The sequence below is a fragment of the Ambystoma mexicanum genome, chromosome 11 (genome assembly GCF_040938575.1).
Source record: "Ambystoma mexicanum isolate Mex_15411 chromosome 11, UKY_AmexF1_1, whole genome shotgun sequence".
In the NCBI taxonomy this organism is placed as follows: domain Eukaryota; kingdom Metazoa; phylum Chordata; class Amphibia; order Caudata; family Ambystomatidae; genus Ambystoma; species Ambystoma mexicanum.
In genome coordinates this window covers 485,496,820-485,640,998 of record NC_090934.1, presented here as the reverse complement: position 1 = coordinate 485,640,998, position 144,179 = coordinate 485,496,820, and positions in this window count along the sequence as shown.

The window sequence follows — 144,179 nt, the reverse complement described above, 5'->3', positions numbered from 1 at the left end:
GGCAATCTGTGGAAAAGCAGGTTCGGCAATGTGCAGGCAGTGTAAGATCAAATCGTGAGTTGAAAGTAGTCCAAGGCGTAGAGCAGGTTCGGCAATGAACAGGACAAGCAAAAGTTCGAAAAGCAAGACAAAAAACAACAAGAGCGCAGTCCAGAAACAGGAACAGAAGTAAGCAGGAAGGCAAGATGCGGGGACAGGGAAGAATCAAGAAGCAAGAGGCAAAACACGGTCCAGAAAACAAGAGTTCCAAGATATGCGGCGAATTCCAAAACACTTCAATCAGAAGCGTTGTGCCGTAGTCTGGGGGCTGGCTTTATTCTGGGTAAGTCACGTGCCAAGTCACGTGACGTGGTGACGTCTGCGTGCCTATGCCAGAAGCGTTCTCTTCATTACCAGGGTAACCGTTAACAAGCGAGAAACGAAGCTCGCTGTTGCAGCCTAGGGTGCCGTCGGGAGTGTAACAACCGAAGTCCCATTTCCTTTTGGGCGTCAGACGTGTCGGCACAATTCTCTCCGCAGGTATTTTGGCACCGGACATTGTAGCGCCATGATTCCTAACAGCATCCTCCCCCGATGCAATATCCAATCCCCTAGAAGCATGAAAATGCGCCAAGAGGCGACGGGCATGGATATTTTCCAGAGGTTCCCAGGTCTGATCTTCCGATCCGTAACCCACCCAATCAATTAGGTACATACGGACCCCCTTCTGTAGGCGGGTGTCAAGTATGGACTTGACCTCGTATTCTTCAGATCCCTGTACCAAAACAGGAGGAGAACGAACACTGAGACGCGTTCCAGAATGAAAAGGCTTGACCAAAGATACATGAAAGACAGGGTGGATCTTCCAAGACTTGGGTAAGGACAATCGAACAGCCAAGGGGTTGATCACGTGAGTTATTACATAAGGACCTACAAAGCGAATCAACAAAGAACGTCGACCCGGAATTCGTAGATGTTTGGTCGACAGCCATACTTACATGCCAGTCTGATATGAGGGAGCTGGCGAACAATGCTTGTCTGCAAAGGGTTTAGCTTGATTTTGGGCTTCCTGAAGACGGCATTTGCTATTCATTTGGATGGCTGTCATTTCCCTCACACAATCAGAGGCGGCTGGGTTGCTTGATGACAAAATAGGATCATGAGGTAAAGCACGTGGGTGTTGTCCATAGAGAGCAAAGAACGGAGAAGTGCCTGTTGAAGTATTGTTGAAGTAGGCACATTCCGCAGCTACCAAGACGGATAGCCAAGACTCCTGATGCTGGAGTATCAGACAACGCAGATATTGTTCAAGGGTTGAGTTGAGTCTCTCAGTCTGGCCATCCGTTTGGGGATGGTAGGTGCTAGAAAACCGATCCTCTATGCCAAAAGAGCATGTTAAAGACCACCAAAAATGAGAAGTGAACTGCGTGCCCCGATCAGACACTATGATAGAGGGAAGACCAAAGTAACGGAAGATGTTTTTCATGAACAAATATGCCAGAACCGGTGCAGAGGGTAGGCCACGACAGGGTAAGAAGATAGCCATTTTCGTGAAATAATCTACAACTACCCAGATTGTATTGAAGTCTTGAACTAAAGGCAATTCTACGATGAAATCCATGGATAACATGGTCCAAGGACGTTGAGGTATGGGTAATGGTTGGAGTAACCCCATAGGTTTGCCAGGCACAGTTTTACACTGTGCACAGATAGCACATAATTCAATGTAATGTTGTACATCTTGCCGCATAGTAGGCCACCAACACCACCTTTGTAAGAGATCCAAGGTTTTTCTCCTACCCGGATGTGCGGAAAACATAGTATCATGGCACCATTGTATGCTGTTTGACAGGTCTTCTCGTCTGGCAGAAATAGACGCCCTTGGATATAAGCCTGAATCTCACTAGGTTGTGTTCGGACCCACTCGACAAGAGAAGATTTCAAGGACGGATGTGGAGTACAACCACAGACAATTTGTGTAGGCAACTACAGAGGCCTGATCTCTTTTTTGCCTTGATCCGGATCATGCATTCGTGAAAGAGCATCGGCTTTTGAGTGGAGATGACCTGGTCGGTAGGTAATTACAAAATCAAACATTGAGAAGAATTCATGCCACCTAGCATGATGTGAGGTAGAACACTTGACAGACTTCATGGCAAGCAGATTTCTATGGTCTGTAAAGACCTGAACCGGATGAGAAGCCCCTGGAAGGTGATGTCTCCATTCTTTGAAGGCGTCACGTATAGCCAGAAGCTCTCACTCAGTAGTGGTATAGTTACGCTCATAGGGTGTGAGCTTGCGAGAGAAAAAAGCCACTGGGTGAAGGAGTCCTGTGTCGCTACACTGTTGAGAAAGTATGGCACCAATAGCAACACCAGATGCATCTGCCTCTATGTGGAAAGGTAAAGAAGGATTGGGATGTTGCAACACTGGAGCTGATGTAAAAGCCGCTTTAAGAGCATCAAAAGCTAGTTTTTGTGTTGCAGACCAGAGGTATGGGCGTTTATTGCTAGTTAATGCAGTCAATGGAGCCACCAAGCTGGCGAAAGAACGAATAAAGTGACGGTAAAAGTTTGCAAATCCTAAAAAAGACTGCAAAGCCTTCACATTAGCAGGTATGGGCCATTCCAAAACAGCCCTAACTTTGGTCTGGTTCATTCGTACCCCCTTGTTCGTCAGATCATAGCCTAGAAATTCCACTTCAGTGGCATGGAATACAAACTTCTCCACCTTGGCGTATAACTTGTTCTCTCTCAGACGCTGAAGGACAGCGGTAACATGATCAATATGTTTTTGACGTGAGGGAGAATAAATCAGGATGTCATCAAGATATATCAATACATAATGATCAATCATGTCTCGAAACACATCATTAATGAAGTTCTGGAATGTGGTTGGTGCATTGCATAAACCGAAAGCCATGACACAAAACTCAAACAATCCATACCGTGTCTTAAAAGCGGTTTTCCATTCATCCCCCTTGCAGATTCTAACCAGATTATAGGCACCTCTCAAATCCAATTTTGTGAACAGGACTGATGAGCCTATTTGATCCAGGAGAGTGTTTATCAGAGGCAATGGATACTGGTTCCTGATGTTAATTGCATTTAGTGCTCGATAATCTATACAAGGTCTTAAGTCCCCTTCCTTTTTGGGAACAAAGAACAAAGGAGATTCTGCAGGTGAGCGAGATGGTCGGATAAACCCAGTGCGTAGTGCATTGTCAAGATACTCTTTAAGAACGATATTCTCCTTATGTGTAAGAGAATATATCCTGCCATTGGGTATGCTACCCCCTGGAACCAGGTCAATCGGGCAGTCATATGGCCTGTGGGGGGGTAGAGTCTCAGCATTGACTTTGTCAAATACATCTGAAAAAGCCTGATATTCTGTGGGGATACTGTGGTTTGAGATGGCACCCACAAACATAGCGGCATCAGAAAGCTGACGACACGGACCGCAGGCTTGATTGCCATTACTCTCAAAACAATGGAGCTTGCAATACCCGGATGTGAAACACACCTCGCGTGTTTGCCAGTCCACACAAGGATTGTGCAGCGATAACCAAGGGATTCCCAATATTACTTTATATTGTGGAGCGGCAATCAAGTCAAAAATGATGCTTTCCATATGCCCATCTTTAGTGATCATCTGCAGATCTGTGGTGCTTTCAGTAACGGGTCCTGACACAAGAGACGTCCCATCTACTGCATGTACTAGTTCTGGCTTGTCTTTGGTGGTGACAGGTATTCCCACATCCCGGGCGTATTGTATATCAATATAATTGCCCGTAGCACCCGAATCGAGAATAGCCAAGGAGGACCATGATTTCTCATCTCCGAACGAAAGGGTGACCTTAATAAAAATCGGCGAAAGGCCAGTACCAATGTTGAGGTCCGGAATCGGAAAACTCGACAGTCGGATCCCATCTACTGTCGAGCCCTGGCGTTTCCCGCCTTCTTTGCTGGTTTTTTTAGGACATGACCTAAGGAAATGGTCAGAAGACCCAAAGTAAAAGCAAAGATTATTTTGTTTCCTGTTTTCCCTCTCGCTGGGAGTGAGAGGGCCCCTAACCGCCCCAATCTGCATGGGTTCAGGTTCGCTGCTTGTTGCTACGTCAGGGCGAGTGGTTGCAGGAGGCCAAGATCTTTTTTCGCCTTTCCTCTCTGCCCTTCTGGCGTCAATTTGCAGTACCAGATCTAAAAGTTCTTGAAAAGCAGTGGGGACTACAGGAACGGTAGCTAGAGTGTCTTTTAATGACTCGGATAACCCTTTATAAAAGACTGCTGCCTTCTTGTCATCCGGCCAACTAGTTTCAGCCACTAGCTGATTACATTTTGCCAGATAGGTGAGTAACGGCGAATCCCCTTGTCGGAGGTTCAAGAGTTCTAAATCAGTTGCTTGAGTTTTGTATCTGGTGTCAAGACACGAGCCATGGCATTAATCCGAGCGTCACCGTCATACAACATATAACTGTTTTCCTCCAATAGAGGATTAGCCCAAGCTGCTGCAGTACCACCCAGATAAGACAGCACGAAGGCAGCCTTAGAGGTGGAGTCAGGGAATGAAGCAGGTCGACATAAGAAGTGGAGACGGCATTGGTTTATGAAGGTACGATAATGTTTACGATCTCCATTAAATCGTTCTGGTGCAGCTAAAGGGAATTGAGCAGACATGAGCACAGGAACCAGTTCCTGACGGGGTACCGGAAACCCAGAACCTGAAGCTACCGGATGAGCCTCAGCACCAGAACCAGTTGGTTGAGTCGCAGCCTGCAAGGCAACAATACGCCATGTGTAGCGTCATGTGCGGCTGACATGTCAGCCCTTAATTCTGAGACTAGTCGGACTAGATTTTCCAGGGCGTCAGTGGTCTCCATATTAGGCTTCTGATTATGTTAGAACTCACCACAAGGTAACAAGGGCAGTAGGAGCTTGATCGCAGAAGATTCCGGAGTCGCTGAAGAATTCTTCCTACAATTATAACCCTTTGCTGTGTAAGGTTTACAGACAGAGGGATCTAATAGTCGGAAGAGGAGACACACACACCCGATTGCACCAACTAGGAGCAATAGAAAGAATCTCAGAATCAGTATAGTTGTGGTCTTAGTAAAACTGAAAGTACCAGAATACCAACTACACCAACCTGAATGATGGTACACGGCGTTGATGTTACAGACGGGAAGTGAAGTTTCCTCAGTAGCCTGGGAGTTCCTAAGCCAAGCAACACAAGAACAAAGCAAGAACTAATGAGGAATCTAAGCAAAGGGAGGGTTTAGGTAATAGAACATGAAAGTAGAAATGGTTCTTACCATTCCGTGTTTTGAAGTTTATCGGAAGTCCCAGTTGATGATCCAGGTCCAAGGTTCTATCCCGACGGCACGAGGACGCCTAGAAGTCCCAACAATCCAATGTCCAAGACTACCCCGACGGCACGAGGACACCTAAAACAAAGGAAGTCTCTAGTCCTTGAGATCCCAAACGGTGGAGTTCGAGGAGTTCCTATAGGGAGTCTGGATGGAAATGTTCTTCTGTAGACAGGATGGTGCTGGGAAGGCAGAAGGACCAACTTCGTAGGATGTAGGAGCAGGCAGGATACAACTAAATCACAAGGCAGAGACAGTCCATTGCGCAAGACAGGTTCGGCAACGTGCGGGCAAAGCAGACAAAATCACTAGGCAAAGACAGTCTGGGGTGCAAAACAGGTTCAGCAACGTGCAGGCTAGCCAAACAGATTCACGAGGCAGAGGCAATACGTGGAAAAGCAGGTTCGGCAATGTGCAGGCAGTGTAAGATCAAATCGTGAGTTGAAAGTAGTCCAAGGTGCAGAGCAGGTTCGGCAATGAACAGGACAAGCAAAAGTTCGAAAAGCAAGACATAAAACAACAAGAGCGCAGTCCAGAAACAGGAACAGAAGTAAGCAGGAAGGCAAGATGCGGGGACAAGGAAGAATCAAGAAGCAAGAGACAAAATACAGGTCCAGAAAACTAGAGTTCCAAGATACGCGGTGAATTCTAAAACACTTCAATCAGAAGCATTGTGCCGTAGTCTGTGGGCTGGCTTTATTCTGTGTAAGTCACGTGCCAAGTCACGTGACATGGTGACGGCTGCGTGGCTACGCCAGAAGCGTTCTTTTCATTGCCAGGGGAACCAGTAATGAGCGAGAAACGAAGCTCGCTGTTGCAGCCTAGGGTGCCGTCGGGAGTGTAACAACTGAAGTCCCAGGGATTTCCTTTTGGGCGTCGGACGTGTCGGCACAATTCTCTCCGCAGGTATTTTGGCACTAACAACCCTCTTTTCTTCATATGCTCTGCCTTGTTACGTGCACAGTTCTCACACATTTTCAAATAAATCTCCATATCTTGTTTTAATGTAGGCACCAGAAATATCTTCCGAACATCTCTTGCATTTTCCTCAAACCTGCATGCCCTGCTAATGGAGATATATGGCACCAGTATAACGCTTTATTATGTAATTCCTTCGTAGGTAAATACAATCTACCCTGATGATAGGGCACACCTTCTCTCACGGTACGTGCGGGATGACTTTTCCTCCTTTCTTGCAACTGTCTGACTGGTAACGCCTTCTTGACCTGATCAATGATCGTCTGTGTAACAGCCCCAATAATCTTGTCAGGCGAAATTATGGTCTTCATTTCCCCTACTGCATTGTCCACATTTTTCTGTCTGGATAAAGCATCCACTTTTCCATTCTTAGTGCCTGGTCTGAGCGTAACCACAAAATCAAATTCATTAAAATACTGGGACCAACGTAGCTTTCTAGGACTCAGAGATTGTGCTGTTTTGAAGTATTATAAATTCTTGTGGTCTGTTATCACCAGCACCTGATGCCTTGCACCCATCAAATAATGTCTCCACTCCACAAAAGCTAACCGAATTGCCAACAATTCCTTATGAGAAATGGAATAATTTTGTTCACACCCTGACAATTTCTTAGAATAAAAGACCACGGGATGCCATATTCCCTTTTCATCTTTCTGTGATAAAATAGCCACATTACTAGCATCTGTCTCCACCTGAAATGCTATCTCTGGATTAGGATGTCTTAACACAGGTGCGGTAGTGAAGGCTATCTTTAATTGTTGGAAAGCTTTCTCTGCCTCCACACTCCATGTAAACCGCACCGCCTTCTTTAGTAGTTGCGTAATTGGAGTAACAATCTTGGAGAAGTTGCTGATAAAGCATCTGTAGAAGTTGGCATACCCTAAGAAGGATTGTATGTCTTTTATGCATTGTGGAGAAGGCCAGTCTATCACCGCCTGAACCTTTTTTGGATCCATCACAATCCCCGTGTTGGTCAAAATAAACCTCAGAAACTCCACCTTACTCACATGAAATGCACATTTCTCTGATTTCACACATAGTTGATATTCCTGTAACCTCTTCAATACTGCTCTCACATGTTTGACATGTTGCTCTAGGGAGTCTGAATAAATCAAAATGTCGTCAATGTACACAATTACAAAAAGGTCAATAAACTCATGCAATACCTCTTGCATAAAATACTGAAAAGCTGTGGGAGCATTGCATAAACCAAACGGCATCACCAGATACTCAAATAATCCAAACTTGGTTCTGAATGCCGTTTTCCACTCATCTCCCTCTTTTACCCATATCAAATGATAATCTCCCCTTAAATCCAACTTGGTATAGATCTTTGCATTCTTTACTTGGTCTAATAAAACCGAAATCAAAGGTAAAGGGAACCGGTTTTTGATGGTTACCTTATTTAATGCACGATAGTCTATGCATGTGCGTAATGTCCCCTCCTTCTTAGGAACAAAAAATAATGGTGACGAAACTGGGGAAGTAGAATGCCGAATAAATCCCTTTGACATATCTCATCAAGATACTCTTGTAAGTGTTCATTTTCTTTTTCCGTAAGAGCATAAATCCTACTACAGGGTAATTTAGCTCCTTCCTCTAAATCGATAACACAATCTTAGGTCCTGTGAGGGGGCAACTGCTCCGCCACTCTCTTGTCAAACACTTTCTCGAATTCCATGTATTGTTAGGGAATACTCTCTCCCACTGCTCCCACCATTTGGGCCACTGCTCCCTTCTCAATTAACAATGCTGCGGGACCTATTTCTGGTAGAATGTGTTCTTGGCACCTTTGCTAATCAAACCTCACTGTCTGCAGTTCCCAATCAATTCGAGGGTTATGCAATTTCAACCATGGCATCCCCAGAATCAACCCGAACTGCGGGGCTGCTATTAAATCAAAGGTAATTTCCTCTTGTAGTCCTCCTACACAAATCATTTCCAATTTCTCAGTCTGTTTCCGTATGGGTCCTGATATTAATGGTGAACCATCTACTGACTGGACTCCTTCTACTTGATGTTTATCCATTAGAGGTAACCCTAACTGGGTAGCCAATGTAATATCCACAAAATTACTTGTAGCCCCCGAATCCACCATGGCCATAACCTCCTGTTTAGTCAGAGCAAAACATAACGTCACCAGCATGTATAAATGAGAAGTTGTACCCCCCACCGTATTTGCAATCCATCTGGGGAATCTCACCTCAAATGGGCCTGACACCTTTGTTCCCCCTAAGGCCGGCCCAATTCTTTTCCCGCCTCCTTTGCACTCTTTTCACCATTCTTCTGAGGGGTATTTGGACATGTCCTTATAAAAAGCCCCGCTTGCCCACAATACAAACACAACTTATTGATCCTACGTTGTTCCTTCTCTGCTGCCGACAAGGGTCCTCTGACACTTCCAATCTGCATTGGTTCCACTTCACTTGTCCTTCCTCTCCTACTTCTGTCTAATAGTACAAAAGGCACTGCTTCTGGTCTCTTTATCACCTTTCCTCTCATTCATGCAGTGATCCAACCTCAAAGCTAGATCTATCATGGCGGTACATGTTCTGGGTTGGGGTTCCACCTGCGCAATTGCATCATTAAGTTCCTCACGTAGTCCCTGGTAGAATAATACTGTCTGTTTGGCCACCGGCCACTCGGTCTCTATGACTAGCCTGTTAAACTGGGTTACATAAGTTACTAGGTCCCGCGCTCCCTGTTTTAATCCCAACAATTCTTTATCCTGAGCTAAGGGCACCTCTCTTCGATCAAATAGTCTGCCAAATTCTGCCAAAAAAACATCCCAATTATATAACAAAGGGTCATCTTTCTGTACCAATGGCATCGGCCATGCTGCGGCGTCCCCTGTCAAATAGGAAATGACAAAAGCTGTTCTAGCCTGGATCGTCTCAAAGGCTGTGGGTTTACACAAAAAAGTAGTCTACATTGCGTAAGGAACGTCATATATTTTTTAGGATCCCCTGAAAAACATTCTGGAGCTGCCAAAGGGACACTACTGGGGGGGGTGGACAATTACCGTGGAATTCTGACTTGACGAGGCGGCTCCCTTTGCACTAGTTCCTTCTAAGGGAGTCCTCTGGGCAACCAAACTTTGCACTTGTGTTTTTAAATGATCAGATTCTTGTCGTGCATGAGCTAATTCTACCTGAATATCTTGGAGAGCCTATAGCACATCGGCCAAAGGCAGAGGAGTCGCTTCCATTTGGCTGGGGTGGTTATAAGTATCCCAATATGGGGGTGGCTTATTATGTCAAGATCAACTAACAAAAGGGGAAGAGAGATCGACACTCTCCGCGAACCACAGAAGCCGAATGAAGTCGACCCTCCCACCGTTGTTGGCACAGGTGCCTGATACTGTAAACAGGACACCACGCGGCAGCCAGTGGGGGGAAGAGGGTTAGAGAGAGGTTGTGGACAGGGTGGGGGAAGTTAGGAACCCCGGATAGAGGATTAGGGAAAAATCTAGTTTTGGATAGGACAGGGAACGTAACAGGAACAAGCTCTACACTCCCTGAAACCTTGTAGTAATACACCTTGATACATATACCACATTCATTTCCTAATAGCAACAACATCTATAGCAAGCATCATGGAACATACAAAACCCTACCTATGAAATGTGCTTTTGCACTTCTTGAAACCTTGAAACCTTTTAGTGATACACCTTGATACATGTACCACATTCATTTCTCAATAGCAACACATATATAGCAAGCATGATGGAACATACAATTGGGATTGATCCCACTGTGAAGAAACATAACACATGGCCCAAGGGCAGGCGTAAGCAACACTTATAAACATGGCACATAACATGGACAAAAACATAGCACATGAGCGTTTTGCTCCTTCATTGCTCCAGCCCCAATGTCTTTTCTACACCAGAGCACTCAAATGCCACTAGTACCACGTTATTTGCCCAAAACCTGAGAAGAAAGGGCAGGTATATAGTGTCCCATCACAAAACGTGGTACACAATACTAGTGACTAATCAGATCAGCTGCCATGCACTTGTGTCCATTACAGGGCCGTACTCATGCCTTCATTGAACCTGGCCCCTCCCCGAGCACCAGCTCCCCGCTTGGACGCTCACACCAACATCAATTACTTATCTTATGTCCGGGGGGCTTGGAAGCCCTCCCGGACGCCGTATCGTGAGGCTCATAGCAGCAGCAGCCTTACACCATTCTTCTCCTGCTGCAACTTTCTCCAGAGTTTTCTGCCGCTGCCACCGCTGCTCCTCCTACGGTCCGTGAATCTCCTTTGTTCCGCCTGCAGCACATCCGTACACACCCAAAATAAGCCACACCTGCCATGCGCCATGGGCCCCCTAATAAGCAGTTCCTAATCACCGTCAGCTGGCTCCACGCGCGCACGGCGGATGACTACAGACTCCTCCCAGGTGCTGCTGGGAAGTGTAGTTTGTGCACAACTCTTGTTATTTCAATAGAGGCCGCCTCCTGGGTCCTGGCCCTCCACTCCTACCCTTATTCCTGACAGAAAAGCACTGCAACAACGTTCAATAGATGGGTAGAGTTTATGAACACATGCGAGCAGAGAGAAACTTGATACTCACAAACCTTGCAGATCATTAGTCGACCATTAGACTGCTGGCCACCCTTTAGACAATATAATTTAAACTGGAAGCAGATTGGGTGATATGGGGAAGAGGGCGCCCCATGAACAAGAACCATCTGTGGATAGGCGTTATCCCTCAAGTTTTCCTTGCCTGTGTTTCCATGGTATGTATTGAGGTCACCCCCTTCCCTTTTCCTATAAGGGCAACAGTGTGAACCTGATCTCCCCATTAGCCCCTTGTGTCAGCCTGATCTGCCTATCAGGTCTGTCAGCGTCTTTAATGTCACTGTGCTTGCGTTTGCTGGCTCCCCCTTGTGTCACCCTGGAAGATCCCTAAGCCTCTGCACATATGGGATCAGGTCATCCATACTCTGTGATGCGTCTCTGGACTGTTGCGATCCATCGTCTTTGTCATCCCTAAATAATCCCCCTGTATCTTTTGCTCCTTCCCAGGTCATGCTTCTGTCTGTGCTTGTCTCTGTCGGCTTATGTTTGGGTTGTCCTCTTCCCTCGTCCACACTTCCCTTTGCGTCCCTGTCTGAGTCAGTGTCCATATCACTGGAAAAAGTGTCCGAGAAACTCAGCTTCCTAGAGGTTGTGTCTGTGCTGGGCTTCCCTCCAAAGTCAATCAAGTCCTCAATATCCCTTTCCCTGATGGACCCCATGTCTGCCCTGTCCGATAGAGTGGCAGTCCTGTCCTGTGTGGTAGTGCAGTCTGGCTCCCCCCATTTTGTCGTCTCCCATGCCCATTCCCCACTTTGTCCTTATGTCTCCAATTGCGCGCTCCTCCTCCTCCTTGCATTTACGCTCTCTTGCATGTCACTCTATTTCGCACTTTCTCTGTTCCCTCTTCAGTCAATCTTGCTTTTCCTTCTCGTCTTCTTCCCTTCGCCTCTCTATCTCTTTGAGCTCCCTCCTTCTTCTCTCTTGCTGCTTCTGCTCTTTCTCTTCTTCCCTTTGCTTGTCTCTTTGCACTCTATCGTATCTCTCTCTCCTCCTCTTCCTTCCTTCCTTTCTTCTTCTTCCATTATCTCCACCCAGACTCTTGCTTCACTGCTTCCCTTAAGACACTCCATTTCTTTGCTCACCCCCGCTGCCTTCCAATTCATTCGAGACTATGCCCTCTAGCCCCTCCTTGGTGCTCGCTTGAGCCTCGCAGTGTGCTCCCTTTCCATTGACGGTTTGTCTGACCCCTTTCTACCCCTCCTCGGTATAGGGTGGAGGTTGGAATGTTGGATTTGTATACCGTTCCGCTGCCTTTAGCTCCCGTATAAGGTATAGTCCCTGCTTTTCTTCTGTAGCCCCTTTTTTCTCACTCGCAGGAAAAGGTGGGAGAGCGGAGTGCATGGACGCTGGCCCTGGTGTCTCCTGTTGGCTCAGCATCCATTGACTTCTCCAGCATTGGATCTTTCATGGATTCACATGCTGTGAATATTCCCCATCCTCAAGCTGGGAATCCCCGGTTACCTTGATTTAGTAATTTTGCTATGGAAAAACTTCGACATCGTTGTGGGTGCTTTTGGTCCCCACCAATAGGAATTCGGGTGTATAGCTCTGCCCCAGCAGCTTCCCCTCAGATTTCAACCGTCTTTCGAGCTGGTGGGATTCCTCGTATTTTTCTTTCCTGAGAGAAATGACATTCATCAAAAAATAATATATATATTTCTTCAACTTCCTGCATCTGGAGCAACTGACGTCTACGTACACAGTTCAGTTTATGACCATGGAGACCCCTGGGCCAAAAAAGTCCTTATTTAGGCGTTGTGACACCTGCAGCCTAAAAAATGTGTAAGATAGTGATAGACATGCAGAATGTCTTTACTGTCTTTATCATAACCATTCTGTGGAAGGATGCAGCATCTGCCAGGGTTTCTCTCAAAAATCCCCTAAGGTCAGAAACTGTCGCCTAATCGTTTGGCAAAATGAGGGAGCATACCGAGGGTTGGAAGTGGGGTCATCACGGAGTAGAAGAGCTACCACTCCCACTGACAAGAGGTCCCTTTTACGTCAGAGATCCAGGTCTGAAGAGCCAGTAGCGAAAAAACAAAATACAGGTGAGTCTAAGTTGTCCACGGGTCACAATAAGGCTAAACATTCTTTTCTTGTTAAAAAACCTCCAGTTAGTGGTGAGGGGTTGGATATTGGCTCTAAGCACTTGGCCAAGGTCCCGTCGGTGAAGACACAATTGGAATAACCAAGGGATAAAGGTTCACGCCCGTCGACAAAACCCACATCCGACACGTCCAAGAGATCTCCTCTGACGACGGACAAACACAGATTCAATTTTGGCTATGAGGACTTCATATTCGTCTTCTATGAAAAAGAAACACTATTCGTCTTTGGATCTCGCAGAGCCTCCTCCGGGCATGAATCATCCACGAGACACCTTTTGACAACCAAATCGTCATCGAAAACCACTTGGACGACAACCACATCGACGACAACACCTTAATCAATGACAAAGAGCCATCCCTCATCAGCGACCACCATGCCAACCAAAAAACATAAATCATCCGGAGATAAGCCTACACAACCGTCGACCACTATCTCAACGGAGACTATGGGATTACCTATACAGGACAGTATATTGTCTCCAAAAAGTATCCTGAAAACCCCAACAGGAGACACAGTAGAGCATTGTCGGGTCCCTCTAAGATTGTCTTCTATAGGTTACCCAGACAACGTGCTGGAAGACATTTTGCAGCACTAGATCACGTCAGATTTTGAGCCTCCGCCAGAAGAATGTCCAGGTGTCACTAACTCCGATCCTGAGGAAGGAACTTCTCATCCTCCTATCCAAGGACCATCAAGAGGGGAAGACATGCAACTAGGAATTCAGACACCTAGTCTAACATCAACAACTGCGGGAATGGGTGGTATGAACCCACAATACCCCCTCGTAAACCCGCAATCCTTGCTCTCCCTGCAAGTGTTTACAACAGTACAATCACTATTGGGAAAGCTCGATGCCAGGCTTCCGCTCCCACAGACAATTCTGACATACATAGAAGACCAAGGTATACCACATCCCGTCGAAGGGATCCAGGCCACGACTTTAGAGACCAAGACAGACTTCCTAGAATTCAAAAACCTCCTAGACCTTCACCCCCATGAGGACATAATCCAGGTACATGAGAGCAAGAGGAGGGAGAATTGGTAGACACAGACCAGGACACTGGTCCAAGGGATAGAAGCTCCACCGCTTCTTCATCTCCTCGCAGAGCCGACACGTGGGACATGGATGATCTTGACTAAGATATGCAGAGTAGTCCTGCTCAGCCCTCGCCTCCATGATGTCTAACGCATGCCAAGAGTTTGGTTTAATTCCTGGAGAGGAAAAGAAGGACTGTTTCCTTTTTGACCAAAGGGGCAAACGTAGGAAGGCAGTGTTTTCCATGCTCATCCTGGATCACGTTTGGCAGGAGGGCCTCTGTACTCTGAAACATCCATTTAGAGAGCCAGCAATTAAAAGTCGACTGGATAAAAGGTTTAAGATACCAGACACAACACCAAAATGCCTCACCTCACAACCCGCTCCAGAGTGAGTGGTATCAGCGGCACAAGTCGAAAGGCTTGTACGCAGCACAAATGCACCACTCCTCCAGATCATGAAAACAGTAAAATTGATGCCTTTGGAAAAAAGGTACTCACCATTGGAGCAACAACTGTCAAAGCAGCATATGCCCTTGCTATAGTTGCTCAATACGATTGAGAGATGTGGCATCGGTTGGCTCCTATATTGTGACACTTGCCGGAGCAACAGAGGTAGGAAGCCATGACGCTGGTGCATGAAGGGGAGGAAGCCTCAATTCACAGCATTAACATTGCTGTAGACCGTGCTCAAAAAGGATTTAAACAGATTGGTAATGGGGTAGTCCTTCGACGACATGCATGGTTAAGTTGCACCGATTTTCAGGACGTACAGCACAAAGTAATCGATATGCCATGTGAAGGAGAAAATCTTTTTGGGGATAGGATTGATGAAGCCCTTAAAACCATGAAAGCAGACTCAGACACTACTAGATTTCTTCCAACCCTATAGGGCAGAAACTCCTTTTGCTCCTTTCGTGAAGCCTCAGTTAATTCAAGATTCTCGTCCTCAAGGGACAGCAAAAACTACAGTAGACCCGGATACTACACTCAGGGCTACAAGAGAAATTACCAGTCCTCCCAGCGCAGCAGGGAGTACCACCAAGGGCAGCGAAAGCACGGATGAGCCACCTCTTAAAGAGGTAGACAAAATAAGGCACAACAATGACTGCCTCAGGGGCAAGCAGTTGGGGGGAAATGTGGCATTCTACCTCAGCGAGTGGGAAACAATGACAAGACAGGTGGGTGCTAGCTGCCATCTAGTACCGCCCATTGTTGGAGTTCAAATGCGCACAAATCCCAATACCTCCCCTAAAGGTACCTCATCCGCACCTTCTAATTCTACAACAGGAGGTGCGTCAAATGTTAAGGGAAAGGGAGATCCAAAGAGTTCCTCCTTCAGCAAGAGGAAAAGGAGTGTATACTCCAGGTATTTTATCTAGAAACCAGACGGGAAGTGACGGCCTATCCTAGACTTGCGAAAGCCAAACGAAAACATCAAAAAGCAGAGGTTTCAATATGGTAAAGCTTCAGGATGTCATATAGGCCATACAGCCCCATGAATATCTGGTGGTACTAGACCTCAAGGATGAATGCTTCCACATTCCAATACATCCAAGGCAATGAAAGTACCTCAGATTCATAGTTGGCGAAAGCCCTTACCAATTTCGGGTTCCCCCATTGGGCCTACAATCCGCACCCAGGACATTCACAATATGCTTGGCACCAGTAGCAGCCTTTCTCCGAAAACAGGGCCACCACGTCTACCCATATTTAGGCGACTGGTTGATTTGAGGTTCAACATATCAACAAACCATGTTTTCCATGAGACAAACAGAAACTCTGCTCCAACAATTGGGATTTGCAATAAATTACCCCAAATCTTGACCAGTTCCTTCAAAAAATGTTGTGTTCCTGGGTGCTCAATTCCTCACGGACCAAAGTATTGTCGGACCCTCTTCAGACAGGGTGAAAAAATGGATAACCCTAGCAAACTCTTTCACGCCAAACAAGTTAGTCACGGTTCACACATACATGGCTCTCCTGGGGACCATGTCTTCCTGAATCCCGCGAATCCCCCACTGCAGGCTACATATGCAGCCAGTACAAAGGTTTCTGGCGACCAGATGATCACAAATCCGGGGTTCCTGGTCAGACAAAGTTATTATCACCCACTGCAGGCTACATATGCAGCCAGTACAAAGGTTTCTGGCGACCAGATGATCACAAATCCGGGGTTCCTGGTCAGACAAAGTTATTATCACTCAGACTCTCTCAAACACAATAAAATGGTGGACATACCCTTGCAACATAACAAAGGGAATACCTCTTATGGAACCCAACTACCATCTCACGATTGTGACCGATGCCTCCCTAGCAGGATAGGGAGCTCATTTGGACAAGCACCAAGTCAAAGGCCTTTGGACTCCCTAAGAATCCATCCTCCACATAAATGCATTGGGTGCTAAAATCCTTCCACCCGCTAATCAAGAATTTGGTGGTCCGAGTCCTGATGGACAACACAAGCACAATATCTGCAGAAACAAGGCGGAACATGGTCAAACAGCCTGTCCCAAGAAGAACAGACCATCTGGCACTGGGCCATCCAACACAACATTCTGCTTCAAATCTTCCACCTTCCGGGGATACAGAAAAAGCAAGCAGACACCCTTAGCAGGGATTCATTGCAATCACACGAATGGCAACTGCACAACATGCAGATATCCAAGATTTCTCAACATGGGGTCATCCTCCTCTAGATCTCTTCCCCACTCACAACAACAAGCAGTGCAAGAAATTTGCAAGCAGGATCCTGCATCCTGAATTTCAAGGGGACACATTCTCGTTTCCATGGCCCGGCATGTTCGCGTATGCGTTTCCCCCATTCCCTCTCATCAGGTAAATGATACAGATGATACGCAAATGCCACTGAAAAATAATCCTGGTGGCACCGTATTGGCCCAGGGAAACCTGGTTCTCGGACCTCCTGCAGCTGGCAGTAGACAATCCAATCCATCTAGGATCTTATGCCAATCTCCTATCCCAGAACAACAGGATAATTCTTCATCACGACCCGGGCTCTCTGAAATTAACAGCATAGCTCCTGACCACGCTGAAATCGGCCACTTGAGCATCCCTCATGACTGTCTGAATATTCTAGCAGCGGTTAGGGCTCCTTCTAATAATGTCTCCTATAACCACAAATGGAAAAGATTCTGTACATGTTGTGCACAACAGCCCAACCTGCATCCACTAACCATAAAACCTCAACAAGTTCTTCCTTACCTGCTAAAATTGTCAAAAGAAGGTCTAGCGATCTCTTCTATAAAGGTACTTAGCTGCAATTTCTAGAGTTACAAGAAAAAGAAGATCACCCACTCTCTACAGCGACAGTCTAATCAAACGCTTCTTAAAAGGCCTTTGATGATTGCCCTGGAGATCTCCTGGAGGCAACCAAGGCCTTGTATACACCAGAGTGCAGGTGAGATTGTCAATAGAAGGTACCCTGTCAGAAAATATTCCAACCTCAAGATGTCTCAAACAGGGGTGCCCTTTGGTCCTCGTTTTGTTTAACCTCTATTTGTCAGATCTCGCGGCTAGTCGAATGGGGATAAAAACATTCCCCCCAAAGCTATACGGCCAACTGCTCCCATGCATAATGTTTGCAGACGACTTGGTCTTAATTGACCATACACCAATTGGCCTGCAATGTTGTCTAAATCAGCTAGTATTATATCTGGAGGAAAATGGTCTTAAGATAAATGTCAAGAAAACTAAGATAATGATGCAATCTAATTTGTGCAGGAAAAGAAGACCTAAGTGTAGGTGGTGTGTGGGTGAGGAAAGGTTGGAATGTGTAGAATCAATGATTTATCTGGGAGTCTCCATAAATCCTAGTACAATTGAAAAACACTGGATAGAAGTGATTAAACTTAAGTGCAAATGATTGACCACACAAGCGCAAATCTTGCACAAGAGATATGGGAAGTACTCATTAACACCAAGTATTACCTTCTAAAAGCAGAAGGTGATTCTCATCCTTACATATGGAGTGGAAGTAGCCATGACTCTCGCACCTAGATTTTGGGAGCGGATGTAAGGTTTGTACTGGAAAAGGGTACTTTGACTCCTGAATAGTGTGCAATCCCGTTCATTAGATATGAACTAGCACTGCAATCCATCCATTCTACCATAAGATGGAAATCATTGGGCCTCATTACAAGTTCTCTGGTCCGGAATGCGGTGATTCCGTGACGCCGGTAATAAAGTTTCCGCGTCCGCAAGGTTGCGGAAAGGTCGGCCAATTACGGACTGTCGGTCGCGCGCACCACACGGACGCGGTAATGGTGTCACCGTCGCCACGTAAACACCCACGGAAATGGACATAGTGGCCCCACAAGCAGTGTAAAAACCGTGTCTGCCGCCATCCTCACGAGAGAGGCGGCCATCATATAAAGCACAATCCACTGCCATCCAGAGTCAGCCAAGGCTAAATCTGCACACTGTGAAGCCAAAAAGGACCACCAGCATGGCAGCCAGGATCCCTGCCCAGAGACAAGGCAAACAGCGCTTCAGCGAGGCGGAGCTCACTATATTGGTGGACCACATAGTGCAGCATGCCGAAATGCTGTTTAGTGCAGACAAACGGCGTGCAACACAGCAGCGCAGGAAGAATGTGTGGGCCGAAGCTGCACGCAAGTGCACAGCTGTGGGCGTGACTACAAGGAGCGTCAAGGACTGCCACAAGAGGTGGGACGACCTCAGTCTGAGGGTACATAACATGATTGCACACACCGGCAATGCAGCAGCGGCACAGGTGCAGGGCCCTCTTCCCCACTGAGGCTGCAAACATGGGAGGAGCGCTGCAGCAGTGTCCTCCACTTTGAGGCCATCCATGGGATTGGGGATGCGGAGGCAGGAGTGAGCGTACCTTAAGATGCTGGTAGGTGCACGAATATGAATGCTATATGAGTACTTGTTGAGGGCAGGAGTGCCCTCAAAGGACCCATTAACAACCCCCCCAGCCAGTGCATAAGTGCCCCAAAGGACTCATTAACAACCCCTCCCACCCAGCCAGTGCATGAGTGCCCCAAAGGACCCATTAACAACCCCCCCAGCCAGTGCATGAGTGCCCTAAAGGACCCATTAACACCCCCCCAGCCAGTGCATGAGTGCCCCAAAGGACCCATTAACTAACCCCCTAGCCAGTGCATGAGTGCCCCAAAGGACCCATTAACAACCCCCCCAGCCAGTGCATGAGTGCTCCGAAGGACCCAATCATGACCCAGACGATGATCAACATCCCTACAATTCATGACCATCAACAATCATATACGTGTAAATGCAAATGTTCACTGATCAACCTGTCTGATGCATGTGAAGCACCCATCAGGTACCACCACATAACTAATAGCATGCCCTCTGTGTCCCCACAGCCATTTCAAGTGACAGTGACACCGCACAACAGCCAAGGCAATCGGCATCTGCACGTGTGCAAGCCAGCGCCCCTGCCCAGGAGGATGACACTTGCAGCTCAGTAACTCTGCCACCAGCCTCATCTGGTACGCATGTACCACCAGCACCACCATCTCCACGCTGCCTGCTGCCACACAGGTGCCACGGGCACCCATCATGCCTACACAACCCACCTCAGAAAATAACTGCACTGCGAAGGAGCCTGCAGGCAGCGACAACAGTGCCCCAGCACTGCAGTCAGATGTAGGGCCACAGGGGGAGGTGCCCAACCTGGATGAATTGGCATCCTTCCATGACCTCCAGTTCAGCTCAATATCACTACGCAGTCCGATGAGGTCGCCAACCCCCTCAATGGCTGAGCTGAATGCCCGCATGCATCGGATGGAGGACCAGCAGGCTACCCTCACCCAGCTAGTGGAAAGACAGCTTGAGGAGTCCAAGCTACATAGGGAGAGCTATAGCACATCTGTGCGTCGGATCTCCAGGTCAATTGGATGCTTTGCCACCACCATAGTGATCCTGGCACACCATGTGCGGGAGGGCAATAACAAGACTTCCAGTATTGCCGAGACTATGTTGCTTGCTCAGCAGGCATATCTGACATGTTTGCCACCAATGCCAGCAACAGTGCCATCCACTAGCACCACCCCACCAGCGCCACCTCTGCCAGCCCACGGAGGCGCTCAAGTCGCCTAACAGGGCCCTCTGGCAAGGATGCCTGTGTGCAGAAGGGCACACGCAAATGATGACATGTGTGTTTGGCACTGCAGGACACATAGGGACAAGAAGGGTATAAAGGGGTGGGTACGTTTGGGTGGTGTAGGAGGTCCATTAGGGGCTTAGTGATTTGGGGCCTGGTTGGGGGTGGGTACGTTTGGGTGGTGGGGGAGATCCATTAGGGGGTTAGAGATTTGGGCCCTGGTTGGGGGTGGGTACGTTTGGGTGGTAGGTGGGCACGGGTGTACAGCTTCCCTACCCAATGCACCTTCTTCCCTGTTGTAATGTTAAAAATTATATCATCATTGAAAAAAACATTCATGAGTGTACATCCATCAATTCATTTGCAGTCCATCAATATATTAACTGGCATCATCATATCCATGCAATGCTGTCAATGTGCAGTCTTTCAAATGTAAAAGCGAATCAGTGTATCCCGTGCTCGTTGTCCATCTTATGCACCCCCAGGAGGAGGTGCAGCCATCCCATCCCCATCCCCATATTCATCCTCTGCGTCTGGGGGCAGCGGAATGTTCCTGCGCAAGCACAGATTGTACAGCATGGCACAAACAAGGGTGATTTTACCCGTCTTCACTGGGCTGTAGAGCAGTGATCCGCCAGATCTGCTCAAGCAGCGGAACCGGGCCTTCAGTAGTCCAAATGTCCTCTCAATCATGCCATGTGTGCGAACGTGTGCCCTGTTGTACGCCTCCTCATGCCTGTTCCTTGCCCTCCGTACAGGCGTCATCAGCCATGGCGTGAGTGCATATCCAGCATCACCTACATGGGATGTAGATGTGGGGGATATGTCAGTGTTTGTTGTATCATGTCTTCATCAGATACAGTGAAATCATGTGTCATTGATCATTCATCCATATGTGGCAAGCAGTGGTTGGACCGGTGGTTGAATGCCATTCCTGGGTCATTGTAGTGGACGTTGGCATCTGGACATTGACCAACGAATTGATGTGCATGTGTAGTTGCCCCTGCAGGAAATATTGGTTGGTAAGTATGGCATTGTGCAGTGATGTACACACATGGCGGAGTCAGTCAATTGACTTTGATGATGTTGTTGATGCAGGATGTCTCATGTGCAGGCATCATGTGCATTGGGGGGGGGCATTGGAGCATATTGTGGGTGGATGCATTGAATGGCTCAAGGTGTGTGGGCCAGTGGTAGTATTGGCTGTGTGTGTAATGTGGCAGGGTGTGTACGGGCACACTGTGGCAACCAGTCATGTGTAGCTTTGTGATGTGTGGGTTGTGCTGACTATTCACTCAATGGGCGGGGGGTGATGCATGTGCAGTCGTAGCAGCCCAATCACATAGGTCATTGCCCTGGACACACACCCCACTTCCACAGGGACTGTGCATTGGCAGTTGTACTCACCCAATAGCCATGTGCTTCGCCCAGCGTAGCGTTCCATGTACCGTGGCAATGTTGAATTGCGCAGAACCATTGAGTCATGTGTTGATCCCGGGAAACGTGCGCAGCAATGTGTTCTCACTTGTGCGGCATCACATACCATCTGTACATTCACTGAGTGGTACAGTTTCTTATTCCGATACACCATCTCGATAGCACGTGGTACTGTCAGCTCTATGTGGATGCAGTCTACTGCACCTATGCAATTTGGCATGCCTGCAATGGCATGGAAGGCCAACTTGGTGGCAATGACCTGGGCAAGGGTACGGGGTAGGGCGATGTGTTCAGACACATGGCGCAACAGGGCATCCAGTACCTGTACCAGTATTTAGGAGAAACAGGATTGTGAAAGCCCATGCAGCTTACCAACTGTGTGCTGATAAGTTCCGGTGCCAAGGAAATGCAGTACCGACAAAACCTTCAGGAGGGGGGGGGGTGGCGGTGGTGATGTCAATGTGGCTGCTGATGTCGTCCTCTATCATGGTGGTGATATACATGATTGTTGGACGGTCCAGCCGGTATAATGTGTGGATCTGTCCTGGGGTCAGGTTCCAAGGTGAAGCCCTGATGCGGGGCATTGCAGGCTGCCTGCGGGGTCGAGCCGGCTGGACAATAGGGTTTGGCATGGGTAAGGGTTTGCTAAGTACCGCCTGCACCTCCTCCGCCTCCGCCTCCTCCTCCTCTGCACCATTACTGCCATCCTGTTGGTTCAATAGCCCCAGTCCCAATGCTACTAGAGCTGCTGCCTGCATAGTTCTGTTTGGAGTTGGCCTGGGTGTGTCCCTTTTGTAGGCTCCCAGTGGCCTGCTGGGCCATCTGGGCCAATTTGGTGTACCTGTAGCCTGATTTAGATCAGCAGGCACTGTTTAACGTCATGTTCATGGTGGCGGCGATACCGCCACCGTGGTCACGGATTTAGCGCTATTTTTGTGGCAGTGTTTCCATGTCCATGCTACTCGTAATGCTTGCAGTGTTTCGTATTGCCGGTAACGGGCGGGGGGGGTTTCCGTGCAGGCAAAGTTTACGGGTGCCTTGACTCTGCGGTGGCAGTTTATGGTGGTGGTATTTCCGGGTCCGTAGGTCATAATTTGGCGATCGCGGAAAAGGAGCCGGTATGGTCATAACGGCAGCGTTAAGTCCAGACCGGAGAACTTGTAATGAGGCCCATTGTCTCTTTATCGGAAATGTACAGAACCAGATACATTCTCACCTTGGGAAATCTTAAAGAATAGAGATTCAAACAATAGAGATCCTATTCTTGATAGTTGTAAACAAAACTGCATAGAACAGCTGAATAACTTAGATATGACATGGGACATTTTGGTGACAAACCCTGAAAAAGTAAAAAATCAGATTAGGAGGCGAGACTGGATTGGGACACAAGCTCGAAGATTAACATATAAAACTGCCCTTAAACTAGAGTTGGACAATAGAATGTTTAACCAAGCTCCAATGTACCTTTCAAAATTCCCAAACCCTAAATACAGTGATCTATTCATGAGATTAAGGCTAAATATCTTACCAACAAAAGAGGTACTAAACAATAGAAGACAATGCGATGCAATAGGCCCAGTATGTAGATAGTGCAAGGTTCATGAGGTAATTGAATTAATAAAACATCTAATGATAGAATGTCCCAAACTGATCCCAATGAGAATGAAGCATCTGTCTGAAATCTGTTAAGCAATCCTTCCACGCTAATGGCGGATAACAGCTTAACCTTCATGAGCTGGAACGTGAGGGGTCTAGGCAACTACAAAAAGATGCGACAAATACAACTCTACGATGAGCGCCATGGTGCTCAAGTCTTATGCCTACAAGAAACCCATGCTCGCTCTGAACAGTGCGAAAGATTTGCTAAACAATGGGGACCCCAGAGGTACTACACTAATTACTCCACTCAGAGTAGAGGTACCCTCACCTTAATTCACAGGAGCCTTAAGTTTTGTTGCTCCAACTCGCAAATAGACCCCCTTGGGAGATATATACTTATTATTGGTAAATTGCAAAATCAAGAGGTAGCCATCCTGAATATATACGGTCCTAACATTGATTATCCCGAATTCTACCTTCACGTAGTCTCGGTCCTGGAGAGTTACCCCCAGATCCTGATTATATGTGGCGGCGACTTCAACACGATCTTAGATGTCAACCTAGATAGGTCAGGCTCCAGACCTCGACAGCTGTCATGCACAACAAATCAGTTACACAACTACGCACCACACTACCTGATACCCCGACACACACTGCTAGACTCCCCGGGTCACAGTCTGCCTCCCAAGTCATCCCTTCACCTATGGTGCAAGGGAGTCGTCATCACCGGCGGATTTGGGCCGTGCGCAGAGGCCGGCCCGGTTTGTTGCCTCGTTTCCATTGGCAACTCCCGTGGGGACTGCGTTCGGGCTTGAGCACCCGATCGCGGTTACTTCCTGGTTCCGCGACGGCTTCCCGATCACGTGTTCAAGGTTCCGCTCACGTGACTGGGAGCCGGTGCACGTAAAAGCCGGGAAGTTCGAGTTGCTCACCGCTTCACAGCTGTTTCACAACTCTGTTTGGCGCTTTCAGGATTTACGTTGTTTGCTGCATCGGATTTTGGACTCAGGCTTAGGAACCACGGATTGGCTTTCTTGCTCCACGGATACTGTCACTCGGAACTCTGCACAGATATTGGTACTCTGGACTCTTTTGCTACGCTCAACGGATTGCTTTTGGATTTCCCCTTCTGGCTTTTGATCTTCGGACCATAGACTTTGTGATCAGTTTCAAGTTCCCTTCGGCTACAGAAGGGCTACAGGTATCAGCCGGTACCTACCATCTGGAACATGGCTGCCTAGATCTTTGACGCTCCCTCGCATCTGACCTCAGGCACCCTAGCTCCATCCCGCTAGACTTAGGTAAGAAAGTTTTGCACACTCTTTCATATCAAAGTACTGTGTTTGCCTGTGCTAACCCTAACTTCCTTTTAACAGCCTCTGGGGTCCTCTGCGTCATCGGATCCGGCGAATCATCAAACCACCTGTGGCCTCAAAGCTCGCACAGGGAGTTCCTTTACTCTCTCCCTGTGGGTGATTTGTGGACAGAGGCTCATTTACTCATCACTACGCGGCAAGTCATGACAGACTGTGAAGCCGTTGGGATGAGTATGGAGCCTGCAGCTGAGGATCCCGTGGCTGCCTTGGTACAGGCACTCACATTGCTAAGGGCGGATATGGGTGCAGCCGCTGCTGCGATACACCAGAGGCTAGACCTGATCCAAAGTACACAACACCCTCTGCCCGCCAATGCTGAGTTCGGGGAGGCCGCTGCCGCGGCACAACCCACAGCTGTCCAGCCTATTGTTCCTCAGCCTCCTAATGCCCCTACAGCACCTCAGTTGCCAGTACTCATGCCCACGTCTTTTCCTTTGGCCACCCCAGAAAGGTTCCACGGTGACCCTAGAAAGTTTCGCACCTTTATAAACCAGTGCAAACTACACTTCCTCTGCAGACCTCAGGCTTTTCCCGACGCCACCACAAAAGCAGCGTTCACTTTGTCTCATTTGGCCGGCACCGCTGCAGCATGGGCTAACCCTTTGTTGGAAAATGACAACCCTGTTCTATACGACTTTGAGCTGTTGATCACAGAAATGTCTCGTGTGTTCGACACACGTCACAAGGCCCAGTCCCGGGACCTCGAGCTGTTAGATCTGACTTAAGGAAAGGGATCCCTCATAGAATACATTGCTCATTTCAATCAGCTAGCCGCTGAAACGTCCTGGCCTGAACAAAAAAAGGCAGTTGTCTTCTATAGAGGGCTCAACAACACCATGAAAGACGCTATGGCTGTCGTCCCTTCCTTGCCCACGACCCACACCGATTTAGTGGACCTTGCGTTACAAATTGATGCAAGGCGTTCCGAACGTCGGTTCGAAACAGGAGTCCCCAATACCAATTTGCCTTCCCCTTCCTCTGATACAGGCGTCGAGCCCATGCAGATAGGTGGTATACGCAGCCCAATCACACAAGTAGAGAGGGACCGCAGAAGAACTGACCACGCTTGTTTCTATTGCGGCCTGAATGGCCATTTTGTAAAGTCATGTCTTAGACGCCCTAAGCTCAAGAATCCGGTTTTTCGGAATGCTCGACCCTAGATCCGGGGGACGGCTCGAGCAGTACTTCCATTTCCCCGGACAGGTACCCCAACTTTGGCAGGATTAGGCCAGTGCTAGTACAGGCCATGTTAAAACCAACACCCGATATTGTTCACGCTGTCTCGATTTACTTAGACTCAGGCGCCACGGGCAACTATATTGACATTAAACTGGCTGGGTCCTTAAATCTACCTCTGATTACCAAGGAACATCCAGAGCCAGTACAGGCGGTGGATGGCACAGCACTGATTTCAGGCCCAATCAAGCAACAGACTGCCCCGGTCACCCTAACTATTCAGAACACGCACCAGGAAGTTATCTCTTTCGACCTGATTACAATGCCAAAGATTGGGATCATATTGGGTCTCCCTTGGTTGCATCAACACAACTCTTTGATTAACTGGAAGTCTGGGCAAGTTCATTTCGAATCTGAAACGTGTCAGAACTATAGTCTCACCGCACCTGAGGACACTGAATCACCCCCACGAGCCCTTGGGGCCATAGCGCAACTCACACTACACGAAGACGTTCCTATGGCCCTGGAGCCTCATGTGGTGGGGGCTGTTGCCACTCGTTTCCCTACAGAATACAGGGATTTCCATGAGGTCTTTGATAAGGGTTCCTCGGAGGTGCTCCCGCCACATCATTCCTACGACTGCCCCATCGACCTGCTTCCTGACTCTGTGATTCCCTCAGGCCGCATCTATTCCTTGTCTCCCTCGGAAGAACAAGCATTAAAGGAGTACATACAGGTAGCCTTGAAGGTCGGTCATATACGTCCCTCCACCTCACCGGCAGCTAGCCCTATTTTCTTTGTCCCCAAAAAGGAGGGCGATCTGCATCCTTGTGTGGACTACTGCCGACTAAATTCTATTACCATCAAGAATCGATACCCGATTCCTTTGATTACCCCATTATTGGACAGGTTAAGCCATGCCACCATCTTCACAAAACTTGATCTCCGCGGGGCTTATAACCTGGTCAGAATCTGCTCCGGAGACGAGTGGAAGACGGCCTTCTGTACTCGTTACGGATTGTTTGAATATGTGGTCATGCCCTTCTGGCTTTGTAACGCCCCTGCTACCTTCCAACGTTTCATGAATGAGATTTTTCACGACTTGTTGGATGTGTGTGTAGCAGTATACCTGGATGACATCTTGATATACTCACAGAACATGAAGGACCACATAACACATGTCAGCGAGGTACTGTCCCATCTCCGCCGACACTCACTCTATGCCAAACCTGAGAAATGTCAGTTCCACACTGAAAGTGTGGAATTTCTGGGTTTCCATATCACCCCTGGGGGTTTGGCAATGAACCAGTCCAAGGTCTGTGCGGTTTTGGACTGGCCAAAGCCCTGTAACATTAAGGCCCTGCAATCATTCCTTGGGTTCTCTAATTTCTACAGGCGCTTCATCCAGGATTTCTCGTCCCTTGTAGCCCCCCTTACTGCCCTGACCAGTCCCAAGTCACCTTTTGTCTGGTTGGATAAACACCAAGCTGCTTTTGACGCCCTGAAGTTAGCATTTACTACGGCCCCTGTCCTGAAGCACCCTGACCCAGAACTCCCGTTCATCGTGGAGGCTGATACTTCCTCCTTCGCCCTTGGTGCGGTCTTGTCCCAATGCTGTCCTTCTTCGGGTCAGTTACACCCGGTTGCGTTTCATTCTCAGAAGTTCTCTGCTACGGAGTTGCACTACACCGTCACGGAGAAGGAACTGTTGGCCATCAAGGATGCCTTCCAGGTCTGGCGGCATCATCTGTTGGGGGCAACGCACCCTGTCACTGTGTTCACCGACCACCGTAACCTCCAGGACTTGGCCTCGCTAAAGTGTATTAACAGTCGGCAGGTGCGGTGGCACTTGTTCTTCGCGGCCTTTGACTTCCAGATCAAACATCGGTCTGGTCTATCCCATGGGAAGGCGGACGCGTTGTCTCGCTCTCCGGGTGGGGTATCCTTGCCTGTTTTCCCGGAAAATCTATTAGACCAACATGTCATTTGTATTTGCACCCCTCCTCTGCCTTTGTTGGATTCCATTCGCAAATGGGTTTCACTACATCCTGATCAGGTTACCGAGTGGGATCCGGTGTTTCATGACGGGCTACCGTATATCCAAAACAGATTGTGGTTACCAACAACCGACACTTGCAATCTTGCTCTGGAATGGTCCCACGATAGCGCCATCAATGGCCATCCCGGACAAAAACGCACGTTGGACCTCCTCAGACGTTGGTGTTGGTGGCCCTCCATGAAACACGACATAGAAGGATATGTTAACACCTTTGCAATCGGCGCCCAGTGTAAGCACCGCAGAGGGCGTCCGGTGGGGCTCCTGCTTCCTTTACCCATACCCCCCAGGCCCTGGCACATGGTATCCATGGATTTCGTAACAGACTTACCCCGAACCAAGGGATTCGATACCATTTGGGTGGTGGTCGACTCCTTCTCCAAAATGGCTCGTTTTATTCCCTGTTCTGGCATCCCTTTAGCACCGGCCTTGGCCGATCTTTTCTTTAAATCAGTCTTTTGCCTCTTTGGGTTACCCACGGTTATCATCTCAGATAGGGGTCCCCAGTTCACTTCCCGTTTCTGGCGAGCACTCACAGTCCTCCTAGGTATCGATTCCCTTTTTTCCTCAGCATATCATCCGGAGACGGACGGCCAGACTGAGAGGGTGAACCAAGCCATGGAGCAGTATTTGCGTTGTCTAGTGTTGCAACACCAGCAGTCCTGGCTGGGTTTGCTACACCTCGCTGAGTTCTCCTACAACAACGCCACGCATTCCTCCACTGACTCTTCTCCCTATTATGTTTTGTATGATCAACACCCTCGCACCTTGCCTATCCCAGACCTTGCACCTTCTGATAATCCTGCTGCTGCTGCCTGTGCTCGCGATTTGTCGGCCGTTCAGGCCCAAACCCTTACTCACCTTCGGGAGGCCCAGGAGTCTACGAAGGCTGCAGCGGATCGGAGGAGGACAGTGGCACCTTCCTATGTTGTGGGGGACACGGTTTGGCTCTCTTCTCGCCATCTCAGGCTTCCTGGTTGTCGCAAATTACTCCCTCGTTTTGTGGGCCCTTATAGGATTTCCGCTGTGATCAACCCTGTGGCCTATCGCCTCTCGGTCCCTGCTTCCTGGCGCATACACCCTGTTTTCCACACCTCTTTGTTGAAACCTTGTCCGGCCCCTACCCGTCTCCGGTCTACGCCTGGTCCTGTTTCAGTGGGTGACTCGATGGAGTACGAGGTCTCGGGTATATTGGGTTCCCGTATGGTTCGGGGTGGTCTCCAGTACCTTGTGGACTGGGTGGGTTTTGGCCCCGAGGAGCGCTGTTGGGTCCCTGCGTGTGATGTCCATGCCCCGAGGCTTGTTTCACGTTTTCACCGGGAATACCCTTCTTGCCCACGTGGTCATGGGCCATTGAGGGGGGGCTCTGTCATGCACAACAAATCAGTTACACAACTACGCACCACACTACCTGATACCCCGACACACACTGCTAGACTCCCCGGGTCACAGTCCGCCTCCCAAGCCATCCCTTCACCTATGGTGCGAGGGAGTCATCATCACCGGCGGATTCGGGCCGTGCGCAGAGGCCGGCCCAGTTTGTTGCCTCGTTTCCATTGGCAACTCCCGTGGAGACTCCGTTCGGGCTTGAGCACCCGATCGCGGTTACTTCCTGGTTCCACGACGGCTTCCCGATCACGTGTTCAAGGTTCCGCTCACGTGACTGGGAGCCGGTGCACGTAAAAGCCGGGAAGTTTGAGTTGCTCACCTCTGTTTGGCGCTTTCAGGATTTACGTTGTTTGCTGCATCGGATTTTGGACTCAGGCTTACGAACCACGGATTGGCTTTCTTGCTCCACGGATACTGTCACTCGGAACTCTGCACGGATATTGGTACTCTGGACTCTTTTCCTACGCTCAACGGATTGCTTTCGGATTTCCCCTTCTGGCTTTTGATCTTCAGACCCTAGACTTTGTGATCAGTTTCAAGTTCCCTTCGGCTACGGAAGGGCTACAGGTATCAGCCGGTACCTACCATCTGGGACATGGCTGCCTAGATCTTTGACGCTCCCTCGCATCTGACCTCAGGCACCCTAGCTCCATCCCGCTAGACTTAGGTAAGAAAGTTTTGCACACTCTTTCATATCAAAGTACTGTGTTTGCCTGTGCTAACCCTAACTTCCTTTTAACAGCCTCTGGGGTCCTCTGCGTCATCGGATCCGGCGAATCATCAAACCACCTGTGGCCTCAAAGCTCGCACAGGGAGTTCCTTTACTCTCTCCCTGTGGGTGATTTGTGGACAGAGGCTCATTTACTCTTCACCACGCTGCAAGTCACGACACCAGCTCTCAAGGGCAGCCTACCCGATCCTTACAATTCTCCCCCGGCCAGCAGTGGTTGACGCTTGGCGTTTAATGTATCCGACTCCCGTACGTATTCCTATTATTCCTCAGTCCATGACTCACATTCTAGGATAGACAGATGGCTCTTATCAGATATACTAATTAGGTGCCTGTGCCATCTGGCAATCCTCCCCAGAACGCTATCCGATCACTCCCCGGTGGTTATCTCATTAAACTGGGGACATGACTTTGAAAGATCGAGACAGTGGAAAATGAGGCCCCATGCCCCCCTAGACCATGCCTTCGCTTCCGAACTTGAATCTTCCATCGAGGAGTTTTTTGACGTCAACACAGATTCAGTATCCTCACGAGCCACCCTCTGGGAATCATTCAAAGCCTACACTAGTGGTATCGCCATGTCCAAAGGGTGCGGCATTCTGAAAAACATTTGGGAGGATATCGCAGTCAGCGAATCGTCCCTAGCCAACCTGGAGTCCCAATATGCCCAAGACCACTCCCCCGACACACTAGCATCACCGGGTTCAGAGCTCGACAGATTCCGTAACCTTGCAGAGCGAGAAGTTAAATTCCTGGATAGCCCTGAGGCGGTAAGACGATATGGGGAGGGCGAGCGGCCAGGCCGCATGCTGGCCAGGTTAATTTAGCCGATGGCCCCCAAGTCTCAGAAATCGACTCCTATCTGGAGGAACTCCCTCTCACGGTCCTGTCTACTGACGCCACCGTTTCCCTGGACAGATCCTTCACTGCCGAAGAGCTGACAGAAGCCATCGAGTCACTTGTGGCGGGGAAGGCCCCTGGCCCGGATGGCCTCCCCATGGACTTCTACAAGCATTATAAATCTATTTTGGTCCCGCAATTACTAGCTCTCTGGGAGGAGGCACGCAAAAAAGGTATACTCCCCCCCCTCTCTCCGTGAGGCCATGGTAACAGTTCTTCTTAAACCTGGTAAACCCCCCACCCAGTGTGGTTCGTACCGCCCCCTCTCGTTAATAAACTGTGACGTTAAAATATACGCTAAACTACTGGAAAACCGCCTAGCTCCATCTATGCCCCACATCATTCACCCGCACCAGGCCGGTTTTGTCCCAGGTAGGTCCACATCCCTAAACCTTAGACGACTTTTCAATGTTATTAGTAGGATTAATCCAAATACGCAGGCGATGGCAGCCACATTGGACATGCAGAAGGCATTCGACTCAGTATCTTGGGGGTATCTGTGGCCAGTTTGGCCCCAACTTTCAGACCTGGGTCAGACTCCTCTACACCAGCCCAGTAGCTAGGGACTGCACCGAGGACAGGTGTTCCACACTTTTCCAGATTGCCAGAGGGACGCGACAGGCATGCCCCTTCGCCCCGCTAATATTCGCGATAGCTATGGAACCCTTTGCAGACATGATGCGCCAGTCACACTCCCACAGAGGCTTGCGCACGGAGGGACAGGCCGATAATGTCTCCTTGTTCGCCGACAATGCCTTGCTTTACATCCGCTCCCCAGAAACCAACCTTGCTCCAATCCTGAAGGATGTGACCCGATTTGGGCACATATTTGGGCTGAAAGGTAACTGCTCTAAGTCGGCCTTATTCCCACTCACAGACAACACACAACCACCCTCTGACCTAAAGGGTTTTACTTGGTCCCAATCCAACATCACCTACCTAGGGGTGATGGTCTCCCGGCATGCAGAGAAGTTGCGCGTCGACAACTATCAGAATTACCTAGCTAAGCTGACCACCAAAACCGCAAGTTGGGCTAGACTCCCCATCTCCCAGGCTGATAGAATCGGAATACTTAAAATGGTTGTGCTACCTCAACTCCTATACCGATTCACCAACCTTCCACTATTGCCAGGCGATGGATTCTTCAAGATGCTGCGCGGCATTACTAACACCTTTCTCTGGCACTCCAGCGCAGTATGCCTTAAACTAACTACACTTACCACCCCCAAGGAACTAGGCGGGTTTGCCGCCCCCGACTTTCTCAGGTACTGGCCGATTGCCCAATCCCAATTTGCTTCCCACTGGTTCAACACTGCAGATCCCCCTCCTCATGTCCGACTTGAAAAACTGAATGTTAGCGAGCGATCAATTGGTTCCCTCATTCTCAAACCCGTCCCACCTGTTTCTGATTCACCAGACCCAGTAGTTAGTACATCGCTTGCGCTTACAAAAATATGGGCAATGGTAGCTACGTCTAATCCATTTCATGGGGACCTCCCGCTCTGGAATTTTCTCCCTGATGTCTCATACATTCCTCAATCCATTGTGTCCCGCTGGTCTGAGGCAGGCTTCTTGACTCTTTGCGATGTCTATGAACGGGGCATTTTTCTTGAGTGGTCAGACCTCCCTCTTTCCCTTAGGCGTAAACCATCAGTATGGCTACAATACTCCTCACTTCGGAAGATTCTTAAAGCCAGATACCCCGAGTTTCCCACAGTGCCACCAGACGACCCCATAATAGCCGAACTCTGTTCCTCCGATTCCTTCAGAGGGAAGGTATCTAGACTCTATAATCTACTACAGACCAGAGCCGCCCCCTCTTTTGTTAAACTAAGGCTTGAATGGGAAGAGGATCTCGGAGTCGAGATTACCGATGAGCGCTGGTCCCGAATGTGTGCGCGTACCCAGGAAGTGTCCTACAATTTCAGGTTCAAATTACTGCAGTTTAAGGTGCTGCACAGATATCACCACACACCAACTAAACTGCATCATATGTTCCACAAACTCTCACCTAATTGCCCCAGATGTGGTGCTGACCAAGCCACTTACATTCATATGATCTGGCACTGCTCACACCTGATGCAATACTGGCACGAAATATGCTCCACAATGTCAGACATACTAGACTATACCATACACCCTTCCCCTATGATGTTTGCGGCTTTGAAATTCATGGAAATTGTCTTAATGTTGTAGATAGCTTTGTAACTGTCACGATCCGGACCAATTCCAAGACTCGAGGAGGAACCTGGGCCGAGAAGCTGGCTGTTTGGCACCAATCCAGGCTGTTACCTGTGTAGCCCCCTCCAACATGGCCCCCAGAACTGGATTCTTTAATTGGTTTCAACATGGCCATTAGAGGGCCATAATACAAGCTTCCCTGATGGTCTAGTGGTTCTGGGTGGGCCAGGGCTATATAAACCACGCCCTGGGCCACACCCAGTGCTTAGCGTTTTCTCCGGCTGCCAGCGTGACGCTTGCCTGCCCCGGAGCTCCTCGTGTTCAGCATTTCATGTGAAGAAACCCTGAACCAGCTCTGCACTTCATGTCAAGACATCCTGAACAAGCTCTACACTTCGTGTCAAGACATCCTGAGCCAACTCTGCACTTCGTGTCAAGATCAAGACAGTACAGACTTACACGGCGCAAGGCAAGACCCTTTGAAAATACTCACTGGAAACGTGTGCAGGCTGCAAGACTTCTTCCGGCTCTGTTTCCCTTTACCATCCGCTGGATTCTTCTCGCACCTCGTTCCTCGCGCACCGCAACATATGTAAAGTCAGGAGAAAGACATAAGGGTAAGTGGGGATCGTTGCAACTGTTCTTATCCCACCCACCACCCGCGCTTTACTTACCAAGTTCGCTGGGCTCTGGAATACGGCGCTGCAATCTTCGTGTTGACCCACAGACACCGTACCTGGGGGGGTGGGGGAAGAAGCAGAAAGACATTAACATTTTGGAACATTTACCCACACAGGAAAGGTGGATAGTGGAGGTCGCAGCTGGACTGGACATTCCACAGGCCTAGTGGGCAACTAGTCCTCCACCTTGCTTCAGTGAAGGAACTGGAACAATTAGAACTGAACTGTAAGAGCCTCAGTGAAGAAAAATGGGCCACAGCATCACTAATAACTGGAAAGACATTGGCGAGAGGCCTGGAGGCCCAAGGCAAACAGGATCAAGCCTTCCAGATCACTCCTGCCTCTCTGACCGCTGGGTGTTTGGAACCTGCAGTGAGCAGAGGGGAGGGAGTGGTTTGGGCAACATCGGAGGTGTGCACAGACCGGACCGGTATCCGTCGACAGACCGGACCAGGCACTCCTGCAGGGCCCCAGAGGTAAGCGTTACAGTAACTACAAAACTACTGTCTGTAATGAAATGGACGGATACAGGTTTTCTATTTTAGTTTTTATGAAAGGGTTGTAATAAACCAATGCATCATTAAAAAATATAATTCTAAGAAGGGCTTTTTCGTACCCTTTCTCCAAAGAAAAGGATTCCACTGGTATGGAGCCTGAATCTGGTTGTGGCAGGTCTTATGAAACCTCAGTTCGAACCTCTGTCTATAACACACATCAAATTTGTCACCTGGAAAGTGGCTTTCTTAATACCCATTACATCCTCTAGACGGGTTTCGGGAACTACAAGCTTTGGTAGTAGATCCTCTGTATCTAAGGTTTGCTAAGGACAAGGTGATACTTTCTACCAATCCCCAATTAATTCCAAATGTTCCATCTGAGTTTCTAACCATATGCAACCATAACTCTGCCTACATTCTTTCAAACCACCACTTCACCAGCAGCGAAAGCTCTACACTCTCTGGACGTGAAAAGGGCATTGAAGTATTATCTGGAGAGGACATCTTTTAGATCAACTAAACAGCTTTTTGTCACCTTTGGCCCGTCCAACAAGGGAAAATCCATTTCAAAACAGGGAATTGCAAGGTGGATTTCATCAGCAATCTCCTTCTGCCACTCGAAGGCCAACAGTGTGTTGCAAACTGAGTCTAGAGCGCACTCTACAAGGGCCATGGCTCTCTCTGCAGCTCCCTGGTCCAGAGTGCCCATCAGACACATTTGCCAGGCGGCAACATGGGCAGGGCCCCACACATTTACCAGGCACTACTGTTTACAACAACAGCAAGCTGGGGCCTTCAACGGCTGTTCCAGTAAGGTAAGCCCAGCAGCTTCCGTTATTTCCCTTTGTATTCCTACGTATATATACTTATTGCATTAAAGCAGAAAATTTGAAAGCCTCTAATCTTTGTTTGCCTGGATTATCTCCTCCTAACATGTATACTGCTATAAAATCTATTTACAGCATGTGAATCCATGAAAGACGCAATGCCGTAGAAGGGAGTAGTTTCTTAGCTGTAACTCCATTTCTCCAGCGTTGGTATCTTTCATGGATTCACATGCGCCCTCCAACCTTTCCCTCTCCAGGCAAACTTCCTCTACAAGGGGTTATCCTCCAGCTGGAGTGGTTAAAATCTGAGGGGAAGCTTCTGGGGCGGAGCTATACACTCAACGTCCTATAGGTGGGGACCAAAAGCACCCACAACGACGTTGATGGGATACTCAAGGTGTCAAGTTTTTCCATAGGAAAATTACTAAATCAAGGTACCAGAGATTCCCAGCCTGATGACGGGGAATATTCACAGCATGTGAATCCATGAAAGATACCAACTCTGGAGAAACAGAGTTACAGGTAAGAAACTACTCCCTTCCCCCTCGTCGTCCTGGGGACGCATTGTGGCCATGGTTTAATCAATTTATCCTTTGTACTTTTCGTCCATTCCTCGCTATATTTACAAATCTTGTCCTTACAGCGTGAAAGGGTCTTTCACAAGTGCTGTAGGGGCGTATTCCCCACCGCACTTCCCTTAATACATTGCTTTTATACTTACTTGACCTCAAGTCGAGGCTGAACTGGGGTGTCCGACCCAGCCCTTTAAGACGAGTTAGCAATACTTTGAGAAGTATGGAGATGCAGAATATACTCAAACATCAATACTCAAACTAACTCAGGAAGTTGGCAAAGTGTAACTGTTTAATATCAATTATCTAAAACAGGGAGTTACAACGAAGATCAACGGATTTGCTTGATCTTCACACTCAATGCATGTCATGAAAAAAACAACTTTTATACTAAATATTTGTTATCATTAACGTCAACCTACGTTGCTAACTACAAAAACCTGTTTGGGAAGGTGATAGGATTACAGGGAACATCTAAGTATACGTTCCATACTTGTTGGGAAGGTGATTGGGTCTCCCCTAGTGCAGGTTTCTACAAACATCATCAAATGCATGACGTCCCATTGGTTATACAAACTGTAGGGCTCTATATTACGTGACCCTATATAATTGGTTGGCACCCTTGTACCCCTCTGTAATATTCCACCTACTCAAGCAGCATGCAGGCTAACATCCAGGTGCTGGTGGGCTGGTCAGAACCATATCTTCCCACCAATTAGCCTGTTCATCTATCATCATCCTTGCAGTCAGCCAGTCAATCAAGGCTTTTAACCTAGCCTTGGAAATGTTCTCTGTGCTTGGGAGTATAGGCATACTCTGTCTTTTCGGTTTCGATACAGCTTGTCTCAGTGTCTACTTTCATCCAACCTCGGGACTGCAGACCATGTTTTCGAGTCTTTCCGCATTTAAAATACTATTAAATGATGAGCCTCTGACGTCTTCAATGTTCTCACTCCACACCCAAGACAGGAGTGTTGTTCTTTTCACACGTTCTGTAACTACTGTACGAACAGTGAGGCCCAAGGTGGCCTGGACTTCTTGGTGTTGAGCCAGACAAAGCCCTTCCTTGGTTCACCTCCATTGTTAACTTTTCTGATTTCTAACTGCGACACACTGAAAACCTTCCTTTTTACTGGATCTAGCTCTGCTAAAGTGTGTTGTGGAATCATTCATAGTTCACAAGTTTCCTATGCATATACATTGGCGCATCGCCGCAATCTATTCACTACATAGCTAGACTTTAAGAATACTTTGTCTACTTGTGTTACTGCATCTGTACAATTGTAAAACAACTTGATAACTTCTTCATTATATCTGTAGCATGAACATTGTCATCTCGAGCCCGAAACGTTGTTCATCTTTGGCACCTTCCTCTTAGAGTGCCTATGGAATGTTTATATTCTCTCATCTCTGCATCTCTTCTGGGTGCGTCAGCTCTGTTCTTCATGACGTCACCAATCTTCTCTTTGCTCAGTTTTCACGCCTCTTCTGCGATTTCATTCAAATGGCCATCATATTGTTGTGCATGCATGTATGGCTTTCTCAATGGGAATCTTACTTCCAGGATTTTCTTCGGTATAGGTATTCTTACTGGCATTGCACGTGTCTCACACTCTGGCTCCCTGCATGTAGGCAACATGGGAGAGGAGCTTTGGGTGGGGGTACTTGGCTCCACCTCTACAAGCCTTTCGACACTCTGTTATTACACGAGCACAATGAAATAACAGTTCTTAAAAATTATTCTCAAGCCTCTCTGGCCCCAAAACAACCTGTCAGGTGTGCTCTGAGCACCACCCTTCTCCAACTCTCTGCCTCCTCAGGAACACCGCCACTGGACAACCTAGTGTGTCAATTTTGAGTTTCTCAACACCTTGTGCTCTTCGAGTCCTATGCACAGAGCTAAGGGGTGACGTCACCAATTCACTAAACAAGGTAGTTCTAAAGGTCACTTACAACGCACACAATGATATTGTCGCGTTACACAAACATTTACAAAAAACCCACATGAACCCACAGCTGTCTTCCTGTCTCCTAACAGGGCATACCAATATTTGTTGTGTTCAATCTGTATCTACAGCGTCGCCTTGTGAATAAAATGCCTCCTCGAGACTTAACCAGACGAACACCTTCCGCAATCTAGATCAGCTCCCTTTGCTAAACCTTACACTGGGATACCATCATCCATGACCCGAGATAAAATGCCCAATCCACAGGGAATCCAATATTCACATAACTTTTGCCATCCGTGCCCTTAAATCAATAGTCTAGGTTATTCACCATAACCTTTTCCCTTAAGACCGAATGTGCCCTAAGCACAGAAATGACATCTACCTTCCCTCCTTTCCTACTATGCTTGCCAATACATTGACACTACTAGAAAATACTCAACAATACTTCAAAGATACTCAACAACACTCCTTAATACCCTCAAACCCCCATTACTTTCCCGCTCCCCTTAGTTGCTGTGTTACAATCCGTGATTCACTGACGCTGTTCAGCTACTGGGTCTCCCAAAGCTGCCAAACCACCCTTCTGGTCTGCTGGACTCCTCACAGACCGTGGGCAGGGTATTTCCAAGCTGGCTTCTTACGGCCTTTGCGCGGAGTGCACCCCTGCCTGGCTCACTTTCAGCAAGGTGCCCCAGAGCCCTCCAGGCGATGCGGCGGGAGAGGTGACTTTATACTGAACAGGTGTAGCAAACCGATCTTCTGCTACCAACTTGTTGGTGAGATCAAGGTATGCTAGAGGTCTCTGGGTTACTACGAGCTCACCCATTCAGCTCCCAAGAGCCAACAACCTTCCGCCAGAACAAACAGAGGACTCAGCCAAGGGCAAGTTAGACTGTCCCTTATTACAAAAAACCGGCAGGGATCCTAATGGACTTTTAAAATTCTCCCAAGCCTATATTGGTGAAAACATGTTTAAGATAACACTTTTATAGATGGTGCTCCTCGCATAAAATTGCCGATCACAAGCAGGATACTCATGAATGTTTGGAAATAGCCTATACAGATAAATTATTACATAATAAATGTTAAATACTGAGCCCTAAATGCCTTGTAAAAATGATGTGTGTAATATAGCCATCAATCCAGCTAAGGGTTGGAAAAGTAGTGGAACAATGTGTGTATAAAATATTGCGGGCTATACAAGTGGAGAATAACCCCCTCTTGAAAATTAATCAGTTTAGACAGGGGTGTCTGCTGTGTGTTAGAAGCATAGTTGAAAAAGAAGTTTGCAAGTGGGGGGTTAAGTATATCTGAGACAGTACCGCAGAGCAAAGTGCATGATGCCCCATAAAGTGACCTATGAAGATTGAGAATGTAGATAATTCACATGTATTTTCAGGAGATAAAAAATGAACACCTGTTGGAAAGAGATCAATTTAATTTGAAACCAGCCATTGCATGTGTACAGCAATTATTGTTGGATTTACTTAAAGAGGATCCAGGCACTATATCTTCAAGAATGTTGTGTTATGTGGAAAGACCCCCACAGGTTTTCAGACGTCAATGCAACAATGTTGTATGCATTGTGAACATGTGTTCCAACAGCAACCATCTGCTAATGGACAAATACTGGCAAAAGCACCACAAAGGGGGTTTCGATGATTTAAGGCTGCGGGTGGGACCTTCCCTGAAGCTGGAGGTATACAACACGCAACAGCATTTCCAATGTGCTAAAGGACATTGGCTGTTTGATAGGGAACTTTAGGAATTTCTATCAGCCATCTCTATATTGTGAATATTTGCTCATTGATGCAGTGAATACCAGTGTGTGTACGAAGTAATTCGGAAAATTGATGAATTATTTGCCCAAAGGATCACTGTACAGCATAACCCAAGTTATTTAATATTAATAACAATCTGATGGTATAAGTGTTCTGTTATATATAAAACCTAGTTGTGCCTTTATGTCCAGTGGTTATGGGGTGAACATGTCCCACGTAAGCCTGTCCAAAATATATTATGATCAAGGGTTGTTGGTAGTTATGGAGAGGTTGAAGGCTTCTATCATAAACTGAGAACTGATGGTGAGAATGTGTCAACGGGTAACGTCAAGATGTGGCTTTCAGATCAGGATTCCTATGCGCTACACAAGCCAGCCTGAAAACCTTTCAAACGCTGAATGACCGTGGGATCAGATATCGATTTACAATCGGAGGCTGCTATTAAGGATAGTTGCCAGTTCCAAGGGGCTAACAATGTTTTCCGCTTTATTCTAGCCGCCATTATTGTCCTATCAAAATACACCTGTGTTGAGGCTTTAAAAGACAAGAGTGGTACTAGTGTGTGGCTTTTAAACGCATAGTTAACAGTGGGCGAGTACCCCCTAAACTACAGGCATGCCTGTAAGGAATTTATAAATAAACTGCTAAAGAGCATTCATAAACAACACATGGTGCAACATTTCATAACACACTCCAAAGTTAAAGCCTCTGTTGAAGAGCATTTTATACAAACTTTTCAAACACAGATCTGGCGTTTCTTCACAGCTAAAACCACTCATAGATATGTGGATGTGTTACCTGCATTTATAAATGTTTATAACATCAAACATCATAGATCTATTAAAACCACCCCCGTAGCTGTAACACCCCAGAATTCCCTGGAGGTCTGGAAAAAATGGTACGGCAAAAGACTTTTTGAAAAGGAGACCCAAACGCCCCTTAAAAGGGGATCATGTGCTGATTGTCTTTACAAAGAAAAATGAGCAGAACTACAGCAACACGCTATTTATCATAGATGGAGTGACTCATCGGGAGGGCCTTTATATATACAGACTAACCAATTATCAAGGGGAGACTGTTCAAGGTATTTTCTATAAGGAGGAGATCCAGAAAGTCAACAAAGACCAGCACAGAATCTATAGGATTTAAAAAGTCATAACGAGAAAAGGGCGAGGCGCTAGGAAACAATATCTAGTAAAATGGTTGGGGTGGCCTGTGAAATTCAACAGTTGGGTGGATGCAGGGTTTTTAGAGGGCATGCGTGTATAGCGGGAAAGTCATGGAATCTACACCTTTTAACATTATGCTCCCCAGCAACACCTCAGGGAAAATATTCCCAGAAAACAAAATATCCAACTTCACTGTGAAGCTGGCCAAAACCGTAAATTTGCAGTGCGGGAGGCTGTGAAAGAGGGAGAAGGAAGAGAATGGCAGTGGAGTGTGACATTCTCAGATGTTCAATACGTCTGTTCATGGGATATTTATTTATTTATTTATTTATTTATTTATTTATTTATTTATTTGATTGTTTTGGTTTGTTATAAACCTTTACAATACAAAAGAAGCAAAACATTTCACATAAAATATAGCTAAAAGTTACACATTAAAATATACTGATATCACATGAATAACCATTTCATTCCTGAAGGAAACATCCCATACATTACAAATCTAAGATATAAGTATACATTTAAAACTCCACAATAAACTCTTGATCTCAAACCAACGCATTGACAGAGATCACAGATGTTTTTCAAGAAGGCAGTTACACCTATGGTCAAAATTAATGAATTTTAATGCATCATTCTATGCCAGAGCAATTCTCTGTTCACAGAAGCGATTGAGTTCACAAATTGAGCAAAATATGCAATTTGGTGTTCCATAAGCGTTGGACAAATGAGAAAAATATGTGGGAGTGTTTCCTCCACACCATCTTTTTTACAAAATCGACACCATTTCCAGCCTTCCTCTGTTTTCTGTTTTATATGCCTAATTTGATTAGTCAACATCACATTCATTCTACAACGCATAAATTAATTCCGAATCAACCTAGAAGTATATTTCCACAAATACCCTTCCATTTCAGGAAAGAATTTCCATTGAGAATATGTCTGATTGTACAGCTTCGAATTGGACACTACACTTAAAGTATTTAACCAGTCATTTCCCCTAATGATTTGTTTGATTTTATTGGGTTTATTGATCAAAGTACAGCGTGCTATGCCCAGATTCCTAAGCAAGTTTTCACCCTTAATGTGCAATTTACTCATAAACATACAGGATGATGCATTTCCAGCACAAATATATTGATCATTTTCCCTATACATAATACATTTTCTCCATTGGGATACTTTAGGCAGCGGGAAAGCCATATTTATCATAAAATGAACAAACCCTCTGAGACTCTCACTGGGGTAGTTGGCCTAGGGGTATTACCCAGATATACCGGATCTTGTCAGAGTCATCAACAAAAGCATATCAAACATACCAGAGTATGTTACGACTTTCTATCCAGACTCACAGCAGCAGATGTTTTTCTTCAGGGACCGGATTAGTCTGTCAGGTTTTCAACAATGGGGAGACTGTGTAACATATTGGTAACCGTGCAGCACGTTGGAAGCGTAGTACCGTGGGACAATACCCATGCCAATATTAATGGAGGGTTTTACAGTTTATTGCTTTGAAGCAATATCGTGGAGTATCAAAGGGTGGGGATAGCTACGTACCATTACTTAGAACCATGGAGATTAGAGGAAACAACAACGATATTGTGAGAATGCCATGCAGCAAACCCGATTACATCCCTCTGTGTAAAAAACATTTTGATATCATCAACATCCAGATAAGAGACGATCAAGGACAGTTTGTATAATTTAAATACAGGAGAAGCTGGCTGCGGCTACACTTCAGACCGCTCTGCTGAAAGACTAATACAATAGCGTTACAATGGCAGTGAGGAACGAGGAACCCCCCCCCCCATCTTGGTTTGTTTGGGTAAGAGGCCACAAGGTGCAGGATTGGTCCAACTGCTACCAGAAGTGCCTCCTTGAGTTTAGATGAAGTGGCATGCTGCATGCCTGCTATTTCCCCAGAGAATCGATATTACCCTGGAAAACAACACATCCCAGAAGAATGTGAAGAACACTTACACTCTTAGGACCAGAGCAAGTGTCTGACCCATGGGATACAAATATCATCTGCAAACACAGAGGAAAACTGATAAACTATTACCTTAGGAACAATGTGCCAGAAGAGGATTACAGGTGCTGGGTCGCACCACTCTCAGTATGAACCCAGACATACAGCGGAGACCATGGAATACTGTGAAGCTGCACACCTTGATGAAATGAAAAAGAAGATGGCACTATATGCATCAGTCAATTTCCAAGTCTGGCTGACCCTTTTTAGCAAAGAAGAGGTGCTGTGGACCAGTAACCAATACCAAAGCTTCCTTACCGATTCAATAGTAAGCCAGATTAAGTTTCTCCCTAAGGAAAATGTTTCAGGCTAGAAGAACAAATTAAAAATCAGGGATAACCATTGGGAATGAGAGCCCAAGCTGACGTACTATAAAATAGGCTTGGTTTATTCAGTAGGGGAGAGTGTACAGGATGAAGAAGAAGTGCTAATCTATGCTCCCTTGATACAGTATTGGATATGGGCTAGAGAAGGCAGGTAGACAATACTGAAGGTCTGCAAGCCCCAGAAAGAGAGAGCAACCAAGGTGATTGGAAAATGTCTCAAATCCTCGGGACAGATGGAAGGCTCACATCAGGCCAGAAGGGTTGCCGCCTGTAACCCCTGGGGATAGTAAGCGGAGAACACTGGCCTGTGGCAGCAGGTATCATGATCCAGTAAACAGGAGGTTGGAAAATCTAGCACAGATAGAAATTAGGTGGTAAAAAATTGAAGAGACCAAGAAGTAAAGGGGCTCTTTAGTTTCTGGATAAAACACATTGTACATCAGGTATCCTTTCAAGGTGGCCCACTGATTAGATATTTGGGTATTAACACAGGCAGAGGGCGAGTCTGCTGGGGAGACTGTACAGGACTATAAATAAATTGGACTAGCATTAAGAAGTTGTTTGGCAAAAGTCTTCTGTTTATCATTTCTCAGTACCATTTCAGCTGCTTGCGGATTATTTTGTTTTGCTTTGTCATTGGATTATTGGTGGTTCTGGCCGTTCCTATGTCCTCCTTCTGGGCCAAAGGTTTGCTTGCATCTTTCCTGTCTATTACCCTCTCTTTTCCATTTGCTTTCTTTCTCTGCTGCCCTTCTCTTCCTTCTCCCTCTTTCACAGCCTCCAGCACTGCCTGAGCTCGGTCTGCATGCGTGCTTCCAGATTGGGGTTGAAAGCCAGAGATCCAAATGTTCGAGGGAGAAAAGACTGATGATTATTTTTCCGAAATAACCTTTGGTCTTTTCTCCCCTGAACATTTGCAACTTTCCCGCTCCCACCACTCCCCCACACCCCTACTTACCCTGCAGCCGCTGACTCGCAGTGTCCCTGCGATGCCTGTTCACCTTCATTTTTGGGGGGGCTTTTTGGGATGGCTGCAGGGGACACCCCGTTCACAATATAGTTTTTGGATGATTCCGTGCTTCCTACCCCAGTGGCTCTCCTTGTGCACTCCTAGTCTGCAGCTCTGCCTCTTTACTGCAATGCCACTCCTGGCACTTCATGCTGACTCTGCACTCTGCTTCGTTCCCACACCTTCTGCATTTCCCCCATGTTGGGTCTCTCACACCTTTACCCAGAGCAATTGCTAGGGGGGCTGGAGGGGTTATAGCCCCCGAAAGAAGCTCAGGGGTTACAACCAAAATAACTAGCTAGCCCCCAGTCCTGACAGTCCCAAAATTAGCGTAGCCCCAGATATTTTCCAGATCTAGCAACACCCCTGCTACCTTTGTTCTCTTTCTGGAATGGTGAACTTCTGTTTGCTAGTAATCTGTACTTCAGTGGCGATTGTTCCCTGATGCCTCAGGGTTTTTCTCTGACTGTACATCTAGAATACAGTGGACAGGTGGGTGTCAGCAGGGCACCATGGCCACACGCTCTGTACCAGGTATGTCCTGTATATACCTCCTCCGTATAAATGTCCTTGCCTATTTGATGCTGGTAGCTAACTCGTATAATTCTTCTACACTTAACAGAGACCTGTAAGCATGCTCAAACCTTCACTTGCTTTGACTCTCATGTTCCACTGGACAGTGAAACACAAGAGCGTGGCATTCATACGGGAGTTCCAGGACCCAGTAAGAAGGCAGGAGTTGGGAGTCAGTATATGCAGACACTACCTTCTAGTCATGACAGGCCTTGAAAAAAAGAAATGTAATGGCATAGCGCCAGGGGACTACTTCGGTGGTGATAGTGTGCAGTACAAATATCCTTTAACAGTAACATTAACAATCCCTTAGCAGGAATTGAGCAGGCCTTTGAAGAGATTCAGAATGAGCTTAGCAAAGCCTAAACAAAACAAGGTATCTTGTTGGACAGGATTAAACATTTCCAAGCCAGGGAATCCCATAGTCGGCAGCAGGCAACCAATGATACTGGGACATCTGGGTGTACTATGGCCCCGCTAATAAACATCACATCACTTCCCAGTCATGAAGGTTGGCCAACCCAGGGAAATGTAATGGAATGAAAATCGCTACATTTTATGGCCAAACCTCAGCAGTTTATCTCCATTTAGGCCAACATTGCCTTCATTCTGCCATTTTTATACAAGGATCCATTGGTTTGGGTCATGCCTTTGAGTTTAGAAAAGAGTCCATGGTTACAAGATTACAATGGGATTTATCACAATTTTGGTGGTATTTCGGTAGTAAATCTGCTGAAATATCAAATGAATTTAGCATTACCACCCATTGGCTTTATGGATGTACCGCATGATTACAAGTGGTCGTGGGCAGTATAAGTCCCCCTTTTTGGAGTCCATAGGACTACATGGGGATTTCGGCAGAATTTGCAGATTTTTTGCAGTAAGGTGGCCGAATCCTCCACCTACCAGCAAACCTTTAGTACGGTGGTGCAATAATGTGGAGGTAACAGAATTACTGACACAATACCAATGTTTTTTTACCATACTGCCATACTTGTAATGAGGCCCAATGTGTTCTTGGAACATTTGATGGGCACATTTTAACAAAAATTACTACCAAAAACCGCCCACAAGTTTTTGATGGATGGCTTACACCACTGAGGTCCAACAGTTAAAAACTGCAGCACAGTGGATGTACACATCAGACTCTGCAGCCTTTTATGCAGGGTTAAAAGAAGAACTGAAGCACACATTATTGTTAGTGGTTAACAGACCTGCTAAACCATATTAATCAGCCTCACTTTACAAATTGATGAGTAGGATCCATGACAGGGGTCAGGAAAAGGAATAAAGGACATAGGAGACCTTATGCATAGGTGAAAGCAGCTATTGGATTTCCTCCTTCCTCTCTGAGAGATCTGAGAGTGTTCTCAACAATTGCTGCAGTCCCTCCTGCACTTATCTCCTGTGGAGTCCCTAAAGGGCCTTGTGTCTCCCCAACCCTCTATACTATCTTCACAAAACCCCTCTTTCACCTGCTTTATGACAAAGGAATATCTCACACCAACTACCGCGTATTACACGCAGATTCTTCTCCACCTCATGGGGAAACTATGAGACTGAAACCAATAATTTGCACTGAGTCTACCATACCATCCAGGCCTGGATGGCTTCCCACCTCCTCTGCCTCAATGATGAGAAGACAGATTCTTCCCAAATTGCAATTAGTAAGCTGGACCAATCCTACAAATCCTTCAACATTGAGGGCAACACCATCCTGGTTTCAACCAATGTCAAAACACTGGGTGTATACCTTGACCCTAGCATGTCGCTCTCGTGGCAGTTTAACGTGATTGCCTCATCTGCGGCTCATACGTCCAAACTTATTATCGCTTGTCGACCTTTCCTAAACACTGACAGCTACATCACCATTGCCAGGGCATTGATCAGTTCCGGGCTGGATTATTGCAACACCCTTTTTGCAGGTACTTCTTCACATAACATTAAGAAAATGCAATTCATTCAAACCAATACTCTCAGGGGACTGCCCTTAACATCCCGAAACGTGATGATCATATCTCAGAGGTGAGAAGCAAAAAATAAACACTGGCTACCCATTAGAGAGCGCATCATGTCTAAAACCTTAGCCATCATGCATAAATGCCTCTATAACTCTGTTCTGAAATACTAGTCGCAAAAATTCTCCAAAGCTCAATCTTCAAAACCCACCCATGCCCCCTACTCTCACCTACTCGCCTAACCCTGCTTCAGGTGAAAGCGATCAGGTAGATCTAGCTTCACGGTTGTAGCTGCTAAAAACTGGAACTACGTACTGCTTTTTCTAAGATCTGAACCCTCCTACTGGGTCTTTCAGAAACAATTCAAGAATACTTTTTCTGAGAACAAACTCTTTACCATGCATGTTGACTATTGCACTTTTGATTTTCCTGTACGTAAGTAGCGCCTTGAGACTTAGTGCACTTATATTCAAAAATAAATAAACAAATAGCAGGATATGAAGTGGGAGAACCGTTAGACATCTAAAACAAACATTAACTCTCCCATGACAAGACCAATACCCTAGCCTTTGTCAATAGGAGACAGGAATCCCTGTCTGCTGGTGTGGGATGCGCCGGGGGAAATCCAGAGACAGTCCCAACCCTAAGTGCACGATCTATTGAGAGGGCCCCAATTCCTGAACCGGCCCTGTCCTAGTGCCACTGTGCCAGCATATTTTGGTGCAGTCCACTAGTGACCCTTAAGTTGGAGATACTTGCCAGTGTGTTTCTGTTTCTTTTAGAGATCCTTCATCCAATCTTGGTACCAAAAAGAAACACCAGAGCCTAAACCTAAATCCAACACTGACATTTTGGGCAGAAAACTAAATCACAATTGAAACACAGCAGTGAGCAGCTGCAGAGAAACAGCCAGAGAAGAAGGGAAGCCTCCACATCCATACGGACATGTACCACAACCGTATGGGTTCCATGACGAAGAGACAGCTAGACGCGCAGCGAGGGGCCAGCAGGTAGTGTGAGTTAGAGAAGGAGGTGGAGGATTACCAAAAGACCAGCAGGAAGGAGGAAGGAGCACCGGACTGTGGAGGTGACTTGTGGAACAGGTGAGCAACTGGCTTGGCTAGTGAGTGAAAGTGGTACTGCTGAGTTATTGTGTGTTTGTGTGGTTAGAAGGATTCATTTAAGGAGTGATTGTGAAGTGAATTGTGCTGAGTTAAATTGTCCAAATGTACGATAGTCACCAACACTGGGCCCTCAGCAGCTACAGCACACTGCCAAAACTCCTCCAAGCAATACACTTTGGCTACCAACACGTTGTACAGGAGGGCGGAGCGTCCTCTGACGGGCCCATAGGTCAGAGCTCACTCTCTAGTACCTGTAAGACAAGATAACTGCACCTTGAGGAGGTTAGGGTGCAGGATTCACTTACTCCGACACACTTCAATAAGGACAACTCAATAGTTTGGCAAAGGGAAGTCCGTTTAATGACAAGTACAAAAAACGGGGAAACAAATGGTAATCAACATAGTCGCGATCGCCTGTCTCGCTTCAACTCCCCCATTCTTCAATCAGACAGCAACTTTTATGGGCAAATCTCGTCATCATTTGACGTGCAAAACTCATATGTTTCTCATGCAATTCTATTGGTCGGAAAGGTAACTTAAGTATAGGTGCTATATCTGTATATGGTTACAGCATGCGGATTGGATAACTCTTATCGGGTGGGCGTCTATGCCCATCCCACTACATCACTCGTGATAGACGTCCCTACAACTACAATGTCTTATTGGTTCTACAAGCTATAGGACCCTAGATTATTTGGTCCATTGTCATTGGGTGGGTTACACCCCTAGGTATAAATCTCCACTTTAATTAGCAGCATGCAGAATGGACACCCAGATGAGGAGTGCCCCAAAATTCACCCTCCCTCCCTTCCATCAATCAGTACCTCTCGGGCTATGTGTCAATTAGTTGGCTGAGGATGGCCTTGAAACTGTAGTTCTTACTGTAGTTCTTATCAGAAAATGTTATGGCATCCTCGGGTTTTGGGTGACATCAGACGTTGGTACCTCTTTGCCCTTGGCTGGTCACATGTCTGTTCACTGTGAATCTGCTTCATTTTCCCTCTTTTCGTGTATTTAATTCTTCCATAGCCTCGCCACCTGCCTGGGGCCTCCTTATCTCGACCTTCACTGGTTGGCTGGTATGCTCTGAAGTTTTGATTCTCTGGGGTTGCTGCTCTCCTCCCTTCCTTAGGGTGACCTTGAATTCCCAGGCATGAGCTACTTCTTACTGAGTTTCCATTCCGCGCTTTCCTTTGGCTTCGGCTGGAATATGAATCTTGGCCTTGTTAGTCCTTTGCAATATGGGCTTATTTCTGCTTCACATAATGGAGTCGCTCTTGTATAGTGTGCTTCATTGAGGTAGATATATACTTGGCGCATGCCGCTCTATTCTTCTACTTAGCATTGCAAGCAGTACCGGTTACTTAGCTTCTTACATTCCGAGCCTATTTACATGCATTCAGTCAGTTACACACTTCGATCCTGGTTACGTTCTTTGTGCTGCAACGTTGTATCTTCTTATACGTCTATCACATCATTATTCTTTACATTTTCGTCCTTGGGTGTCATCTTTTGCTTGTTTGCTTCCATTAAGGCTCTATGTGCCTCATCGGGGACCGTTTGTAAGTTTCATATCAGCTGCTGATATGGCTGTCTCAATGGGTACCTTGCAGCCCACGGTTGTCTGGTGATAAGTGCTTCACTAGGTATGCATGTCCTTCTGATGGATATTGGACAGGGCCCCACCGTGGCCCTCTGTTGGTTCATTTGCTCCTTATACGTCACATATCTTGGCGAGTATGCTTCTGGCATCTCGACATGGGTGTCTGGAGTGCAGGCCATATTTGGGACCTCCTCTACACACCCCCCTCTGGTCGGTTTATCGACCACCTTTTCTTCTTCCTTTAGGTTAGTCTTGCTTGGTGCTTCTATATCCAATTCTTCGTCTTCTGGGTTTGTACAGGATGGTGTGACCGTGTGCATCTTTGGAGTCCATATTTTTATCACTCCTTTCAGACTTCCTGTTGTTTTTACGTGTTTATCTTTGTTCCAGGTCATTAGCTGGCATTGCCCTTTTGGGCTGCAGTAAATCCATTTCCCTTCATACCTTCTTCGTTTTTCTGGGGTATGCAAACTTTGTTCCTTCTGGCGAAAATTTGCTGGCCTTCACAAAGTTTATTATTTCTTCATTGATTAGGTCTCTGGATTTCCATCCTGGTTCGACATCGACCATAATGTTCATCCCAATGGCTTTCTTCGCAGTTTTCTGGCATTGTGTTACGATTATCTTGATAACACAAAATCCTAGTCGTATCATTATTAGCAGGGCTCCCAGAATTTTGAATATGTCTGCCATCCATTGTGGGACTCATAAAAAACAGTGTTCCGAACCAGCTGTCATCATCAACTTCATCAGTCTCATTGACCATCTGATTCTGCAGGTTTGTCAGCATACTTATGGCTTCTGTTAAGGTTTCATTTTCTTCATCATGTGAAGGTATAAACGTGCAACATGATTCTCCGGTTTTCGTGCAAAACACCTCCATCCATCGCAGTGATCATGTCGAGTACATATCTGTTCTGGAGGGTCATCAATCGGATTGCTCTTAATTCTTCTTTGATTGCGTTGAATCCTTTTCTGGTGGTGTTGATGGTCTGCAATAACTCCCATCTGGTTATCTGCAACCATTTTGTATTTACTCCAACTTGGATGTGGGGCAAGAGCAGTGTTGTGAATACTGAGAAGGTGAGGCTAAACAGCCTGTGTTCATATGGTATTGCATAGAATGCTTCTTCTGATTTGGCAGAAAAGTAATTTTCTCGCTTCATCCGGGATACTAATTCCACAGATCTCCTCTTCCTTAGATGAGCATCTGCTTTCGGGAAACTGTCAATACTCAGGTCATTTTTCAGGATAACTAGTGCAGGAACGTGGACGTTCACTAGTGTGCATATGCCTCCCCAATTTTTCGGTAGTTTTATATATGCCTTGGATCCACACGCCCAGTAATGGTCCATGATTACTGCGGTCCCTTGCGTCATTCCCGGAGCTTCAAAGATTCCTCCGCAGTTTTGATTCTCTCCCATCTTCCTTGTGCCATTGTTTCTGAAGCACATTTTCGGGCTTTCCAGCGGTACTATCTGCAAGGGTCCTCCTCTGTCTTCGACCCATGTCAGCAGCTTTACCAACTTTGGCCATATGGGTTTGCATAATCTCTGAGAGTTCTCTATTGCTTCCTTGCAGGCTCCAAGGACCATCCACGCTCGGCAGATTACAACACCTTCGTCCCATCCGTTTGGAGAAAGCACTGTTCCCCAAATCTGCATCTGGCCTCTATTCTTCCAATTTTGGGCTTCTTCTGCAGTTTTTCCTTGGACGTTCAGTCTCGGGTTTATCTCCCACCTTGTACTTGCTCCTGGTGCTTCTGGCTTTGAATACCTAATCACGTGATTCCTGGTGTGAGCTCTGTTTCTTGTCTTCATGTCTTGGATATAGTCATCTTCATCAGGGTATGTGTTTCTGTTGCCCATATCAGTGAGGCATCTCTCCGCATGAATTGTCCTCTGGTGTTGCACATTGCTACGTATGACAGACAGTGTGCTGTCGGGACATCAATTTCTACAGCCACGAAGATCTTGGATGTTCCCATGCTGTACAGAAGGAGTGCGCAGACGTAGCATTCTCCTTCAGCTTTACTTCTTCTGACCTCTTTCATGTGCTGGTACCAAACGTAATTTCCTAGATGTGCTGTGCTGTCCAGGAAATAGTTCAGTTCATTGTTGTCTTCATGTGGGTTCCTCTTGATTCTGAATGTCTTTTTGTAGTTCGCTATAGCTACGTCTCTAAATGCGTCTGTGTGACTTTTTCTTGCTGGAGGATTCTCGTGTATGCTTGTTGGAGGAGCAGGCTTCATTACCTGTATCGCTGTGGCAGGAGAAGGTTTGTATGTCTCTTCTTCTCCTTTTGCATTCTCTCGTAGGGCTCCTTTAACCACCATCTGTGTATCGTCTGTCCAACGTGTGGCCTCATCATGGGCCTGGTGCTCGTAGGAACTGATGTGCTTTCTGCGATAGTCACTGTGGTTCTATTTTTCAGTTCCTCATGCAGTTTCTTCGCTCTAGCTATAAATGGGAACACATGGTCTATCAGCATTTGTGTCTTTGCAGTGAATTCTTGTGCAGCTGTCTCTGTCTTCTTGAGTGCTTTGGTTACATATTCTTTAGTTGGTCTTTCGCTTGCTTCCTCTTGGTTACTACCACTATTTTCTGGAACTGGTTGTCAAAAGGTAGGAAGTTTCTTACTTTCTGTTGCCATCGTTCGAGGTTCTGTAGCCATTGATACTTGCCCTTGTTCGTGTGCATTCAGTGTGTGTGTGCGTGTAGTGGTCAGTGCTACGTTTTCATTCATTCCGCGCTGACCCTGTCTCCAGCTTTTCTCTTCATTCATTACCTCAAATGTGTATGAATTACTGCTAATTACATTCAATTTTAGTTTGTTTACTTTACCATCAGGTTTTCTTGGAACCGGAATGACTATATAGGGTCTGGGTGCTTTCGTGGGATTCGTACATACATTATCTGGTGGGTGCATTGAAATTGGAACGTTTCGTGCACCAATGAAAAAGGCATTTCTGATTGTTCGTGACAGAAAAACAATTACAATCATTATACATATGCACATTATTGTTCGGTTGGACAATTTGCAGCATTTTCTTCCAGGACAGTGGGGGCGCCCCTCTGATTGCGGGAGGACCAAGCTACTATTTTGGGCCCCCATTTCGATCATGAGTCAAATGTCAGAGTTTTAATTCTTTTTGCTTACTCCGTGATTATTTCTCAGAAAGTTTGTAACATAAAGTGTCTTGTGCTTCGTAAGTGTCCCCCCTCTTGTGGGCGACGATTGTCTCTGGTTGCAAGATACAGTTCCTTTGCGAGACTATGGAAAAAAGTTAGACTAGCCTCTTTGGTGAGTCACATTCATTGAGCATATTTAAAATAGGTCAATTCCCAGTCCACCCCCCGAATTTTCTTTCGTTCGGAAGACATGCTGGAACCTGTTTAAATGCGAAAAAATGGTAAAAATGGCAACATTCAAAATTGGGAATCAAATAACCATAAAAAATGCAAAAAAATAAAACAAAGCAGTGAAGTTCTCTTCCCTGCTCTTCTCGATCTGTCCCACTGCAGTAGGTTTCACCGGAATCTCCTCAGGTACTCTCGCTGAACGTTGGACAGCTCCACCTGGAGCATGATACCGTGGAGGAGTGATCCCATGTGTGCAGTGTTAGCTGAATCTCTGAGGAAGGGGATGACGTCAACCTCTGCAGGCATTCCCACCGTTTCTGAATAGTCAGTGACTAGACGAAACAGGACATTATGTGCCAACCTGCTGTCCTCGGGTGACAGGGACATTTGTCCTGCTTGGCTGGGTTCTGGATTACAGGCCTTTCTTTTGACATAAACAGTCTCTGCACTTTCCTGCTGCGTGGATTGCGACCACGCAGTTTAGCTTGACCCACAGTTGATTCAGATATTCATTGTTTCTTGGATCTCTGATGTACGTCAGAGTATCTGTGGTTCTCCCATTGAGCCTTGGCACTTCTCTATGATGCGAAAGAAAAGCGTGTATGTCAGCTCATCAATGATCACTTGTGGTGGAAGCATCTGTGTCCTTATCACCGTATTCGGGCAGTACAATAAAGGCTTCCGCGATGACAGTCAGTAGTTGCCAGATTATTTTCTTGTTGGCAGGATTTTGGACAAATAGCCTCATTACGACTTTGGATGTAGCCATGGTGCTTTCAGCACCATGGCTGCCTCTAAAATCGTGTCCGGATCCGGGTTCCCTGAATGGGGAAATACCAGGGCATTCCGACTTTGGAAGACCCGGTATTTCCTCCTTCAGAGAACCTGGGCCTGGTCCTTCCCCATTCCCATTCGAGGCCCCGATAGGGCTTAATGGGAATGGGGAGGGAGCTAACAACGGGCCCGTCAATTATGGGCCCGTTGTTAGCTCCCTGGTCCCCCCACGGGACCCGCTATGGACGTCTGGAAAAAACAGATGTCCAGAGCGGATCCGACGAGGGGACCTCGTAATAGTGCGGAGTGGGTTTAACGGCGCCTGCACCATTACCGGCGCCGTTAAACCCATTCCGCACTAGTCGGAATGAGGCGCAAAGTCTGTGATAGTGGTAACTCTCCCTACAAGCGATGGATATGTCTCTAGTACTAACTGAAAACAGGACAGCACATCTCTTGTAATATTCCTGTTGGGGGATGTCATAAGTTCTGCAGAACAAAGTCTGGGTGATTCAGGTGCCTGTGTGATGTTCTTAGCTTTTGCTCTTAGTCTGCCGAAGTCTCGTTTACCAATAATGCTTGGATATGGCCTGATTCAAAAGTTCGTATTATCAGTGTGTTGTGGCTTAGATTCGCGATTCTCTTCTTCACCATGCAACTAGAGTGCACAGAGTGTTCGTTATGTCCTTTATCCCCCTTTGCTTGGAGGAACTTCCAGTTTAAAGCCACAACTTGCATCCGGGTTCTTTGTCTTGGTTCTCCTGCTCCTGCGTCCTTCTTCTTCGTCATAGCTCTCGTCTGCACGTGCTGAGGTTCTTCCCCGTTGTCTGTAGCTTCTTCGCGGTGGGGTGCAGCTAAAGGGATCTCACCGATATAAGGTTTAATGGCATTTAGGAAGATCCAAGCTCTCCTGCCTTGCGGTTTCACGGCTGAGGGAGTGCAGTCCTCTACGATGAACGGGCCGTTGAATCTTGGCTCGTCCCACCTTTTCTTTGTGTGATTTCTCACCAGTACTGTCACCAGGGAAGATGAGTGGCGCACGTAGACCTTGAGCTGTGCCTGTTTCAGCACCTCCCTCTGGGTCTGGTGTTGTGCTGCACCCTTTTCGTCGCTGCTGTAGTTGGTCTGAAATGGCAGCGAGGCTTGATGTCATGCAGTTCAGATATTCCGACATCTCGATTCCCAGGACCTCTCGGGTGGACTGGCCATCACATCTAGCTGTTACGCTCACCTGGTATCCACGGGGATGCCACCCAACCAGTTGGTCACTGGTAGCCTTCTCAGTGATTCCCTGGTATGGTTCTCGGTGGAAGTTCTGCCTGGAAATACAGGAGGACTGTGTTTAGGACTGGCCGACCAAGGTAAGTTTTCCCCCCACCTCCCGTATGACTTCAGCCCCTCTGGGCCCTCTTCTCACCTTGTTGTAGGAGTTGGCAAGCTCTCCATCCTGCTTTCTGGGCTGAGGCGCGTTGTCTTTCTTGGGCGTGTGTGGTCCAGTTACTTCACTGACAGCGGCCCAAGTAATGTCTTTCAGGTAGGTCTTATTGCTGTTTATTGAGTTGTTATTTTTGCATGCCTTTCTCTGTTTGATAATGTCTCTTTTTATCTCCCTTAGATGTGCGGAGCGTTTCGCGTGGCGAACTGACTAAACTGGGCCTCGCCGATAAATGATGGCGCACAATAAGCGCTATGATGTGGTAAGTAAGCGCTTTGCGCAGCGCTGCGATGTCTTGTCTTCGTTGACATGTGTTTTCTCCCTTTTTCGTAGGTCGCGGTGTGCTCCCAGCGGGCATGGATTCCCGGATGCGATGCCGGCCGAAAGGTGATCAGCCAGGTAAGTCTTTTAAGCAATTTGTGGTTGAAATGTCTCTAATACCTCCTTTAATGATGTCTTTTCTTGCTTTTTCAGGTCCTTTGGTCCAGGCGGAGCGCAGATCCAATGGAGCTACCCAGGAGCTGCAAGCAGTGAAGGATGGAGATTGCAGGTAAGATGCTGCTGCTAACAATGTTCTTTTGTCTTTCTGCAGGTTATGATTTCCCAGGCTCATGAGTAAGCTGGACACGGTGAGCGTCACGTTGCTAGCTGCAAAGTAACGTGAAGCGTGTTGTCTTGTTTGGGTGTGGTTTAAATAGCCTCTGCAAAGTAGTCCAGGTAAAGTAGTCCCTAGGCCACCACATCAAAAACACTATACCACATAGCTTGGTTCTTAGGAATAAAGCTATGTGGATGCCTCCATGTTGGATGAAAGCCTAAATAAAGTAGTTCCCTGAGCAGATGTCTTTCACTGTGTATGAGCCTGGTGCCAAAGGTGCCAGGACTGGCCCCAAGAGGGCTTGAGATGTGGATGCCAGGCCTTATTTGAGATCTGAGTCCTGATTCCACCTGGCCAATGGGCTTGCCAGTGGGATCAGGGCTGAGGATCATGACACTAGCTCTATCTCGAGGTGTAAGGGGGGTCCTCATTCTCCTTCCCGTGACTATCTCGTGCAGCGTAAGATGATGGTCGGAGCATGGTTGGTTCCGAAGAGCATACAATGCCAGTGGTAGACAGTGCAGCCATCCCTTCTTTAGAGTAAGCTTCAACTTCGCTATCCTTTCCTTTAACAAGCCGTTGAGCCTCTTGTATATACAATTTCCCTCTGGATGAGAACGTGTGCTTTATGTTAGGGAGAATTCTCATTCTATGGCTAATTTCCCTTACCTATAGAGTCCCCCAGCAGCTTTGCTGGATTTGAAGGGTTTGTTTCTTTTTACCTGCTAAGAGTGAGACTCCTTTTCCCCACTCTTAGGCATTTTTGTTATGTGTGTTCTAGGCTATTTTTGTGTTCAATGCCTATGGGACTTTCTCTCACCGATAGGAACCATCTTTATCCACATGTGTTACACAGCACCCTCAGTGCAGTGACACAGGGGTGTCGTAGTGACCCCCAAACATAGACTCCATACCCTGGGACTGACTACTGTCTCCCAGGGCATGTAAAGTCCCCATTGACTTTACTGGTCAAATCCTATGAACTAAACCAGTACAACCCATCTTACTATGGAGGTACTGGAAGGGGTTAATAGTTTTTCCCCTATGTTCATTTTTCGAGAGGGTACCGTACAGTCCCTCTCTCAAGTTTCTGGCTGGTGGCAGTGGTCACTACCATAAATATTCGACCGCAAATATTTCCCTATGGGATTTTCCCATTGTTCGAGGCTACCACTTTTTCTGACAGCCTCTATCATACCGCCGGTGTATTTTAATATTAACTTTACTCCGGTAGGTTTTTATTGCCAGAACTTTAATATAACTTCTTTCTCGTTTCTTCCTCTAAACTCCTAACCCAGGTCGCACTCTATCCTGATATGCTGGAGGGTCTCCCGCCAAGATGACCACTCCACTGTGTGAGTGACAGCTAGGCTGTCTGAATGGGGATTTTGGTCCTGAGGACTGGAAGAGCAAGACATTGCCCCTGGAACTAAGAAGCCGAAGAGGAGAGAAGCCAAAGACATCTGCAATGACTGAACCACTGGTGAAGCCCTGCTGCAGCGTCTCACCACTTTTCTCCACACGACGAGAGAAGATCTTCACCTGCAAGAGCCTTCTTCCCTTGAACTGGCGGGGCCAACCAGTTTGCCAATCGCTATCCCGGACCTGCCTTGGTCGAATCTCCCGTACCCTGTACTTGGAGGCCAGATAGCCAGGCACCAGTCCACCCGGAACGCGATTCAAAGGAGCGTACCTTTTATTCGTCGGACAGCACTGCGGCTGGTTTCATCCGTGGGTAGTGCAGTAACTCGAACCTTCCTCCACGACGAGAGCCTCTCTTCCTCTGCTGGATCACCCGAACTGCAGGAACTGCCAGGAACAACCGCCACCACAGGAGCCACTTCTTCATTTTAAGGTACATTGTTCCGCCAGGCTGCCCTTTCTTCACGGTAGCACTAAAGGTGTTTTAAATCCTTTACCTACCTGTTGGGTTGGCCGCCCCTCTCTCTAAACATTGTCTTTTCAACTTCTGCATCCACCTTTTCCACTTCGTTAACCAAAGACTTGACTGCAGCTACAAGAACATTTTTGTTCCTGGGCCCTTGCCCTGTACCAACTGACTTTGGCACAGGCCTACTGACTCTGGTCACATTTGTTAGATCTGCCTTCTTTAGATTGATTCTCAGCTAGAACTGTGTGGTGCACCTATTTATTTTAACTAACCTTTCCTTCCCATTTTTAAACCTTGTGAAATGCCATTTTGCTCAGTTTTCATTTAAATATTGCTTATACTGTTGCACTGCCTTGCTTAAACTGGTTCACAAACTGATGGGAAGTGTTGCTAGGGTGTGTAAGAATCTATTTCTATACAACTTGTGCTTTCCCGCCCTTGTGAGAATTGTTAGAGGATCCCTTGTGTGTAGTTGTCACTGTGCCGTTTTGCTCAGTTTTCACTCTGGTTCACTTGGTCTACAATTTAACTTGGGAGTGTGCATATTTTTCCTTTGACTTAATTTAACTTGCTTGATGACTGTGATACATGTGTTTTATTAGAAGTGTATACAATAAATATATATATACTTTTTAAATACAAAGCTTTGGTCAATGTTTCCTTGCTCCATAGTCTGGTGGGCCTATTGTGTAAACCCTGAATACTGCTCATCTCCCTCTTGAGATACGTCTGACTGCTCAGCCACAGCTACCAACTAAATCTTTGTGGTACAGACTGATGCCAAAGGGGATTTATTGCTCTCACCTGTAGTCCTAATCTTGTGTAGTGCTCTCTAAGGGAACTGCACAGGATTCTGCCTAACACTTTATACCAAGCAACAAGCTAATCTGTTCAAAAATTGCATTTTCAAAATGAGCCCCATTATCTGATCTCATCACCTCACACACCCCCCATCTAGGGAACACTTCCCTCACCAGGAATTTGGCAGCACAGGTTGAGTCTGGGTGTGTACAGGGTGCTGCTTCTATCCAGCTAGAAAATGGACACACCACTACAATTAAGTACCTGTACCCGTTACATACTTGAATCATGTCGACATAATCGACGTGCAAGTGCTGAAATGGCCCATTTGGCCGGGTGATGACTCCTCTCACTACTTTTAATGTGTGCCCAGCTGTGAACTGCTGGCAGATTATGCAGTTCATTATAAAGAATGCAACTTGCTCTGCTAAATTTGGTATGAACCAGTCTTCTGCAAGCGTTGCAGCTAGATTTTCTTTTGTCATATGGAAGGGGTAATGTAATTGCTCCAATGCTATCTTTAGTAGGGCTAGAGGCATTACTGGTTTACCAGTGCTGTCTTGCCTCCACAATCCATCTGAGGGGTTTAAAGAACACCCTCTACGCTTCCACAGGTTCTTTTCGTCCTGTGGTGCCTCCCCTTGTAGCTCCATCAATTGGGTTTGCCCCATATTTCTATAGGCCTCTGGTGTGGCCCGAGCTATAATCATGCGTTTCCGGGTACGTGCCACTTCTACTTCCATGATTGTCTCATTTTTGGATGCCATACGCTTGGCTTCCATGTCTGCTGCGTGATTTCCATGTGACACGAAATCTGTCCCGTGAGTCATAGCGGCGCATTTCATGACCGCTATGCCCACAAGGAGCTGTAGTGCCCTGATCAGTCTGTCCAATAAGGCTGCGTGCTGCACTGGCGTGCCGTCTGCTCAGAGGTAGCCCCTCCTCTTCCAGTGCGCCAGTCCAGCATGCACTGTGGACGTCATGTATGCGGAGTCCCTGTACACTGTTACTTCCTGGTCTGCATGATTCTCAATGGCGAGCATCAACGCCAATAACTCTGCAGCCTGTGCTGAATGATGCAATGGTATTCGTGCACTGAGTACTTGAAATTCTCCATTTGCTATGTGTTTTATTACGGCAACGCCCGTATATCTTTGTCTGTCTTCTTGGTCGATTCTTGAAGAGCCGTCAATGAAAACGACCTCCCCTTCCGCTAGGGCATTTTCTTTTACCCTGGGGATTTCATCATAGAATTCTTCATAGTTTGCAGAGTCATGTATCGGCTCTCCTTCAGTGACTGGCTCAGCTATGAAAGTAGCTGGGTTTACTGTTTTACATCAAACTATTTTGATTTATGGATTAGATATAATCACTTCATAGGCAGAAACCCTTTGAGATGTCAATGTGCCTTTTGGTTTTTCTAATATGGCAAATAATGAGTGCTCGACGTATAATGTCATGGAGCATCCCATTACAATGGTTGTTGCCTTCTCTATGGCGAACGCTGCGGCAGCTAAGCTTTGTTCGCATGGGAACAGGCCTCTCATTACTGGATCCAGATTCCCACTGTAATATGCAAGGGGCTTGTATCCCAACAAGGTTTTTTGAGCGAGCACTGCCGTCATAACGCTGCCATTCGTGTGCGAGAACAGGTAGAATTTCTCTGCATAATTGGGAATTTCCGAGAACTGGAGACGCGCAAATTGCTCTCTTGAGTTCTGTGAACCCCTCTTCCATCGCTTCAGTCCATTCAATTTTTTCTTTTGTCGCTCGGGCCTTCTTCAGGGCCTGGAGCAAGGGCTTGGTATATGAGGTATAATCAAAGACCCATGCTCTAACATAATTGCACAGGCCTAGTAAGCTCTGCATTTGTTTTATCGTGAGCGGCTTAGCCGTGTTCATGATAGCTTCAGCCCTTTCTGGGGTGACCTTTTTTCCTTCATGCGAAATTAGCTGGCCTATGTACAGCACCTCTTGCTGACAATATTGTAACTTTTCTTTGTGAACCTTATATCCTTTCTCAGCCAATATAGTCAGTAGCTTGATGGAATCGTGTCTGCATTGTTCTTCAGTGGTGCTGCAGATCAGAATGTCATCCACGTACTGCAAAACAACACTGTCTACTGTAATATTGCCTACGTCCATTTGCAAGACTCTGTTGAAAATGGATGGGGACTCACAGTACCCCTGTAGCAACCTCATACTTTTTAGGCACATTTGTCTGAACGTGAAGGACGCATTTTTCAAATCAATCACTGTGAAATATTTTGCCTCAGTGGGTATGTTGCATAGGATTGTAGATGGATTAGGGACTAGAGGGAACTTGGCTTCAACAATATCGTTTAATGCTCTTAAATCTTGGATTAAAGGCCAAGACCCTCCCTTTGATTTCTTGATGGGATAAATCACTGTATTACAGGGTGATTCTGACATCACTACGATGCCCTGTTCCATCATAGCAGAAATTGTCTTTGCGATCCCTTCATCCGCTTCTCTGGACATGGGATATTGTCGCACTCTTGGTAAAATTGCTCCTGGTTTCAGTTTAATTTTCACTTCTCCTGCCCCTTTCAGGAGGCCTACGTCATAGGGTCCTGTAGTCCATACTGAAACAGGCACCTGGGCCATATCGTCGTCAAAGTATGCGGGGCGGATCAGTGCCAACATCATTCTCTGAGGCACTTCTCGTTTGATCATTTTGACCCAGCATATGCGACTTATTTCCACCCTGGTCTCTTCTAAGTCTTCTTCGAACAGATCATCATCGGTGACGTCAGTCAATCGGTACCCTTCTTCAATGGTGATAATTGCACACCAGTGTCAGCCTTCGTCGTTGAACCCTTCGACCATTACTACCTTCCCTCGTACTGCTGCAATATGTATCGATAAGGGAAATACTTGTCCCTCTTCTTCATGCATAGGTATTCTTGGTCTGAATAGAAACTCATCAGGGGTTCTCATAGTTCTATCTGCGAGGCCAGGCAATCCCGCCATAAGCACACGCACGCCATATGCGAAGACTTCCGGTTCTAATGGTATAGCTCTCATGGCTATGAGTCCTGAGTATGCTCTGATCATGTCGCACACGTTAGAATAATGCATTCCTGGAGTGCAGCAAACTATGCCCTCCTCTGTGAATGATATAATCGTATTCAACTTTGTCATTAAATCTCGACCCAAAATGTTTCCTGGGGTCTGGCGTGAATATAACAAGGGTACATTCATTTCACAATCCCCCACAGAGACTGGGAGATTGTCCGTAAAGGGAACTCTGATGTGAGCTCCTGTAAAACTCTGAGTATCTATGGCCTGGCCGGACAAGGAAAACATGCCTTCTCATATGCACGAGCATGTAGCACCCGTGTCAACTAAGAAGGAATATTCTTTCCCCCATGTGACAACATTTACCCTAGGTTCCCTGTTAGGGTCTGGTGTCACTAATAGGATAGAACACATCAGGGTTCCCAGCGAGCTGTCCTATTTCATGTATAAGTTCGGTCCACTGTATACTTGTGGATTTCCTCCATTTCCAGGGTTGACTCCCCCGCCAGAGTTTTTTCCCTGTGGTGTTTGCGGCGGTGCCTGTTGGGATTGCCCCTGTGGCAAGTTCCCCATGTTCGAGGGTTGAACCCCTTGCTGCGCACCTTGCTGCACGCCCGGTGCTTGCTGCTGCACTGTGTGATTCTGTGCACCGCCATGTTGCTGGAAGGCAGGCTGGTTCACCATGCCTGTTCCCATTCCTTGTCCATTTTGCCACACGCCTTGGCTTCTGCACGCGCGAGCCACATGTCCTGTTATTCCACACAGCCAACACACTGGCAGTAGTCAGGCCATCTATCCATTTGGCATATCTGGACTGCCCCTCTGTATGTTTTGAAGCCCCCCTTGATTATTCTGGAAACCTCCCGAATTACCTTGAAACCCTCCCTGATTATTCTGCCATCCTCTTCCTCTGAATCCCATTTCCCTTGGGTAAAATCCTGTGTTACCCTGGTTGTTCTACAGCAGGTTAGTCGCCTGTTATACGTTTGATTCAGCTAGGCTGGTCAGCATAGCTCCTTTGAGAGCATACTTTGATAACTTCTTTTGCACCAACTTCGCTTCGTCACCCTTATGAGTTGCCTCTTTTTTGGATTCTTTTCTTGCAACAATCTAGTGTAGTGTGCAATTGTCAACTGTATTTCGGCCCATGGTTTAGCTTCTACTCCTACCAATTTCTTGAGCTGTTTCTGCACTGGTTCAGGCAACCCTTGGCACAATATATGGTAGAATACAGGGATAGATTTCGACCAAGATTCGTGCGTGTCGAGCACCCACGTGTCTTGAAAATTCTGGATATAAATCAACAGGTCCTCTGACTCTTTCATTTTTCGAGTCATCATAGCTCCCATATCGGAAGTGTCTGGGTACAGCACTCGTAGCGCTTTCCACACTGCTGCTCTACAATTATTGAATTGGTAGTCATGGGTAGTGTTAATTATGGTTACCCCAAGGTACCCAGCCTGCTTCCACACATTGTCTGCTCTCTCACCAAGTATGGCGATCAGGAGACCCTTAATGTCCCCTATAACTAATGTGACACCCCTGTCATTTTTTCTAATTCGTGTATCCACTTACCGGCTCCCAATGTCAGCATTGGAAGCTTGTTTTTCAGGTTCTCTTGATCCATGTGTGACCATGGAATATATTGTGGTCTTGCGCCCCCCATTTCTAGTAACAGGAATTGAAATGCGTAGTCTTCCTTCTCTTTCCCCATAGCTCTCCTGTCTATTGCTGGGGTAGCACTCCTGCATCGCCGTCTACTTGGCAATTTCCTCAATCTGTCTACAGAGGCACGTGTTGGCACCCCCCTCTGACTGCGGGGTGTTCCCTCATGTCGGCCAGGCTGCGCGGCGGACTCTGATGCCCTAGGTGCGGACTCACTGGTGTCTGACCACCGTACCCCTTGGTCCCTTGGGAGCCGCTTCTCGCGTTGCCTCCCTTCTTCGTGTGTCTCGTCCTCCGTCTCCTCACCGGAGTCAGACGCTGATTGTTTCCAGTTCACGCAACTCCTTGCATCTTCTTCATTCTTACTAATTTCTAGCCTGTCCATGGACAGTCCCCTGCTCCCACTACTTCGAGTGACATCCTTGGTGTCATATAGTTGAGTGCTTTCCAAGTGCTCGTTTTCCCTTCCCCCTTGAGATATTCGTTTTAACCCCATCTCATCATATATCTTATCGATCGTTTCTCCGATGCTTCTGGTGTCGAAGTCATCTTCGATATTAACCCCATCCGTGCCTGACACTGACTCGTTGGCAGGGAAGAATTCTTCAATGTCTTCCCATTCTACAACAGGACGGGTTTCTTAACTTCCCGCTCCAGATATTCGAGATTGCGTGCTCTCTGTCTCTGTCTACGTTTGTTTTCTATATCATCATCGACTTCCTTGTGCTTCCTTGCTTCTTCTCTAGTCTTATCTTCTTCCCTTCTTCTTTCATTTCTCCGCTCCTTTGCCCTTCTGACTTCCTCGTCTTCCCGTCTTTTTACTCTCTTTTCACGTACTCTTTGCTCTTCTTCCAACCTTTGCTGATTATGTCTGTGCTGGTCATAAACTGCCTTCTGTTTGCGATCGAGCTGTTTTTCTTGCTCCTCACGATAAAGCTGTTCTCACCGCAGCCTATCTCTCTTTCTTATTCTCTCGTCCCTTACTTCCTTTTCCTTCTCTTTTTCCCCTCTCTGTGCCTCATCAGACTTCTCTCTCGACCTCATATCATCACTTCCTTTACCATCAAGTTTCAACAATATCTGTCTTCCCATCCAATCGTCTTTTGCAAATGCTATCTCTCTCATCAGCTTCATCTTTATTTCCTTTCCATCCCGTTTCCTCTCTCTCTTTATTAAGGGATGCACTTGTCTGTGCCTGATCCCTCTTTTCATCATCACGTTCTCCTGGTCCCTCGGGACTGCAGAGGTAAGATTAATTTTCTGCTCCTTCTCCTTGATTTCGTCACTAGTGTACGTAGGTGACTCATATGCGGGGTTACTGTACCCCATAGCTGTCTTAAGCTCTCTTAACGGGTAGAGCCCCTCCGACTTACTCCCCTCAATCTCTGGCTCAGGCAGGGCTGTTGGCACGGTAGGCGTCTCACCCCCCCTTCGTCCCTACATTTAGTAGCCAGTCTGCAGGAGGCTCTTCCTTCTTTGGCTGTTCGAACATTTTCCACAGTTCTAGAACAGCAAGATGTTTCTCTAGTTTCTTGTCTGTGTATGTGGAATGTAGATAAGACATCCTATGTTGTAAGACGGCTTTAGATAAAGACCTGTTCTGTGGCCACAGCATAAACATTTTGTGGGCGATACCCCTAACCCACTCCGCACTATACTTTTTAAGCTTGGGTGCGTGTTTGGGCAATTGCTTGCACAAATGGGCAAGTGGGGTAACCTCCTCCATTCTCAACTTTCGTTACCAACAATATTTATGCCTTTTTTTTTACACGTCCAACAGTATGAGCAAGCACCAAATACGCAAGCTCCAATCCACTCTTTCTCGCCAAAATTCTATATCATCAATTTACTCAAGAACATCGCTTCATTGGCAATTCCCTCTATTTCAAACAATCAATGATACAGTTCTTCACATATTGACATATAACAGGACACACATGACAGACATTTGACAGACTAGACGGACACCAGCTGGACACACATATACCTGCCTTCTGATCAATAACCCGACATGGGGTTTAAACAAACCCCTTTAGTGCCGTCTTTAATCGTCACCATAGTCTAATCGTCCCCCATTATGTGGGCTCTGAGTTCACGTTTCTTCTGACGCTGTATTAAAGCACAGGAACAAGGCGAATCCTCTTTACTTTTTTCTCTCGGGTGTCCTCCCGGTATCCTCTACTTTTTCCTCTCGGGTATCCTCCCGGTAACCTCTACTTTTTATCTTGGGTGTCTATCCCGGTAACCACTTTTTATCAATTTATACTCGAGTCATTAACCCCTTGTATATATATATATATATATACACAGTCTTCTCTACTTCTGACTGTTTTTATTTTTCTCTGCCACCCTCCGTTGCCTTTCCCTTACTTGTTCTAATGCCTATAAGACATTTGCCAAAGTAATGAGTTTATTGTTCCACTCACCACTCGCATCTTTTCCTCTCTGGAACTTCGGGATCACCGCCCCTCCTTTTTCCCGCCTCTTGCGGTCTTTTCGTCCGATCCGCTGCCCTTGTATAGCGTGCTTCATTGAGGTAGATATATAGTTGGCACATGCCGCTCTTCTATTAAGCATTGCAAGCAGTACTGGTTACTTGGCTTCTTGCGTTCCCAGCCTATTTACATGCATTCAGTCAGTTGCACACTTCGATCCTGGTTACGTTCTTTGTGCTGCAACGTTGTATCTTCTTATACGTCTATCGCATCATTATTCTTTACATTTTCGTCCTTGGGTATCATCTTTTGCTCATTGTTTTATATACGTCACGTCCGTTTGGGCTCTTATGTCATCACCATTTGCCTTCCATTAAGGCTCTATGTGCCTCTTCAGGGACCGTTTGTAAGTAATCTTCGTTTCGTATCAGCTGCTGGTATGGCTGTCTCAATGGGTACCTTGCAGCCACGGTTGTCTGGTGATAAGTGCTTCACTAGGTATGCATGTCCTTCTGATGGGTATTGGACAGGGCCCCACAGTGGCTCTCTGTTGGTGCATTTGCTCCTTATAAGTCACATATCTTGGCGAGTATGCTTCTGGCATCTCGACATGGGTGGCTGGAGTGCAGGCCATATTTGGGACCTCCTCTACACAGTTATCACTGACTATTGCCACAACTCCATGGCATGTCCACGCAGAACTCTATTCTCAAAACGGTACTGAATCACAGGTAGGGATAAAACAGACCTCTTGCTCTGTGCGCTTACACTTGTATAAACAAAAAGACAGTCCGATATTTACTTAGGTGTCACTAAACACTCTTCCCACAACAAAAAGTGGTATCAATTATCACAAAATTTTATTAAGATTCTAAATTTCATAAAACAATCATAAAAATGATCATCGTACATACAACATATACATTATGCTTAAAACCACACAAGTAGAAATACCATAAGTACGGAAAGTTTTCAGATGTTCTATAAGGATCTTACATTGTGTGTACAACTCACACTCTGATTCCTATGCCACACTACTAATGGCCTATTTCTTATTGGTATAATACAAACAACCCGACTTGTACAAGTTTCTGTCCTTAAGATACAGTGATGTAGGACATTCTTCAGGTGAAATTGTCTTGTGCCGCAATTTAAAAATTCTTCTTTCTTAGGGGAGAACTCTGTTGGTCAAAAAGTGAACACCCTATTAGTATCTAGTCATTGAGTATCAATCTCTATTTACATAAAACATGTATACCCTCATCCCTCCAAGGGTAAAGAGTATGTCTTAAATTACATACCTCTCTGCTCAATCATGAATCTTGGGCTTTCTCAGTTAAATATTGTAGATTCCCGATTTCTTCAGGTATTCTAGCGCTTCCTTATCTCTCCCTTCTCTCTAGTAGTGTGTAAATAGGGCAAAAAGATATGGGATTTAACACAACCTCCCATATATGTCAACTTCCTAGGCTAAAAAATAGGTTCAAAGTCTTACCTATATCAAAGCAGGGTTATGCTACAGTATGGCTGAACATCCTGATCCCAAGTGTTCTGTAAGGATTCCTCCTGTATACTGGTGAGTACCAGACTCCACTCCCCTTATAGGGCCAAGTTCCTGTAAGAGATAGATCCCCATTCAGATTTCTATAGTCCTTATAGTTCTACAAATGTCACCTCAAGTCATGGGTAAAAAGTCCCCAGATGGGTATCGCAACTTAAATCCTCATCACCAAGGGGTGTCAGAAATTCCAGATCTAGTTATTATACTAATATGAATATGAATTCATAGATATTCTACTAGATTGAAGAACCCCATTGTCCATATTCTCTATTTACCTAATTAGGCATTATGCCATTCGACTCCTTCATTCAAACCCCTAATGTGACTTTTGGACAAAAAAATAAGTTTTTGTTCTAGATGTAATAATTTTCTGTTGATAGCCATCTGTGACTGTCCCTTGACTTGTTTCAAAATACACCACTCGAAATCGTTACATGAATGTTCCATTTCTATAAAATGTTTGACCATGGGCGCTTGTTCCACCTTATTCCTGATACAGCTCCTATGTTCAATCATTCTAGTTCTGCATTTCCTATTAGTTTTACCAATGTAGATCAGTTTACATGGACATACAATCAAATAAATCACATTGTTAGTATTGCAATTGGTATGTTCATTAATGTTCCACATCCTGTCCAGTCCCAGATCTACATTTACTGTTTTTCTTGTTTGAGTACACATAGAACAATTACCGCATGGAAAATGTCCAACAACAGGGGGTAAACCCAATAGATTTGTTTGTTGCAAAGGTCTCTTTTTGGTACTCACATCATTTCTCATTATCAAATTTCGTACGGTGGTGCTTTTCTTAAAAGCTACAATGGGTTTGCCCACTTCCTTGGTCATGATCTTGTTCCAATTTCTTGTCACAATACCCTTAATTTTATATGACAGATTGCTGAACGTATTGACAAATACTAAAGGGTTCTCCTTTGTTTTTCTTTCTCTTTGAATTTGCTGGTCAAGGAGGGATTCACGATTATTATTAAAGGCCCTCTTGGCTGCTTTTTTTACCAGAGAGGCCGGGTATCCCCGATGTACCAGCTTGGTAATCAGATTGTTTGCTCCATTCTCGTATGATTCATTAGTGCTGCTATTTTTCTTTAACCGCAAAAATTGGCCAAATGGGAGGTTATTCTTCACATGTTGAGCATGATGACTCTTGAAATGTAATAAGGCATTCTTATCAGTTGTTTTAGTATATGGTCGAACTAAAAGTAATCCATTCTGGTGGTATATACTGATATCTAAATAATTCACTTCCTTGTTACTTATATTACTAGTGAATTTAAGATATCTATTTTGTAGATTGAGCCATTGTAAAAATTGGTCTGCTTTCTCTTCGTTCCCTTTCCAAATGACGAAAACATCATCTATATAACGTAACCAACAGATGATGTTATTCTGAAAAGGATTACGTTCATTATAAACTACCGTTTCTTCAAACATGTTGACATACAGATTGGCGACATTTGGGGCCATGGCTGAGCCCATTGCTGTCCCTTCAATCTGTTTGTAGAACTGTCCCATGAATTGGAAGAAATTTTTAGTGAGGGCCATCTCTGTGCACCATTTTATGAAAGAACTGGCTACCGGGTGCCCATCATCTCTTTTCAATAAAGTTTCCTCCACTACCTCCAAAGTTGCCAAGTGGGGTATGTTGGTGTATAGTGCTTGAATATCTAAGCACATGAGTAAATTAACCGCAGGGTCAAAAGTGTTGCCCTCTATTTTGTTGATAGCATCAGTGGTGTCCTTAATATAGCTTCTCATAATAGGAATGAAGGGTTTCAAATAGAAATCTACAAATTTAGAAAGTGGTTCCAAAAGGGAACTCACACCCGAAACAATAGGTCTCCCCGGCGGGTTCTCTAAACTCTTGTGAATCTTAGGTAATGTGTAAAAAATGGGTACCCGCCCGTTCTCTCTTGTCAAATATTCACCCTCTTGTTTACTAATCATCTGTTCATCCACTGCCTTATGTACCTTGTCTCGAATGATATTTAAGAGGTCATTACTGGGATCTTTATCTATTTTAAGGTAATGATTCTCATCAGATAACAGTTTCTCACATTCCTGAATATAATCATTCCTATTCATTATGACAATAGCGCCTCCTTTGTCTGCTTGGCGAATAATGATCTTATCATTTGCCCCCAAGTTCTTCAAAATCTTCTGCTCTGCTATACTTAAATTAGAATGGTGAGGAATACCCTTAGTTTCCAACTAAGTTACCTCTTCCAAAACCTTTTTTTCAAAAACCTTAGATTCAGCTGATTGTGCACTGCTAGGTGCACAAAAAACGGAGGGATTTCTCAAACCACTGCAATTATCACTTTTATCAAAGGCGTTATCCATAAAGAATTCTTTAAGGTGAACTTTCCGCATGAACTGATTGAATTCAATCCTAAATTCAAAAGGATTATGAAACTTGGTGAGTACAAAGTTCAAACCCTTACTGAGTACTTCTTCTTCCTTTTTAGTGATATGAGTATCTGAAAGGTTCACTACCAACCCCTGTAACTCCTCGTTTGCATCCGTTCTGGTTCCCACTGTCTCTGATCTCCTCCTCTTCCTAAAAAAGACTGCCTTTGGTTATTCCCCCTCTGGCTGTTGTTCCTTGTACCTCTTCCTCTACCTCTAAAGGGACGGCCTCCACCCCTATTGTTGGGAATATCTGTATTGCCGGATTCGTCATAGTCCGAGGAGCCACCTCCACTCGAACTATACGATGTATTCCGGAACCGTACTCTCCGATTCTGTTTAGTATTGGGTCCAGGCTCTCCAAATTTATAGTCTTTGTTAGTATAACGAAAAGCTTTTTCGTGAGAGAAATTAAGAATATCTTTCTTCATTCTTTTAATTCTTTCAGAGACAGTTTCATTCTTGAATTCTTGCATCTCTTTAAGATGCTTATCTAAGCCTTTTTTAAAAGCTTCCACATCAAATTTACTCTTGATTTTTTCTTCTAAGTCCTTCAAATCTACTTTGATTTTTTTAGCTGTTTCTTGTGCTGTTTCGATAATTAATATTAGCCAATCCCGGCCACATTTATTGGAAATATAGCTCCATTTTAATTTGAACTCTGGGTTGTCTAAAAATAATCTGGGTTCATTTCTTACAGTAAGACCTTGAGGTAAAGCCTGGTTTTTGACATACTCTAGCATGATGATGGCATGTAATTCTGTACGGATGAGTCTCTTCCTCATCTGGACCAATTCATCCCATTGGTCATCTTTATCGAATGCTTCTAAATCTTTATTGAGACCTCCTATTGGTAAAGATTCTATTAACTTTCGAACATACTCATCATCATAAGCTAAACATTTCTCGGATTCCATCATGAGAACCCTTTAGCTAGTCTCTATATACACTACGTGAAATCGGGGAGAGTCAAGGACAAATTCGTGTCACTTGTCACGTTAACCTCCGAGACCCTATTGGTCTCCAACAACTCTATTCTCAAAACGGTACTGAATCACAGGTAGGGATAAAACAGACCTCTTGCTCTGTGCGCATACACTTGTATAAACAAAAAGACAGTCCGATATTTACTTAGGTGTCACTAAACACTCTTCCCACAACAAAAAGTGGTATCAATTATCACAAAATTTTATTAAGATTCTAAATTTCATAAAACAATCATAAAAATGATCATCGTACATACAACATATACATTATGCTTAAAACCACACAAGTAGAAATACCATAAGTACGGAAAGTTTTCAGATGTTCTATAAGGATCTTACATTGTGTGTACAACTCACACTCTGATTCCTATGTCACACTACTAATGGCCTATTTCTTATTGGTATAATACAAACAACCCGACTTGTACAAGTTTCTGTCCTTAAGATACAGTGATGTAGGACATTCTTCAGGGGAAATTGTCTTGTGCCGCAATTTAAAAATCTATGGGGTTTACCCCCTGTTGTTGGACATTTTCCATGCGGTAATTGTTCTATGTGTACTCAAACAAGAAAAACAGTAAATGTAGATCTGGGACTGGACAGGATGTGGAACATTAATGAACATACCAATTGCAATACTAACAATGTGATTTATTTGATTGATCTACATTGGTAAAACTAATAGGAAATGCAGAACTAGAATGATTGAACATAGGAGCTGTATCAGGAATAAGGTGGAACAAGCGCCTATGGTCAAACATTTTATAGAAATGGAACATTCATGTAACGATTTCGAGTGGTGTATTTTGAAACAAGTCAAGGGACAGTCACAGATGGCTATCAACAGAAAATTAATACATCTAGAACAAAAACTTATTTTTTTGTCCAAAAGTCACATTAGGGGTTTGAATGAAGGAGTCGAATGGCATAATGCCTAATTAGGTAAATAGAGAATATGGACAATGGGGTTCTTCAATCTAGTAGAATATCTATGAATTCATATTCATATTAGTATAATAACTAGATCTGGAATTTCTGACACCCCTTGGTGATGAGGATTTAAGTTGCGATACCCATCTGGGGACTTTTTACCCATGACTTGAGGTGACATTTGTAGAACTATAAGGACTATAGAAATCTGAATGGGGATCTATCTCTTACAGGAACTTGGCCCTATAAGGGGAGTGGAGTCTGGTACTCACCAGTATACAGGAGGAATCCTTACAGAACACTTGGGATCAAGATGTTCAGCCATACTATAGCATAACCCTGCTTTGATATAGGTAAGACTTTGAACCTATTTTTTAGCCTAGGAAGTTGACATATATGGGAGGTTGTGTTAAATCCCATATCTTTTTGCCCTATTTACACACTACTAGAGAGAAGGGAGAGATAAGGAAGCGCTAGAATACCTGAAGAAATCGGGAATCTACAATATTTAACTGAGAAAGCCCAAGATTCATGATTGAGCAGAGAGGTATGTAATTTAAGACATACTCTTTACCCTTGGAGGGATGAGGGTATACATGTTTTATGTAAATAGAGATTGATACTCAATGACTAGATACTAATAGGGTGTTCACTTTTTGACCAACAGAGTTCTCCCCAAGAAAGAAGAATTTTTAAATTGCGGCACAAGACAATTTCCCCTGAAGAATGTCCTACATCACTGTATCTTAAGGACAGAAACTTGTACAAGTCGGGTTGTTTGTATTATACCAATAAGAAATAGGCCATTAGTAGTGTGACATAGGAATCGGAGTGTGAGTTGTACACACAATGTAAGATCCTTATAGAACATCTGAAAACTTGCCGTACTTATGGTATTTCTACTTGTGTAGTTTTAAGCATAATGTATATGTTGTATGTACGATGATCATTTTTATGATTGTTTTATGAAATTTAGAATCTTAATAAAATTTTGTGATAATTGATACCACTTTTTGTTGTGGGAAGAGTGTTTAGTGACACCTAAGTAAATATCGGACTGTCTTTTTGTTTATACAAATGTCCACACAGAAAGCACTTGTATTGTGCATCCTAATGCCATTGATGCAGTGTCACGACATGCTTCTACAATAACCACTGTCTTGACACCCATTAGGGCAACGACCAAGGCCACTATGCTAACTGACATCGCCGCCAATGTTACCTCTCTTCATGTAATTGCCGCAAATACTGCTATGGTACCTGACATTGTTGCTAACGCTGCCTCCCATCATGCAAGTGCCCCAAACTCTGCTATGCTACTGGTAAATGATGCCTCGCACCCTGCAGGCGCCTCAAACTCTGTCATGCTATTCGGAAATGCTGCCTCTAGTGCAAGTGCCCCAAATTCGGGCATGCTACCTGAAAATGCTGCCTCTTTTCATGCATGTGCCCCAAACTCTGCTACGCTATTTGAAAATGCTGCTTCTCACGCAAGCGCCCAAATTCTGCTGTTATTTGAAAATGTTAACTCCCACTCTGCAAGTGCCCCAAACTCTGCTATGCTATTTGAAAATGTTGCCTCGCATCATGCAAGTACCCCAAATTCTGATATGCTATTTGAAAATGTTGCCTCCCATCAGGCAAGTGCCCCAAATTCAGCTATGCTACTTGAAAATGCTGCCGCTCATCATGCATGTGCCCCAAACTGTGTTACGCTAATTGAAAACACTGCCTCTCATGCAAGTGCCTCAAATTCTGTTATATTACTTGAAAGCAATTCCTCCCATCATGCATGTACTCCAAACTCTGCCATGTTATCTGAAAATGTTGCCTCTCATCACACAAGTGCCACAGACCTATGCCCTAACACCAGATAGTGTCACCATTACTGCCAGCAGTCAATCTAATGCCCCCACTAAGATGTCAGCAGTGAAACTCGCATTAGTCAATGCACGCTCCCTTACTGCCCACGCTCTAGATATCCATGACCTCCTCACATCCCATAATTTAGATGCCCTAGCCATCTCAGAAACATAGCTCCACGAAGCATCCGGCCCTGCCCTATCCATAGCAATTCCTCCAGGATATACCATATACAGAAAAGACAGACCCAAGATAAGAGGAGGAGGAGTCGCTTTACTTGCAAGAGACTCCCTACCCATAAGACCTTTCGACACCTCTATAGAGGAGATCATGGATATCCTCTCACTGAAGATAACCATCTCACCCACCAACACCTCATCTGCCACTCACCTGGACCATCTTCACCTTCAAAGAAAACCTCCACATCATAGATGAGAACATTAAAGCCTCATCCCAAATCATTGTCCTCTGTGACCTCAATTTAGGCCTCAATGACCTCTCAGACCGCCCAGCTGCCTCTGTCTCAAACTCGGTGAAAGCCCTGAACTTTAAACATCATGTCACTGATTCCACTCATAGCAAAAGCTGCACGCTCGACTGGATCACTGACCTCAACTGCCAGATTACTGTAGACCCCATTGCCCCTGGACCAACCACAACATCATCTCCTTTACCATCCATCACCCCAAGAAAGCTAAGACTTCCCCTCTAAACCTGCCCCGAGCGCTCACACAAAGCTTGCGCAAACTCACCAAAGATCACATTTTGCCATTGTTGGTTATACCGAACCTAGAACCTCGCCACCCAGGAGACCCTAACCTTCTCGCAGAAATCCACACAACCATTTCAACCTCTGCAGTTGACACTGCTGCCCCCCTGACCCACCATAAAGCTAAACCCACCCACGAGATACCTAAACCACTGGTTCAGTGGGCCCTCCCCAAGACCTATGAGACAAAAAATGACTAGCAGAATCTAGCTGGGAAAAAAAAACTCAGCCTCCACCAAAATGGATTTTACCAAGGCATCTAAAACATACAACCAAGTCATCATCTCTGTCAAATCCACCACTTTCAATACAGGAATAACCAACGCTAAGTCTGACTCCAGAGAAATCACTATTTTCAAAGAGCTCGAAACCCCATCCACTCCACTCACCTCCATCTCCAGGGATGCAGCCTGGTGCACCAACATCCAATCAGCCATGCTCAACAAAATAAACGTCCATCATCAAGGACTGCTCTGAAGCCCTTGTATGGCTCCTTACCACTTTCCTTAATGCCTCCTTTGCCACAGCCTCAAGGAAGCCTGCATTCTCCCGGTTCTAAAAAAAACTCTTTGGACCCAGTAATTCCCAATGACTACCGTCCAATCACCACAGTCACATTCCTACTGAAAATCATTGACAGAGTAGCATACCTACAGATCCAACTCTATCAAATAAAACCACATCCTGGGACTGCACCAAGCGGGATTCCGCCCAGGCCATGGGTCTGAATTAGCACTATTGGACCTAAAAAACAGATAGACAAATTCAGAGGCATAGGGAAGCCAGCCCTTCTCCTCCTGCTGGACTCTCGGCAGCTTTTGACCTGGTCAACCACAAAATTCTTTTCTACCAACTCACCACACCTGCCACGGCTTGGATCACGTCCTTTCCAGAGCGTAGAGTTATGAGAGTATTTGCCAACAATGCCTGTGACCCTCAGCTCCTATCCTCTGCGGAGTACCACAAGGCTCCTGTACATCCCGCACCCTCTACAATATCTTCACTAAACCCCTCTTTGACATTCTGAAATTCCTCAGCATAGCCTACACCAACTATACCGATGACTCACAAATCCTCCTACCCCTCTCTGGCAATTATGAAGAAGACTCCAATACACTTGATGCCGTATACACAAGCATCCAGGCCTGGATGGCCACCAACCACCTATGCCTCAATGGGGACAAAAACGAAATCTTTCTGGTAGGATCCCTGCAAGGCTCAAGAAACTTAGCCCCCAATACACAGCATTCAAAATTGACGACAACCGGATACCCATTTCCACCTCAGTGAAGACATTAGTCGTCCACATTGATGCCTCTCTCTCACGGACTCACCATGTAAACGCTATCGCCTCGTCAGCTGCCTACACAACCAAATTGATCAACGTCTCCAGACCCTATCTATCCCAAGATAGCTGCCTAACCATTGCACGTGCAGTCAAGAGCTCCAGGCGTGACTACTGCAATGTCCTATTTGCAGGCACCTCCTCCTAAAACATACAAAAGCGCCAAACCATCGGAAATAATGCCCTTCGGGCAGTGCTTGGCATCCCCAAGCAGGATCACATCACTGCCACAAGGAGAGCAGTACACTGGCTGCCTATCCGCGAGAGAATCACCTTCAAAACCCTGTCCATCACCAACAAGTGCCTGTCCAACACTGCAACCCCTTCAACCTCTCAAAGAAAATCTCCAAAGCGCACTCCTCGAGACCCACTAGAACACCCTACACACACCGACTTTGTCTACCTACAGTGAAACGTAGCAAAGCCAGAGGTTCTAGCTTCCCAGCCATCACTGCCAAACAGTGGAACTCCCTCCAGCCCTCCTTGAGTGCGGAACCCCACTACTAGGGATTTCGGACAGCCCTCAAAACATGGTTATTTGCTTGGCCCAGAGCCCCATCGAATTGCATCTCGATACTGCTTTGTCTTTCCCATTGCCGCCCGACGAACCACGCAATTGTCTCACCACCCACTGTGTAACTGTTTCCCATGCAAGTGACTGGTTGTAACAGTGCCAAGATGCCTACGGGTTGCTGTGCGCTTTATAAATGAAATAATTATTTAATACAATAACAAGAGCCTCCAGGTTTGATGGAACGCAGGCTGAGATTAGCAGTAGCCAACATGGCTACTCACAAGGATTCTGCGGCTCGTCCTAAGAAGGAGATGGAGAAGAATCATAAGAAAGATCATTCAACTAATCTCCCACCAAAAGAGGCCCACAAACATCACAAGGGTAAATTCCCCCCATACATCTCATGGGGATTGTGAAACCTCTGGAGCCAAACCAGAGGGTGGTTACCAGAAACGCCCATTCCAAAGGAGCTTTGGCAAATATATGGTTTGTGGGTTGGGTGACCATGTGAAAGGAGATCCCAAGGTAAGGGTAAACCTGCAGGGATCCCATTTGTCTCCTTAGCCTTCACCCAAAAGGGTGCAGTACTTCACCCTCAAGCTAAATAGCCCATTGGTGTTCACGCTAGAGTTTCTTTAGTGTCCCTGGGACTGTGGGAACAACAGAATATAGAGATCTACAACTCCATACCTGATCATATGAAAGAATATTATAGGGACAGTGTACTTTTAAATGGCCAGAACACCCCTGCCATCTGAGACACTGGGGCTAGCATAACGGTGGTGGATGAAAGTTTCTTCAAACCTGAGGATGTAGCTAAGGAATCCCAAAGGCCCACTAAGTTAGCAGGAGGCTCTATCCAAATGTGTCCCATAATGCCTGCTACCATTCAGTGCAATGATATGACTGTCAGTCTGAAGTGCCTGGTAGGGTACTGTTGGGAAATGACTTGAAGGCTCTCAGTGTAGTCTCCAGCACACCGAAGCCCCTTTCTAAGAAGAGGGAGCTTACCAGAAAAGCCAAGGAGGCAACCTTTAGAGACCTCTACACTGAGACCAACGATAAATCCAGAGTCTCAAAAGGAAAGAAGGGCACCAAGCCCAAACCTTCCTCAAAGAAAAGAGTTTCCATTAAAGAAACACTCCAGGACCACCCCCAAATGAGGCTGAGTTGGTGGAAGAAGAATCCCCTGAAACTCCACCTAATGGTGAAACAGAAGTGGAGGAAATTCAATCCTGTCTAGAGGATCTGGATCATAGAGCCCATCCCAAGCTGCAGACTTTGCTTGCAGAAGGTGGACTCTCTCGAACAGACTTTAGCAGGGGGCAAAGAGAGTGTCCATCTCTTGAAGGTTTGCGTCAGCAGGCAGCTTCCCAGCTTCACACAGAAGAGCCAGGGAAGCATAGACTTTACTGCGAGGATGGTCTCCTCTGCAGTGAGCCTATGAAATCTACCGTCTCCTCTGCAGTGATCCTATGAAATCTACTCCAGGAGATCAGTGATACCCCAGGAGATTTCTGCAGTTAGCCCATTAGGTCCCTTTGGTTGGTCAGTTCAGTACAGAAAGGACCAAAGAGAGACTCTGTATTTCGACTGGCCCAAGATGGGTGCAGAAGTAGAAAAGCATTGCAGAAGCTGGCACACTTGACAAGAGTGGAACCAAGACAGTGGCACCCTTGGTGCCCCTCCCAGTTGTGGGAGGCACTTTTGTGGAGGGTTGGAATTGACTTTGTTGGACCCCTTGACCCTCCAACCTCCTCAGGCAACTGGTTTATGCTGGTTGTAGAGGGCCATGCGACTAGATATAGGCAATAGCTATGAGAACTGTTACTGCACAGGCAGTTGCTAAGGCCCTACCTGGTATTATTACCAGAGTAAGTTGTCCTATGGTGGTAGTACCTGACAGGTTCACATGTCCCACTACATGTAAGCCATGTGGGAAACCTGTGGGGTCACCTACACATTATCAATATCCTACCATCCCCAAACCAATGGGTTGGTATAGAGGTTAAACAGAACTATAAGCATGATAGGTGCTTTAGAGGAACCCCTCAGAAGAAAGTGGGACCTTCTACTGCCATGCCTTCTTTTTGCTTACAGAGAGGCGCCTCAAGCTGGAGTGGGCTTTAGCCCCTTTGAACTCATCTATGGTCATCCAGTCAGAGGCCCTTTGGCCCTGATAAAGGTAGGTATGGGGAGTGCTCCACCCTCAAAGCCAGTACGAATTACTGACAATGTGCCAGGCCTCAGACAGAGGATGGCACACATGATGGGCCTCATCACGAGTTAGCCAGTATCCCAGCGGCAATACCGCGCAACTGTAATTGCTTTAGCACTACCCGGTCCGCCGTTATTAGCGCCGGATCACGGGTTGCCCGTTAATGGTAAATCCACATTCCCCATTGGGTCCTTTGGGGCATTTTCGGTGCAAATACTACATGCTAGTCCAGCCAGCGGTAATTGCGCTGAAAACAGGGCGCTAAATGGGATTTTCACCTCCAGCAAAAAGCTGGAGGTAAAACAGCCCATTTAGCACCCAACTGAAGCTTCAGAAAACTTGAAGGTTGATCAAGCCCTGGTCAAGCATTGGCATGACCAGAAAGCTAACATGGTGGAGTTTACTCCAGACGAACTAGGTCTAGTTATGGTTGCTTTAAAACAAAGAGTTTTACAGGACAAGTGGACAGGACCCTTTAAGGTTGTAGCCAAGTTTGGGGAGGTCAATTACCTGGTGGACTTCGGCAATCCCAGGGAGGCCCTAACGGTCATTCAGAGCAACCACCTGAAGGCGTATGTCCCCAGACCAGAGATAGAAGCTTTGCTTCTAGCTTTTGATCAAGAAGAAGAGGAGAGTGAACCCCTCCCAGATCTTCTAAAAGGCCACACTTCAGATGGGTCTTTAGAAGGAGTTAAACTCTCTTCTAATCTGACACTGTAGCAACAGCAGGAGTGCAAGTCTCTGTTGAGTTAGTTTGTCTCTCTGTTCTCACTAACACCAGGCTTGAACCCTTGGGGTCAGCATGACATTGGTGACAGTGTCACTGTGAAAAACAGGGGTTACATGATATCACACCATGTGAGGAATCACATCAAAGAAGAGGTCAACATGATGCATGACCTTGGAGTTATTGAACACTCCACAAGTCCATGGGCTAGTCCAGTTGTACTAGTACCAAAATCAGGAACCAAGGAATTAAGGTTCTGCATGGACTACAGGGCCTTGAATTCATTTACGAAGACAGATGCCCATCCTTTGCCAAGGAAGGATGAGCTGGTGGATAAGCTGGGCTGAGCAACATTTCTCAGTACATTTGACTAGACAAATGGTTATTGGCAGATTGGCATGGCTGACCATGCTAAGGAAAAACAGCTTTTTCTACTCCAAAAGGCCTGTATCAATTTAAGGTCATGCCGTTTGGACTGAAAAATGCACCTGCCACTTTTCAGAGTATGGTAAATCATGTTCTGAATGGGCTGGAGAACTTTTACATGGCATACCTGGATGACATAGCAGTGTTCAGCCCTATGGGAAGAGCATCTTCTCCCTCTCTAATAAGTGTTGCAGGCTATTCACCAGGCCAATCTGACCTTCAAGGCAAGAACATGCCAAGTGGGTCAGAGTAAAGTCCTCTACCTTGGGCATGAGGTAGGAGGGGGTGAAATATAGCCATTGCCTAACAAAGTACAAGATGTACATGACTGGGCCACCCCTACCACTCAAAGACATGTGAGAGACTGCTTAGGTCTCAGTAGCTATTATAGAAATATCATAGAGAACTATGGGACCAAAGCTTCTCCTTTGAATACTGTGTCTTCTGCAAAATACCCAGAGGGTGAAATGGAATGAAGACTGGGAGAAAACATTTCAGGGGCTGAAAGATTATAATTATAATTATGATTGTTCATTTATAACGCGATTAATACCAGTGAGGGGTTTCTAAGCGCAGGATTGGGATTCTAACCAGTGTTGCACTGTGTTGTCTTGCTTCCAAGACAAACGCGTTGCCCTTGAGCTATCCTTCCTCCCCTCTGTAAGATGTCCTTTATAAAGCTCCAGTGCTGAGAGCTCCAGATCACACTTAGGCCTTCTTAGTGCGGACCGATGCCTCCAATGCAGCAATTGGGTCAGTCTTGAGCCAAAAGGATAGCAAAGGCAGATAGCACCCCATCTGCTTTATCAGAAGATAGAGAAACAAGTTGGGCAACAATTGAACGCCAATGTTTTGCCATTGTGTGGACATTGAAGAAGTTTAGACCATACTTGTGTGGGTCTACTTTCAGAATTCAAACTGACCAACAACCATAGAGATGCTTAATGTAGAAGAATGAGGGGCAGAATCCAAAGTTTCTCAGGTGGTCGGTTAGTCTTCAGGGCTTTGACTTCACCATTGAGCATTGGTCAGGTACCCAACATAAGAATGTTGATGGTCTCTACAGAAAGTATGACCGACTAGAACCAGAGATCCGTCCCGGAGTAGATTAGATCATCCTGTCCCTTAGTCGGACGGGACGGGTGTTAGAGTGATTTATCAGTTTTATGCTTAATCCTCTCTCCTTGTGAGATCCCCAGCACTTGTTTGCTGGATTTATGGACCTTTTTCCTGTTCTCCTGAATGAGGGGAGTCTTTTTCCCCTCATCCATTCTTTATGCTCAGACCATGGGAGCCCTGTTCATTATGTGTTATTTTATATTATGGAGTCATGCTTTCCTCCATTCCTTTTTAAAGGTACCTGTATTTCACTTTTGCAGCACACAGCACCCCATGTGCAGTATTGCTGGGAGCCCTTTGGGCTCTCCTTTTTATATTCTTTTATTTCCTTAAGAACTAGTGTTCTCAAGGTTAGGGGGACACTTTTTATCCTTGTTAGCTTATCCTTTTGAGAGCTCAGCACACACCACCCTATGTGGAGTGCTGAGGGATTACGTAGTATCCCCTTTCTCTCTGCTCCTGCAACATTTTTGTTACAGTAACAGTTATTCAATTATGGTTGGCAGCAGTAGACTGACTTTGGTGCGACTTTTGCTCGCAGGCTGTATTCACAGCTGTGGTGTGCACAAAAGGGTCATCTTTGTTCCAACATGGTGGCTTATTTCTTTTTCACAATTTCTTGTATGGCTGTTCTTTCTTGGTCCTTCTACCTTCTTGGGGGCGCGGCCTAATTTGAGTTTTGTCTTTGGCAGGAACCCTTTGTGTAGCCCGCTGAGGCTCCAGTGTGTCTGAGTGAACAGGAAGCATCGGAGGATCCCGAAACTCCACTAGCCTTTGTCGTGTGGTGTGCCTGAAAGGAACCAATTCCCACTGGGGGAGGCTGGCTGTCCTGATTTTCTGATTTGCTATAACTAGTGGTTTTACATACGATTGAACTGTGTTCATGATCTGCATGCTTCCCTGCTATTGGTTTACTCACCTGAAATATTGCTGATGTTTTCTATTGTGTTGATTAAGTTATATAGTATTTACTTACCTGAATATAACATTGCCTTGTGTATATATAATAAATGTATATTTTACCATAGCTACACGTGTGTAAGAGTTTCTTTGCGCCGATGTATTTCCTGAGTTCATTGTACTTACCTTAAGCTCACATCCTCCTCCTAAAATAAGCCTGGTTGCTCTGTCAATCTACCAAACCCTTTGGGTAGTACAGCCTTATACTAAGAGTTGGGGCCTGTATAACCAGGGATAGTTTTATGAAGTCTCACCTTTGGTAGACTTTAGCAAAACTCCCCTAACAAACAACAGCCAGTTATTTCCAGGCAAAGTTTCACATATAACTTGGTTTGTGTGCACCTTCTGAGTCAGAGCTTGGGACATCTCTTTCACACTGTTTTGTTCCCACTTTAAACCTTGTATACCATAATAGGTACACGGCGGAAAGAGGGTGGACTCTAGTCTTAACTATGTTGTGTAAGAAGTACTGGCAATGCCAGCAGTCTTGGAATTTGTATAGGCATGGGAAATGCATTTGCTAGGCGCTGCCATAGTGGTATTAACTGACCATAAATGGTAGCAGCTGCAAAACGGTGCCAGCACCTAGGCACATAATAGCAGGGCATGCCAAATGCCTAATACTTGTACTCACTTGGTGAGGTGGGATAGCTCAGGGGCAACACGTTTGTCTTGGAAGCAAGACAACGCAATGCAACACACATTTGAATCCCGATTCCTTGCTTAGAAACCAATCTCTGATATTAAGCCTGTTATAAAAGAACCATTATAATTACAATCCATAACTGTTGCTTGTTGTTAACCAGACTTCAGGGAATGACATTAAATCGTGTGGCTGAAGGCAGACCCACATAAGACATTTTTATTACACTGGTACCCAGTTTACAGCTCTAATTAAGTCATTAACTCTAAGAAGACTGCCACCACAGGCACTTTTAGCACACAGTTTGATGGTACTACTTGATAAAGCTAGCTCAAACAGATCCCAGGAGGATGTGTTTTCAGCGGCAAGGGGCAGGAAGTGGGTGGGAATGGCTATAGGGATTGCCGGTTCTATGTGATAATGTCCCCTGGGAAAAGGTCACCAGGTAGGTGATTTTTTTCCCTGCGCCCCTAAAATCCTTCCCCCACATATTCTAGGACAGGTACAATGTTCTATTCTAACTCAAGTCATAGAATATTAGGCAAAAGTGCTTGATTTTCGGGGAAATGTTGCCGCTGGCATACATTTCCCAGGCAACATTATCACTGGATACCTGTAAGGAAGTCATGGTGACAACAAGTGAGACAGACCCAAATGATCACAGTTCAAGGGTGTTTATTGAACAATGAATGTTGTATGCAGGTTGGAAAATGCCTAACCTAAATCTAAGATGGCAACAAGCGTCGACCATCAAATAAACAATAAGGCAGTCCTAGTGGTGTTGTGTCAAATAAAAAGGGCCTATACTAAGAAACCTATTGCCAAACCTCACAACTAGTACAACAACAAGAGTGTAAAATATCAGGGTGCAGTAGCTTTGGTCTCCCTTTCTGTTAGGGAGAATTCTCATTCTATGGCTAATTGCCCTCACCTAGTGAGCCCCCCAGCAGCTTTGCTGGATTTCTGGAGTTTATTTTTTCAACTTGGTAAGAGTGTGCTGATTTTTCCCCACTCTTACCAGTGTTTTGTCATGTGCATTTCTACTTATTGTTTGATCTTGGACTCTGGAGCACACCACTCCATGAGCTCAACTTGTGTGTGTTACACAGCACCTTCAGTGCAGTAACACAGGGTTGTCTCTAAGACTTCCCAATGACCCCTTTTTCTGGGGCTGACTACTGTCCCCCAGAAACAGGTAAAGTTGCCATTAACTTTACATAGTCACTTTTGTCTACATACCAAGTACAACCCATCTTACATGGAGTACTGGAAAGGGTTAAACCCTACCCCTTGTTGTCTGTGCCTCTCCGAGCTTTGTTTTGCTCTTTTACCATTTAGACTTAGCTGGTGGCGGTGGTATCTACCCTAACTTTTCTACTGCGATTATACTATATAAACATGGTGTTGTTTTAGGCTATTATATTAGCCTCAACCATAAACCCGATTGATGAAATACTCTTTCTTTTTGCTCCAGTTGGGTTTAGTCACCATTTCTTTTTGTTAAAACCCTCTTGTGTTTTACTTTGCGCAGCAAACCGGGTTTGCCTTCTTTGTTCACCGTCTTTTGGCGGGCTCCTGCCAAGAAGCCCTCCTCTGGGCGCCTGGGTGTCTAGGTGGGCTGAATGTGAGGGAGGGGTGTAGTCACCCCCTGCACAGGGTATCCTAGGAAACCCAAGTCACACTTTGCCATGATTGGCTGAGGTGGTTCTCCGGGCTGGACAAGCTCCCTGCTGCGTGATTGACAGCCAGGCTGTGTGAATGGGGGAGTTTTCGCATAAAATGCAGGACTCTTGGGCTGGAAGTCAGTCGCCACTGGAACTACAAGGAACCGAAGAGAAGCGGAGAAGAAGATGGCTGCTGCAACTACCCCGTCCCGGTGAAGCCCTGCTGCAGTCCTATCTACCCTTCGACGACCAGAGAAGATCCAGTCCGGAGTCTTCTTCCCTTGAGCCTGGTGGGGTCAACCAGCTCATCTCCACAGCCAGAGGACCTTCTTTGTGGTCAAAATCACTGCACCCTGCTGTAGCCATCGAAAGAGCCTCTCCTGTTTTAAAGGTGCGCACCTTTTATTCACCGTCGCTGCTGCTGGCCTCATCCCTGAGTGGTGCAGACCCCTCCAGACATTCTCCTTCTCGTCTCCCCGACTGAAGTACCAGGAACCATGGGTCTGCAGGAAACTACCAGGAACAACTGCCGTGGCACCAGCTTCTTCCTTGAATAAGGTACTGTGTTCTGCTTCGAAGAACTAGGGTTAATCCCTTTTCTCCTCCTCCAAGGCTTGCCCTTGTCTTCCTTCCCTCTTATAACTTTTTCTTCCTCTGTTGACAATATCCAAGTACTCCTGGCAACCTTGAAGCTTGAACTGTCTGACTGTGTGATCCTCTGTATTTCTGTCAGCGAGTGTTCTCTGATCCTGTCTGCCTTGACAAAAGTATTGCCTATGATTTTTGCCACCAACTCTCTCTGGTTAGCCCAGGTGCTAAGTGTGTTTTTGCCCTAGTAACATTTCTCGCCGCGGATAAGCGTTTCTTTAATATGACCGAGCTGTCAAAAAGTGATCGCATATGTATTCCCAGTAATGTCTTTTGTTTCACAACACCAGTCCGCCAAAACATAAGGTACTTACCTTGAGTTATTCTGTGCCAAGAGAATTGGTTGTTTGTAGTGTATTTTACGTGTGGTTTTAATTATATAGAAGTGTTGTGTTTTACAGAGGGTTTAAAAATAAATGTACTTATATTTTTTACCTGAAACCTTGAGTCAGTGTTTGCTTGAGTCACAGTAATTGTGGTCCCTTTGTGTAATCTCCGCTACTGCTCATATACTCTTGAGATAAGCCTGGCTGCTCCGCTACTGCTACCACTTTAACATAGTAGTACAGGCTTGTACCAAAGGTGAACTTGTATTACCACTTGTAGTCTTAATTGTGTGTAGTGGTCCTGTCAGTCTAGAAAAATGGATACCTCTCATATGTGACAGCAAACGTATTCTGATGGCCGTGGGCCAACCGTCTCATGCACGATATGACAGAATATAGGTTTCCGAGTTTGCCAATGAACGGCCATTTTGATGTAACAAGAATCGCCATTTTGTTTTCTAACCATTGCTCATTGCTTTCTGTTCTTATTGCTTCGCAGTACATTTTCTGCTTACACTGCTCGACTGTAAAACATTGTTGTCTGCAAGTGAAAGGACAAGGCCGCAGGGCCGCGAGGATAACAAAAGTTCATTGAAACACAACGTAGACAGCGCCAGGAAGAATGCCCGGCTCCCTCCCGAATGTAGCCTTGAAGCAGAGCTGCAGGGCATTTAATCATTTTGCAGCTGCCAGCCAGTCTCGTTATATGGTAGAATATGTTAGAATAAAGCAGCTAAAGGCTTGAATTATGCTCTTCTCACGGCCCCCCTTGCTGAGCCCTGTTAGAGCATGTCGACTTCCAGGACACGAATAGCACCTCATAGATAGCAAGGTCTGGAATGCAACTCTTCCCCCATATGTAGCTCGCTTCCAAGAACAGAAGCGCTGTGTTCTCTTCAACAACTGAAAGATGCCTCCGCACTCACAAATTGCAAATTGTTACTAGAATAGATATTTGAAGGTGTCATAGTTGTCGAAAGTGTCCATCATCACACCAAGTTCAAAGAAACCCAATAAAGGGGGGAGTGCAACATTTCATAGCTGATTGTTTGATATGCATTTTGTATACATGTAACTGATGTAACTGATGTACGTAATTCACTCTCTTGCGTCCCTCGCAAGATACACGTCGCAGGGCATGAGACCGAGTTGGCCAACTGAGACTTTTGCTTTGCAATAAACCCTAGCTTTGGGAATACAACCTCGTGTCTGGCGTATCTATTGTGTTTGGTGACTCGCCTTGTTTCCATAGATGTAAGGGACCCCTAGGGGCCCCTTTCAAGATGGCGCCCAAATAGGGACCCTCCCCCACTTGTTCCATCGCATACGTTGTAATTGAGTAAGGCGGAGAACGGCGAGGACGGGACGATCGAGCCGGGATCAAGAGGTGTTCAGGGTGCCCTGTAGAAGTGATGAGAGACTCCTTTGCAGATCTGCACACATCTGATACCTGATCGACGTGCCTGGCTAGAGAACAAGGAGGCGAGGGTCCTGAAACGAGGCGGAAGCCAAGAAACGCAGACACAACGTCATTGGGTGCGTCAGTATACAGACGACTTGTGTCCGAAAGGACAAATTGATTTATCAGGTGAGTCATTCCCCGATTCAAAGTAATCCTGATATTGGTTGAGGGTTGACTTTGCAAAATCAAACGCCCTAGGTAGGGTTGATTAACCAGGGGAAGGTTGAAACATGCCTGGGGTTTTTCCGCTGTGGTAGACAATCTTTGGAAGATGGCCAAATTGTACCACCTGGGGGAACGCCAGCGTATGAGATGTATGTGAAGTATGGAGTGGGTGCGATAATATTCTGCGAGACTTGGCATAGGCAAACCAGAAAGCAACAAGACCATCAGTGGCCGATTAATGGTAGTTTTGAGATAGCGAGAATAGATAACTTGGAAAGGGTGTTGATGAGAAAGGAAGCGCGTCCTGCAGCATTTGATATCGTTAAGGACTGGAGAAGGGAAGCAATGCTCCGATTTAGAAGTAGAGCGAAGCATGCGCGCAGGCATAAATCGAAAGGTGAAGTAGTGGAAAAGAAAGAAGAGGAGGAGTGGACTGAGAGTCTAAGGAAGGCAGGTAGGCGTGACCAGTTGAATATAGAAAAAATATACCCACAACGAGAATTACACATAGCAGATGAATTGATAGAAAACATATTGATCCATACAAAACAAGGCCCAAGATCAGAAGTGAAGCCAGACACGTCAGTAACTACTGCCCAGACCCCGCCCGTAGCCCAAGCTCTCCCTCCGGTAGCTCAAGCCCTCCCACAGCCACAGACCGCGCACGTAACACTTCCTATTAGCCAATCAGGCCCACAACAGACACTCTCTGTTCCCATTGTCCCATCCGCACCTCCCGCCTTAGACACAGACTCGGTACCGTCCGTTCCTCCCGGGGTTGAAGTTGAAACCACGGGGGTGAGAGGCGGGACTGAACAACGGGGATGCATGAGGGTAACTCGCAGTGTGATCAGCAAAGAAAGGAAGGTGGAATTGCAGCAACAGGCAGAGATGTATATAGACGGGAATGATGGGACGACAACATTGGCTTCGATATATGACTTCCGAAGAAGCAACGAAAGACAGGTAGTGCTGGAATGCATGGGTGAATATTTGGTGGAGAAATGGAAACAGTTAATTGGGAAATTACCACCGCAGTGATTGTTAGATTTGAATGCATTAGCACGCTGTAGAGAGAGGGATGAAGAAGTGAGAGAACATGTATATGGACTTTTTGAACTTAAAGATGAATTAGATAATGATTATGCCAAAATGTTTACTACACCTGGGTACAGGAGTAGGGATATCGGGATACATAGGATGGAAACTGTAGAGCCATATATACAACAACGACATGCAATGTCGTCAGTACAGAGGGGCGACAAGTTGAAAGTATGTATACGAGAAGCGTTTAGATGGATGTCAGATCCCAGTATTCCCACAATGGAGATACATGAGATATTTGATGAATATTCCATGCCCATGAAAAGAAAAGCACTGCAGTCGATGGCTGAACATCTATTAGACAAAGAAAAAAAAACAATAAGGCCATCCCACCCGAAATAATGGCAGTATATAAAAGAGCACTAGAACGAGGGACAGGAGAAACAGCCCTATCGCTTGATCTGGGAATATTTTTACACATGAGAGAAGGGGGAGGGACAGTAAGTGGGGCATTTCCTATGAGAGAGGTTCCACCTACCTTTGTGCCCAAAGTAGAGGTTCCCTCAGCGGGCAATGTAGCGGCACAGGTAACACCAGCCCATTATACCGCCCAATATGTGCATGTCCCCTTTTCCAGACAGGAGGTGAACAACATAAAGCAGATCATTCCTGATATAAGAAAGAATCCTGCAGGGTTTTACAAGGAAGTAGAGTCCTGCCTGCAATCATCCGTGCTTACCATGGGTGACATAGACCTAATATTCACAGTGATCCTGCCGACAGACATATGGAAACAAATAAGAAAGGTGGATGATACAACGACCTTTGGCGCCACATGGGCGGACTTGATAATAGAAGACAGGAATAAAGCGGTTGGAGGAACACCGGGACCGAACCTGGTAGCATTACCAGCACGAATAGTACAGAAATTGAAAGAAATTGTCCCAGAGAAAAGAATTCAATGGGACAAATTGACTGCATGTGTACAAGGCAAGGATGAGTTAGCTACAGATTATTTTAACAGATTTGAAGAAGTATTTACAGACTTCAGTGGGCAGGATGTGAGCTCAGAAGCGGGAAAGAGGTTATTTTTTGACAAATATGTGAGGGGGTTAAAACTTCCAATCCAGGATCTAATAATGACATCAGAGAGTGCATGGCAAGCAAAAACGCTGGGCGAAGTATTACACATGGCCCAATATTATGAAAACAGAGTGACTGCGGATAAAGAGAAAGAGGAGAAGGACAGGTTAAATCTGAAAACGCGGGTACTACTGCAGCAAGTAGTAGGACATAATAGAGGGAGAGGGAACGCACAAGGAAGGAGTCATTCGAATATGCATGGGGGAACAGTGGGACCAAATCAGTGTGCGTATTGTAAGGAGGAAGGACACTGGCGAGCGCAATGTCCGCATCTGCAGAACAGAAATGGGCCAGGTCAGAGGAGACAGCATAAAGGACACCAAGGAGCGAATGGACCAAATAGGAATAGTATGCAGCAGCACCACAATAATGGAGGTAATCAAAACCAACCCCAAAACCAAAGTGCCCCTAACCAGAGTCAGGGACAGCAAAACCAAGAGTATGGAAACCACAGTGGGGGAAATAGAGGGAAGAGTGGGAACGTTTTCGATACACAGCCAAACACGTATTACAGTAACAGCAATGATTACACATCGGACGATGTGTTATTTCCCCAATAGGACAGCCCAGGACAGTGGTCGGAACCAGTGTCTATTCCCGTGAATCAGAGAGGACCCTACGTAGAAATGAGAGCCGGGAATGAGGAGCTTTCTTGTAGATAAAGGAGTGCAAAAGTGTTCAATAGACCACCACTTGGTTCCGGATATACCACTGTCAGGGCAAAATAATGTTTCCGTAGGGTTCGCAGGTACACCAGTCATAAACCCAGTGTCCCAACCAGTCCCAGTTACTATAGGACCATTCACTGAACATTGTCCTTTCTTTTTAACAGAAAATTGTGGGGAGAACTTGTTGGGATTACATTTGTTGAAAAAATTAGATTCCGTTATACATTGCACGGCAGACGGGGTGTTCCTAACGATTTGGCCACAAGATGCCCCTGTATCAGAATTCATGTCTGAAACTTTACCAGGAGAACTAAGTAAAGTGCCAACCTGTATATGGGCAATGCATGACAACGATGTAGGATGCTTGAAAATAGAGCCAGTAAAAATTATTTTGAAAGAACGTGTTACCCTACCGCGAATTCCCCAATACAGAATTTCAGCTGAAGGTGAGAAAGGATTGAAGAGTATTATTACAGATTTGGTGAAATTAGGGTTGATTGAAGAAATTTCAGGCAGTACATGCAACAGCCTGATTCTTCCAGTTTATAAAAAAGGAGGCAATGAAGTACCATACCGTTTTATAATTGATTTGCGCGCGCTAAACAAAGTAGTAGATCCACAATTTCCTTTAGTGCCAGATGTCACTACAATATTGACAATGATACCTGTTTCAGCAGAATATTTTAGTGTAGTTGATCTAAAAAATGCTTTCTTCAGCATTCCAGTGGACAAGGACAGCAGATATTTGTTCGCGCTCACATTAGGAGGACGATCATTTACATTCAGGCGGATTCCGCAAGGTTACACGGAAAGTCCGAGTATTTACAGTAGAGCATTGAAAGAGCAGCTAGACATGCTAGACTTACCAGTGGGTTGCGTACTCTTGCAATACATAGATGATCTATTATTAGCTGCTGACACAGAGGAGATTTGTAAAGAGAGCACTGTATTACTACTGTCACACCTAGCGGCACATGGCCATAAAGCTAGTTTGAAGAAATTTCAATATAATCGAAAGGAGGTGGCCTATTTGGGCTACCTACTTTCGGAAGAAGGGAGAAGGCTAATGCCAGAACGCATAGAAAGTATTTCTTGTATGCCTATTCCAAAGACACAGAAAGGAGTCAGAGCCATAATAGGCATGGCTTCATATTGCCGACAATGGATTGGTAATTTTAAGTTAATTGTGAAACCGATGGTGAATTTGACTAGAAAGGATGCGGCTATACCTTTACAGTGGGATGAGGAATGTCAGAAAGCATTTGATCAATTGAAAACTGCATTATGTTCAGCTCCAGTTTTGGGCACGCCGAATTATGAGAAGGTTTTTAGACTGTTTTTGTGTGTAAGTGAAGGATGTGCCTTGGCGGTTTTGACACAGGAACAAGGTGGAAGAAATAGGTCATGTGGCTATTTTTCTTCTGCGCTGGACCCTGTAGCACGCGCACTACCACAATGTTTGCGATCTGTCGCGACGGCTGCTGCGTCAGTGAAACAAACGGAAGGGATGGTATTGGGGCATACTTTAATTCTGATGGTGCCACATGCCATAGACGTTCTATTAAATAGGACACAGACGCAACACCTCACCTCTGCTAGATTGACAAAATATGAGATTATCTTGTTCGCGCCCCATATCCAAATTATGAGGTGTAGCGCTTTGAATCCTGCAGAATTGCCACTACCCATAAAAGAAATTGGGGAGAATGAATCACCCCCCCATGATTGCTTAATGGTCACTGAGGAAGAAACCAAGGGGAGAGTTGCTTTAAGTGATACCCCACAGAAAGAGCCAGATGGAGAGTTATTTTGTGACGGCTCTTGTTTTAAATTACCTGACGGCACGACAACTGCCGCATACGCTATCACTACCCTAGAGAGCATTGTAGAAAGCAAAAGAATCCCCTGCAACTCGGCACAAGCCGCAGAGATAATAGCATTAACCAGAGCCTGCAAGATTTCTGAAAATTTGAATGTGGATATATATACTGATAGTCAGTATGCTTTTGGGGCGGTTCCTAACTTTGGCCGACTCTGGGCTGAGAGAGGGTTTTTGACATCACATGGTGCCAGAATTCAACATGGCCCTTTGATTGTACGATTGCTGTCTGCACTCATGCTTCCAAAACGCCTAGCAATAGTGAAATGTGAGGCACACAAAAAGGTAACATGCAAAGTAGGAGAGGGAAAAGCGTTTGCAGACAGAATTGCGAAACAAACTGCCACTGATTTAAATACCAAAATCAGGACGGTTCAGACTGAGGAAGTACCCTGTATGATAGAAAAGGGAGTTGCCACTGTCAAAGAAATGCAGGCCAAAGCTACGGCCGATGAAATACGAGGATGGGCAGAGGGCTCTGCTGAGTTAGATCTGGAAGGTTGTTGGGTGGACAAGGGAACTAGAAACTGGATGTTGCCAAATTCATATGTGACTGCAATGGTCACAATGGCCGACAGCTCTACCCACATCTGTGCGAAAAAGATAATACAGTACCTATCCATAGTATGGCAGAATGTAAACATAAAGAAGAATGCAGATAGGTCGGTGCAGAACGGTATTACGTGTTTACAACACAATGTAGGAAAGGGAACAGTGACTCCAATAGGCAGTTTTGGCCCGCCCTCTATGCCTTTTGAGGTGATCCATTTTGATTTCATAGAGATGGAGAGATGCCAAAATTTGAAATATGTCCTAGTGGTGATTTGTGCATTCAGTAAGTGGGTGGAGGCATATCCCTTAAAGGACTGCACAGCAATGAGCACAGCAAAAGTAATGCTTAAAGAATATTTTTCCCGTTTTGGCTTGCCCAGTGTCTTATGGTCAGATAATGGCCCGCATTTTGTGGGTGCAGTGGTTTTACAGATATGTGCGGTTCTTCAGATCGATAAGAGATTCCATAGTTCAAGGCATCCAAGTTCGGCCGGTCTTGTGGAGAGGCACAATGGGATTCTCAAGTCAAAGATCAGTAAAATATGTGCGGGAAGCAAGTTGAGTTGATGCATTACCAATAGTGCTATTATGCATGCGTACGTCTGTACAGGCTAAAACTGGGCTCTCCCTGTACGAAATCGTAATGGGGAGGCCGGCAAATGTTTGGTGCGCACCTCAGCCAAAACGACTTAGAGAGGTAGAACATCCTGTGCTTAGTAGTTATTGTGGCCTTTTAATGCAGAAATTGCGTTTGATTCATCAGCAGGTGCAGGAGGCCTTACCAGTGAGATACACCGGTCCGGGGCACGCGCTGGAGCCAGGAGACTGGGTGCTGCTTAAAGATTTTGAAAGAAAGTCATCGTTAGCACCCAGGTGGCGGGGCCCCTATCAAGTACTCTTGGCAACGCAGACGGCGATACGGGTGGATGGACGGAAGTCGTGGATCCATGCTACCCATGCCAAAAAGGTTCCAACGTCACTGAAAGACTTGCCTGACCCAGACGACCGGAAAGAGGCAGCGGTCCCAGAAACAGAAGAAACTGTTGCCAGTAAGCAGCCACCAAATCTGCCCAAACGAGAAGTGAAACTCGAAACAAAGCCTGAGACGACTGCCAAAAAAGGGGAAGGGCAAAGAGTGCCCCAACGTTGCCCAGCAGAATCGACATCACCTTTGGCCGAAACGAAATATGCCTTGCAAATACCAGCAGAAACTAAACGTGTACCCCTTTGGCGCCCACCAGCACTTCCCAGCATGCCAAAGACCGAATCTGCATCACTGGCGCAGCGCACACCAGCACCTGCAGTAGCGTCACAGGCCGACTTTGAGCCTGAATCTGGAAGTGCACCGGCACTGATCACGGATCACACAATACCAGGAGTAAGGCGATACAATTTGCGGCCTTGAAAGACAAAGTGATCCACAGTTCTTTGGCTTTTATATCAACCTCTGGTTCTGCTCATGGACGGAGAAGGAACTAGAGGGTAGAGGAGAGAAGTGTGAGAATTGTGCAAGTCGGACAATTCAAGACTCGCGGCTCCTCGGTGCGATCATAAAAAGTACATGTGTCTGGAACCATAGCGGACAAGCTGGGCGCACATGGTACTAAGGCAATAAGATAACTGATCAAAAGTCCTCTGAGCAGTATGAGAAAGGACAAGTGATCTTGCCTAAAAATAAATAAGCAAATTCAGGCTATAAAGAACTAGCAGAACTGAACTGTGACAATTCCGTTGAACTTATTGACATCAGAGCAAGCGCAACGAAGAGAGATATCCATGACGAACTATAATAAGGAAGAAGAAGGATGATGAGAAACATGTCGGGACCGGTTCCAGCCTCCTCCTGCACCACTGCTGAGAATGAGTCAATTATAAAGACTGTAAGCTTAAGAAAAACACATGGTAAAAAGAATTGTATGCTGGCACTGACAATAATTATGTGCTTTATGAGCGTGGTAGCACCAATAACGACAGCCTTAGTATTATGGTATGTGGAATCGATACACCCATTAGAAATGTTTTTACCAATAGTTAATATATCCACTACTGAAAGCCCGGTTCAGGTGATTACTTATACCCTGCCCCCAATGGAAGAAAGACACAGGGAAGGGTTTGGGAATAACACGTTGTTATTAATTATGAATATGACACATGCAATTCTGAAGAAAACAAATTGCTGGGTATGTGCCCATTTACCACAGCATGCTGGGAAAGGAATAGGTTGGTATGTACAGCGAGTACCATTACGTTCTGCATGTAGTGCATCTTTAAGTGCAATGTTCTATGGGAAATGGAATTGAGAGTAGTACGGGTCAATTAGACAGAACCAACATTAATAAGTTTGAGGAAATAATAATGAAGCCTGTGGTTTGTTCCATATTCCACAAAGCACAAGCAATGGCCCCAGAGCCCACGAGGAAAAGTATGCGAAAGATAACACGACAAAATAGATGAGATAGATTGTCTCCACCAGAAAAAACATCTGTGATGACATTTCGTGTAAGAACAGACGGGGACAAAGATGCAATTCCCCCTTCTTACACGGTGAATTATAGCCCAAGAACTGTCCCTTTTTGTCTAATAAAGAAAGGCTCCTTTTCAGTCGGAACATATACTGGATGCATGAATACAGTGTTATTGAAATGGGAAATAGAACCAGTATATGTGGGAGATCCAGTTTATTTTATATGTGGAGAGAAAGCATATCCTTGGTTGCCCAGAAACTGGGGAGGTACATGTTACCTAGGTCTACTGTTCCCAGGAGTATTCCTCTTAGAAACAGCAGACATGGCCAGACTATCCAGAGCTAGAGTCAAAAGGACTAGCGAGGGTGTTTGATAGCGACTGACGTAGCAAAATCATTCATTCCATTCTTGGGGCAGATAGTGAACTCCTATAATATAAGGCAGCTGTCCAGAATACTAAGAAATACCATAAACACAACAACAGATATACTATTTAACATGACGTTGGAAGAAAGAGGAATCAGGTTAATGACCCTGCAAAATAGAATGGCTCTCAATGTGATCCTCGTTGATCGTGGGGGAATTTGCAAAATAGTGGGATCAGCGTGTTGTGTATATGTAATTGACTATTCCCCTATAATCTTTGAAGCAATAAAGAAAAGGCATGTACTTAGTTCCGAACTCCCTACTGGAGAAGGAAGCTGGGGAATAGGGTCTTGGTTTTGGGGAATACTGCGTTCTTGGGGATGGAAGTTGATTTCGATATTAGTAGTGGTGTTTGGAATATTCATAACGTGCTGTTTTTGCATACACTGCCTACCAATAGTTTGTGCTGAGGTAACTGAGGGATGTACTAAGGGATGTATGCATATGATGACAAAAAAAAAAAACTCATGGTCGGGCTGACCAAGACACAAATGAGATGAAAACAGTAAAATTATTGATTGCTATAGATATTGATGAAAATGATGATGTTTACGATAGCATGCAAAATTCAGACATAAGTACTTCAGACTTATCATCATTAGAGGAGCTTACAATAAATATATGAGACGTTTGGCATACGGCCAAAGGAGGGTTTGTCAGTCTAGAAAAATGGATACCTCTCATATGTGACCGCAAACGTATTCTGATGGCCGTGGGCCAACCGTCTCATGCACGATATGACAGAATATAGGTTTCCGAGTTTGCCAATGAAAGGTCATTTTGATGTAACAAGAATCGCCATTTTGTTTTCTAACCATTGCTCATTGCTTTCTGTTCTTATTGCTTTGCAGTACATTTTCTGCTTACACTGCTCGACTGTAAAACATTGTTGTCTGTACGTGAAAGGACAAGGCCACAGGGCCGCGAGGATAACAAAAGTTTGTTGAAACACAACATAGGCAGCGCCAGGAAGAATGCCCGGCTCCCTCCCGAATGTAGCCTTGAAGCAGAGCTGCAGGGCATTTAATCATGTGTCAGCCAGTCTCCTTACATGGTAGAATATGTTAGAATAAAGCAGCTAAAGGCTTGAATTATGCTCTTCTTACGGCCCCCCTTGCTGAGCCCTGTTAGAGCGTGTCGGCTCCCAGGACACGAATAGCACCTCATAGATAGCAAGGTCTGGAATGCAACTCTTCCCCCGTATGTAGCTCGCTTCCAAGAACAGAAGCGCTGTGTTCTCTTCAACAACTGAAAGATGCCTCCGCACTCACAAATTGCAAATTGTTACTAGAATAGATATTTGTTTGTTTGTTTGTTTGTTTATTATTTATAGCGCGCACCAAACCCGAGGGTAACCGGGCGCGTTGTTCAACGATACTTTAAACTTTACAGGTTACGCATGCTTACAAGTGGTGGTTATACATCGTAGAAATTACATAATGCAGGACAGTAGGGAGAATATACAATGTGCATAATATAAACATATAACATAATATGTACAGGAAATATGCAGTAGGAAGATAGAGAGTATATAATTATGTGCATAGTACGTCTGTAGGACAGTAGTTATGTTAGTGTAGGGCGGGACTATCGGTCATTTTCTTTGATCCAGTTGATACAGTTAGATCTGAAGAGAGTGTAGGATTGGGTAGATCTCAGGCCGGGCGGGAGGGAGTTCCAAAGCTGGGCAGCTTTGACCGGGAAGCTGTTTCCTCCGGCCGTACTTAGTTTAAATGGGGGTATCACTAACTGGTTGGAGTATGCTTCTCTGGTGGGTCTAGTGGAGATTTTTCTGTTGAATTTAGCAGCTAGGTATTTGGGTGCTAGATGGTTGATACTTTTGAAAGTTAGAGAAGCTGTCTTGAGTTTGATTTTGTCCGCTGTGGAGAGCCAGTTGGATTGTCTTCTAGCCTCTGAAATATGCTCCCTTCTTGGAATTCCTAAGGCAGCTCTAAGAGCATTGTTCTGTAGTGTTTGAATCTTTTGCAACGTATGTTTATTGGCCCCTAAGTATAGTGCGTTGCAATAGTCCAATTTCGACAGCACTAATGCTCGAGCAAGGGTTAGGCAGTTGGCAGTGGATAGGTATGGTTTTGCGGCTCTAATCAGCTTGCAGGTATATGCGGTGCTGGATGCCATTGCGCTCACCTGTTTGGTTAGGGAGAGGTGGGAATCAAGGTAAAACCCTAATGTTTTTACCTCTTTTGCCACCTTGATAGTGTTGCCGTCTATGACGAAGGAGGAGTATTCTTTTTTTAATCTATTGATGTTTTGTTTGTTCCCCAGTATGATAAGTTCCGTTTTGTCATCATTCAGGCATAGCCCGTGGGTGGCCATCCATGCCTGAATGATGAGATAGGTCTTGTTCACCAATGCCAAATCTTGTTCATAATCCCCTGAAAGTGGTATGAGAATCTGAGTGTCATCCGCATAGTTAGTGTAGGTAACACCCAGATCATCTAGATCATCGAACAAGGGCTTCCTGAAGATGTTGTACATAGTGGGGGAGACACAAGAACCTTTTGGGACTCCACATGTGATGGATACAGGGTCAGCAGCAGCAGAAGTAGAGAAGACTCTCATAGTTCTACCGGTTAGGAATGATTTGATCCATGCGATGGCATGTGTGGAGAAATGGGCAGCTGTTTCTAGGTGGGTGTAGAGCACATCATGATCCACTAGGTCGAAGGCTGCAGAGAGGTCCAGTAAGAGGAGTAGGGCCATCTTTCCAGAGTCTCTCAGCTCATCAACCTGAGTTTTAAGATCGATGAGCGCGGTTTCAGTTCCGTGCTGGGGTCTGAATCCTGATTGTCTTGTGCCTAAAAGGTGGTGCAGCTCCAGATGTTTTTGGATCTGCAGGTAGGCTACCCTGTCTAGGATTTTTAACAGGAAGGGTACCGTTGTGATAGGCCTGTAGTTAGTCGGGATGGATGGGTCCAGTGTTTGTTTTTTTAGGAGGGGGAGGACCCAGGATTGCTTGAGGTTATCTGGTATAGTGCCTGAAGCAAAGGAGGCATTAATAAGCTTAGAAATGAATGGGGAGAGGTCTCTGGCCGCGTCGTCCTTTATTAGTTGGGCTGGGCATAGGTCGCCTCGGCAATTGGATGGCTTGAGTGAAAGTATTATCTTTTCAGTTTCGAGTATAGTTACTTTCGAGAAGTTAAATTTATGGTCTAGTTTAGTGCTGATTGGTGGTTTGCCTCTTGGGTTAGTTGAGGGTGGAATATTCTGTTTCTTTGTCTCAATTTTTGTTTGGAGTGTGGCAATTTTGTCATTTAGTGCTTTTTGGATGTTCGAGCACCATATTTTATTTTTGTCACAGTTATCTTGGATAGGAATAGGGTTTTCTAGTTCCTTTAGTATAAGGAATAGTTCTTTCGTTCCAGATTTGGCCTGCAGTATTCTGTTGTTGAAATTATCTCTTTTTGCTTTCTTATTTCATTTTTGTAAATCTTGGAGGCATTGATGAGTGTAATTTTATTTGTCTCTGTTGGGGTTAGTCGCCAAGCAGATTCGCATTTACGTTTTTCAAGTCTTAGAGATTTGAGGTGAGGAGTAAACCAGGTGTTTAGGTGGGGTCTGGGCTTGCTCTTTCTCAGTTTCAGTGGGGCAATAGTATCTAGAGCTGTAGCCATGGAAGAGTTGAATTCATTTACTAGTGATGAGGTGTCCAATAAGTCAGGTAGAGAGTTTAATCTGGGGAGGATGAGTGGTAGCAGTTTTTCTGTAGTTATAAGTTTTTTGTTTCTGGTTGGCAAGGGGGGAGCCAGAGCATTTTCAATAGGTAGGGCCAGGTTAACATTTAGGAGGAAAGTTACCAGTGCATGATCAGTCCAGATTTGTGAGGTGATATCGACAATCGTTGTATTGCAGTTATAGTCAGCAACCCAGTCAAGTATACGGCCTTTTTCGTGTGTGGGTTGTAGGATTTTTTGGGAGAAGCCTAGTTCTGAGATGACATTAGTGATATTAGTTGCTTGCAGGTCTTTAGGGTCATTGTAGCCTAGGTTTAGGTCTCCCAGAAGGATAGCTTGGGATGAAGTTTTTAGGTTGTTTGAGAGGATTGTGGAAATGTCCTCCTCGAACGTGCCAATAGGGCCTGGTGGTCTATAGATAAGGTGAATAGTAATAGTTTGAGAGGGAGATGCGAGGAGTTTAGCAGTTAATGATTCGCAGGAGTTAGTCGTTGAACTTGATTCAGTTTTTAGGGTGAGATTATTTTTAGCAATAATAGCTAGGCCACCTCCTCGAGAGTTGACTCTGTCTTCTCTAAGTATGGTGTAATTATGGGGTAAGGCAAGCATTAGGGCAGGTCCTGCAGATTGGTGCAGCCAAGTTTCTGTTATGGCGAAGATGTCATAGTCTCCTATTTGAATGAGATCCGCAATTTCGGTAGCGTGTGCGATTAGTGACCTGGCATTAATAAGGGCGCACTTCAGTTGGATGTTCGGCTTTGCTGTGGCCTGGGTGGCATTACTTTTCTTTTTTGGTATGCTATTATTAGCGTTGGGCTGCTTATTTAGGCGGTTGTTGCGATGGAGGTCAATTTTTACAGGAGGAGTGTTTCGGATGTTAGCGTTACTTCTATTGCAAGAGGTATTGAGTCTAGCTAATGGTTCGTAAATTTTAGGTAGTCTTGAACGTAGTTTTGCGTTTCTATTTGCAATGTCACAGGGAAGGTATGTTAGTGATTGGTGGGTAATAAGTGAGTGTGAGAGTTGATGGCTGGGCTCTAGGGGGGGAGTTAAGAGTCCTTCATCCACAGGCGATATGCCCTGTAGTGTGGGCCTCGGATAGTGGTTTACTTTAGGCATTGTGGTCCAAAAGGCTGACAGGTAAATAAAAGTTAGTATCATTGTGGCCTGGTTTTAGGCTCGAGCAGTTGGTTTGCAAGAGTCGGGTACCTCTAGGCTAGACGGAGCAATCATATGTAGGCTAGATGCAATCAGAGACAGGTTAAATGCCGTCAGGGACAGGCTACGTGCACTGTGGTCTGGGGGCGACCATAAGGCACAACACAGTTCGAGTGTGGTCTGGGGCGACCATAGGGCATAACACGGTTCAAATGTGGTCTGGGGCGACCATAGTGCACAACACAGTTCAAATGTGGTCTGGGGCGACCATAGGGCACAACACAGTTCAAATGTGGTCTGGGGCGACCATAGGGCATAACACGGTTCAAATGTGGTCTGGGGCGACCATAGGGCACAACACAGTTCAAATGTGGTCTGGGGCGACCATAGGGCACAACACAGTTCAAATGTGGTCTGGGGCGACCATAGGGCACAACACAGTTCAAATGTGGTCTGGGGCGACCATAGGGCACAACACAGTTCAGATGTGGTCTGGGGCGACCATAGGGCACAACACAGTTCAGATGTGGTCTGGGGCGACCATAAGGCACAACACAGTTCAAATGTAGTCTGGGGCGACCATAGGGCACAACACAGTTCAAAAGTGGTCTGGGGCGACCATAGGGCACAACACAGTTCAAATGTGGTCTGGGGCGACCATAAGGCACAACACAGTTCAAATGTAGTCTGGGGGCGACCATAGGGCACAACACAACTCATATACAATAGGGTTGTATGTTGGCTGGAGTACGTCAAAGTATTTGAGTACGAGGCTGGATGTGGAGGGCAAGAGGGTGGCAAGGTGGGTGCAGAGTAAGGCAATGAGCATGAGAGTGATACAGAGGCTGACGGGCCTTGATTGTTACAGGCAAGTATAAGGCGCATGCATGTGCACGTTGCCTAGGCCTTTATGGGGCAACTCGGAGCACTTGTGTGCCTTTATACCAAGTGAAGCAAATTCGAGGCTGGCTGACCAACACAAAAACAGAGTTAAAAGTAGCGCAATGTGGTCGCGCTTACCAGGTGTTTGATATGAATTGATTTGAAGGTGTTTGATTGGAAGGTGTCATAGTTGTTGAAAGTGCCCATCATCACACCAAGTTCAAAGAAACCCAGTAAAGGGGGGTGTTAAACATGTCATAGCTGATTGTTTGATATGCATTTTGTATATATGTAACTGATGTACGTAATTCACTCTCTTGCGTCCCTCGAGGTCTAGAGATACACGTCGCGGGGTGTTAGACCGAGTTGGCCAACTGAGACTTTTGCTTTGCAATAAACCCTAGCTTTGGGAATACAACCTTGTGTCTGGCGTAGCTATCATGTGTAGTGACTCGCCTTGTTTCCACCCCTAGGGGCCCCTTTCAGTCCCTAAGGGCACTGCACAGAATTCTGCTTAACACTGGTGTACAGCGGTGAGGATTTGGAAGTAGAGTGATTACACTTAGAGTGCTGCTATTGCTTGGGTTCAACTAACCACAAGGCTAAAAACACCACTAATTCTATTAACTGAGAAATCATGTCAAATATGGAAAGCTACACTGAAGAGGGACTCTTAAACTACACGGCTGAGGTTTTGAGAACCATGTGTAGAGAGAGGAGTCTCTCTGGTAAAGGAAAAAATCTGAACTGGTTGCGAAGCTAATGGGAAAACAAAGTCTGGAGAGTGGGTCAGAAGGGCCTACCCCTCCAGCAAATGTGGATACTGATGTTTCTGATTCTGAGAGTGTTGATTTAGAAGAAGTAGATGAGCCCTTACCTGCTCAGAAAGCACAACCTCTGTCCACAGGGACCCCCACAGGTCCTACTCTTACTCCTGAGTTTATTGCACTTGAGAAAATGACACTTGAATTGGAAGTGAAACGTATTGATGCACAAACTGCCATGAAACATCAAGAGTTAAGGCTCAGAGAAATGGAGCTGAACCATGAACTAGAAATGAAGAAATTGTCTTTAGAAAATGCTTCTCTCCCAGAGTCCTCTAGTTCTTCCAGCCCTAAGAGACCCTGTATGCCAAAGGAAATGATTGGTATTTATGAGACTAAACTTGATGTTTTGGATTGGTTAGCAATGTTTGAGTACAATCATGGGATTCAATGTATCTCAGGGAATCAGTTGATTCCTTGGCTTTTCTATAGGCTTCCCCCTGTTGCAAGTGATGCTTTAATGGACTTGGGGGAGGATGGTAAGCAGGATTATGAGTGTGTGAAGCTAGCATTAATAGCTAGATTTGGGAAGACCCCTTCCCGGTATTTTAAGAGGGTAAGAACCCTCAAAAAGCATGATGGTACCCCTTGGCTTTCCTGGGTGTGTGAATGTTTGAAAAACTTGGACGGTTGGGTTAAGGGTTACAAAGTGAACACTTATGAAGGTTTGAGGAATCTTGTAATGTTGGAGTCTATTTTTGATGTGTGCTCTCCTGAGCTTAGACAGCACTGAGCTGATTCAAAGGAGATAGATCCTAAGAAGTTAGCTAAGGCTGCTGACTTGTGGGTTGCCAACAAGGCTACTCACCAGGGGCAACTCAGAAAAAGGATGAGGGAAAGCAGTCAAAGAAAGATAACAAAGAGAATTCCAATAATTCCAATCCAAAAGAGGGCCACAAACATAACCAGGGTAAGCCACAAGGAAAACCAAATCAGGCTGGTGTACCATCTGGTCCCAAATCAGATGGAGGTCAGAACAAACCTCCATTCAATAAAGCATTTGGTAAATGCTTTGTTTACGGGTTAACTGATCATTTGAAAGGAGATCCCAGATGTAAGGGTAAACCTTCAGGGGTCCACACTGTCTCCATAGCCTTCTCCATGGTGGATGAAGTACCTATAGCCAGTGGAAACTTTCAGTTACTAGCTGATGAGCCCATGAGAGTCTCAGCTAGTGTTTCTTTAGTGTCCGTGGGTCTTCGGGAACAACAGAACTTAGATGTCTATAAGTCAATCCCAGATAATACTAAAAAGTATTACAAAGATAGTGTTCTTGTGAATGGTCAGGAAACCTCTGCCATCAGCGACACTGGAGCCCGCATAACTGTGGTTGATGAATGTTTTTTCAAGGTGGAGGATGTTGCTAAGGCACCCAAACACCTAACCAAATTAGCTGGAGGCCCTGTGCAAATGGTTCCCCAGTTACCAGCTCTCATCCAGTGTAATGACATGACTGTCAGAATACCTGTAAGTGTGCAAAATAACATGCCTGGGAGGGTCCTGCTGAGTAATGACCTTAAAACTCTTGGAGTTGTCTAGTACCCCCAGGCCCCCCAGCAGAAGGAAGCAGGAGCTCACAAGGGGCCACATCACGAGTCTGGCGGTAACCCTTAAATGCGGCGGTAGTGCTATTACCACCGCATTTAAGGGTCCACCAGATCATGGCTTTGGCGGATTTCCCCACAGCTCTGAGCTGGGGGAAATCCGCAGCAAAATTGCCAATTTTCGGCGCGATAACCGCCGGCGGGAAATCCACCGGCGGTAATAGCGCAAATTGTCCCCATTGGGCCCAATGGGGAATGAGGAATTCCCAAATGGGCCCAATGGGGAATGGGCAATAACCCTTCCGCCAAACCAGTGATCCGGCACTAAAAGCTAATAGTGCCAGCGTTACCGCCCAACTCCTGATGAGGCCCAAGGTCTGCAAAGGAGAGAACCTTGAGAGGCTTTCCTGGGGACATGATGGAGGAAACTATCACCCCAAGTCCACAGGACTTACTTACTGCTATTGCAGGTCAGAAAGAGACAAAGGGGAAACCCAAGTCTGCCAGCAAGAAACCAGCAAGCACTCCTGTGCCCAGAAGAACATCTCCAAGACTGTCCAAAGTCACATCAGTGACTCCTCCACCAGCTGAGGCTTAGTGTGAGGTTCAACCCTGAATGGTTCAGCTAGATACTGAGGAATCAGATCTAGAAGAAGATCTTACTCTGGTTGGAGATCTTGACCCTGTTGACCATCCTGAGCTGCAGTCTTTACTGGCAGAAGGTGGACCCAACAGGGCAGATTTTAGCAGTGGACAAAGAGAGTGTCCTATTCTTGAAGGTCTTTGCCTACAGGCAGCTTCTGAGCTCAATGGGACTGAGCCTGGAAAGTATAGGTTGCACTGGGAAGATGGCCTCTTCTACGGTGAACCAACTGAATCAACACCTGGAGACTGCAAAAGACTTGTAGTACCTCTAGTGAACCGACTCCAGCTTTTTCAGTTATCCCACGAGATACCTTTGGCTGGTCACTTGAGTTTTAAGAAGACCAAGGAAAGGCTCTCTCTTTACTTCTACTGGCCTAAAATGGGTTCAGAAGTAGACAAATTCTGCAGGAGCTGCCACACTTGCCAAACCTCTGGCAAAAGTGGAGCCAAGAATGTGGCACCCCTGGTGCCTCCCCCAGTGGTGGGAGTTCCTTTTGAGAGGGTCGGATTGACATTGTTGGTCCTCTTGACTCTCCCACATCTTCAGGCAACAGGTTTAGCCTGGTTGTAGTGGATCATGCCACAAGGTATCCTGAAGCAACACCTATGAGGACTGTTACGGCTCAGGCTGTGGCTAAGACCCTACTTGGTATTTTTACCAGAGTAGGTTTTCCAAAGGAGGTGATATTGACAGGGTTCACATTTTATGTCCCACTACATGCAAGCCATGTGGAAAACCTGTGGAGTCACCTACAAGTTCTCTACTGCCTACCATCCCCCAAACCAATGGGTTGGTAGAGAGGTTTAACAGAAGTATGAAGAGCATCCTTGGTGCTTTAGAAGAACCCCTTAGAAGAAAGTGGGACCTTCTACTGCCATGCCTTCTCTTTGCATATAGAGAAGTCCCTCAGGAGGGAGTAGGTTACAGTCCCTTCGAACTTCTCTATGGCCATCCAGTCAGAGATCCATTGGCCCTGATTAAGGAGGGGTTGGAGAGTGCTCCTTCCCCCAAGCCAGTTAGAGTGACTGACTATGTGATAGGTCTCCGGAGGAGAATGTCACACATGATGGCAGAGGGAAGTGATAACTTGAAGGCTGGTCAAGCTCTGGTCAAATATTGGCATGACCAGAAGGCTAACATGGTTGAGTTTACTCAAGACCAGCTTGTTCTTGTTATGGTCCCCACAAGGCAGAGGGCCTTGCAGGACAAATGGATAGGACCTTTCAAAGTTGTGGGTAAACTTGGAGAGGTGAACTATCTGGTGGATTTAGGCAATCCTAAGGGGGCTCCCAGAGTCTTTCACACCAACCGTTTGAAGGCTTATGTCTCTAGACCTGACATAGGAGCTTTGCTTCTAGCTTCAGCTCAGGAGGAGGAGGAGAGTGAACCTCTGCCTGACCTCCTCAGAGGCTTACCTTTAGATGAACAAGTGGAAGGAGTTAATCTCTCCTCTAGTCTCACATATGACCAGCAGGATGAGTGCAAATTACTGTTAAATCAGTTTGCCTCCCTGTTCTCACTTTCACCAGGCTTGACCCCTTGGGGCCAGCATGATATACTCACTGGTGACTGTTTGCCTGTCAAAAGCAGGGGGTACAGAATGTCAGACAATGTAAGAACCCATATAAGGAATGAGGTCAACAAGATGCTTGATCTCGGGGTTATAGAGCCCTCTACTAGCCCATGGTCTAGCCCAGTTGTGCTTGTACCAAAGGCAGGATCCAAGGAGTTGAGATTCTGCGTGGACTATAGAGCTCTAAATGCAGTCACAAAGACTGATGCCCATCCTTTGCCTAGGGCAGATGAGCTAGTGGACAAACTTGGTGCAGCCAAGTACCTCAGTACATTTGACCTAACGTCAGGCTATTGGCAAATAGCCCTGACCGACCATGCCAAGGAGAAAACTGCATTCTCCACCCCAGCTGGCCTCTACCAATTCAAGGTAATGACTTTTGGACTAAAGAATGCACCTGCTACATTTCAGAGGATGGTCAATCAAGTTCTGAATGGGATGGAGGACTTCTGCATGGCATACTTGGATGACATTACAGTGTTCAGCCCTACATGGAAAGAACATATTGAACACCTAGGATATGTATTGCAGGCTCTGGAACAGGCCCATCTGACCATAAAGGCAAGTAAATGTCAAATTGGTCAGAGTACAGTGGTCTACCTTGGACATGAGGTAGGGGGAGGTGAAATAAGGCCATTGCCTAGCAAAGTACAAGCTGTACAAAACTGGGCCACCCCTACTACTCAAACCCAAGTGAGAGCCTTCTTAGGTCTCACTAGGTATTACAGGAACTTCATAGATAACTATGGGACCATATCTTCTCCCTTGAATGTCATCTCCTCTCCAAAATGTCCTAAAAAGGTGAAGTGGAACTGTGGAATAAGGAGTGCAATCAAGTCTTTGAAGGCCTGAAGAAAGCTCTTTGTCAAGCTCCAGTCCTAAGAGCTCCTGACTACCACCAACCCCCCTTCATTGTGCAAACTGAGGCTTCTAATGTAGGTATAGGTGCAGTCCTTAGTAAACTGGATGAGAAAGGAAAGAAACACCCTATTTGTTTCATCAGCAGGAAGTTAACAGATCCTGAGACAAGGTGGGCAACAATAGAACGTGAATGTTTTGCTATTGTGTGGTCACTAAAGAGGTTTAGACCATACTTGTATGGATCTACCTTCATTATTCAGACTGACCACCAACCCTTGAGATGGCTGATGCAAATGAAAGGGGAAACCCCAAATTTACCCAGATGGTCAATCTGCCTGCAAGGGTTTGATTTTTCCATTGAGCACAGAGCAGGAAGTCACCACCAAAATGCTGATGGTCTCTCTAGGATGTTTATAACTGGCTAGAGGTATGAGATCCATCCAGGAGTGAATTAAATCCTTGTGTACCTTAGTCTGGGGGGAGAGGGGCGAGTATTAGGGAGAATTCTCATTCTATGGCTAATTTCCCCTCACCTAGTGAGTCCCCCAGCAGCTTTGCTGGATTTCTGGAGTTTATTTTTTTCCACTTGGTAAAAGTGTGCCTATTTTTCCCACTCTTACCAGTGTTTTGTCATGTGCATTTCTACTTGTTGTGTGATCTTGGACTCTCGGAGCACACCACTCCATGAGCCCAACTTGTTGTGTGTGTTACACAGCACCTTCAGTGCAGTATCACAGGGTTGTCTCTAAGACTTCACAATGACTCCTTTTTCTGGGGCTGACTACTCTCCCCCAGAAACAGGTAACGTTGCCATTAACTTTACATAGTCACTTTTAACTACAGACCCAGTACAACCCATTTTACATGGAGTACTGGAAAGGATTAAACCCTACCCCTTGTTGCCTGTGCCTCTCTGAGCTTTGTTTTGCTCTTTTAACATTTAGACTTGGCTGGTGGCAGTGGTATCAACCCTAACTTTCCTACCGCGATTATACTATATAAACGTGGTATTGCTTTAGGCTATTATATTAGCCTCGAACATAAACCCGCTTTACCAAATACTCTTTCTTTTTTCTCCGGTTGGGTTTAGTCGCCATTTCTTTTTCTTAAAGCCCTTTTTGTGTTTTACTTTGCGCGGCAAACCAGGTTTGCCTTCTTTGTTCACCGCCTTTTGGAGGGCTTCTGCCAAGAAGCCCTCCTCTGGGTGCCTGGGTGTCTAGGTGGGCTGAATGTGAGGGAGGGGTGTAGTCACCCCCTGCACAGGGTATCCTAGGAAACCCAAGTCACACTTTGCCATGATTGGCTGAGGTGGTTGTCCGGGCTGGACAACCCCCTGCTGCGTGATTGACAGCCAGTCGCCACTGGAACTACAAGGAACTAAAGAGAAGCGGAGAAGAAGAAGGCTGCTGCAACTAACCCGTCCCGGTGAAGCCCTGCTGCAGTCCTCAGCTATCTACCCTTCGACGACCAGAGAAGATCCAGTCCGGAGTCTTCTTCCCTTGAGCCTGGTGGGGTCAACCAGCTCATCTTCCACAGCCAGAGGATCCTCTTCGTGGTCGAAATCGCTGCACCCTGCTGTAGCCATCCAAAGAGCCTCTCCTGTTTTAAAGGAGCGCACCTTTTATTCACTGTCGCTGCTGCTGGCCTCATCCCTGAGTGGTGCAGACCCCTCCAGACGTCCTCCTTTTCGTCTTCCCGACCGAAGTACCAGGAACTATGGGTCTGTAGGAAACTACCAGGAACAACTGCCGTGGCACCAGTTTCTTCCTTGAATAAGGTACTGTGTTCTGCTTCAAGGAACCAGGGTGAATCCCTTTCCTCCTTCTCCAAGGCTTGCCCTTGTCTTCCTTCCCTCTTTTAACTTTTGCTTCCTCTGTTGACAATATCCAAGTACTCCTGGCAACCTTGAAGCTTGAACTGTCTGACTGTGTGATCCTCGACAATAGGAACCCGGTTCCACTTGACACTGGCTCCGGCCTATTGACTTTTGTATTTCTGTCAGCGAGTGTTCTCTGATCCTGTCTGCCTTGACAAAAATATTGCCTATGATTTTTGCCCCCAACTCTCTCTGGTTAGCCCAGGTGCTAAGTGTGTTTTTGCCCCGGTAACATTTCTCGCCGCGGATACTCGTTTCGTTAATACGACCGAGCTGTCAAAAAGTGATCGCATATGTATTCCCAGTAAAGTCTTTTGTTTCACAACACCAGTCCGCCAAAACATAAAGTACTTACCTTGAGTTATTCTATGCCAAGAGAATTGGTTGTTTGTAGTGTATTTTACGTGTGGTTTTAATTTTATAGAAGTGTTGTGTTTTACAGAGGGTTTAAAAATAAATGTACTTATATTTTTTACCGAAACCTTGAGTCAGTGTTTGCTTGATTCACAGTAATTGTGGTCCCTTTGTGTAATCTCCGCTACTGCTCATATACTCTTGAGATAACCCTGGCTGCTCCGCTACTGCTACCACTTTAACATAGTAGTACAGGCTTGTACCAAAGGTGAACATGTATTACCACTTGTAGTCTTAATTGTGTGTAGTGGTCCCTAAGGGCACTGCATAGGATTCTGACTAACACTTTCCCACGTTTTGAGCATGGGGCGAGATGGGATCGTGGAGCACAGTACATTCTCAGGCTTCTCTAGCGCGAGACAGATGCTCCAATTGCCGGTCTTAGGACCTGCGATTGCTAAGTCTCGTTTCCTACGAAAGTCTCTTGCCTTCGAGGGCCTGATGTGTTTAAAAGCAACCAAAACAAAAGTTCCTTTCACAAATAAAAGTTCCTTAGGGTGATAACGGTTCACTCCCCGGGTCCCCCTCTTCTGGGCGCTGACCCTTCTCAATTTTTAGCCACAGTTCATGTAGGGTGATGGCTTTCACCTCTTGGTTCCCCTCTTCTGGGTCTGACTCTTCTTACTTGATGTATTCCACAATTTGTATCTCAGTTCTTTTCTCAATGATCTTTGGGTGATAGCTTCACTCCCTGGATCTCCCTCGTTCGGGCTCGGACCCCTCTTGGCTGCCAGTTCTTGGGTGATGGCTTCACCCCTGGATCTCCTGCGATCAGGCTCAGTCCTCTCTCGACTGCCAGAATTTGGGTATTAGCTTCACCCCGGATCTCCCTCGGTCGGGCTCAGACCCTTTTCAAATCTCAGCCTCCCTCCTCCGGGTTCACTATGGCTTTCTCTTCTTCTTAGCGGGATTCAGTTCCCTTGGTTTCTCAATGTCTTTTCCAACAGTTCATGGTGGACATTCCTCTTCTGACTTCACCTCTATCAACTTGGGACTTTTAGACCTTGCCCCTCTTCTCTGGCATCTTTCCTCCGGGGTCACACTAGTTATTTCAATACCTTCAAATGGTTTCAAATGTTTACGGGATTCACACCCCTTACTTTCATTCACAATGCAGGATTCGCTTTCCTTGCTTTCAACCAGCTTGTAGATCAAAGTCTTTCGATTGTACAGGGATTTTGCTTGACCCTAACGTATGACCACTTCGATTTCACTTGGCAGCCTTCCTGCGGCCTTCTGGTATCTGAAGTTCTGTTCAAATGGGGATTGACCAGAGTCTCTCGAGTTAGCACCCACGTGGTGCCGTGTTCCTTTTTCAGCTGGTCTCCCCTTAACACTTTTTACAGTTATTTACACTTGGTTCTAACTTGCCACTTTACAATTCTCAATCATCACAGCCCGGTTTCTTATTGGTCTTCCTTTCGACTCAGCGGCTGTGATGAACCGCTTGGCCTTTCTTCTTCCTCGAGTCAAGGCCAGTACCAAGGGTGTGGGAGCCTCCTCTGCTCCAGTTTATCGGCATAAGCTTGTCCCGTGTACCGTTGACATCTGCGGCAAGATGGTTGGGCTATTGTTTGCAGCCTTAAGTTCGCCTCCACAAAGGTTCTGCAGGCCTGGGATAAAAAGTGCAAGGTCGCTTCTCTCCTTGTCACCCTCTCGCTTCCCACCACTTTTCTCCTTCTCTTCAACTACCGCGCCATATTAGCCGTCTCATTGTGCTGTCTGCCGTGCTCGTCTTTCTCGTACTGCGCTCTCCTGCTCCACCTTTTATCCCTGTTGGGAAAAGGAAGGGCCGTCAGGTGTGTGTGATTTGAATCAATTGCCTGACTTTGCCTGAACCTTGTGTCGGGACAAGTCACTTAAACAGGTGCATCATAAGTCTGTGGTCTGTCACAATGTGAGGAAGTGTTCAGGGTGGAAAAGGAGGGTGGTGGAGTTCCTAAGTGTTCTACGGGGCAGGATAGAGAAAAGGTATTGTCGGATTGTCCTACGGGATATGTTATGTTATGTTATGTTGCTTTGCATTTATATAGCGCCGTATGTACCATTGGTATGATCTCAAGGCGCTGGTAGGTTGAACGCCCTCAGGAACCGTAGTTCAAGTCAGTAGCGAGAGAGAGAGAGAGTCATAAGGTGCATGTTTGCACCAGATATGTGTGCAGCAGGTGTGGCACTCATATGATAGCTGCTTCTTAGCGGTAGGTGTGGTGGTTGGGAGATCAGGAGTATGTGTTTGTTCTGGCAGGGTGATACCAGACTGATTCTGGCTGCGTTAGGCCTGAGCAGAATGCCTAGGCTGGCGGGTGTGCAGCCAGATGTGTTTAGTTAGGATGATGGGGAGTATGTGGCAGATGTTGGTATGAGAATAGCTATACCGAATGTGTCATAGTATCGCTGTGTTCTAGTTGAGTGGTGGTGTATAGAAGAGAGTAAGCGTGGTGATGTGATATGGTGGTTTTCAGTAGGTGCTTCAGACCGAGCATCTTCATGCTCCAAGCATTCCATGCACTTCAACCGTTCCATGCGCTCCGACCGTTCCATGCACTCCAACTGTTCCATGCACTCCAACCATTCTTGCACATTGTCCATTCCATGCCCTCTATCTGTTCCATGCATTCCATCCGTCGCATTTACTCCCTCAGTTCTATGTACTCCATCTTTTCAATCAGTTCCATGCACTTCGTCCGATCCATGCATTCCACCTGTTACACCCTCTTCATCCGTTCCATTCTCTTCATCCGCTCCACATGCTTCATCCGCTTCACACTTTTCATCCGCTTCACACTCTTCATCCGCTCCACACTCTTCATCCGCTCCACACTCTCCATCCGTCCCATGCACTCCATCCGTCCCATGCACTCCATCAATGTCATGCACTTGATTCATCTATTCCATTTGTTCCGTTCATTCCATGCACTCTGTCATTCCATGCCATCTATCTGTTCCATGCACTCTATCTATTCTGTGCACTCGATCCGTATCATGAACTCATCCTTTGCACCCTCTCATCCACTTTATTCCTCTTGTCCACTTCGTTCCTCTCTTCCATTTAATTGATTTCATCCCTTTCCTTAGTTTTATCCACTTCACTGCTTTGGTCCAGTTTATTCCTTTCATCCACTTCACTTGTTCTAATCAGATTATCCATTTTAATTTACATTGGCGGTTATTAGTTTTCAATTTCTCGCTCGGATCATGATGCTGGATTGTTATTTAAGATAAAGCAACTTTGGGCGAAGGTCAATGATTGCTGTTATCCAGTTTGAGTTAAGAGTCGATTTTAGGGGAAGCGCCATGTTTTCAGTAATTTGCAGAAAGGCATGAGGTCCTTGGTGAGTCGGATGTGGGGTGGAAGTGGGTTCCACAGAGTGGGGGCCAGGGCTGAGAATGATGATCCACCTAACCTGACTGAGTTGGATTTTGGTATGATTAGGAGGCCGGCAGTGCTTGATCTTAGAGTGCGTGGAGGATGGTAGGGTTTTAGTTTGTCTTGAAGATATTGAGGTCCGGTTTTATGCATTGTTCGGTGGGAGATGCATAAGGTTTTAAAGGTCACCCTTCGGGCAACCAGAAGCCAGTGCAGAGTTTTGAGGTCTGGGGAGATATGATCTCTTGGGCCAAGTGCTAGTAGCAGTTTGGCTGCTCTTTGTAGTTTAGTCAGTTGGTACGCGTGGACTCCGAGATAGAGGGGGTTAGCATAGTCCAGTCTTGACATAACAATTGATTGGACCACAGAGAGTCTGTTGGGAAACGAGATGCGCCTAAGGGTTTTAAGGTGGTAGTGGCAGGACTTGGAGATGTTGTTGACTTGGAGCGAGAGGGTTAGGTCTGAGTCTAGGGTGCATCCAAGGTTTTTTACTGAATTTGAGGGTGTCAGGGAATTGCCCATGGCAGATGGCTGATGGCCAGGGTAGTGGGTGCGGAAGAAGTTTGGTGTTGCCACATACCATGATTTCAGTTTTGGAGGGGTTTAGCAAGAGGTGGTTTGTGGTCATCGAGTGATCTATGTCGTGGAGGCAGGAAGCGAGGTCGGGTTAGCAGTTGAGTTTTGAATTTAGGAGTTTTAGGATTAGTTGTGTGTCATCGGCGTAGTTATAGCACAGGATATTGTGCAAGCTGATTATTCATGGGAGGGTGGACATATAGAGGTTAAACAGGAGGGTTGATAGGCATGCTCCTTGTGGAACTCCAGTGTTGACTGGTCGGGTGTGGGTAGCATAGGTGGAGAGTAGGGTTATTTTGTTTCCTATTGTTGAGGAAGGATGATATCCATTTGAGAGCGTTTCCACGGATACCCAGGGAGTGGAGGTGGTCAAGGAGGATTGAGTGGTTGATTGTGTCAAAGACGGCGGATAGGTCAAGAAGGATTAGTGCGGCGCATTCCTGCAGAATCAGCAGTGTTTTTAAGGTCATCCCAGATTGAAGTTAGGGTGGTTTCGGTTCCGTGGCAGGCTCTGAAACCTGATTGAGTGGGGTCTAGGAGGTTGTTGGCTTCGACAAAGGCATTTATTTGGGAGTAGGCGGTTCGGTCAATGAGTTTGGCAAGGAACCTGGTGTTTGAGATGGGGCAGTAGTTTTTGAGGTCGAGAGGGTCGAGGGAAGTTTTTTTAGAAAAGTCTTGACATGAGCAGTTTTGAACGTGTCGGGAAAAATTACTGAGGAGAGGGAATCGTTTATGATGGTTCTTGCATGTTCTCCTGCGCAGGTAGATGCAAAAATTTCTTTGAGGGTTGTGGATGGGCAGGGGTCGAGCAGGGAGCCAGATGGTTTGCGGGCAAAGAGAAGTTTGAGAAATTGGTCAGTTGATATTGGAGTGAAGGAGTCGGAAGTCGGTTGGGTGGCGGTCGCAGGCGGTGGTATGGCAGGTAGGGTGGGTGGATTGCGTGGTGGGTGTAAGAGAGCTAGTTTGTTGGTTAGAGAGTTTGTTCTTACGAGAGCTGTGGTATAAAAGTGTAGAGAGAGTGAGTCGCACAGAGATTGTGAGGGGGCTGGAAGGGCGGTGGTACATGATGGTTTGGTGAATTCGGCGATGATTTTGTGAAGTTCTTTGCTGGTTTATTTTACAGTTTAGGATTCGGGAGTTGTAATGGCCTTTTTTAGCTTTCCGGATTTCGGCCTTGTAGTGCCAATGATGCCAGGCCAAGGAGGAACTGCTCAGGGCTGTTTTGTCTTTCCGCCATTTGCGTTCTAGGGATTTATATAGCTGTTTAGTGGTCTTCAGTTCAGGTGTGAACCATCTAGGAAAAAGGCCATGGCGAGCTGATGGTTTGCAAGAGGGGGTGAGCGGGATTAGTGAGGTGTTGAGCCATGAGTCAAAAGCGTCAGAGGTTAAGAGTTCATTGGGTAGGCGGGTAGGGGGAGGAGACTGAAGGAGTGCATCTGCTAGGTCAGGAAGGATTTTTAGTTTCTTCCAGCATTTGCGTAGATTTGGAGGTTCTGGTTCGGATAATGGGAGCGGGTTGGACGAGCGAATGGCGAAAGAAACAATGAAGTGATCGGACCAGATGATAGGTGTGGGGGGGGGGTTTAGATGCATCAGGTTGTAGGAGCTGAAGATGGCATCAAGTGTGTGTCCTTTATAGTCAGTCGGCCCGTTTATGTGGGTATGGAGGTTAATCGCGTCTAGGCTGTCACCCAGAGAGTGGGTCATAGGGTTGGTGGGGATGTCAAGCCATATGTTGAAGTCTCCTAGAAGGGTGAGGGTGGGGTGGTTTAGTTGGAGGGTGGCAATAGAGTCACAGATGTTGTTTGAGAATTGTCTATCGTAGCCAGGGGGTCTGTAGATGATTAGGAAGCTGTAGGAGAATGAAGGGGGGAGGGATAGTTTTACGAGGAGTGATTCGCAGGAGGGAATGGGTGGCTGGTTGTCGATGATTGAGGCATAGAAGTGAGACTGGAAGGTGATTGCTATTCATCCTCCTCTAGAGGGACGGTTCAGTGGGATGAGTGAGTAGTCCGGGGGGAAGGCTTCATTGGTGATAGGGGCGAAGTCGTCGGAGAACCAGGTTTCCATGATAAATACCAGGTCTGGTTTGTCAGAGGTGAGGAGGTCAAAGATGCTGTGTCTGTTTTTTGCTACAGATCGGGCATTAAAATGGTTGCAATTTACTTAGGTACAGGAGGATGATGAGCGAGTTGCAGAGGTGGGGGTGGGAGGAGAGAGGGTGGAAAATGGGGAGATAGAGGGGGGTGCTTGATGGTCGGTGGGAAGAGTAGGCGGGCAGTTGAGTTTGTGAGTTTGGGGGGTGAGGGGTTGGACTGGTGTGACGGGGTGAATGGATTTGGGTCTGAGGGTTTGAAGGTGGGGTGTGGGGGATTAGGAGTTTCAGATGTGGTCAGTGAGAATTCGAGGGAGAGGGGTTTCAGGTAGGGTGAGGCAGGGGGGAGGGTGGTGATGATCAAGATTGGGAGGATGAGGAGGTGGGTCGAGACAGGAGTGGCGATGAGTACTGAGAGGTTGAGGGAGACCAAGTAAGTTTTCTCTTCTGTGTTTTTGTTGCGGTTGGTGTGTGAGAAAGGGTAGGGGGGGTCAGAGGAGGAAAGGGAAGCGTCTACTGTTCTTGCCAGTGCGAGGCGTGCAACTTGTAGGGAGGGGAAGGAGTGAGGTTGGGGGGGATGATGGTGGGAGTTGATGAGGGGAGTGGGGGGTGGATGGTAGCGGGGCTGGGTGTGCATGGGAGGCTAGGCTGGTCGTTAGTCGGGGGAGTGGGGGGAGTGGGTGTGATGATAGTAGGCGGGTGGGAGGAGGGGATGGGAGGAGCAGTGGTCTTAGGATGGTCGGCTCGCCATCGTGCCCCTCTGGCTTGGTGTTTGGATCGGGGATGGGTAGGGGATGTGGTGGAGGGCAGGATGGTTTGGGGAGGGGGGGATGGGAGGTAGGGCGGGCAGGAAGGGAGGCTGGCATGAGGGGGTCATTTTCGGCGGACCTTGGTGGGTTGGGTGGACTAATGGTTTGGGTTAGTTTGAGCTGTGTTATAGTTGCCGTTTCATGATTTCTTTCGCACCTTCCCACTTCAACTATACCACCGGATGTTAGTTGTAAACACTCTCTATAACTGTACTACCTCTGTACCACAGCAGTAATTCACACTTTCAAAGTTCAACTATACCACCGGGTGAGATTATTCACAGTTATGATGGGGAAGGTTTGCGAAATGGATGGGAATGGCCGGGATGAAGAACATAAAATAGGGGATTGTGGGAACGGTAGTATTCTGTAAATACAGTATACTGGGTTTTCGAGGAAGAATAATTAGAGGGACGTGAGGAAAAGTGTAACGGGCAATGGCCAGGAGTATTCGGTTAGGGAACAGACAAAAGGGGATTTCTGGGATGGATAATCTTCAAGTGCAAGCGGGTTTGAAATTTTAGGTACTGTTTCTGTACAGAGGGGTCATTGGATCTAGGTAGAAGAGATTTAACAAGAGGAGGTGAGGCAGATGTGCTATAGCCTATAAAGGCCTCAAAGATATTATTTGCCTCTCCTTCCTCTGCAAGTACTGCATCTCACCTGGGGCGCGATCCCGAGCATAACCCTGGGTTCCCCCATCCAGGTGATCCTCGCTCCTCCACCTACAGGGTTGAGATCTGAGAGAGCCAGCCCTCCCCTGGCCACCTGAATAAGGGTTTCCCGAGGTCTTCTTGGGAGAACAATACAACCACCATCTAGAGACATGGAGCCATTTTAATGGCGTGGTGACCAGGCTCCTAAGCACAAATTCGGGACAATCCTACCACCAAAAGGTCACACCACGTCAACCTGTTACTCCCTCTTGTATACCCCAAGTCAAAACACAACTAAGTACTTTTAACAAATAGGTACTCAGTCAAATTTACAATTTATACATCACATTTTTATTTTCATATACATCACAAAACATAGTTCGACTCTGTAAAACATCGTTTTAAAATTGTAAAAATTCCTAAAAACCTTTTACAAAATTTCTAATAAAACAGTTCACATATGTAAAACAACCTGTGTCGTGCTCACCCCTGTATCACCTACCCATACAAAACTCAATAATCAATAATGTGCAGTGTTAGGGTGACCACTCTACCTAAAGAGACCAAATGGTCGGTAGCTAATTGGTTCCCTATCACTCAAGGATACCACTATACACATAATCTATCTATTAGGTATATTCCTACCACCTTCAGTGCTACCTTGGGGTGGATTCAATTCTGAAATATCGGAGTAATTCCTATATTGTCACGCAATCTCAATACCCTTCATTGCCCAACATGTTTCGTTCGACACCTTTTTATTCAACCAAGTGCTAAAGAACTTCATCAGGGGGACCATCTGTACCCTTAAACAATATCTCTTTGCCTGAGGTAGATGCAATTTTTGTTAAAAAAAACTCTTTGCTGTGCACGATTAACTCTGTGCCACACAATTCATGACTGTGTCACTCTTTTCAATAATTATTCCAACAACGGTTTCTGTAGGGGAGTATCCAAACATATATGTCGGACCGCTCAATTCCTGCTACTGGGGGGTCACATTCTTCTAAAAGTAGAAATTTAGTCAACCACGGACCCGATTCTTTTGCCGCTATATTCATATGAAGTGGTTCTCTGTATGAATGGTAGCATTGTAAAATCAACCGTTACCAATTACTTGTACCAAGGAAACCCCTTTTGTGACCGGTGCGCTCACTCTCCGTCTTTCATCACTCTCTCTCTGCGAGACCGCTTCTTGGGAGAACATCCTCAGATTTCTCACATACCGGATTAACGTGGCGATGGGCAGTCAATGAGTAGGTATATAACCAAACAGCACCTTCAAGCTTTGTGTCCCTCCTCATATGGCATTTCTCCCTAGCTGTACTCTAATACTTTCGGTTAATAGGCTACCATTAAACTCAGTGGAATGTATGTCTTTTTTATGTATTGGGTGTCCACTGTGAGGATATCACTTAGTCATGCCAAAACGGCTAAGGTGAAGTGAGACAAGATGCAAATGAAGGAGATTGCACGGAATCTGACATACCTCGGTGCATCCCAATCGCTCAGAGATCTAAAGTTTCCCCCACCATAGTAGGTAGGGTAAGCAGACAACCAGGTTTGGAGGGCGGGAGCTGCGATGGGAGGGTAGGAAAAGCCAGGTGTGAAGTAATGACAGCGTTATGGAAGCCTCTCTTGCTGCAAATAGATTGCACACATTCGAAAATAAGAGGACAGGAATAAATACTACGTGGAAAAGTGAGAACACTTGTCGAGCGAGGACTGGTAACTCAACAGAAGATGAACGAAAAGACAGGTTGGTGCAAATGACTATCATATTGAGTGATAGAAAATCTATGTACACCTGTTGCCCTACATTGTTTCAACTGTGCTGTTGTGTCCTCTTTTCATTACCATTGGCATTGTTTGAATGGGAGCCAAGTCCCATTTCTATTGTTGTTGTTTGTTGTGGACTGCGCCCACGGGTACAAGGGAAGAGGCGGGGTTACTGCCTCAGGCGGCAGTTACGCACCGAAGATTAAATAAATTAGAAGCAGATTGCCCGGCTCCTGCGCCTCATTGAATTGCTTTATTTACTTTGCCTAATTGCTGCGCAACATCAACCCGATTACAATCGGGTCATAACAATGGCGACGAGGATCCATTGACTGGGTCGAGCCTCCCAGCTGAACCCACGCGATGATCGTATCACGGTGAAGTGCGAGGGCCGCATCCAGACTGCCCCGACAACAACGCAGTCTTACAACTTCATTTTCACATCAAAGGACGTTATCTCTGTGCATCCGGGGCAGCAGGCTGGACTTTTCACACGGCACACACTTCCTTACAAGCCACGCGCCCACCGCACAGTAGGTTTGCAACCTCATCACCGCCACGGAGGAAATTACAGAACGCGACACGATCACATCAAGCAAATAGAAAGGAGAAAGTGACCTGTCATTGTCAGCACGTGCCGCACCAAGCAACATTGAGGTGCCAGCACTGAAAAACGTCTAACTGCAACCAATCACACGTGGCTGTAGAAATGTCTGAAGGTAACTCTGATAGTGGGCTCCAAAGCCCTCAGGCCAGCTCCACCCCCAGGCCTGCCAGCAACAGGGAGGAAGGAAACTCAGAGTCCCTGCAGCTACAAGCAATGCCACACTTTGAGATGTCAGACACGAGTAGTCTGGTGCCCAGATGGGCCAGATGGCTGAAAGAGCTTCACATTTACATTGATGCCTCTGGAGTGAAAGAGGAACGCCGCTTAAGGGGAATCCTGCTACATTCACTGGGACCCACGGTATGTGACATTGTATTTGAAATGCCTGACACCAGCACTGACTCATTCCAAGGTATAATTGACTCATTGAATACATATTTTTCACCCCTACGGAATGTTGATTATGAGAGACATGTTTCTCATACAACTACACAAGACAAAAATGAAAGTATGGACAATTTTGTCATCAGATTAAGTAAAAGAGCCAAATATTGTGACTTTGACAGATATTCCACTGACGAGGCCCTCAAATCACAGGCCATTGCAGGGTGCGGTCCCCCTGACTTTCGCAAAAAACTACTGCAGAAAAGTAGGACACTAGAGGAAATCCTTCAGATAGCAAGAGCCGACGCAGCATTGGCACTACAAACGGAGTCGCTTGGAAACATCACTATCACGCAGACTGCCAATGCAGCAACAGTATGCCCCATTCGCACTCCAATTGACTAATCGGAACAAAAAAAATGCTACAGATGTGGTTTTCGATTTCCCCACGTAGGACCGTGTCCTGCAATAGGGCATCACTGTGACAAATGTGGGGGTGAGAATCACTTCCAGTCCGTCTGCAAAAACATAAAGTTCTTCCAAAGCACTGATGCCAACAAGGAATCCTGGAGACAAGATGGCCGGGACTCAAGGCAGGAAAGCCCACGTAGACACGCAAGTCAATTCACCGCGCCCTGCACGCGGCGCTCGCCCAGTTTATCAAGAGAGCACACACCATCAACTCGGTGGCAGGAAGAAAGGAGAGACACCGCCAGTCACCTCAAAAGCAGACACAGCTCCCAACACCGGAAACCAAGACAAAGAATCAGATACCTGGACGAATCACTGCAAGAAAGAAGAACAGCCAGGTTATCATCATCCAGTGGGGAGAGAAAACCAGCATATGTACATGCCATTGGCAACAATACAGCAGTTGAATACAGCCTAACATTGTTGCTTCAATTAAATGGACAAAATTTAGAATTTCTAATTGATACGGGGGCCACCGTCAATGTTATAATGACATAGTATACAAATCCCTCAAGGTGAAGAAAGAATTACAGCAGGCCGACACATTGATATATCCGTACAGTTCCAACAAACCGCTTGACTGTAAAGGCATGTTCACCGCAAGGTGCCAGTACAAAGAGCAGAGTCAAAAGGTACAAATCTATGTCATCAAAGGAGAAGTCCCAGAGGGAGCATACTAAGCTTCCGAACAGCCATACAAATGGGGCTAATCAGCATTATGTACCAAATCATGTCTGCCTACACCTCCAGCGCAAAAGACATGATCCAAAAAAATGTTCCCATCTCTCTTCAAAGGCCTGGGCCGCCTAAAAGACAGACAAATCAAATTACATATCAACCCACAAATACCACCGACAGCTCAACATTATCAAGGCATCCCGCTCAACATACAGCGACATGTTGAGGATGAAATACAGTGTCTACTACAACAGGACATTATTGAGCCAGCTTCCGGCCTAACAGCCTGGGTCTCGCTGATAGTACCGGTGCCCAAGAGAGATAGCACATTAAGCATACGCATCTGTGTTGACATGTGTGCCCCAAACGTGGCCATTGAAAGAGAACGGCATCTAGCCACACGTATGACAGATATGATGCACTTACTACAGGGAGCCACCATATTCTCAAAGCTTGACTTGAACAAAGGCTATCATCAGCTTGAACTTCATCCTTCATCAAGATACATCACCACTTTCTCAACACATTTAGGCCTGTTCAGATATAAGAGACTAAGTTTGAGTATCTTCTGCTGCAGAAATTTTCCAGAATGAAATCCATCAAATAATTAAACACATCCCTCACTGTTTAAATTATAGCGATGACATCCTCATATTCGGCACCTCACACGAAAGTCATGATGACACCCTGAGACGGGTCTGCATGGTGCTCGAAAACACCCATCTCACACTCAATCCCGACAAATGCGAAATCAGCAAAACCACGTTAAAATTCTATGGACACATATTTTCGAACAAAGGCATGCGCCCCTACTCCCACCTCTACATCAGCCATACGCTCTTTCCTAGGGATGGCTACTTATTGCACCTGATACATCCAAGATTTTGCATTGGTAAGCACACCACCTTAGAGGGAAGGATTGAGACTACCAATGGACAACAGAGTGCAAGGAAGCATTTCAAGAAATTAAATGTCGCATCGCATCAGCCTCGTGTATGGCATATTATGATCCCACGTATGACACTGAAATCACTGTGGATGCCAGCCCGGTCGGCCTTGGAGCCATCCTGGCTCAATCCAGACCAGGAGCATCGCCAAACTCACCAAAACGCATAGTAGCCTATGCAAGCCGAAGTCTGTCACCCGCAGAGTGTGCGTACTCTCAACCTGAAAAGGAAAGCATGGCAGTCGTGGGGGCGTGCAAGCATTACCATCTCTTTTTATACGGCCGCCCGTTCACCGTTGTCACGGACCACCAGGCACTCACCACCATTTACGGAAAACCCACCGCCAAAATGCCACCTCGCATAGCCCTATGGGAACTGCGGCTACAAGAATATTCATTCACCATCATTCATAGACCAGGAAAAGACAGCAACCCAACGGATTTCCTGTCCAGATACCCTCTGCCTGCGCAAGAGGAGCGTCAATCTGTGAAAGCAAACCAGTACATCAACTACCTCGTCAACAATGTACTCCCACAACACATCTCCACAGCTCAACTAGTGGAAGCCACGGAAAAAGACAAACTCATAAGAATCGTACAAGAGTGCATAAAGTCGGGCCGGTGGCACGTGAAGATCAGGACAAGCCGAGCTTGTCTGTCCAGGATGAAGCACAACTGCGCACGTTCAAACTGGTACAATAAACCTTGTCCATGTCCCCGGAGGGATTGCTCCTCAAAGAAAACAGGCTTGTGATTCCATCCAGCTCACAAAATCAGATACTGGACATAGCCCACGCTGGACACAGCGGAGTAGTATCCACAAAAAGACAGCTCAGGACAAAAGTCTGGTTTCCAAAAATGGATGAGAAAGTAGAGAGTTTATGGAGCAAATGCATCGCATGTCAAGCCGTGGCCCCGAGAACATTCCGAGCACCACTAAAGCCATCCGAAATGCCTCTTCAAGTATGGGACGGGGTGGCAGTCGACATGTTTGGACCTTTAGCAAACAGAAAATATGCACTAGTAATTGTGGATGAAATGTAACGCTTCCCAGAAGTACACCTCATCCACTCCACCGGAGCACAGGCAGTAATACCTGCCCTGGACAAGACATTTGCAGATTACGGAATCCCCTCGACAGTAAAGTCGGACAATGGACCACCTTTCAGTGGTCATGACTTTGCAATGTTTGCAGAGCATCTGGGTTTCCAACACAGAAAAATAACACCACTGTGGCCACAAGCCAACGGAATGGCTGAGAAATTTATGAGCAACCTCAAAAGGACGCTGCAAGTCTGTTCCATCACCAATGGGTCATTTATGCAAGCCATCTGCACGCTACTCAGAGAATACAGAAACACCCCACAAAGCGCCACAGGTGAATGCCCCTCCACCGTAATGTTCAGCCGAGTCATACGGACAAGACTCCCTCATAATCCTCACATCCGTCCACCCACATCCATCATTGAAGATACACGGGTCAAAGACAAGGCGAGCAAGGAAAAAATGAAAACATACTCAGATCAGAGGAGACAAGCAAAACCATGCCAGATTCAAGTGGGTGATGTGGTACTCGTACGGCAGGATCAAAACACCAAGGATACCCCAGCGTTCAAACCCGAACCCATGACAGTGACACATACCAACGGGTCCATGATAACAGCGGCTAGCCCGCACGGAACCATCACGAGAAACTCTTTGCTCTTCAAAGCCTTTGACGGAAATGCAGAACTCGAAAACTCAACTGGGACAGCTACATATGAATCTTCAGACCTAGAATCTGAGTACAGAGGGAAAGATCATGACGCCAATGATAGTGACAGTGATATCTCTTTAAATCGGACTGTGACCACAAGACGAAGCCCATCGAAACGAAATATACGCAGACCCACCAGGTGGATAGAAGAAATGAACTAAAGTCCATTCCTTGTTTAAGTGGGGGGGAGATGTTGTGTCCTCTTTTCATTACCATTAGCATTGTTTGATTGGGAGACAAGTCCCATTTCTATTGTTGTTGTTTGTTGTGGGCTGCGCCCCGCGGGTACAAGGGAAGAGGCGGGGTTACCGCCTCAGGAGGCAGTTACGCGCCGAAGATTAAAGAGATTAGAAGCAGATTGCCTGGCTCCTGCGCCTCATTGAATTGCTTTATTCACTTTGCCTAATTGCTGCGCAACATCAACCCGATTGCAAACTGGTCATAACATGTGCCACCCTCGAATTTGTCCAAAGTGCACCCAAGTATCCTGCAAATAAAGACCCTGTTCCTGAAATTAATACAACCAAAATATAGCAGCAACATAGTCAAAAAATACCACAAATCTAGCTGGAATGAAAAGGAAAGACCTATCTATCTTTGGGCTTTGCCATTCTGGTCTGTCATGCATATTTTTCAGTGCTCAGCCTTTGATGTATTTTACATAATTGTTCCACACTATAAGTGGGTCATCCAGTCCTTCGTTCTCTTTGTATTTTGTAATGCTAAATGGAAAATGAACAAAGCAAACCTACGAGTTACAGAATGCAAAGGTTAACACTAGGAGTGGTTGTCCTACTCAAGTATGCTATAGGGAAGCTTATCTCTGATCTGTTTATTGCTAGAGTACTGAGAAAGAGGGGAATTGATTAGGTATAGTGCAAAAAGGTTTTTGAGGGCATTCTATTAGAATTTTGTCAATAAGTAAGCATTAGGGAGGTTCTATATTCTTCATTGTTTGGACAACCACCATGGAAAGGGAAGAGGGGCTCCGTACAGATCCCCCCTTCCCTTTCCATGGCGGCCATGTTGGTAAAGGATTTTCCCTCGTACAATGGGACACTGCGTGCGTCCAGTTTTAGGAAGGAAACACCTTTTTTTTTAGCACCCCGGGTTGCCGCTTTGGTAACCCAGCGTGCTAATGGCCTTAACACCTGATCCGGCCTGCCAAATCGAGTGTTACGGCCACAGTGAGGTTACCATAAATTGCTCTACGGCTGAAAATCATGAGAAAGCATAAAGAAAAGAAGCACCTGGGAGCTACATAAGAGTTGTAATGTCCAGAAGATCACGTGTGTGTGATCACCTGATGCGAGTGGGCGCCGGAAGGCGCAATGTGGGCGGAAGAGGAGGGCAGTTTGGTTACAAGTTGAAGGACATACAGTAGGTGTGGTGAAATCTTCTTGGTGTCTGTGCCTCATTATGTGAATGGCGCCGTATGGGATTGCATGAAACCCAGGCCGTGGCTAATAGGCTTCAGCTACACCACAAGAGTATTCCCAAACATAGAGCAGGAGGAAGAAAAAAGCAGTAGAAAAAGAATATGAACTAAAATCTTCCCTCTCTCAGAACAAGATAAAGAGCAATGGGTGAAGGATCCGACTGTGCTCCTATACTGGCAGAAATGCAGAAGCAAATCGAGAAATTGCAGGGGGCGCTGCAGGGTTTTCTATTCAGAAGATGGGTAGGGCAGCCACTTGGGCTAATCAGAATACGTTTATTCGACATTAGAGATTGAACGAGAATAACCACAGGGATTGTTCCTTCAGGAGAGGTGTACTTTCTCTGGGCACAGGTACATTGCCTTTGTGTGGAAAATAAAGTGGTGATGCGATACAACAGCATTTTTCCCATGCTTGGTATGCCTCCAAGGGAAGAAATGGGATGAGGATGTAATGCCCCTATTACGTACAGGTAATCTTCATTACTCCTAGTCCTACTCTTCCTTATCACAATACTGATACTTTGTGTGGAAAATAAAATGGTGATGGGATGCAACAGCATTTTTCCCATACTTGGTATGACTCCAAGGGAACTAATGGAATGAGGAGGTAACGTGCCTCTTACTTACAAGTAATCTTGAGTACTCCTAGTCCTAATCTTCCTCATCACAATACTAACGACCCTGCTCTCCGGCTGGGTCGGGAAGGTCCCATGAATCCGGCTTGGAAAATTGGTAACTAAGGAGTTGTTTCTAATGTGAGAAGCCAGGAATCAGATGCCGACACAGAGGATTCATGGTTTTGGTTATAAACTTTTATTAAATGATAAATGGGGCTGGAAAATGCCTCACTATAATAATCCAGGCGTGGTTTCCCTATCTCAACCAAGACTAATGTGTCTGTACTTTGTCAAGGTGTCCAAAGCAAAAATATGTCTTGTCTGAAATCCTACCCTGGCCCTCGCACTCAAAGCTTTACTCTAAGGTGCAAAGGATATTGTCTCTGGTTCTCAAAGTGCATAAATGTTCCAAGGAATGGCTCCCTACCCCAGATTCCTTTTCTCCAAAAAGAAAAGTTCAAACAAAGAATAACCACGTTCCTTGTAACCCAAGAGGATAACTCCCGCCGCTTGGTGGGTTCACAGTTCCTGGGGAAATGGCTCCCTTCCCCAGGTTCCTCTCCACATTCGAGACAGTTCCAATATCTAAGGTCATATGTCTTCTTTGGGATTCGCTTTTTGCTGTTTTACAATTTGAGTGCCGATCACAGGCTCACATGTCACCTGGTATACTTCTCTGCCAGGCTCTTTTCCACTTTTACAACTCACAATCTTAAGGGCATGGGTCTTCCTTGAGATTCTATTCTTGCTGTAGTTTGTCACACACACTTGACTTTACCTGGTATGCCCTCCTGCCAGGTCTTGGATTCAGTCTCTCTTTTTTTTTATTATTTGATTTAATCACTTTAGCAATTTTTACAAGAAATGAACATAGGCAGTAGTTAAGAGAGAAGAAGAAGAGACAAAAGAAAAATGTGTCTGTCTGCATATTCATCATGTTGTTTGTCTAAAAGAAGAATCTGTTCTAAGATTTTTGCCGTTGCAGTATCCCACAAGGTATTTTCCCCACCGATCAGGCGCGACCGCCAGCACTCTTCTTCGTGTATGTGTGCTGAGGCCAAATGGCTCATCAGCTATTGTGCTTGAATACTTCTTGTACCCTGGCACCTCAGTAAGAGGTAGCATAGTGTTTACTTCTGTGCAGTGGCTTTGCAGAATCTACACGTATTCGTTTTTGAAGGCCCTCTGATCATCAAGAATTCATTAGATGGTAAAACGTTCAGCCGTGCTCGTAAGAAAATGTTCCGTAGTCTTCTATCAGGATATTTCTTCATGAATGCTTGAGTTTCATTCAATTTCCTCGCCTGCGGTGGGAGGTGAGCAGTATGTTTGTACTTTGCTGCTGTGTCCAGAGTGAGGATCCAATCCAGTTCGTCCAGCTTTCTTTTGACCTTTGTGGGATTTTGAATCAAATGCCGTACTATGGATGGCAGCTAGTTTTTCCTTGCATTCTTGGTCCCACTTGGTAAGCATTTTGCAACGGCCGTTTCTTAGCTCTGTGTTTATCAGTGAGAATATCAGTGGACAGTTAGGTTGTAGAATTTTTCTATAAAGCATGATGCTATTTCGGTCCACAATTGATTGGAGGGATGAGAGGTTCAGTTCTTGCCTATTCAGTGCTATAGGAGTGGATTTCGGTAAGTTTAAAACAGCTCTCCAGAAGAAACTTTCCAGAGTGGTCCAGGTCATTTTCGGTATATTTTGCATACACTCCGCTCCATAAGTTATTGCTGGTACCACTTTGACCCTGTAAAAGTTGATAGTTGGTAGGAGTGAAAATGTGCCATACTTTCTGTCGAACGCTTTTGCCTGTGAAGTCAAGTTTCTTATTTTCGCATGGAGAGCATGCTGCATAGATTTTTTGGTTTTGGAATTGTCCAACGTCACTCTGAGGTATTTAAACTTGCGTACCTTTTCAATCTCGCAGCCTTCCAGGTACCACTTTAGTTTTTCGCCTGGGACATGATTTTGGTTTTAGACTTGTTTATTTCCAGGTTGTTGGAATTTATGTATTTTGATAGGTTATCCAACTGTCTTTGCAGCCCGATGGCTGTTTGATCAAGCAGTATCACGTCATCTGCATACAAGAGGTGGGTACCCTTTTTTGGCCTATAGATGTTGGAAAAGATCTTATCAACTCTTCGACGTTCTTGTAGTCGCCCAAGTAGGCCAAGAAAAGGGCACGAGCGAGGGGGCAGCCTTGTTTTACACCACGAGTTGTAGGGATTTCCGCTGAGACTAAGCCCTGATGGTTTAGACGCACTTGTATTCTAGTATTGGTATGCAGTGATTTTAAGGGACCAAGGATTTCACTTGGGCAGTTCCAAGATGTTAGTTTCTGCCATAGTTTGACTCTGTTCACTTGGTCAAATGCTTGTGTTAGGTCTATGAATGCGATAAATACTCGGGCCCCCCCTTCTGTGATCTTACTCTTCAAGACACTCAGAAGCATGATTTTTGCACTAGTTCCCATGTTTTTCTTGAAGCCAGACTGCAGAGGGTCGGCGCATGGCGCGTGATTTGCCTAAGTTTGAAATTTGCTCAGCAATAGCACTCCGTATACCTTCCCGATGATACCTAAAAGGGCAATTGGACGAAAATGACGAGGATCGTCCTTGCAACCTTTTTTGAAGATCGGAACTATTGTTGATAAGGACCAGGATGTTGGAATTTCCTTGGTTTCCATACATCTTTTAAAGACGAGGCTGATGAAAACAGCCCATTCCTCCGGCAATGACTTGAGATCGATGTTGGGGTTCCCATCCGGGCCTGGTGCTCTCGAGTTTTTTAGCTTGCGAATTGTTGACCTGATGGTTTCTTTATCATGCAAGTCAACCCATGGGGTTTGGAGCTCTTCTTGCGAGGTCGGCGTAATTGGTGAAGGAGATCGAAAAAGCTGGGTGTAGAACTTTACCCAGGTATGTTCCAACTTGTTGGGTGTTCCAGCTATCTGTACCCACGGCTTTGTTCCCCTTATAGGTTTTAGTTAGCTCTTGAATATTTCTTGCGCTCAGTTTTAAAAGATTTCCTTTGGTGTTAGGTTCCAGTTTTGCAGGATGGTGGCACTTTTTTAGGTTGATTGAAGACCATGATATGGACAGCAAATTGTGGTCGCTCGCTGTTGTCTTTACAACCTTGGCAGCTATCAAGTCAGCAATCAACAAATGTGCGGTAAAGATGTAGTCAATTGTTGCGGATGAAGACCCTCTTTCCCAAGTTGAAGTAGAGTCAACCTGGCTGAGAACGGTAGTTGTATCAAAGAGTTTTCTTGAATCCATACATTTTTAACCAGGCTTTGCCATGTTCCTCCACTGGCTGTATGTGGGCCGTACTTGGTTTGGGTTTGTCTGGGTTTCTACAGATGGCATTTAAGTCGCCGCAGATAAGCAGGTGGGCTTCTTGATGGTCCAAGTATCTGTTGTCGATTACCTTTTCTATCATCATCAGGAAGTCTTTGGTCGTGATGCTTTGGGGTGCCAATAGATATTCATAATCATGACTGGCGTAGTGAGATGGTCACCTGTTTCTTTATTGAAGTGGGACCATGATCCTAGCACTGCCAGAAGTGATAGATTGGCCATCCGGGTTCTTTCTATCTGAATTCCACTGCCTGCGTGAACTGCTGTTAATAAACCAGAAGATGGTCGACCTTTCTCTCATTTTCGGGCCGGGGAAAAGACTAAGTCAAATCCTTCCAGGCTTGGTTTGTCGACCAACCAGATCTCCTGGAGACAGAGTATATCAATCAACCCCAGGTCGATATCCCCCCGGGGCCGTCAGGTGAGGGAAACCCTGCATGTTCCAAGAGCCTAATGTTAAAGTTGTAGAGACCGGCTGTTGTTGCTGATGACTGGTACTAATGGGTTGCTACTTTCTTAGTCGGGCCAATAGTGCTTTTGGAATCCAGAGTTGGTGTTTTGAGGCTGGCTTGGCAGTTTCCTCTGCTAGTATGCTTTGCAGGCTACCGTCTTGAATAATTGTCCTTTTAATTGTTGTCAAGGGTCCGCTAGGACCTCTATCTGGGTCAAGTCGCTCTGTGGATGGAGGAGAACAGTTTGTTTTGCTGTTTGTTTTAGATCTCGTGGGAGATCGCAGTGATCTATTCTTCCAATCTCCTTTCATTGTGTCCTTTGGTGGTAGTTCCTCTTGTTTTCCCAAGGTGCCACTTGGTCCAGAGTTGCGACTTGGCCCGTTCTGGTCATAGTTTTCTGTTTGGTGATCCATACATTTTTTGTTGTTGTTTTTTTGTAAGTTTCACTTCTGGACGTGTAGCAGAGTCAACTATTGTTGTTATCTCTGTCAGTTCAAAACCTTGTCTTTGAAGTTTGTCAGTTGAGGCCCTTAGCATTTCTTCCACAAAGTGTGAGGCTGTCTGTGGGTAGGAGACTGCTTTCTTCCCCTCATGGCCAGGCTATACAATTTGTAGATCTTCAGTTTTCAATGAACGGAATGTTGAGGTTCCTTGAAGTAATTTTAGAACCGTTCGTCTGTTCGAGATGATATAATCTCTGTTTTCTGTTTGTTGCCTTAATTTGAAAGTTGGTCTATGTTTCTGTTTGTTCGATGCTCCCTGATGGGCATTGCCCTCTCTGAGGCCTTGAGCAGACTCAGATTTCTGTGTAATTCACGGTGCTCTAGATGAGGGTGGTGTGCGCCAATTAGTTGCAGGGCATGCAGCCCCTTTAATGTCGACTTGGCCATGCAATCTTGATCTCTTTGTCGGGCTATGATACCTGGGAGAGCCTTTTACTCTGGATCGATAGTGTACTGAATTTAACTTATTTTTCTTAACTTGGTCCAAGGGTGGTACAGCCCTTGGATCCCAGCTTGAGCTAATAGCTAAATTGTTGCAGCACTCTTCCAATGTGAGGAAACCCGGCGACTCGGCTTGAACCGTTAACCGTGAGGTCGGTGCGTTTTTTTCCTTTGCTGAGCAAGATATTGTTAAGGATGCCAACTCCAGAGGCGAGACCTCGTCTGAATCCGTGAGATGTTGGCTGAGGTCCATCAGGTCTTTCCTCTTCAAGAAGTCCTCCACTGTTTTTGGCGATGTAGAGTGGTTAGGAAGAGCCCATAGATACTTTTTCGCAGGAGAGTTTGTCACATTTTTTTCTTTAGGTAGATCTTTTAGTGATCTTGTTTTTGACAGCTGTAGCAAATTTTGTGTTTCACTTTCCCCGGCCTTTACTGCCCCAGTCTCCTCCACAGGATAAAGACGAAAGACAAGCTGTGTTTTTGTAGTTGAGTTTTCCTTTGGTGAAGGCTTTGTTTGTTCAAAGATGGCAAAGTCTTTGTGAGAGGGCTCTTTGGTATGGTTGGTCATCATTTGGTGATTTGCCTGGTCTTCTACTAAGATAATCTCGCCATCAGAAAAGGTGCAGTTGTTCCTTGCTCTTCTTTCTTTATTTGCGCCTAGGGCAAACCTGTCTTTTTGATTTTCCATTGCTTGGGGTTGTGTGAAACCAGCTTTTCCCTTGGTTGAGTCATCAGTTGTTTGAGTAGATACTTGTAGCTTGTGCAATTGATGGTTGGTGCTTTCCTTTACAAATGGGTTTGTAACTGTGTTTTGTGTCTGGGTGCTCCTCTCGATGGATTTTGGAGGTGATGTTAATGGAACCGAATCTGAGTTTGCGTTTTTAGTGGTGAAGACACTTGTCAGCTCCGGGATGACTTGGGCATTATACATGCGTTCCATTGCATTGATGTACCCTTCAAGGTATGAGTTTCGAGTGCATCATCTCAAAGATTGAAGTATGGCCTTTAAAGTGTGCCGTTTATTGACTCATAGAGCTTACAGAAGGGAGCCAAGGATATAGTGACCGCCGACATTACTGAAAGGATGTCTGCTTTTTTGGAAGGGGTCTTTTTTGGACCACTAAAAGGCAGGTCACTCTGTCTTCTGCTCCCGAGAGGCGAAGATGGGAGAGATGGCAAGGACGCCCTTCATGAGGGCAGGCGTTTTGACGGTGTGCTATTAGCTTAGTCAGATCAAGTATTTCGGGAGAAGTTGGTCTGTTTTTATTTGGGGAACAGACTTGTTCTCCGTTTGGCTTAACGCTTTCCGCGGTTTGACTCATGAACCACTGCAAGGCAAGGACGAACCAGAGGTTTTACCGTCAAAGAGGTCTTGTGTGTATTTTCTGGGATTTGCTGTAGGCCTGCCAGCCTAGGAGTTTTTGCTGTGCCGTCTGCAGTCACGACCTCACAAGGTAGCGTGTTGTTGCTAGGCATAAATTCTTCTCTAGTGCTTTGTGGAACGTTGTTCACTATTTTTTGGTTTTCGTGAGTCGTGTTTCGGGCAGAGGTTGTTAGTGGGGCTCCTGGGTTCTCAAAGTCGCATCTGGCTGCTCGGGAAGGTCCTGATGTAGGTGGACATAGACCATTATCCATGTTGCGCTGTTTGATTGAAGTTAAAGGTTCTTGAACAACCTCAAGCATTTCTGCGTCCGAGACTTCTCCTATTCTGTTGTACTTGCATTTGCATTGTTTTTTAAAGAAGTCAAATTTTTACTGCTGACTTTTTAAGGTTTTGGCATGGTCTTCTGGCACACGTTAGTGTTGATTCTAAGGTGGCCACTTTTTTTTGACACTCTCTTATGTTGTGCTTTTGCCGAGGCTTTTAAGGTACTCTGACCTTTGGGACGAGTTGATTTTGCTGATGCTTTTTTTTTTGTTTTTAGAAGTCTTTTGAGTTTCATGTTTTGGCCTCTAAGAGGAGAGGTTGGCCCACAGGCGTTCATGAAAGCCTGTGTTACTGGGGTCGTAGTCTGGGGATTCAAAGTTTGCCGATCTTTCTCCTTTTCACCCTGGCAAAGTCTGGGCTGGAGGCTGTCTCCTGTAGGGGGGCCATGGACCAAAGCCTGCACGCACAAAAGCAGGTAGGTGAGTAGGAGTAACTAGCACCCGCTGGCCTGCCCCCTCCCTGAGGGAAGCTGCCTTAGCCTCTCGGCTGGCCTCCTGCTCGTTTTCCAGCTCGCGAGCTCCCTTGATGTAATCAGGTTCCACGGCACCGCTCCTGCGGTCGGATTGGCAAGGGTCCGCCTCCACCTGAAGGCAGACCACTACGGCCCCTGCTTCTGACCCCACAACCACAGGCATTGATTCGGGACGCCCAGCTGCCGGCTCGCCTGCGGCGGCAGACTCCGTCTCTCCTCCGAGAGGCCAAGACGCCTCTCCGATTCCAGGTAAGTCGTTGGAAGGCGGCAGCGTCCATGGGTCAGAGAGCAGGTGCGGGGCTCCGAATTATTGGTGGTTGCAGTTGTAATTGAGTTTCTTATGGACAAACTGCTTAAGGAGGATGCCTCCAGTAAAAGATCGGTAGCGGCAAAAGGATTACACCAAGGAGGCGGTTTGAGACTCGCGTCCTGGTCAGGACATAATTTGCTTGCCTGACCTTGTGAGGGTCTTGGGGATTTCAAAAGTTTGCCGTCCATCTCGGCTTCACTTGCCAGTTCTGCCTTGTTGAAGTGAAAGGCGGGCGAAAGCAAGGCCCCTGAAAGGGGCACCTCCAGCTGTTTCTGCCAAGGGGGGGGGGGGGGGGGGAGGCACTTTGCAGCAAGACCCGGGTCACCTTTTCTCAGGATATCTTCACTTCGCTGGTGAGAACGCCATAGGCAGCGGCGGTCCTCCTCCAAGTTCACGCAGGCAGGGGCTGGGTCAGTAGAGCCCCGTCAGCCCTCGCAGCCATAGACTGCCTGAGACTGCCACTCAGTCGCCACTCCGCGGCCGCTCCACTGAATCAAGGAGTTTTTATGCAAAAGCTCCTCCTCCCACACTGGAACGTAGATAGAGACTGGAAACAGACTGCTGAAAGAGGATGACTACCTGAGACTGCCACTCAGTTGCCACTCTGCGGCCGCTCCCCGCAATCATGGAGTTTTTATGCAAATGTTGCTCCTCCAACGCTGGAACATAGATAGAGACTGGAAACAGACTGCTGAAAGAGGGTGACTGCCTGAGACTGCCACTCAGTCGCCACTTTGCGGCCGCTCTGCAGAATCAAGGAGTTTTTATGCAAAGGCTCCTCCTCCAACACTGGAACGTAGATAGAGACTGGAAACAGACTGCTGAAAGAGGATGACTGTCTGAGACTGCCACTCAGTCTCTTTCACTTTCTTACACACACTTGGCTTTTCCTGGGATACTATACTGCCAGTACTTGTATGCAGTTTCTTTAAAACATTTGGCTTTGCCTGGTATACTCTCCTGCCGGGATTCTATACAGTTTCTCTCAACAACGTGTGTTTGGTACATTGAATATAATCATTGAGCTTCCTTTCCAAACACCTAATATTCTTCTATAAATATTCTTCAACCAGGTTTCAACATGTAATATCACTCTGGTTTCCCTTCTTGCAAAGTTCCACACAGGCAGAAAGATTTAGGCTGCTAAGAAAGAATGTGCATGCATTTGGTGTAGTTAGTTTTGACACATATCATAAGCACTATATAGCTACACAGAAAGAGCAACAATGGATTAACATTGTGGTTGCAGAGGTAAAAGATACAGTGATGTGCTGTAGAGACTATAGGTAGAAGCAGTATTCGATATGGAGATCAAGATGGTTTGCAAGTAAGTTGTTAGCGTAGTAGGTGATGTAAAATGCAGTTAGAGAGGTGATGTGGAGAATGGAGGGCCGTAGGCCTGATAAGCAGGAGTTTCGCCATGTTGGAAGGTGAGCCATGATAAGTATGGTGTTTTTTCAAGTGTGAAAAGCAGGTCCCATTTGGAGAAACTCAAGCAGTGTTCATGAATTCTCTGAACAAATTGCAGTATCCCACAAGGTATTTTCCCCACCGATCAGGCGCGACCGCCAGCACTCTTCTTCGTGTATGTGTGCTGAGGCCAAATGGCTCATCAGCTATTGTGCTTGAATACTTCTTGTACCCTGGCACCTCAGTAAGAGGTAGCATAGTGTTTACTTCTGTGCAGTGGCTTTGCAGAATCTACACGTATTCGTTTTTGAAAGCCCTCTGATCATCAAGAATTCATTAGATGGTAAAACGTTCAGCCGTGCTCATAAGAAAATGTTCCGTAGTCTTCTATCAGGATATTTCTTCATGAATGCTTGAGTTTCATTCAATTTCCTCGCCTGCGGTGGGAGGTGAGCAGTATGTTTGTACTTTGCTGCTGTGTCCAGAGTGAGGATCCAATCCAGTTCGTCCAGCTTTCTTTTGACCTTTGTGGGATTTTGAATCAAATGCCGTACTATGGATGGCAGCTAGTTTTTCCTTGCATTCTTGGTCCCACTTGGTAAGCATTTTGCAACGGCCGTTTCTTAGCTCTGTGTTTATCAGTGAGAATATCAGTGGACAGTTAGGTTGTAGAATTTTTCTATAAAGCATGATGCTATTTCGGTCCACAATTGATTGGAGGGATGAGAGGTTCAGTTCTTGCCTAATCAGTGCTATAGGAGTCGATTTCGGTAAGTTTAAAACAGCTCTCCAGAAGAAACTTTCCAGAGTGGTCCAGGTCATTTTCGGTATATTTTGCATACACTCCGCTCCATAAGTTATTGCTGGTACCACTTTGACCCTGTAAAAGTTGATAGTTGGTAGGAGTGAAAATGTGCCATACTTTCTGTCGAACGCTTTTGCCTGTGAAGTCAAGTTTCTTATTTTCGCATGGAGAGCATGCTGCATAGATTTTTTGGTTTTGGAATTGTCCAACGTCACTCCGAGGTATTTAAACTTGCGTACCTTTTCAATCTCGCAGCCTTCCAGGTACCACTTTAGTTTTTCACCTGGGACATGATTTTGGTTTTAGACTTGTTTATTTCCAGGTTGTTGGAATTTATGTATTTTGATAGGTTATCCAACTGTCTTTGCAGCCCGATGGCTGTTTGATCAAGCAGTATCACGTCATCTGCATACAAGAGGTGGGTACCCTTTTTTGGCCTATAGATGTTGGAAAAGATCTTATCAACTCTTCGACGTTCTTGTAGTCGCCCAAGTAGGCCAAGAAAAGGGCACGAGCGAGGGGGCAGCCTTGTTTTACACCACGAGTTGTAGGGATTTCCGCTGAGACTAAGCCCTGATGGTTTAGACGCACTTGTATTCTAGTATTGGTATGCAGTGATTTTAAGGGACCAAGGATTTCACTTGGGCAGTTCCAAGATGTTAGTTTCTGCCATAGTTTGACTCTGTTCACTTGGTCAAATGCTTGTGTTAGGTCTATGAATGCGATAAATACTCAGGCCCCCCCTTCTGTGATCTTACTCTTCAAGACACTCAGAAGCATGATTTTTGCACTAGTTCCCATGTTTTTCTTGAAGCCAGACTGCAGAGGGTCGGCGCATGGCGCGTGATTTGCCTAAGTTTGAAATTTGCTCAGCAATAGCACTCCGTATACCTTCCCGATGATACCTAAAAGGGCAATTGGACGAAAATGACGAGGATCGTCCTTGCAACCTTTTTTGAAGATCGGAACTATTGTTGATAAGGACCAGGATGTTGGAATTTCCTTGGTTTCCATACATCTTTTAAAGACGAGGCTGATGAAAACAGCCCATTCCTCCGGCAATGACTTGAGATCGATGTTGGGGTTCCCATCCGGGCCTGGTGCTCTCGAGTTTTTTAGCTTGCGAATTGTTGACCTGATGGTTTCTTTATCATGCAAGTCAACCCATGGGGTTTGGAGCTCTTCTTGCGAGGTCGGCGTAATTGGTGAAGGAGATCGAAAAAGCTGGGTGTAGAACTTTACCCAGGTATGTTCCAACTTGTTGGGGGTTCCAGCTATCTGTACCCACGGCTTTGTTCCCCTTATAGGTTTTAGTTAGCTCTTGAATATTTCTTGCGCTCAGTTTTAAAAGATTTCCTTTGGTGTTAGGTTCCAGTTTTGCAGGATGGTGGCACTTTTTTAGGTTGATTGAAGACCATGATATGGACAGCAAATTGTGGTCGCTCGCTGTTGTCTTTACAACCTTGGCAGCTATCAAGTCAGCAATCAACAAATGTGCGGTAAAGATGTAGTCAATTGTTGCAGATGAAGACCCTCTTTCCCAAGTTGAAGTAGAGTCAACCTGGTTGAGAACGGTAGTTGTATCAAAGAGTTTTCTTGAATCCATACATTTTTAACCAGGCTTTGCCATGTTCCTCCACTGGCTGTATGTGGGCCGTACTTGGTTTGGGTTTGTCTGGGTTTCTACAGATGGCATTTAAGTCGCCGCAGATAAGCAGGTGGGTTCCTTGATGGTCCAAGTATCTGTTGTCGATTACCTTTTCTATCATCATCAGGAAGTCTTTGGTCGTGATGCTTTGTGGTGCCAATAGATATTCATAATCATGACTGGCGTAGTGAGATGGTCACCTGTTTCTTTATTGAAGTGGGACCATGATCCTAGCACTGCCAGAAGTGATAGATTGGCCATCCGGGTTCTTTCTATCTGAATTCCACTGCCTGCGTGAACTGCTGTTAATAAACCAGAAGATGGTCGACCTTTCTCTCATTTTCGGGCCGGGGAAAAGACTAAGTCAAATCCTTCCAGGCTTGGTTTGTCGACCAACCAGATCTCCTGGAGACAGAGTATATCAATCAACCCCAGGTCGATATCCCCCCGGGGCCGTCAGGTGAGGGAAACCCTGCGTGTTCCAAGAGCCTACTGTTAAAGTTGTAGAGACCGGCTGTTGTTGCTGATGACTGGTACTAATGGGTTGCTACTTTCTTAGTCGGGCCAATAGTGCTTTTGGAATCCAGAGTTGGTGTTTTGAGGCTGGCTTGGCAGTTTCCTCTGCTAGTATGCTTTGCAGGCTACTGTCTTGAATAATTGTCCTTTTAATTGTTGTCAAGGGTCCGCTAGGACCTCTATCTGGGTCAAGTCGCTCTGTGGATGGAGGAGAACAGTTTGTTTTGCTGTTTGTTTTAGATCTCGTGGGAGATCGCAGTGATCTATTCTTCCAATCTCCTTTCATTGTGTCCTTTGGTGGTAGTTCCTCTTGTTTTCCCAAGGTGCCACTTGGTCCAGAGTTGCGACTTGGCCCGTTCTGGTCATAGTTTTCTGTTTGGTGATCCATACATTTTTTGTTGTTGTTTTTTTGTAAGTTTCACTTCTGGACGTGTAGCAGAGTCAACTATTGTTGTTATCTCTGTCAGTTCAAAACCTTGTCTTTGAAGTTTGTCAGTTGAGGCCCTTAGCATTTCTTCCACAAAGTGTGAGGCTGTCTGTGGGTAGGAGACTGCTTTCTTCCCCTCATGGCCAGGCTCTACAATTTGTAGATCTTCAGTTTTCAATGAACAGAATGTTGAGGTTCCTTGAAGTAATTTTAGAACCATTCGTCTGTTCGAGATGATACAATCTCTGTTTTCTGTTTGTTGCCTTAATTTGAAAGTTGGTCTATGTTTCTGTTTGTTCGATGCTCCCTGATGGGCATTGCCCTCTCTGAGGCCTTGAGCAGACTCAGATTTCTGTGTAATTCACAGTGCTCTAGATGAGGGTGGTGTGCGCCAATTAGTTGCAGGGCATGCAGCCCCTTTAATGTCGACTTGGCCATGCAATCTTGATCTCTTTGTCGGGCTATGATACCTGGGAGAGCCTTTTACTCTGGATCGATAGTGTACTGAATTTAACTTATTTTTCTTAACTTGGTCCAAGGGTGGTACAGCCCTTGGATCCCAGCTTGAGCTAATAGCTAAATTGTTGCAGCACTCTTCCAATGTGAGGAAACCCAGCGACTCGGCTTGAACCGTTAACCGTGAGGTCGGTGCGTTTTTTTCCTTTGCTGAGCAAGATATTGTTAAGGATGCCAACTCCAAAGGCGAGACCTCGTCTGAATCCGTGAGATGTTGGCTGAGGTCCATCAGGTCTTTCCTCTTCAAGAAGTCCTCCACTGTTTTTGGCGATGTAGAGTGGTTAGGAAGAGCCCTTAGATACTTTTTCGCAGGAGAGTTTGTCACATTTTTTTCTTTAGGTAGATCTTTTAGTGATCTTGTTTTTGACAGCTGTAGCAAATTTTGTGTTTCACTTTCCCCGGCCTTTACTGCCCTAGTCTCCTCCACAGGATAAAGACGAAAGACAAGCTGTGTTTTTGTAGTTGAGTTTTCCTTTGGTGAAGGCTTTGTTTGTTCAAAGATGGCAAAGTCTTTGTGAGAGGGCTCTTTGGTATGGTTGGTCATCATTTGGTGATTTGCCTGGTCTTCTACTAAGATAATCTCGCCATCAGAAAAGGTGCAGTTGTTCCTTGCTCTTCTTTCTTTATTTGCGCCTAGGGCAAACCTGTCTTTTTGATTTTCCATTGATTGGGGTTGTGTGAAACCAGCTTTTCCCTTGGTTGAGTCATCAGTTGTTTGAGTAGATACTTGTAGCTTGTGCAATTGATGGTTGGTGCTTTCCTTTACAAATGGGTTTGTAACTGTGTTTTGTGTCTGGGTGCTCCTCTCGATGGATTTTGGAGGTGATGTTAATGGAACCGAATCTGAGTTTGCGTTTTTAGTGGTGAAGACACTTGTCAGCTCCGGGATGACTTGGGCATTATACATGCGTTCCATTGCATTGATGTACCCTTCAAGGTATGAGTTTCGAGTGCATCATCTCAAAAATTGAAGTATGGCCTTTAAGTGTGCCGTTTATTGACTCATAGAGCTTACAGAAGGGAGCCAAGGATATAGTGACCGCCGACATTACTGAAAGGATGTCTGCTTTTTTGGAAGGGGTCTTTTTTGGACCACTAAAAGGCAGGTCACTCTGTCTTCTGCTCCCGAGAGGCGAAGATGGGAGAGATGGCAAGGACGCCCTTCATGAGGGCAGGCGTTTTGACGGTGTGCTATTAGCTTAGTCAGATCAAGTATTTCGGGAGAAGTTGGTCTGTTTTTATTTGGGGAACAGACTTGTTCTCCGTTTGGCTTAACGCTTTCCGCTGTTTGACTCATGAACCACCGCAAGGCAAGGACGAACCAGAGGTTTTACCGTCAAAGAGGTCTTGTGTGTATTTTCTGGGATTTGCTGTAGGCCTGCCAGCCTAGGAGTTTTTGCTGTGCCGTCTGCAGTCACGACCTCACAAGGTAGCGTGTTGTTGCTAGGCATAAATTCTTCTCTAGTGCTTTGTGGAACGTTGTTCACTATTTTTTGATTTTCGTGAGTCGTGTTTCGGGCAGAGGTTGTTAGTGGGGTTCTCAAAGTGCCATCTGGCTGCTCGGGAAGGTCCTGATGTAGGTGGACATAGACCATTATCCATGTTGCGCTGTTTGATTGAAGTTAAAGGTTCTTGAACAACCTCAAGCATTTCTGCGTCCGAGACTTCTCCTATTCTGTTGTACTTGCATTTGCATTGTTTTTTAAAGAAGTCAAATTTTTACTGCTGACTTTTTAAGGTTTTGGCATGGTCTTCTGGGACACGTTAGTGTTGATTCTAAGGTGGCCACTTTTTTTTGACACTCTCTTAGGTTGTGCGTTTGCCGAGGCTTTTAAGGTACTCTGACCTTTTTCGACGAGTTGATTTTGCTGATGCTTTTTTTTTTGTTTTTAGAAGTCTTTTGAGTTTCATGTTTTGGCCTCTAAGAGGAGAGGTTGGCCCACAGGCGTTCATGAAAGCCTGTGTTACTGGGGCCGTAGTCTGGGGATTCAAAGTTTGCCGATCTTTCTCCTTTTCACCCTGGCAAATTCTGGGCTGGAGGCTGTCTCCTGTAGGGGGGCCATGGACCAAAGCCTGCACGCACAAAAGCAGGTGAGTAGGAGTAACTAGCACCCGCTGGCCTGCCCCCTCCCTGAGGGAAGCTGCCGTAGCCTCTCAGCTGGCCTCCTGCTCGTTTTCCAGCTCGCGAGCTCCCTTGATGTAATCAGGTTCCACGGCACCGCTCCTGCGGTCGGATTGGCAAGGGTCCGCCTCCACCTGAAGGCAGACCACTACGGCCCCTGCTTCTGACCCCACAACCACAGGCATTGATTCGGGACGCCCAGCTGCCGGCTCGCATGCGGCGGCGGACTCCGTCTCTCCTCCGAGAGGCCAAGACGCCTCTCCGATTCCAGGTAAGTCGTTGGAAGGCGGCAGCGTCCATGGGTCAGAGAGCAGGTGCGGGGCTCCGAATTATTGGTGGTTGCAGTTGTAATTGAGTTTCTTATGGACAAACCGCTTAAGGAGGATGCCTCCAGTAAAAGATCGGTAGCGGCAAAAGGATTACACCAAGGAGGCGGTTTGAGACTCGCGTCCTGGTCAGGACATAATTTGCTTGCCTGACCTTGTGAGGGTCTTGGGGATTTCAAAAGTTTGCCGTCCATCTCGGCTTCACTTGCCAGTTCTGCCTTGTTGAAGTGAAAGGCGGGCGAAAGCAAGGCCCCTGAAAGGGGCACCTCCAGCTGTTTCTGCCAAGGGGGGGGAGGGAGAAAGGCACTTTGCAGCAAGACCCGGGTCACCTTTTCTCAGGATATCTTCACTTCGCTGGTGAGAACGCCATAGGCAGCGGCGGTCCTCCTCCAAGTTCACGCAGGCAGGGGCTGGGTCAGTAGAGCCCCGTCAGCCCTCGCAGCCATAGACTGCCTGAGACTGCCACTCAGTCGCCACTCCGCGGCCGCTCCACTGAATCAAGGAGTTTTTATGCAAAAGCTCCTCCTCCCACACTGGAACGTAGATAGAGACTGGAAACAGACTGCTGAAAGAGGATGACTACCTGAGACTGCCACTCAGTCGCCACTCTGCGGCCGCTCCCCGCAATCATGGAGTTTTTATGCAAATGTTGCTCCTCCAACACTGGAACATAGATAGAGACTGGAAACAGACTGCTGAAAGAGGGTGACTGCCTGAGACTGCCACTCAGTCGCCACTTTGCGGCCGCTCTGCAGAATCAAGGAGTTTTTATGCAAAGGCTCCTCCTCCAACACTGGAACGTAGATAGAGACTGGAAACAGACTGCTGAAAGAGGATGACTGTCTGAGACTGCCACTCAGTTTCTTTCACTTTCTTACACACACTTGGCTTTTCCTGGGATACTATACTGCCAGTACTTGTATGCAGTTTCTTTAAAACATTTGGCTTTGCCTGGTATACTCTCCTGCCGGGATTCTATACAGTTTCTCTCAACAACGTGTGTTTGGTACATTGAATATAATCATTGAGCTTGCTTTCCAAACACCTAATATTCTTCTATAAATATTCTTCAACCAGGTTTCAACATGTAATATCACTCTGGTTTCCCTTCTTGCAAAGTTCCACACAGGCAGAAAGATTTAGGCTGCTTAGAAAGAATGTGCATGCATTTGGTGTAGTTAGTTTTGACACATATCATAAGCACTATATAGCTACACAGAAAGAGCAACAATGGATTAACATTGTGGTTGCAGAGGTAAAAGATACAGTGATGTGCTGTAGAGACTATAGGTAGAAGCAGTATTCGATATGGAGATCGAGATGGTTTGCAAGTAAGTTGTTAGCGTAGTAGGTGATGTAAAATGCAGTTAGAGAGGTGATGTGGAGAATGGAGGGCCGTAGGCCTGATAAGCAGGAGTTTCGCCATGTTGGAAGGTGAGCCATGATAAGTATGGTGTTTTTTCAAGTGTGAAAAGCAGGTCCCATTTGGAGAAACTCAAGCAGTGTTCATGAATTCTCTGAACAAATATGCCCCAACCCCAGGCCTCCCGAGAGATGCAATGTAGTCAAGGTCGGTGACAGCCACCTGGCGTGATCAAAAGTTAATTGTATCCAGAAGCCTGGTGTGAGACAGGCATGGTATCAAGAGAAACCCAGACTCAAAAGTATTTGTTTTAAAACCTTTATTTATTAAGGATCCTGGGTTGATGGAATGCATGACTGGTCCTAACTCTAAAGGGGTGGTTCCCTCAACTGATGTTTCTAATGGTCGATGTTGTCTAATAGTCCAAAATAAAAGTCTGTCTGTGTCTAAACCTATGCTTGCCCTCACGCTTTACAAAAATGTGATAGGAAGTCTTTTGAAAAAGGAAAAATAGTGGTTCAACAAAAATGGCAAAACCAAGGTTGGTTTCAGGTGTCCTTCTCATCAGGTGCAATGTGGTCAATGTCATAAAAATGGATGTCAAATACCTTCAGTGTCTTTGAGTTCCTTGGGGTTCCTTCCCCCGAACTTCAACTTGTACACTTTACTTTCCTCAATAGGCCTCTCAGGGTTCCCTTCCCCAAGCTCAGGCATCTTCAAGGTTTCAACACAAAACGCCTATTCAACTGGTTAGGAGGTGCCTTTTTCTTATACACAGTCTTTCTTACACACCATCCTTTCATGGAGTAGAATCAGAGGCTTTCGAAAATAAAATGTTGCTTTTCCTCAGTGCTAGCACTATGACCATTTGCCCCTCTCATTGTTTCTTATTCTTACTTTCCTTTGCACTTTTTATCTTCAGGTGCTCCCTGCACCATTTTCATGTACTCCTTTCCCTTTGTCATGCACACTTGCACTATCCTTTGTTCCTTCTCTTTAATGTGCCTCTGCATGCTTCTTTCACTCTTCCTTGCACCCCCTGCATTAGTTTCTTGCTTTCCGGGTTGGTCACATCCTTTTTACTCTTTTCCTTTCGTGCCTCTTGCACCTTTTTCCTTTTCCTTACGTGCCTCCTGCACCTTTCAAACAGGCTTCTGGCCCTCTTTGCACTCATATCAGTTAATTGTACAACTTCATTCTATTTCTTATTTCACATACGCGCATCTCCCTAGTTTTGCGCTTACACTGTAACTTGTATCTTTCCATTGTTGAAGTCTTCCCTTTAACTTCAATGGAACACTCACACAAACCCAGTCCTCTTTTTTTATGCGTTTCTAGAGTTACTTTGTATCGCGCTCTTCACAACCCGGCTCTGCAATGCTTTCGGACTCACTGGACTGACTTCAGCGTTACTAAGCCTCTTTGTGCCGAGGACAGGGTCTCACCACCTGCTCCTCGGACAGTCCTGAACTGTCTCACCGGCCCAGGGGAACAAGCATTCGCATTCACAGATTCTGCAGGGGACCAGCACGCCTCGCGGCTCCCATACACGGACTCTTCTTGGCTCCCTGGAGACATGGCTCCCTTGCCACGCTTCTGCTCTTTTGTACTGCTGTCTGTCAGCATCCCAGCGTCCCGGTCTCTGGCCTCTGGTCCTGGGCAGCTTTGGAGTCTCGGCTTTCCTCCCAACTCGCTCTTCTACTTGCTCTCCTACTCGCTCATCCATCTGTGTGAGACCATACCTTTATAGTCTAAAGACCAGTCAAGTGGAGTCAGGTGTGAATAGTTACTATCAAATGTCTGACCCTGCCTGGCTCTATTAGTGGGAGAACCTGAGTTCATTTTGGGGTAGGTTTTCCTCATTGTCCCCATGTTATTCCTAGGGGTAATCTTCCTCATTTCAGTATTTGCCAGAAATAGGTAGATGGAGATGGGGTGAGATTGGATATACCCCATAAAGGCTCAGGGAGAGTAGGATGGGGTATTTTCGAGACTGGGGAAATACCATGTCTCTCCCGTAGGTATCCTCCTCCCAATCCCTGGTCATCCTCCACTCAGGTGATCCTCCCTTGCTTCTCTGTCACCAGGGTCGGGATACAAAAGCAATGGCCCTTCCCTGGTCAACTGAATGGAAGATACCAAGGGAGTGGGTGGGAGAATACCGTCAGGTTTCTCAAACAGTCCTGACAAGGCTGGGAACGGGATGTGGGCCTGGAGGAGGAGGATAGGAATGTGTCTTTGAAGGTTAGATTCATGGAACGAAGGGTACATGGTATTGTAGCGCCAATGGGCCCAACACAGATATAGAGCTATACTGCCCCACCAGAGAAGTGGCCATTCAATTTAAACTGCAGGCTGCAAAAATCACAAAGGCAACATATAAGTGAAAAATAACACTTTTAGAGCAGTCCCCTAGTCACGTCATTTGTGGGTACCTGGGTTCTCAGAGAGATAAGGGAAGGCCTGCCAGGCATGTGCCATGATTTGGGACGTAAGGACCAAAGGTATTGCCAATAAATGTACTTAGAAGGTCAAGGGAGCAATTTGTGCGTGCCATGGTGTCTGATATAATGAGGAGGCCCATTGTATTATTAAAGCTGGGTTGGTCTCGCTCTTCTTACTTTGATCAGGCCAGGTTGGAGGGGTGAACATCATGCAATGATCCTGAGGGATGAAATATATCTATTAAAATATTTACCTGGTAGCCAATAATTTCCCAAGATTCGATAGTGACGCTATATCAAGTCATGTGTGTAGGGGAATGTGCTTAGATAATGTGTAGCCGATACGGCACCAGACTATAGGGGACAATAAAAAATGTGTTTTTGACAAATTTCACTGTCGTGCTGGAGTAAAATCTTCAAGAGCATATGATTTAAAGGAGTGGTACATTTTCGACTATTTTATACAGTTTGTCTACAAACTGTTGGAGTAACCTCATATGAGCAACCATAGGAGAGCGACTATGTAGCCGAGCATTTTTACTCGGTTTCCTTTTTCAATGTTGTAAGTATAGAAGTATATCATCAGCATATAGGGAGATCAAATTCCATCTGTCATGCATGACTATCCCCGCCTCTTGGTACTCCCTATGAAGGTACACTGCCAAGGGCTGTAGGGCCAATATAAACAACATAGGTGACCATGAGAATCCCTGCCTCATACCTTTCATGAGCACCCATTGCTCCGAAATTTGGTTTCCCGTCTTGACTCTTGCAACCGGCCTTCTGTACAGCAGCCATACCCATTTAATGTATGTGGGTCCCATGGCAATTATTTTTAAGTGTGGCCAGCAGCCATGGCCCTCTAACCGAATTGAATGCCTTGACCGCGTCTAGTGAGGCTACTGCATAAAGGTTAGTGCTACTCATGGTATGGTCAATGATGTGGTGCAACCTATGTAGGTTCCATGTAAGGTTTCTGTTCGGGACATATCCCGTTTGTTCTGGGTGTATGAGCTTGTCTATTACCCTCTTAAGCCTATTGGCCAGTAGGGTTGTGAGTATCTTCCGGTCTTCGTTTAGTAGGGACAGTGGTCTATATGACCGGCAGTCTGTGTCTGGCTTATTTGGTTTGAACAATGGTATGATGAGAGAGTCCCTGAGCGATACCAGGAGGACTTCTGTATCAAATGCTTCGTTCAGCATTGCCAGCAGTGGGGGCGTGATGTCCGCAATGTATTCTTTGTCAAACCCGCTGGGCAACGCATCTGTTCCCGGCATCTTGCCAGTCGGCAACCCTCTAATGGCGTTTTAAAGCTCTTTAAGGGTTATAGGAGCCTATAGGTTGTAGGAGCCCCCAGCCTTTCGGCAGCCCCAGGATCTAACCTCGGAGGTTTTATCTGTGCTAGGTCCTCGTCTATCTCAGAGGGCTGTATACTAGATGTCTCTGTGTATAGGTTTTTATAGTAGTCTATAGGAAGCATTTATTTATAAATTATTGTGTCATGCACACTACTGTAGGGGAAGACAGGTCGTTAGGACCCCCTCCCCAACATTCCCCACATCCATGAGGCTCGTGGCTCATCAGCGGCCCCCATGCACCTGGCCCAGGAGGCAGGATGGCTGCTGATCGACACATAAGGCCACATGACCCGTACTGTAA